The sequence below is a fragment of the Taudactylus pleione genome, unplaced genomic scaffold, assembly GCF_031769625.1.
Source record: "Taudactylus pleione unplaced genomic scaffold, aTauple2 ptg000374l, whole genome shotgun sequence".
NCBI lineage: Eukaryota > Metazoa > Chordata > Amphibia > Anura > Myobatrachidae > Taudactylus > Taudactylus pleione.
Window position 1 is genome coordinate 4,255,256 of NW_028284775.1, and position 144,179 is coordinate 4,399,434.

At 44.4% G+C, this 144,179-nt stretch overlaps 2 protein-coding genes across 5 annotated transcripts; one reads left to right on the forward strand and one right to left on the reverse strand.

The window, feature by feature from the left end:
* Positions 1–1,869: 1,869 nt before the first annotated feature.
* SIRT2 (sirtuin 2) lies at positions 1,870–94,784 on the forward strand. 4 transcript variants are annotated; one of them, XM_088444958.1, is made up of 16 exons: positions 1,870–1,966; positions 14,049–14,092; positions 16,189–16,228; positions 22,075–22,185; positions 27,821–27,862; positions 47,688–47,794; positions 48,378–48,434; positions 49,761–49,829; positions 50,320–50,449; positions 51,701–51,760; positions 57,463–57,518; positions 58,230–58,306; positions 59,759–59,810; positions 59,890–59,957; positions 60,288–60,354; positions 93,298–94,784. In XM_088444958.1, exons 1-16 carry the CDS (start codon positions 1,873–1,875, stop codon positions 93,430–93,432), a joined length of 1,209 nt encoding a protein of 402 aa, XP_088301084.1. In that variant the 5' UTR covers positions 1,870–1,872; the 3' UTR covers positions 93,433–94,784. The 4 variants fall into 4 exon arrangements, with proteins under 4 accessions (XP_088301084.1, XP_088301085.1, XP_088301086.1 ...); XM_088444959.1 differs by lacking the exon at positions 1,870–1,966 and adding an exon at positions 1,976–2,039 and having other exon boundaries at positions 93,298–94,783; XM_088444960.1 differs by lacking the exon at positions 1,870–1,966 and adding an exon at positions 11,133–11,191 and having other exon boundaries at positions 93,298–94,783.
* Positions 94,785–112,768: 17,984 nt separating this feature from the next.
* TMEM81 (transmembrane protein 81) lies at positions 112,769–113,404 on the reverse strand. The gene has a single exon (XM_088444969.1). The coding sequence runs from the start codon at positions 113,402–113,404 to the stop codon at positions 112,769–112,771; it is 636 nt and encodes a 211-aa protein (XP_088301095.1).
* Between the last annotated feature and the right edge of the window lie 30,775 nt (positions 113,405–144,179).

Below are 144,179 nucleotides of genomic sequence, written 5' to 3' on the forward strand. Positions count from 1 at the left end.
CCCCTCTCGGCGCCCCTGGCTGCATCACACAAATGTCACAGGCACCGGGAGATGTATTGAGATGTCCACCTGCAACTTTACAAATCCAAGCATCTGCGTACAGACGGAGCTTCAGTCACAGATGATTCGATTATCACAGTCCTGAATGAGTCTATGGTCTTGCAGAATGGCTGTAGGAATTGAGATGCCGGAGCCATAATGGGTACGATATCACAGATGCAGGGTGTGATATATCCCCGAAAGGGTGGCGACATGCCTGTGTTCTTTGCTCTCACTCCCCATTACCGCCCCGAAACTCTCACTGACTGTCAATCACACTGTAATTAAAAGTAGCTAAAATCGACTACGGTAATGTACCTTAACGCATGCACAGTGCGATTTAGAAGCAAGCACGGTTTACTGTTAATCGCTCAACTCTATAAAAATAGGAATAAAGTACTACTCTAAATCAGGTTCTTAGTCTGTCACTATCACAACAAGCCATTGCCACCCAACCTGCGTGCTGATTTGCGGCAGGTAGGCCGTGTGAGCGCCTGCTGTGGCACTACATTGCAAGAAAACTATTGAAGGGGAAGAAACAAGAATCCTCACCATTGCAGTTAACCAACATAAATTGTTTAGATTAAATATCTTTCAGTTCCTATCTCTAAAGCTCAGTACACACTAGACAATGGGCCTGATTCAGAGCCGCTCGTAAGCGGCCGCTCGTTCACTCCGAGCGATGTTTGCCCAACTGCGCATGCGTACAGATCGTTATACGCATGCGCGAAAAAGTCAGTGCGGCCAAAATTCATGTGCTCGCAAAATAGCGAATGCCTGCTAATATGAGTGACAGGAGTAGGTGTATGTGGGTGGTAACGGGGGAAGGTGCTTGAAAACGGGGAGTGGAGATCAGAACGCAGGCGTGCTTAAAGGTCAAAACGGGCGTTTTATGGGTGTGCATAATTAAAACAGCAGCGTCATTGACCACGTCACTGGGTTATTTTATAGCCAGAACTGCTCGCAAGATTGTGGTAGGAAAAACCAACCACAAGAATAGCGAGCAGTTCATACGCTGGTCGATGTACTCGATTAATCTAATAAATAGCGGACATGACGTAGGATGCGAACGGCCAGGGGGCGTAGTTATCCAAAAAACGACCGCAAGATTTGTTCGCTCGTTCAGACATGGAGGCGTGAACACACTGCAAACAGCGAACGGTTCATTTGAATAGCCACCCCCTTTTCCTGAACGACCGTCCGCAAATAGCGTCCGGCTCTGAATCAGGCCCAATATTTTGTCCGATCCGGCGGATTGGACAACATATTGTCCACATCGGGCAGTGTGTACCCGTTATGTCGCTGATTATGCGTGCTCACATGCGTCATTACCCATCGGACCTGCATGCACGTCCGACGTGTAATATAGTCAGTGGGGGTCATGCTGCCGAATGCAGCATGGCCCCCGCCGTCGTTCCCGGCATCGAGACCCGCCGCTCTCAATATCGGCTGGGTACACATCGTTAAGTGTGTACCCAGCATAATACATGACTCTTTCAGTGTTTTGCCTAGGGTGAGATGGAGAGTGGAGAAAAGCTGGGCTGGCGTATAGGTAAGGAGGCTATTATGATACCATTGTGCACACAGCATTACAGGAGGGGCGAAGCAGTGATTGCTGCATTACCACCTGAACATTTTCATTCAGCACTGCAGAAAGAAATGTGGAGTCAGAGGGCCAGCCTAGCCCTCTATCTGACTGTAAGAAATTGAGACTGAGACAGACAGTGAGCCTGTCTGACACTGAGTACCAGGTTGAGACGGCCGCTCACCCTCAGTTCGGCCAATCAAAAGCGTCTTCCTCCCAACCAATGAGGTTAGGGTAGAGGTGGCTCCATGCCGTTGTGGTCACGTGACGTGCAGTTCCCTCCCAGTACCTGCTGCTGCTGCCGGCCGGGCTCGGAAGTGGCTGACGGCTCCATGGCTGCAGGTACTATCTTTGGGCTCAAACACCTTATGTGTTTCGCAAGTATTTTTGAGGGAGATGCGTGTGAACTAAACAGGTATAATCGCTACCACAGGCTGTCATTAGCTACGGATAGTGTCTGCCCCTCCTATGCTCTGTGTTTGTGTGTACGAGCCTGTACTGAGTGCACTCTGCAGCCATTGCAAGCCACAGCCAGGCAGAACTTATTGTGCTTATTACCTATTGGTTCTATTTCACGTTCTGATCACGCAATCGGTGCAAACATATGTAATATATAAAGATATAATAGCCACTTAAGGGTGCAGTGCAACCTTTCGGAGTGTACAGCAATCTACTAACATAAGCTCTGCTTATGCACTGTTGTACTGTCTCGATTAGGCTGGCTTTACTTAATAGGAAGTAAAACAGGAAAAAATATCTAATACTGATTTTACACCTAAATCCTGGGTCTGACCCGAGATTGGGAACTCAGGGCCTGATTCAGACCCGCTGGTCGATGTTAGGCCACTGCGCATGCGCACGCCGCAGCTGGTCCGACGTGTGCATGCGAGTAGACCTGGCTAGCGACGGTCGCTCCGGATCTCGCACCAAAAGGGGGCGGCTGTCGATTTTGATCGACAGCTCGCACCGTTTTGAAGAAGTGTGGGGGTGGCTTCACAAATGGAGGCGTTCCCATGCAAACGCCTGCCATTTGTGGGTGGCCCCACTGACATCACTAGTGATGTCAGTGGGAGAGCTTCCGGCTCTATTAGAGCCAGAAGGTCTCTGGGGCTGGCGGCCACGAGACCCTAGCACAAGGGTCTCGTCGCAAGACTGTTGGTCTTGACCATCGCGACCATCATCCTGGCCGCTCGCAATAGCTGTGGGTGGTCACCCACAGCTATGCGAGCGGCCAGGAGGCCACTCCAAAAAAACCCCCCAAAAAACGCCCTGATTCAGAGCGAGCGTCCGGCTCTGTATCAGGGCCTCAGTTCCTAAATGGGTTAGACCCAGGACAGAACTTTTCTAAGGTGGTGCCTATCCGGATTATTCCCGGGCCAGCGCCGTTCACACTGCACATGGGTGCAGTGGAACGCTTCTCCCGTTTCATGGAGATGACATCATCTCCAAGTGCCGAGAAACCCGGAAGTCCCCATGCTGTAAACTGGAGCCAGGTCGAATGACCTGGGTTACCCGTTTACACTGCAGGGTTTCACAGGTTGTTCCCGTGTAAAACCCTGCAAGTTTCCTGGGTTGGGTTGCTGGGTCTTTCGACCCGGGAATCCAACCCTGGCCCCTTTTACACCAAGGAACTACCTGGGTTAACCCTGCAATAATTTAGCTCTGGTGTAAAAGGGGTATGAGATGGTAGCGATTTGTAAATAATAAATGCAATATACTGAATGTATTGGAAAACTTATTGGCCATAGCTTTCAGTCAAGTACAGTAAATGTTACTTTTTAAATAGTCTGTGTATTCAGCATCCCAAATCTGTTAATGGTTTTGCCTGCAGATTTTTAATTCAAGCCATTTGAACTCCTTGGGCTCGATCCAATTAGGTGCGAATTGCAAGTAGCAAGTTTGTTTCTTTAAACTCGCACACATCGCTGCGAAGCGCGCTCCCGAGAATTCTCCAATCCAATTAAAAATGCCTATTCGCATTACTCGCAGCAGAGGGGTGCAAATTGACTGCCAAATGAGATTTGCGAGAAATGCATGAAAATGTGGGGAGACCATCCTGGAACCCCCAAAATGGATTATTTTGTTACAGGACTGTATAAACGGCTGTTTGTGGCCATTAGGAAGTTACTGTAGGTTTTTAAATGGTGTCAAATGGCTGATTTGTGCTTTTTTTCTTTTAAATGCAAGAAAATGGTAAAAAAACAAACATTTTTCATTTACTCTCAAACGAATTAAACGAAAAATGCAAAAAAAGTAGGAAGAAGGGTAATTTTGGGGTACTTTGAGAGCACCTTGAAAAATGGGAAAAAAAATGATAAAAATTATTTTTCAACTAAAAAATGATTGTAATTTACTTTGGGGTGCCTAAACTAACGAAAACAGTTGATTTTGGGGCAATTTGAGGACATTTTTTTTTTTTTTTGTTCCCTCAAAAAATTATATTTAATTAGTGGACTAAATAAGCTAATCAGAACCTTCCAATTGCCTAATTGGTCATTAGGGGGTGGGGGGGTCCAAGGGGTTCAGCACAGTGTCCCCACATTTTAACCTTAATATAAAGATTTTCCTTTCCATGTCTCCCTCAGGGGGGGTGCGAGTGGAAAGTTGCGAATTCAGTCTGACTGATCAGTGTGAGTTGCTAATTGGATTGCAAAATGAATTCGCTATGCGAATTTGAAGTGAAAATTGCAACTTGCACCTCGCATCCTGCAATTCGCACCTAATAGGATTTTCCCCCTTATGTTAATTGATACAACTTGAAATGCTGTGTGCTTTGTGGCATGGCACATTATCATGCTAGAAATAGTCATTAGAACAGGGGGAAATAGTCATTAGAACAGGGGTTCCCAACCATGGTCCTCAAGGCACACTAATACCCCTTTTACACCGGCGCTAAAACCCGGGTTTTTGAAGGGTTAACCCGGGAAGCTCCCTGGTGTAAAAGGGTAGAGGGTTAGATCGCCGGGTTGAGTGACCCGGCAATCCAACCCAGGTAACTAGCAGGGTTTAACACGGGCTTAGCCCGTGAAATAAGAAAAGAAGCCTATTGGGATAAAAAGGCGCTTAGGAAATAACAAAAAAAGATAGAGTAATACTTTCCTTCTATGTATAACTCCTGAGTCCCAATTCCATACAATGGATCAATGTCTCATGGTCACATAAAAGGAGGGAGAAAAACATCCAATAGTGTAATACTGTTTATAATTTAACATGCGTAAACAATATACATATAGAAATTAATGTAGTGGTCTATAATTATGGGGAAGGTCCCCTATACATTCCACTCACAAGTATGAAATGTTATCAGGCATATCAATGATATTATATCCGTGGTACGAAAGACGGGGTTGCCCCCCACACAGGAAACTTACAAATCCTCGTTGGTAATATAGACACATATGATATTAATTGGTCCCCAAACAAACGATTCCTCCTCAAGGCACGTGTCAGACAGCGGTGTTTATTGATGATAAAACAGGTCCAATAATAAAAAACATTTAAAACATCCAAAAATAAAGTAAAATAGGCATGTGATTCATATCCACAGGAAAAAGATGGAAACAGGTTCCCAATATCAAAGGCTAGATGAAAAACGGGATCCCTTTAAGCCTTGAAAAGGTCCTGTATATACCTTGTGGGTATGTGGAAAAACAAGCCAGAGGTCCTCACCTAGCCCGTGAAACCCTGCTATGGGAACAGCGCACTCCGGGTCACGAAGACCTGGAGTGCGCTGCTAGCCGGCCGATTGGTCCGGCTTCAGTGGCGCTTGGAGATGACGTCATCTCCAAGCGTCCAATTTCTCTCCGCAAAAGCCGGGTCTATGCAGACCCGACTGCGGTGTGAGCGGCACTGACTCGGGAATATCCCGAGTCAGCGCCGGCAAAATTCCGGGTCTGATCCGGATAGGAACTTTGTTCCAACTCCGGGTCAGACCCGGAATTTAGGTGGAAAAGGGGTATTACAGTCCTAGTTTGAGGAATAGCCATACTTGAGCACAAGTGACTGAATTAGTACCTCAGTTATATTGATTTAACCATCTGTGCACAATCATGGATATCACTAAAACCAGGACTGTAATACCCCTTTTCCACCTAAATTCCGGGTCTGACCCGGAGTTGAAACAAAGGGCCTGATTCAGAGCCACTCGTAAGCGGCAGCTCGTTCACTCCGAGCGATGTTTGCCCAACTGCGCATGCGTACGGATCGTTATACGCATGCGCGAACCAGTCAGTGCGGCCGAAATTCATGTGCTCGCAAAATAGCGAATGCCTGCTAATTTGAGTGACAGGATGAGGCGTATGTGGGTGGTAACAGGGGAAGGTGCTTGAAATCGGGGAGTGGAGATCCGATCGCACGCGTGCTTAAAGGTCAAAACGGGCGTTTTATGGGTGTGCATATTTAAAACAGCAGCGTCATTGACCACGTCACTTTGTTATTTTTTAGCCAGAACTGCTCGCAAAATTGTGGTAGCAAAAACCAACCACAAGAATAGCGAGCAGCTCATACCCTGTTCGATGTACTCAATTAATCTAATAAATAGCGGACATGACGTAGGATTCGAGCGGCCAGGGGGCGTAGTTTCCCAAAAAACGACCGCAAGTTTTGTTCGCTCGTTCAGACCTAGAGGCGTGAACAGACCGCAAACAGCGAACGGTTCATTTGAATAGCCACCCCTATTTTCTGGACGAGCGAGCGCAAATAGCGACCGGCTCTGAATCAGGCCCAAAGTTCCTATCCGGATCAGACCCGGAATTTTGCCGACTCGGGATATTCCAGAGTCAGCGCCGCTCACACCGCAGTCTGGTCTGCACAGACCCGGCTTTTGCAGAGTGAAAGTGGTCGCTTGGAGATGACGTCATCTCCAAGCGCCACTGAAGCCGGACCAATCGGCCGGCTAGCAGCGCACTCCAGGTCATCGTGACCCGGAGTGCGCTGTTCTCACAGCAGGGTTTCGCAGGCTACGCCCGTGTTAAACCCTGCTAGTTACCTGGGTTGGACTCTCTCCCCTTTTACACCAGGGAGCTGCCCGGGTTAACCCTTCAAAAACCCGGGTTTTAGCTCCGGTGTAAAAGGGGTATTAGTGTGCCTTGAGGACCGAGGTTGGGAATCACTGCATTAGAAGATGGGTAGATTGGATACATGTTTAGCAACAATAGTGGCATATAGTCAATGCTCAGTTTCAATTAATATTAAGGGGCCTAATGTGTGCAGAGACTAGATTCCCCACACCATTACACCAACACCAGCCTGAACCATAGACACAAGGCACAAACGTTTCATGTTATCTATGCCAAATTCTGACCCTGTGCAGCATGGTTTTGCCAAGGTGCTCAATTACTAATGCTGGGTACACACGGTACGATCTGTACCACCAACGACTTGGAAGACATCTTTCAATGAAGTCATCCTGCCACATCTCTGAAGAGGCAAAGTTAACGATATCGTCCAGATTGGCCTGCATGTACGAACGATCATAGATATCGTTATTGTTCATGCGGGAATGCGCATCGTTGGTCGTTCACTGCATAAAAATGAATGATATATCATTGAACGATATTGTTCATAGATATCGTACCGGGTGTACGCACCTTTACTTTTTTGTGCTTTACACCCAACTCTGAATCAGGCCTATAGTTACCATATGATTCACTGATGTATTTTTTTTTTTTTTTAAATTGAGTAAATTTTTATTGCTTTATAGAAATACATTAACAAATAACCAAACAAAATAAATAAAAAATATGTAATAAAAATAATAACATATATATATATATATATATATATACACATATACATACATACACACACACATACATACATACATACATACATACACACACATACACATAACTACATAATCAAATAACAGTATCTGGAATATAAATCCTAGATCTACAAACTGCATCCCAGATCCATTGCTTATAAAAAATATTATATTAATGTGTATACCAAAACAGTAAACATAGAGAATATATATATATATATATATATATATATATACACACATATATACATACACATACATATATATATATATATATATATATATATACACATAAAACATATATAAAAAAGAATTAACAAAAAATACCACACTATACAAATATTGGAATATTGTCAAAATTAACACCTGAAAAATTGGAAAAATCAACTAGATCCCAATAAATTCTCAATTTTTCACACAGCACATTACCTCCAACAAAGTAATAATCTACCTCATTATCCTAACAATAATATACCGGTCAATCATTAGGCAGTGCACGGGCATAACAGGATTTAAGCCAACTGCTCCAGTTAAGTTCATACTTCTTCTCAGCTTTGCGACAAATAAACACATGTTTTTCATGTTCAACAGTGGTACGGACCAAGGACAGCCAAGCATTATAATCTGGTCCTGTAGGAGCCATCCACGACCGAGCCACACATACCTTAGCTCGTGTACACATATTGACAATGTATTGTCCACTACCTCATTGTCCATAGAGCCTAAACAGCACGTCAATGGCGTAGCTAAAGTGGGAGCAATACCTGTATTGGACAAAACGCTCAGAACCTTATTTCAAAAAGTGCTAACCACCGGACAATCCCATAGAAGGTGCCAGAAAGTACCGCTACTAATTTTACACTTAGGGCATATGTCAGATGCTCTCCCCCCAAATTTTAGCAAATGAACAGGAGTTAAATAGGTACGGTGTAGAATAAACAGTTGAATCTGTTGAAATCTTATAGAAGTCGTGGAAATACGAGGAGCTTCTAGAGCATTATCCCATTCCGTATCACTTATAAGGCCAATATCTCTCTCCCACTTTGATCTAAGATGTGGTAAACTATCCTTATGATAAGAAGACAATATATAGGAGTATAAGTAAGAAAGCGTCTTCCGGGGACCTAAAGATAAAAGGAATGACTTCAATGGGGATATTTGAATTAGAGGAGGGCCATCTGAAAATTGAGCCGAGAGAGCATGCTGTAATTGTAAATATCTATAGAAATATGATTGAGGGAGATGATGAGCTTCTTGGAGTTGTGCAAAAGATTTAAGAATTGAAGTGTCATATAAATGACCCAATGTAGTTACACCGTTAGAACCCCATGTCACCTCAAGCTGTAAAGAGGCCAGTTCAGGTAATATACGATAACTACATAGAGAAGTGTCTGGATCTAATCCCGTAAACTGTAGAATACTAGATACCAATTTCCATATCTTAATAGCTTGCATCAACAGGGGAGGGCCTTTCCGTATAATTCTACCCGCAAGCAAGGCCTGCAATAGTGTAAAGTTAGGGAAAATCTGAGAAACCAACAAAACGTGCAGGGCATTAGGGGAGTCATCTTGAAGCCATAACCGTATATGTGCCATCTGCGCCGCATAATAATAAAATTTGAAATTTGGAAGAGCCAAACCTCCCCCAGACCTAGATCGGGTCAAAGCTGCCAGTTGAATACGTGGTCGACGATTCACCCAGACCAATGAAGAAATAAGACTATTCAAACGCCTAAACAATGTATCTGTAATAAAAACAGGAGAATGCTGCAAAACGTACACAAATTTTGGCTGCACCACCATCTTTATTAAGTTAATTCTACCAGTAACGGTAAGAGGGAGCCGGGGCCAGGACTGAAGTTTGCCCTTTAAGTAGACAAACAGGGGCTCAACATTCAATACTATATAGTCCTTTGGGGAATTAGTTATCCAGATACCTAAATATTTAAATTTATTTACCCAACAGAGAGGGAGAGTGACAATGGGAACAGTCGGATACAACCCCCTAAGAGGAAGGATACATGATTTATCCCAGTTTATCTTAAGTCCAGAAAAAATTCCAAATTGTTCTATGACTTGAAGAACCACAGGCATAGCTGTTACATAGTCAGACAAAAAAAGTAATAAATCATCTGCATATAAGGAAACATTGTCCATTCTATTACCCAATTGTAGACCTATAATATCAGGGTGAGAACGTATAATACAGGCTAACGGCTCAATAGCCAATGCAAACAGGGTTGGGGACAAGGGGCAACCCTGTCTTGTGCCCCGAGACAGGGGGAAGGAAGGGGAGATAAACCCATTCACTGACACCCTGGCAGTAGGGTTCGCATACATAAGCTTTGCCCATTTCAAGAATACCGGCCCAAACCCAAAACATAGCATGACCTCCCACAAAAAGGGCCACTCCACAGAGTCAAATGCTTTTGCAGCATCTAATGACACAATAACAGAGGACGATTCCTCGCCATGGGAGGCCTGTAAGTGAGTGTGCAGCCTTCTAATGTTCTCCGACGTCGACTCGCCTGGCATAAATCCTGATTGGTCTGGGTGAACAATCGAAGTGATAACAGTGTTTAGCCGAATAGAAAGGATCTTAGCCAAAATTTTGGCATCTGTGGGAATTAGAGAAATTGGCCTATAGGAATCAGGGTATCTAGGGTCCTTCCCGGGTTTAGGGAGCACAACAATTATGGCTTCAGACATAGATGGAGCGAACAAATTCTCTTCATAGAGCCCATTAAACAGATCTAAAAGTCTTGGAACAAAGATACAAGCATGTTTTTTATATATCTCTATGGGAATCCCATCAGATCCGGGTGCCTTGTTACCGGGAAAGGAACTAATCACAGCATCTACCTCCTCCAGGGTCAACGGGGCATCTAAATACGCCCGAGCCTCGGATGACAATTTTGGAAGCCTAGCAGAAGCAACATATAATGACAAAGCATTCACGTCCTCAGTCAACTGTGTTTGATATAAGTTTTTATAAAATAAACTAAAAACCTCTGCAATATCTTGTGTAGATGTGACCATAGAACCCTCAGGCCCAATTAGTTCCGAGACAACAGCAGAAGGACGATCAGCTTAAACCAAGTGTGCCAAAAAACTACCAGTTCTGTCAGCCTGCATATAATATAAATGAGAACGGAATAACAGTCTACGGTTCATTCTATCTGTCAAATGATCAGTCCACTCTGTCTGTGCAGTCAACCATTTTAAACGTGAAGATTCCAACCTGTCCCCCAAGTAATCCAACTCAAGATTTCTACAGGCCATCTCCAAAACACGTTCTTTTTCCCTATAAAATGTTTTTAATTCTGCTACCCTTTTGATCAGAGACCCACGTAAATAGGCCTTGAAGGCGTCCCAAACATTAGCTACAGAGGCAGATCCCACATTGTCAGTGAAATAGCCATCCCACATAACTTCCAGCTCTGAACCTGCACCCATTTGAAGAAGCCAAGAGGGGTGTAGTTTCCATAAACGGAGACCTCTAGGACTACACATATTGAATTCTACTAGAAGTGGGGAGTGATCCGAGATGATTCACTGATATTTACACGAACTGGCAGGTAATAGAAAGACAAAAGACTGACCACACAGGATAAGAGTGTAAGTTAAGTTTATGAATCTGTTGAAATGATTGATAATGTTTCTCTCTTTACCTAATCTTACTGGTAGCTAATGATCCATACTCAGATAACGAACCAAGTTTATTGCTGGGAATGGGACTGTGAAGCCGCCGGTTCAAATCCCGAAACTGTGAGCCCGACAAATGGAAATCCCGGCTTTGTGAGGTAAGTACCCTAACCCTCCCCAACCCTCCTGTAGGGGTGCATAACCCTAACCTCCCCCTTGTGCCTAACCTCCCCCAGGGGTGCCTAAACCTAACCCCCCTCCTCACCACACCCTGAACCTAACCCTCTTGGGGGGGTTGCCTGACCCTAACCACCCCCCCCCTGGGGGTGCCTAACCCTCCCGGGGGGTGCCTAACCCTAAGTCCCTCCGGGGTGCCCTAAACCCAACCTCCCCTCCTCCCACGGCTGACAAGACGGGCGCTCGGTACTCACCTCACCTGCGTTGTCCTGGATTCCGGCATCGGGATTATGACAGGCGTCTGTATCTCGACGCCTGTCATAAATCCCTAGATGGCATTCTGACGTCTGGATTGTGACTGGCGGCCTTGCGGCCGCTTGTTGCATAATTACATACCTATTGCTGTATGGTCTCTCTGGGTAACAGGGAACTTGGCCTACGACTGTTGCTCCCCAGAGTCAAAATCAACAATGTGAAATAGACCAAAAAAACAGAATAAAAAATAAAAACTGCAGTGCTATATAAATATATGAAAATAGTACATTCCTTTTAAATGCAGTGATGTCAAATGCTGGATGGATTCAGTGAACATCGGTTTTCTCTGGATGTTATTCTGGATATGATAGTTGCTTCGTTAAAACATAAATGGAGACATCATACAGAAGAGGAAACCAATGTGTAGTACTGTTTTTAAAGACCATCAAACATGAAAATGTAATTCAACGTGGGATGTCTGTTCTGAGAAAAATTGTCATGATGTACCCCACTCACATCAAGTGTGGAAAATATGTGTAATAAAAGGTATCTTTGATATTGATATTTTTCCTAGATTGGCGTACCGAGACTCACTTTTTTTTGTTATATGTGAAAACATATAAAGGTATCTTTCTTGCAAATTGATATAGATGGATAGATGTAACTCCGTTCAAATGGATGTAAACACTTTATAATAATAGCGTACCCAAACTCACGCTGTATCATAGGAGTTAAATCATGTAAAGGTTTCTTTAAAATACAAGATATAGGGTCGTACCCCAACCATGTTACTCGATGTTACCGATTGTTTCGGTATGTTGTCCAAGTATACAGATGTGAGTAAGGGGAAGTGGGTGTCCTTATGTCAGGCTGCGATCGCAATGCAAATGCAAACATTTACATATCACAATTGATATTAGCAACTGCGTTGCGTGCATATAAGCAGAATAGCAATCCTTGCTGAATTAGGCCCTATGTTTGAGCAGACAATAGGAGTTTGGGCTCTTCTCTATATACTTTCTAAGGTACACAAGTTTATTATTTACATCTGTTTTAAGCCTTCGGTTTTACATTATATTCTTAATATCGGCTGTTACTAATTTGTACAATTAAGACATAAAACTCATCCTCCTATGCTTTTCTGTGTTACAAGCCAGCAATGGATGACATGCCATGTTTATTAACCCATTGTATTGTGTTTTAAGAGATCTTTTAATAGTATATTTAATAAAAGTAAAGTATTACATTTTTAGTGGTCACTATTAGGGGGGACCTTCATGGATTTAGCTCATGCTCTGTATATTCATACATGATTAAATAAACTACATATGTTTGTTTCGCCATAAGTGCCCCCCACAAAAAAAGAATAATTTTTCCTATCCTCTTTAGGTTATTTCTCAAACTGGCAGGTGTATAGGTGTACCAAATAAAGTATGTGTGTGTGTAATATATATATAATTTATCTCATTATGGGGTATATGGGAGTTTGACTGTTTATATTTCTGACAGTAGCGTATTTAGTGGAGAAGAATGCTTTATAGTAATATATACTGGTAGGGGATGCAGTCAGGAAGCCGACACTCGCGATGCCGACCGCCGGCTTCCCGACTGTCAAATCCCGGCAAGGTACAAATGACAGGCGTTGAAATCCCGACGCCTGTTATTAGACCTATGCCGGGAGCCCAACACCCGGCATACCGATCGAAGATAAGCATAGCGCGGACAGCCGCACGGGGGGAGGGTTACGCTAGGGGAAGGGGGGGTTAGGCACCGCTCCCCGGACACTTAAGTTTAGGCTGCGGGGAAGGGGGGGGTTAGGTTTAGTCACTTAGGGGGGGTTAGGCACTAGGGTGGGGGAGGTTATGGTTAGGCACCCCTAGAGGAGGGTTAGGGGAGAGAATAGGGTTAGTTTTGTAGCTGTCGGGATCTTCACCCCTGCCAGGCTTCCATCTGGCAGTATTTCATACTGATTCCACTGGTAGGTATATCATGAACACAATCCATGTACTATAATCAAAAATCAAAGATGGTTTTAAATACCTGTAATCCATAGATCTCAGTGTATACCTTCAATGTGGAGCGCTTATAGTTAAGTGATTTTTTAATTTTATATTAACATTAGTTAGTTTTGAGCACTAATCTATACCAAATGATCAAAGTATGTGAAACTAGTTTAGAAGCCATCTGAACATTTTAAGGGGTCAATCCAATTATGCGCAATGCACTCGTGGGTGCAAGTCATCGTGACAACAGCCGCACTTGACGGCAACCTAAAATTGCTCAAAACTGCGCGCAGGCCCAGAGGGCTGCTTACAAAATTGAGTGAGTTCAGCCTGAAAGAGGGCCGCGAAGGGTGCGAGATGCGGTGCAGTTCCCGGCGTTTGAACGCAGTGGCAACAGCAAAACGCGCCCGATTCGCAACCCTCACGGCTACCCCTAGAAAATCAGTGAAGTGACTTCTATAGAAATCACATCAAAAAGCTATGCACAAAAAACAGATTTAGGAGCTGTCAATACCTAGATCTTTGTATGTCTCCAACTGGTAGACTGATTACTAACTTTTATTCTTTTTTTGTTTGGAAGCAAAAGAAAGCAAGGAACCCACACCAAAGTTGGAAGATTCGGAGGTAACTGGTGTAAATGATTAAATGTCCTGTTTGATGAAAATAAATTCTGTATTCACTGACCCTTGTTGTTTTATGCTGGGGAGCGCGCATCGTCAGCGACATAGCGGTTACACACTGCCCGATGTGGACGATATGTCGTCCAATCCGCCGGATCAGACGACCTATCGTCTAGTGTGTACCTGGCTTTACATTAGCTCTCCTACTCTTGGAATTGTGCTGCTAAGGACATACTTTCATGGTGAACTAAGAGGTTATGAGTATTTCAACTTTAAAAAAAATCTCTAGAAGACAGGCAAAAGACTGCATGATTACGACATTGTAATCATGCAGTCGTTTGTCAGTCTGTGATGTGCCTACACTGAACGAGCAGTCGTTCAGTGTAGGCACAATCAATCATCTGCAAACATGCTGAACCTGACGTTATCGTCAGGTTGACTAGCATGTTTGCCCGATGATTTTTTAAACAATCTGCCAAAGATTTTCGAACGATCAAACGATATCGTTATCGTTCAATCGCTCATTTTAATCGTCTAGTGGATAGGCAACTTTATATTCTATTCTTTCTATTTAGCTCTACAGAGAAATTTCTGTTACATTTTTACATTATGTTAACTTATCATTGTTTTTTCTCTTGTACCTTATTGTTTTAAGATATAATTTTGAAACTTGACTATCCACTGTCAGGGCTTTATAGTCCATGGTCTGTTATACTGTCATGTATCTTCTATACTTAATTTGTTGGTGAAATTTATTTACTGAATATAAGGTTCACTACATCTCCCCCCTTAAGGCTCATATACAAGGGATGATGTGCTGTATGAATGGTATTGGTGAAAGCTTTCCCTTGAACTGTAGTGCAGGACAAGTGATATTGGGTGTACACACTGAAAGATATCTTTACAGATATCTTTCAGTGAAGTCATCCTGCCACATCTCTGTCCAGGCAAATCTTGATGATATCGTCAGATTGGCCTGCATGTACGGACGACCGAAGACATCGTTAACGACCCGCGGGAGCATGCATCGTTGATCGTTCACTGCATACACACTGAACGATATATTGACAGGTGCCATTGTAACAAGATAATCAATGCTATTCACTTCACCTATCATTGGTTTTAATGTTGTGGCTGATGGGTGTATAATTGCTCTTGGTAGTGTTATGATGAATACAGGAGTATACTAATACCCTTCCTCATTGTAAGGTACTTTTCTGACTGTTGTCATTGATGCTACTATAGAGAAGAAACTGTTCTTATGAGAAAAAGATATTAGTTTATCTCCACTGATTGTTATTTCTTTGTAAATTATTAGCGTTCCCGCTATACTGTTTTAGCGGGGCGCTGTGCCCTGCCCGCCTTCTGGAGGGCAAAAAGCACCCTGCCCTCACCGCGCAGCACACCGCTAAGACAGCCTGCGGGTGCCGTCTTCACCCGCAGGTCGCAGTTTCCTGCGGGTGGGGAAATGTGCGGTGACCCGGTCACCGAGGGTGAATATACGCTGGGCACATGCGCTCGGCATCTATTTTACCTGTCAGCAGTGCTTGGGGCTGCCAGTCATGTCCGTAAGTGCCGGGCACACCCCCACGAGTGACGAAAGCGTGACGGGTTTTATACACGCCCCCTTTTCGTCTGCCGCCGGAGCTAGAGTGAACACTAAATTATGTTTCAGTAAATCCCAATATGGAGCAGGACAGACACTATTAAACCTAATTCCATTAATTTGATACAGTGTTGATATTGAAACTAAATGCAACATTAGAAATACATATATCTGTTGTGGTTATATTGTATTATACATATGTAAATTGTATCCAGTATTGCTTGAATGATTAAGTTTAACTGACTTATATAATCAGAGTATTATGCTCTTATTTTATGTGTTGATATTTTTATGCATATTTTAGTAGCATTTTATATGTTAAAGCTCCAATACATTCTATATGTGGAATATCAGCTGTGGTCTAGGCTATTGGTTTAGCAGCACAATTCCTTTTTTCCTTCTTTAACCTCTGCTCTAAAGGATGAATTAATAAGAGCAAGTGACTATAATATATATGTCTAGAAGCAAATGTAATTATTATTTTAATTTTATAGGATTCAGATTCCAGTGAAGAGAGCGGCAGTGCATCAGAAAGTAAGATACATTGTGCAATCAGTCATGAAATCAAAATCAAATGTCTTTATTTTTCTATGGAAATGTCATTGATCCATAGGATGTTTCCTGGAAAATAGCTAGAGTTTTTTTTATAGTGTCAGACAAGCGTTTCAGAATGCTGGATTTTCTGGCTGAGAACAGATTTGATATGCTCCGTGGGTTCCACAGTTCTTTGTCATACGCTTTTTTCTTAAATGGTAACTTCATCTAAATTGGCTTTTGACTAAAACAATCATGATGGGTACTGGAATAACTGTTACTTGAGAGAGGAATTATGGTTACTATTTCCTATACTATATATTCTACACTGTTGTTGCAATGACAGATAATATTGTGGATAACTATGTATGGTGTGTCGGTAGAACAGGGTTCGGCTAATTCACTGTTTTTCAATTAAATCTGTGGGCCGAATTCAATTAGAGGCGAAAAGTGCCATCTGGCGTAAAGCGGAATGAATTCACCTGTATTGACGCAATGTTTTCTCCGTGCATGTCTACGCTTTTTGCCCTATTCATTTGTAAAACAGCAAAAACGCGGATAGACGAATGTAGCGTAAAGATAAACTAGCGAAAAGGATATATTTTTTGGGGGAAATCAGTCTGTACCCAATAAAAAGGCTAAGTGATCCTGGGTAATAAAAGTATTTAGTGAACTTATTTTGAGGCAAATTTGCGGAAAAATTATAGAAAGCAATGTTTTTTTCAGAAAAATAAGTATCATAGTTAAATTTGGAGTACATGTAAATGGGTACTAGTATATTTTGATGTCTCTGTGAAGATTTAAAAATACACCTGCTGTAGCCACGTGCAATCCCCATAACACCTGTCTCATCCATATAGCCCCCCCAAATTACCAGGCCTCCCACTCATTTATCAACACTTTTTGCATTTACATTTTTTTTTTTTGACTGATTAGTCTTTAGGTGGGGTGTTAAAAGGATTCTGGATCAGATCCCCACATTTGCACCCCAAAATAGCAATTTTGCACTTCCAATTCGTCTGCCTATTGGTGGAGAAACTTTTTAACCTATTTTTCCATTTAAAGTTTTCGCGTTGGCGAAAACGTCCTGGAACTGAGGCCCTGATTCAGAGCCGGACGCTCTGACAGAGCGCTCGCTCTGAATCAGGGCCGTCCCTCTTACTTTTTGGAGCATCTGCCGCAAGCCCTGGAGTGCTTTTGGCTCTATCAGCTTGGCAGTCGTTATTCGGGTCTCGCTCATGCACACGATGGAGCCGCCTCCGTCGTGCGCATGCGCACTTGGGCAACATCGACCCGCTTGCGAGCGGGTCTGAATCAGGCCCTCAATACGGAGAAAAGTTGAAAACAGGCGAAATGCGCAAATCGGCGAAAACTTTTCGCTAAACGGCACTTTTCGTGGCTAATTGAATCGGGCTCTAAGTTCATTTTCTCAGCATCTTCCGTCATTTCTGCCTTAGAGAAGCACTCCATTTTATTGTCGGTATATTAGTGTATACATAGTACTTAATTCATTTTCCAAATACAATTTTTAAGTTAAACAATGTGTGCAATGTATTCATTTTAGTTTCATAGTACATACTTAATACATATCTGCACTTTACTGTATATGATACAGTAGTTCCATCAGATACAGGAAACTCCATTTTAGCAACCTTCTGGTGGTGATTAAACACTGGAGTCTTCTTACTATAAGCTGGTTCATCATCCGGAATATCTAAGATTGATTTAACCGCCCTCACTAAAGAAGGAATATCCACTGTGGACGGATGATCCTCCTCCCCCAGGCTAGACCCTGGAGAGGAACCCTGTGCATCAACTGATTCCTCTGATGATGCCTCTGATTCCATATGTTGGGCAGACTGATAAAAAGATTTCTTGCGCTTAGGCGCCTTAGTAACTATCGGTTTGCTTTCAACATTAGATGGTGCCATACTCTGACTAGAATGGCCATAAAGATCCTTCCAGGAAGGATGCATAGGAGGTGCAAATATGGCATGCTGTGGACACTCCATCCAAGGAGGCATTGTGGGAGCAGCCATACGATCCACAAACTGATTCATTACCTGGGACAAAGAGGATACCCAAGCTGGCTCTTGTCCAGGGCCAGGGAAACTGGACTGGTTGAGGTGCTCTTTATAACCGACAACAGAGAAACCATCTTTTAAGTCCTGAGGGGACAAACAGGCCATACATGATTTACATGGAACCGGCACAGGGGACCCCCCCCCTCTTGTTTCCCTTTATCTTTTGATATGTTCAATAAAGGTAATAAATGCAATGTTATGTGACAGCGTTTGAACAAAATCTTAATGAATGTGATGTCCTCAAAGAAAAACCTTCACCCCAAGAGGATGGAGAGACAAAACAGTGATAGTTATATTTGACAGAAATAAAAGACAGTGTCAATACAGCAGCTAGCAAACAGTTCCACACAATGCATATGTAACATAATTACAATCGACTCTAAATCAACTACACAAACACCAGGAACGGTAGGATATAGAGCACTATATACTTTAACAAAGGGAGAGATATACAGGGATACTGACCCAAACCCTCCGGAGACCAGTGACTAAAACAGCACACTGGTAGTGGACCGTGAGCGTTTCAAATACATGTGGAGTGTAGGCGGAGCAACCCAGACACGCAGAACCCTTCGTAAGGACTGGGTCAGGGGAGGAGCTGCCGGGGGAGCGTCTACCTCCCATAAGCTGCATCAACCAGCTGGGTACGCTGGCCTCATGGCAGCAGATATGCGTCTGCTGCCGATCCCCTGCGTCAGACAATAAGGCCCCAGCGGTCTAGTCAGAATGAGCACACTCCCGGGCCCTGATTGCAGCAGCTTGCAGTGCGTCCTGGCGCTGGAAGCAAAGACTGCCGCACACGATTGCTCATAAGCGAGGAATCTCCTTCCCTGACCTCTCCATGCATCCGGTTGCGTCCGGGTCCCAGCATCGCTGCTAGCAAGCTCAGCCAAGACCCGCCGGAATCACTAGCACTGTTACTGGTGTTGCGGCCCAGCAGAGTTATATGGAGTCGCAGTACATGCGTCTTAATTCAGAAGCTTAGTACTACCAATTCGAAAACATAGAAATAAAATAAAAAGCTTAGGACTGCCTGAGCAGTCCCCTGTTACAAAGGTGCGTCTTAATCCTGCCGCACCAAACTAACAACGGAAGTCCTGCGGCTAGGTGTGGGGCATATATGGAGGAGGAGCTGAAGCTTTAACTGTTTGGTGCCTGGATCTCTCCAACCATAATATCCCCATTGTATCCCTGTGGATCCCTATGTACACTGAAGAAGAAATACAAGAAGAGTATCACCCAGCGCTCAATTCCTATTTTTGATTTGTAACCTATTTTTGTGGCTGATGGCTATAACACTATTTACACATTACCATTGTATATCATAGTATGTAGAAAGAGTCACAGAACTCGTATGCATGCAATTCTTATTTGCTATGAGTCAACTTCTGGTCAAAGCTTAGACCATTTTTGAGACTTACTGATACAGCAAAGCAGCAAATATTGTGGGCCAAATGTAATAGGGTGTCTGTTTTGGTAAATTGCAAGTTTGGTGCTAAACTCGCAATTTTTCACAACTCTCCAATGTAATAGGGTGTCTGTTCACTAAAACTCGCATTTTTCAGAGTTACTAAAACTCCCCATTCTCAAACTCGCATCCAGATGTTTTCACATTGAAAACAATCAACTCGCCCAATGTAATAGAGTGTCTGTTTCAGACTCGCAAAAAAAAGATTACACAGAAACATGCACATATCCATGAGATATGTATATGTTTCTGTGTGTACTTATGTAAAATGTTTTTAAATTAAAAAAAACCTGCACCCCCTCCCCAAAAGCATAACCAGCCCCGGGCTTTATAAAGCCTGTTCTGGTTCTAAAAATACAGGGGCCAAAATGTGTAGGGGGCCCCTGTATATTCAGAACCAGCACAGGGCTTTGTTGAGCTGGTCTTGGTTTTGGAAAATCAGGGGACAAAATGAGAAGGGGTCCCCTGAAAATTCCAGAACCAGCACCGAACTCTTTCTAGCGGGGGGATAATGCCACAGCCAGGGAAAACCTTTCACCGGTTTCCACGGCCAAAGCATTATCCCTGACCGCTAGTCAGTCCAGGCCGGGGATCCCTGGGGAGTTGGGTACCCTCCCAATAAAGGGGTACCCCTCTCCAGGGCACCCCAGGCCTAGACTGATAGCCCGGGGCTATCTCCGGCACCCTATGGCCGTGGGTGCCGGGTTGATAGTGTTAGTGTAAAGTGTAAAAATGAAGTTTCCATATTGTCTTTAGTTGTAGAACAACAAGTACCAGCAAGCCTCCCACTGTGTATGTTTGTTTATTTACGTATTTCTTTAGTTGTGGAACTACAAGTGCCAGTGGGCACTTGTAGTAATGCCCCGCATGCTGGTATTTGTGGTTCTCCAAATACCAGCATGCAGGGGAGGCTTGCTGGTACTTGTGGTTCTACAACTAAAGACAATATGGAAACTTCATTTTTACACTTTACACAAACACTATCAATCCGGCACCCACGGCCATAGGGTGCCGGGGATAGCCCCGGGCTATCAGTCTAGGCCTGGGGTGTCCTGGAGAGGGGTACCCCTTTATTGGGGGAGGTACCCAACTCCCCAGGGATCCTGGGGAGTTGGGGGCCTGGACTGACTAGCGGTCAGGGATAATGCTTTGGCTGGGGAAACCGGTGAAAGGTTTTCCCTGGCTGTGGCATTATCCCCCCGCTAGAAAGAGTTCGGTGCTGGTTCTGGAATTTTCAGGGGACCCCCTACTCGTTTCGTCCCCTGATTTTCCAGAACCAGGACCAGCTCAACAAAGCCCTGTGCTGGTTGTTAATGTACAGGGGCCCCCTACACATTTTGGCCCCTGTATTTTTAGAACCAGAACAGGCTTTATAAAGCCCGGGGCTGGTTATGCTTTTGGGGAGGGGGTGCACGTTTTTTTTAATTTAAAAACATTTTACATAAGTACACACAGAAACATATACATATCTCATGGATATGTGCATGTTTCTGTGTTAATCTGACCTGCTCAGGATGTACTCGCTAGCCTGAAGCAGGTCTATTATTTGGGGACTTTTGGTATTTTTAGAACCAGAACAGGCTTTATAAAGCCCGGGGCTGGTTATGCTTTTGGGGAGGGGGTGCACGTTTTTTGTTTAAAACACACACAGAAGCCATCACGGATCTCACTGATCTGTGATGGCTTCTCTAAAACTCGCACCTTTTAATGCTACTCGCATTAAAAGGTGTCAGTTTACATAGTCCTAAACTCGCAAATGCATTAGCTACGAGCTGAAAAGTTCGCAGGCTATTGAATTTGCGAGTTTCAGTACAAACTCGCACTTTTTAAAAGTGCGAGAAAGTGCGAGTTTGTACTGTTATCAAAACTGACACCCTATTACATTTAGCCCATAGTGTCCAGTAAAGTGAACATTATTGTGTGAACCTGCAAGTATGTTTTTATAGCACCCTGTTATTACTATTGTCATGTCACAGTAAATACCAGTATATAGATATTGTTAGCTATGATTATGCGGTATACTTTCTATAATAAATTGACAAATCTAACATCCACCATAATGAGGTTAAAGACAAAAATGACTTTAAAGCACCTGCAAAAACACAATGATAAATAATAAGTCAAATAATATCTTCTATATTTAGAGCATCAGCATCAGTTGGTCATTGTTTTTTTGAGATATCACTGTGCTTGTGATCAAAACTGTGGTAACATTTGCATGTCTAGGCTTAAAGATATTGTAGCCAGGGAATGTATGTTTATTTTCACTGCACACAAGAATTTTTTTTTGCCAGTGGATTTTCTGCGTAATCTTTTCTCCCGGACACTGGGCCTTGGCACTCCAGAAAAAGTCCTTGATGAACTGACCCTGGAAGGGGTGAGCAAGTTTATGCTTGGCGACAAATGTAAGTCACATTCCATATACTTTATTTTTTTTATTCTAAAAAAGTTTATTACAAAGAATTCTAAGTTAATTGATCAGTGCTCACCTCCTAGGGTCCAATGATAGGTCCTCCCTGCAGCTGCAGCTGGTACCAGAATATCAGTTAGGCAAACCTTTCATGATCTGTTGAATCCGAATCATTTGTATATAGAAAATGAATATACAAAAAATATAGTATATGTAAGAAACCTTAGAGTAAGGAATTGTATCTGTTCCTGAAAGATGTGACATTTTTCTATATTCTAAAAAAAAGGCTTATGGAATATTAAAAAATACTTTCTGTTAATGCAGGAAGAACATTTCAGATTCAAATGGCAATTATTTATAATTGGTAAAAATGAATGAGGGAAACTTCATCCTCATCCCTCACTAATAAAATATGGGGCGCTACAGTGCTATGTTGAATAGCGCCGGAAATGACTCCCTGGAGCAATTCAGTTGTCCACCTTGCGCCCTACACTTAAGTCGGGAGATGCAGGTTACGGCGCCTAATGCCAGGTGTTGAGTTGCGGTAACCTACTTTCTCCGCATTCTCTGACTTAAGTGCCGGCCGCGATACTAAACCAACATTGCGGCCCTACTTTAGTTGGATTTCTGCTCTAACCTCAGGAGGGTGCAAGCAGAAATCCTCTAGTCGGGGTTAAGAACGTGGCATATATATAATATGCACATTACAATTATTAATTGATAGTCTTATGGCTGCTGTAGAAACTGGTAGAAGTAATTTTAACTTTTTTTTTTTTTTTGTGAATTATTATTGATCCATGCCAACGAACTAGTATTTAAGAGTATGACCTTCAGTCAGTGAGGGAGATATAACATGGAGAGTGAAAAAGTACCAACCAATTAGCTCCTAACTCACTTTACAGGCTATTTGTGCACCTGAGATTTATCTGTTTCTGTGTTTGAAAAATTACAGGTAGGAGCTGATTGGTTGGTACTTTATCACTCTCCACTTTATCACTCTCCAAGGCTTAGTGCATCTCCCCCATTATCTGGAATCCACCATCTGGTCAGTGAAGGAAATTACAGATAAATAAAATTAGCATATTTTGTATAACTGTGAAGCATACATTTACACATTAAGTGGAGGGAAAACATTGTGTACAGACAAAGGAGTGAAATCTGGTGCTAGTCTGTTGCTGTATGATAAAAATCTGCCTCTTTGCTGTGAGTGCCACATACTTTCCAAAAGAATTACCCAGAAGTTTTGAAAGTCGTTTCACTATTACAACTTGCTTCACAGTAGGATTATGGTTATTAACATTGTAACTAAGCCCTCTTTCTTCTTCAGGGTCCATAGGGCTCCACAGGGAGACAATGGGGTGTAGGTGGGACCTTGGAGGACTGGACACCAACAGCAATGCTTTTCAATCCCAGGATGCTTCGGTCCTTCCCCCTATACCCCGCCCACAGCCTGAGGGCAACTCAGTTTCATTGGTGTCAGGCAGGAGCTGAGTCACCATTTTTAACAGTGGGGCTGCTTCAAGCAGCCCAAGCTTATTTTTGAGATTTTTTATTTTTAGTGTTTTAAACAGCAGCAGCAAAAGACTGTCCCTTGGACATCTGCGCTGCTGCTCCATCACCCCTCCGCGGTGCCGTGACACTAGGTACTCCTGGCAGGGCTCCCCGGACCCCAGACTGCAGCCCAGAATCCAGGGACAGGTAAGGCGGACCGCGTCTTTAAACAGTCTAGCCTCTAGTCTCTGGAGACGGACTGGAGGCGCTGATGTGGGCACTGGTGCGTTCACAACTTCACTAGACCACCGGAGCATTAATATACAGACGCAGAGGCATATTTAGAGGCCAGGGGACCCGGTGGTTAACATCAGGATGGGGAGAAGGCGCTCTCCCTGCAGCCACTCCCCAGCTCAGGGTGCCATTCTATTGCGGTCTAGCTATTCCCTGAGCTGCTCCTTCCTCACCCTCCACCCCCTCAGAGAAGCACGGCAGCCATTTTCTGCTTCATAGGTTTCCGGTAATGCTGGGTCCAGTCTCCCTGTATATCTCTCCCACGGGCCGGGTTATACAGCACTATATCTTGTAAGCCACTGCAGTCTGTGTAGTTGATTGTAGTGCCAATTGCAGATAGTATTTTTTTCTGTGTTTGTATGTGATGTCTACTTTCTATACTGTTTTATTTTAATGTACCCTGATATACTAAGGTATGGGGGGTTCATTGTACCTCACATCTCCTATATATTTGTGAGGGCTGTTACATACTATATAGCGTGGTTGCACACTACACTGTGCTATATTACACATACTGCAGGGTATTCACTGCAATGTATCATACTGTGTGTTTTATTATTCTTGTGGCTATGTCTGGCAGAAGAAAGAATAACAAGCAGGCTGATGCTGCTGCTCCTACTTTGGAGTCTTGTAACTTCTGCTCAGCGTGCTTAGCCCCAGATGACCTCATTCAGGATGGTCTTTGTACAAATTGTTGCACAGACTCAGGCCCCTCAGCCCCGGTGTCTCCTCCTCAGGACCCACCCTGGGCTGCCTTTTCTCAGGTACTGACAAAGATTGCGGACCACTTAGCAATCCCATGGTAGCCCCCACTGTGGAATGGCCAGAGCAGGTACTCCCTGCAAATCCTTTGCTTCCCCCATGGGTAGACGTACTCTCTACCTCAGTACATGGTTTGACTAATATCTCTACAGTTTTTCAGCAAATGCTGCAAAAGGAAAAGCCTTTACCTACTAAACGTGCTGTGTTCTCTTCCCAGTCCACCCAGTTATCCGATTCTGATATATCATCTGGGGAGGCGGAAGACGCAGACCTCTCTCACTCTGACTCCATCTTAGGAGACGAGGAGCCACCCTCTAAATTAAATATACCTGCTCTTGTGAGAGCTGTAAAATCTATTTTACAAATAGAAGAGGAAGAACCCGCTCCTAAGAAAAAACAACCACTTTTTAAACGACAAAAGGTAGTTTTACCAGTTTTCCCTCACTCTGATCAGTGAATCATGGAATATGCCTGGTAAAAGGTTTCAAATTCCAAAATGTTAAGTTCCTTTTACCTTCTTCCAGCTACTGATTGCACTAAATGGGAAGTGGATTCTCATGTAACATGTCTGGTGAAGAATGCCACCTTACCCATTGGTAACCTCTTTGACGAAGACTATAGATAGGCGTATAGAAGCTTGTCACAAATCCATATACTCTCTTGCTGGAGCTATTACTCGTCCTGCTAAGGCTACGGCCCGGTTGGCAAAATCCATTGAGAGTTTGGCAGAGGCCCTAGAAGAGACATCCCCTCCCCCCAAGGCTTCAAAGGAACAACTATCCTACATATCTCACATTAGACAACTATCCTACATATCCAATATCCCTTCTTCCTCAAGTTCTTCGGAAGTTCAAGCAGGAAGGGGGCACAGTCCTGTTGATAGCTTCGGCTTGGCCCAGGCACCATTTGTACTCCCATCTTCAGTCTCTCCATAGTCGTTTCTCTTCACCTTCCTCTACGGGTAGACCTGTTGTCTCAGGGTTCATGTCTACATCCGGACCTGGCCCATCTGTACGGCTTGGCTCTTGAGAAATCCGTCCTAACGGCTAAGGGATTTTCCAGTTCTGTGGTCCAGACCATGCTCAGGGCCCGTAAACCGGCCTCAGCCAGGATCTATCACAGAATATGGCATACATATATCTAATTCTGTGCTCCAAGAAACTGACCCCCAAGTTTTTAAGGTGTCTAGAATTCTTGCCTTTCTTCAGGCTGGATTGGATCTAGGCTTCCGTCTAGCATCTCTTAAAGTGCAGGTCTCTGCTTTATCCATCTGGTTCCAGCGCAGACTGTCTCCGTATAGAGCCTGCCTATGTCCCTCCTGTGGCTCCATGAGATTTGGCAGTGGCACTTCAAGAACCTCCATTCGAACCCCTGGAATTAGCGGATGTCAAGTGGCTCACTTCGAAGAATGTTTCTTCTGGCTATCGCATCTGCCTGTAGGGTATAGGATTTAGGGGCGCTTTCATGTTGTAAACTTTCATCGGCACAGGGCGGTTCTTAGAACACGCCCGGGCTAAATGAGGAAATTGTGGTCCCGGCCTTTCAAACACCAGACCTCTCGGCAGGTGAGGCCTTTTTGGATGTGATCCATGCTCTAAAGATCTACGTGGACCGTATTACTTCCATCATGAAATCGGACTCCCTCTTCGTCCTATATAGATTCCACAAGAAGGGATGGCCAGCTAACAGACTCTGGCCAAATGGATTTGCATGACTATCTCACAGGCTTACACGTAGTCTGGCCTTCCTGTGCCAGCTACAGTATCTGCTCATTCTACTCGCTCTGTGGGTCCCTCATGGGCAGCCTGGCGTGGCGCCTCAGCTGAACAGCTATGCAGGGCAGCCACCTGGTTGTCTGTCCACACCTTTCTTAGGTTTTATGCCTTTGATACATTTGCCTCTCAGGATGCTTCCTTCGGGCGTAGGGTTCTCCTATCCGGTCAGGAGCGTTCCCGTCCTTGAACAACTGCTTTGGGACATCCCCATTGTCTCCATGTGGAGTCCTATGGACCCTGAAGAAGAAAAAAGAGAGTTATGGTAAAGCTTACCTTTTGTTAACTCTTTCTTCGAAGTCCATTAGGCTCCACAGGCACCCGCCCTGATGCTCCTAGCTTCTATGGGTTTCTTCTCTTGGTCACTTGTTTCCTTCTGTGTGTGAGTGTGATTCTTCAGTGTGCCAGTTTTCCTCCTCTCCTGCTCCTGCTCCTGCTCCTGCCTTGGGTTTGTTAACAAAACAGTTGCCCCCAGGCTGTGGGCGGGGAAAAGGGGGAAGGACCGGAGCATCCTGGGATTGAAAAGCTTTGCTGTTGGTGTCCGGTAGTTCCCACCTACACCCCATTGTCTCTCTGTGGACCCTATGGACTTCGAAGAAAGAACGTTAACAAAGGTAAGTTTTACCATAACTGTCCTTTTTATAGTGGAAAGATGCCAGTATTTGGAGCTGGTCAACTGCACTGTTCTGCAAACAGTTTAACCCATCTATTACTAAGATAATGGAAAAGTCAATAACAATAAAAATACTCTTTAGAGTTTTTGTTTAAATATATTAATGGTAAGTTTCATATAAAATAATTGATTCTAGTTTGGCATGTCTTATATAGCTGTACAGTGTTAAACTTTTCACATTAAATCAGCTACAGTGAAATAAAGCATTAATTGTGTTTAGCATCAATTAATACATAATTAATGAAAAATATATTAACAAGTGGATGTTAATAGCGACATGATTACAATGAATACCTAATATAATATGTTATATTAATTTGTGAATATATAAAATTCTAAATATAAACATTTAAATAACTACTGAACCCCAGCGATCTTGATTTTTTTTTTTTTTGTTTTTGGTTTCAGATTTCTTATTTTGGTTTTACTAGGTGTTAAATGCCATAGATGAACAGTGCAATGTAACACACCAGCGTATACAGAAGTCACTGACTATTAGATTGTATCTGAAACAGTTCCTATCGCTGTGAGACTGTCCATGGCTAGAACATGGAAAGCAGCCACTGTGCCTATTGTTGATGCCATTATAAATCTGTGTTCTCCACGCTTTCTCACCATTTCTTCATTGTCCCTTGCAGGTAAGAATGTGGTGTGTATGGTTGGAGCTGGCATCTCAACATGTGAGTAGTATTTCTCTTTTTTTTCTAATTTAAATGGATGGTCCATGGAAATGTACAATTCCTCTTAATTCTGTATGACCCTCCCTCTGAAATCCCTGCTCCAAGACTGTACGGTAATGACTTTACAAGTGCTACTCCTCTAATGTACTGTAATGCCCAATATTTTATAGTACTAAAATATGCTGTGCATAGGTCATCTCCATGTGTTAAGGTGCATACACACGTTCAGACTTTTTGTCAGATCTGAACGATAACAATTTTAAAAATCATTCATATCTGAAAGAAAATCTGACGTGTGAGCCTGCAATGATGAACGATGCGCGTTCCCGCTTGTCAGATAACGATATCTGACCTCTGATGTGTTTGCTGTCAGATTTTGACAATTCCATTAATTTTAATACAGTCTAAAATCGTTCAATCTGTTGGTCAAATCGTTCATCTGACTTATCTGACCGTGTGTATGCACCATTAGAGAGACAGGAGATTTGCAGGAAAGCCCACATGACTACATTTGTAGGCAAGAAGGCGGCTGGATCTTGTGTATTTAGCCAGCATGGTATAGAGATGCAAACAATAGTAACTGTAAAATGACTGGGATTGATCATTTCAGCTTCGGCAGGTGCTTAGAAACAAGTCGTAATGAATTTTACTCCTATTTTTCCTGATTTACTTAAAAAAAAAAAAAGTAAAATAAACATTTCAATGTTGTAAATGTCATAAGATTTATTTACATTTTATTTCTACTTCAGGGTCCATAGGGTATCCACAGGATACCTTGGGGTATAGGTGTGACGTCAGTCGCAGGGCACCAAAGAGTTAAGCTTTCAGCCTCCCAGGATGCACTAGGTCCCCCTCCTATACCCCGCCCCCGGGCCAAGGCACCTTAGTTTAGTTTGGTGCCCGGCCGGAGTCGGGTGCACCTTTTGGAGTGGGGGCTAGAAGAGCCCCTGAAGCTTTTTCTTCATGCAGCTGTGGCTGCACATCTGGATGAACAGCATGGACAGTCAGTCCTGACGTCCATGCTGTCTTCCCTACACCCCGCCGGTACCAGAACGCCGGTACTGATCCGGGGATGCTGGTGGGCGTCTGGGGTCACAGCTAGCGGTGACCCCAGATGCTCCGGACCATGGCCGGATTCAAGGGGGACAGAGGTAAGCAGCGGGGTCCCGCGGTGGGTCCCCGCTGATCACATGGTCCTAAGTCCCCAGGCAGGGGGCTCCCTGGGGACTGGCTGCAGCGTGGAGCCAGGCGACCAACCTGCGCTTCCACTACCCCCTGGGACAGCGGACCGCAGCAGAGCGGTAGCGCTGCGGCGTCCCAGGGGTTAAATGCATGCCAGGGGAGCGCGCCTTCCCTGTCTCACAGCCGGCGCCTCCCCCGCTGCACACAGCCCTCTCTGCATGCTGCCGACTGGTCCTGTGGCAGCGCTCCTCCCCCAGGCCAGCCTCCTCTCTGCTCCTCGGCGGCCATCTTCTCCAGAACGCATGGTGAACGCTGCTGGAAGCGCTGGACGGAAGCATCGTGGTCTGGGTCCCCCCGCATACCTCTCCTCCGCTGTGGCTCAGGTCTGTGTATGCAGCGCTGTGTCCTACCAGGCCCTGTGTCTGTGTAGTTGAGTAATCAGCGCTGTTAGTGCAGGAATTGTTATTTCTCTGCATTGTATGTGACTGTGCTAGCGCTGCCTGTAACTTTTCTTCTCTAAACTGTCAGCTTTATTACTGTCCCTGTTCTTCTGCTAAAGCCCTTGCGGTGCGGTGCTGCAGGGTGGTCTCTCGCCTATTTAATACTTAATTGGTGAGAGAGGTCACATACGTGGTGCCATCATGTCTGAAAGTGATTTTCCCCTCCGGCTACAGTGTACCACGTGCAAAGTACCGTTAGCGGAGGGGGAGGGTAGCGCGGAGGGCCTTTGCCGGCAGTGTTTGTCCATGGCGCGGCCTATTACGGTTACAGCACCGGTACAGGAGCCGCCCTGGGCTTGTTTCGCTCAGGCGTTAACAGCTTTAGTGGGCCAGTTAGCTCCGCAGCCCGCGTTTACTCCGATGGGTTTGTCCCAGCAGTCTGTGGTGTCGTCACCCATGCAGGGGTTCCCACGACAATTGGTGGTACCCCACAGTCTCCCTATTTCCCCGCTCCCGGGTTCTCAGGAGCCAGCGTGGGTTAACTCCCTGACGAGTTCTGTACAGCACTTGTCGGATGTGTTGCAAGGGGAGTCTGTGATGCGGCCTCATAAAAGGCCGGTGGCGTCTCTGTCCGCTCCTTATGAGGATGACGAAGGGACGTCTGATGATGGGGAGATTCTGGATCCTTACGATCAGGAACCTCTCCATACTAAGGACGCTGATGCTAAGTCCAAAGTATATATTCCTGGACTTATTCGGGCGGTCCGCACAGCCTTGGTGATTGAGGACGAAGTTCCCCCAGCGGCTAAATCTAAGTATGCCTTTTTCAAAGATGTGAAGGGCGATGCCACAGTCTTTCCTCTTTCGGGTCAGTTGGTGGACCATTTAGAGGAGGCGTGGAAACAACCTGGCAAAAGATACCAGCCGCAGAGACGCCTGGCGGTGGCTTATCCGTTCGCGGATAATTATTTTGCTAAGTGGGAATCCCCACCACAGGTGGATTCTCACGTGACCCGTCTTGTCCGTAGTGCCACATTGCCGATGCCATCCATGTCCTCCCTTAAGGATGCTACGGACCGCAAGGTAGAAATCTGCCTGAAGTCCGCTTATTCCCTTGCAGGGGGGGCAGCACGGCCGGCTATTGCCATTTGCTGGGTTGCCAGAGCGATGGAGCGCTGGGCGGATTCATTAGAGGCTTCTTTTGAATCCGACTGTCCGGCCGAACAGGCGGAGTTGATTGGCAATCTCCGTGATTCGGCCACCTACATCAACGAGGCGGCTCTAGACATTAGTACTCTGGTGTCTAGAATTTCTTCAGCAGCGGTAGCTGCTCGTCGCACCTTGTGGCTGCGATCCTGGAAGGCGGACGCAGATTCCAAGAAAGGTCTGGAAGCGTTGCCGTTTACCGGAGAAGTTCTCTTCGGTCCGGATCTGGATAAGATTGTGGCCACGCTGGCGGCAGCCAAATCTGCTTGTCTCCCGTCGGCCGCTGCTCCTTCTGGTTCGGGACCATCGTCCTTTCGGTCATCTAGGGCCCAGGGCAGGCCCAAACCACAGTCGTTTCCTCGACAGGCTGGCCCTAAGAAATCGGTCAAGCCCCGGAAGCAGGCATGGAGTACCAGACGTCCGGCCCCCAAGCCAGATGACAAGCCTGCGGCCTGACGGTCCGGGCCTCCCTTTGGGGGATCCCAGGGTGGGAGGCCGCCTGCTACAGTTCGCCCAGTGTTGGTCGACCACTACGACAGACACTTGGGTTCTGGAGGTGGTTTCCCACGGATACGCCCTCTCCTTCCGGCACAGACCCCCGGCTCGCTTCTTCACCACGGGTCTCCCATCAGACCGGAACAAGGCTGCGGAAGGTATTGCACACTTATGCTCCAGGCTGGAGTTATAGTGGCTGTTCCATTCTCCCAGAGGGGCCAGGGTTTCTATTCAAATCTATTTTTGGTACAGAAACCCAATGGGTCATATCGTCCGATTCTCAACCTCAAAGCACTCAACAAGTCTTTGCGGGTCCCGAAGTTTCGGATGGAGACCCTACGGTCCATCATTCTGGCGCTGGAACCTGGGGACTACTTGGTGTCATTGGACATACAGGACGCTTACCTGCATGTCCCTATTCTTTTGCGCCATCAACAGTTGCTCAGGTTTGCAATCCGCAGCGACCACTTCCAGTTTCGGGCGTTACCTTTTGGCCTGGCAACAGCACCACGTGTTTTCACCAAGGTGATGGCGGTCATGGCGGCTTCTCTGCGGCTGCAGGGAGTCCGCATGTTGCCGTATTTGGACGACCTGTTATTGGTGGCAGGATCTCCAGAGCTCCTGTTACGCCACTTGGACCTGGCCATTGCACTGCTGCAACGGCACGGCTGGCTAATCAACTGGCAGAAGTCCACTCTAATCCCGTCTCGGAGGATTCTGCATCTTGGAGCCTTATTGGACTCGGGACAGCAAAGGATCTTCGTGACGGAGGACAAGATCTCTGCTTTACAGTCAAGGGTGCACAGTTGCCTGCACAGCCGCCGGGTGTCCTTACACTCGGCGATGAGGTTACTGGGCTCCATGGTGTCGGTGTTCGACATGGTGGAATACGCCCAGTTTCACTCCAGACCTCTGCAGCACCTGATCCTGTCCAAGTGGAACGGGCTGACTCAGTCTCTGAAGTCCCAGACGATTGTGCTCACCCAGGAGGTTCGCCTGTCCCTTGCGTGGTGGTTACAGACGACCCACCTCAACAAGGGACGTCCGTTCTGGGTTCCAAATTGGGTCCTGTTGACAACGGACGCCAGTCTTCGGGGCTGGGGAGCAGTTTCGGGTCCACACTTGTTCCAGGGCAGGTGGACGCCGACAGAAGCGGAGCTTCCAATAAATATCTTGGAACTCCGTGCGGTCTTCAATGCTCTCCAGCAGGCACAGCGGTTTCTCCAGGGTCGCCCGGTGCAGGTCCAGTCGGACAACGCTACCACCGTGGCCTACATAAACAGGCAAGGAGGAACTCGCAGTCGGGCAGCTCTCGTAGAGGTCTCTCGGATCCTGGTTTGGGCGGAGCGCAATCTTCCGGCCATATCAGCGGTCTTCATCCCGGGAGTGCTAAATTGGGAGGCGGACTTTCTAAGTCGCCAGGACGTTCATCCGGGGGAATGGTCCCTGCACCCGGACGTTTTTCAACTACTGGTGGACAGGTGGGGTCTTCCAGAAATCGACCTCATGGCGTCCCGGCACAACAACAAGTTGCCGGTGTACGGGTCTCGCACAAGAGACGAAGGGGCGTCTCTGGTGGATGCTCTGTCCGTCCGGTGGACGTTCCGGTTCGCATACCTGTTCCCTCCGGTCTCCCTTCTTCCACGGGTAATCCGGAAATTCAAACAGGAAGGAGGGACGCTCCTGTTGATAGCTCCCGCGTGGCCCAGACGGCACTGGTTCTCAGACCTTCAGGGTCTGTCCGTGGACAGTCCTCTGCGGTTGCCGCTAGGACCGGACCTTCTGTCTCAGGGTCCTTGCCTTCACCCGGACCTGACTCGGCTGTCTTTGACGCCTTGGCTGTTGAGACGGCCATGCTGAGGTCCCGGGGGTTTTCCAGCTCTGTGGTGCGTACCATGTTACGAGCTCGGAAACCGTCTTCCGCGAGGATATACCATCGCGTGTGGCATACGTTCTTCCAGTGGTGTCGACCGAGAGGTTATGCACCGCGGGAGTTTCGTCTGTCTCGGATTCTCGCCTTCCTGCAAGCGGGACTAGATCATGGGCTTCGCCTTGCTTCTTTGAAGGTACAGGTTTCGGCCCTATCTGTCTGGTTTCACCGTAGGATTGCTACAATCCCGGATGTGCGCTCCTTTATGCAGGGTGTTCTCCGCATTCAGCCGCCCTTTGTTCCACCTGTGGCGCCTTGGGATTTGGCTGTGGTCCTGAGGGCTCTCCAAGGACCGCCGTTTGAACCACTGGGCTCAGTGGATCTTAAATGGCTAACAGCTAAGACTGTTTTCCTTCTGGCCATTGCTTCGGCCAGACGTGTTTCTGAGTTAGGGGCTCTTTCTTGTAGACCCCCTTTCTTGGTTTTTTATGGGAACAGGGCAGTGCTCCGCACTCGGCCCGAGTTTCTTCCCAAAGTTGTTTCCCGGTTTCATGTTAACGAGGAAATAGTTGTTCCGGCCTTTAACTCACCGGGTCTTTCCGTGGGTGAGGCCTCTTTGGATGTTGTGCGGGCCTTAAGGACTTATGTTGACCGCACTTCTTCGTTTAGGAAGTCGGACGCTTTGTTTGTCCTCTATGGCTTCCGTAAAAAGGGTTGGCCTGCTTCAAAGCAAACTTTGGCAGCCTGGATCCGTATGGCTATTTCTGAAGCTTATCTTCATGAAGGCCTACCGGTCCCTCCTTCTCTGAAGGCTCATTCCACTAGGTCTGTGGGTCCTTCGTGGGCAGCTCGACGTGGTGCCTCGGCAGTTCAGATCTGCAAGGCTGCTACGTGGTCTTCTGTCCATACCTTCGTGAGGTATTACAGGTTTGACACCTTCGCCTCTCAGGATGCTTCCTTCGGGCGGCGGATTCTCCTTTCTGCACAGGAGCGTCCCCACCCTTAAAGGATACTGCTTTGGGACATCCCCAAGGTATCCTGTGGATACCCTATGGACCCTGAAGTAGAAAATATGAGATATGGTAAGAACTTACCCTTGTTATCTCTATTTCTACGAAGTCTATAGGGTTCCACAGGACTCCCGCCCTGTCGCACCTGTGCTGCAGATGGGCTTTGCTCTGGTCACCGGTTTTCCGTCTCCCTCTGGTGAGAATGTGATTCTTGTATGTGTCCAGATCTTTGTTCTCTCTCTTCCTTCTCCTCCTCCGGCCTATGGCTTGGTAACTAACTGAGGTGCCTTGGCCCGGGGGCGGGGTATAGGAGGGGGACCTAGTGCATCCTGGGAGGCTGAAAGCTTAACTCTTTGGTGCCCTGCGACTGACGTCACACCTATACCCCAAGGTATCCTGTGGAACCCTATGGACTTCGTAGAAATAGAGATAACAAGGGTAAGTTCTTACCATATCTCATATTTTTACTATAGAAGTGTATTTTATTTTATTATTTTGGGAAAATACCTATAGTATAGTAAACCCATAAATTTGTCCTGGGTAATGTGTTCCATGTAAGTAGCACACGCTCATACTCTCTCCAGGCACTTTAGAAGAGCTCATCTGTTACATCAATGCAGTTAGATAGTTTCATCTTGTAAGCCACTTTTCCTTAGTAATATTGTTGACATTGACAGCCGGTTACATGAAGAATCCTAAACCAGCGTTTTATATGAAAGCTCTTTCTTGTGGAGGAGTCTGACCTGGTACACTGTGTGAGGAATACTGGTGCTGGCACTATGGAACATTAGCTGGCTAGGTAGCAAGTAATATGGCTATATGGTATCAGTATTTTGTGTCATGCTCTTAGGGGGCAATTCAATTGTTTTGGACGCTCCTAACTAGGCATTTATTACAAACAGCTGCCCAACAGCAATTAAATTATTGTCTTGTTCATACGCCTAAAGCTGCGTGGGGAAACGACACTTCTTCATGCAGCTTCCTGAGGTGCAAGAAGAAATGTGTGCAAAGTCCGTTGCTTTGGGCGCCTTAACAGTGTTTTTGGCACCCTAACCACTTCTTTAGATGGGTTTAGACTCTTTAGGCAGCTAAACCCTGTGCTTCTAGGCGCGTTAAATACTAATGGGCGCCCGAACAGAGAAACCATTGAATTGCTCCGTCGGGCGCCTATTCGTATAGACACCCAGCGAGGGGTGCGCAAAACAATTTAATCTCCCCCTTAATACCTTTACTTTATATATAATATGTATGTGTAACATTTCTAGCATCTAGCTTATGGAGGAACTTGTTTAATGCTGTGTTATTAATCAATAGTAGAAATATTTTATTTTTGATTTTTTGAAATGCATCTGCATTTAATAATTAGAGGACAATAACTTTTTGTAAAGTGTCACCTAAAGCTGTCATAGCCTCACCAATAATTCTGCCCCGAATACCATTTCTAGCCACGCTGGGGGAGATTCAAATGTTGCGTGGGCGGCTATAATGAGCGCCCAGTTTTGCACTGCAATTGTTCTGGGTGCTCATTAATTATCGTCCTCTTCATGCACTGTTAGACTGGGTTTAGCCGTGTAAAATGGCTAAACCCGTCTAAAGTTCTTGTTAGGGCACCCTAACTGAGGTTAGCACACCCTAACCACAAGTTTCTCACACATTTCTGCTTGCACCCTTGAGGGTGCGCGTAGAAATGTCGGCGCCGGCTCAGACGGAGGAACAATTGCTTTGCTTCGGCGGGCGGCTTGGTAAAAAAAAAATAAAGCCGTCGGCTAAACAATTGAATCGTCCCCACTGAATTCTGGGAGACGAGACCTTGTTGGCATATTTTTTTAGTGGTAGTCTATGATTCACAAAGAGATATGGAACGGTTTTCTTAAAAAGGTTTATTTATTAAATGGCAGAAGAACAACAGGAATTCTCCTTACACCATGGGGTTAGTTCCAGTCTTTCTCATAGATCATTGCTTATAGCATAATAAGCTCCACCTTCTATTGCACTTCTATTGCACATGAATAAACAAAACCATTAGGACGTTAGCCAGTAAATGGTAATAGTGCCATAGCAAATGTATAAAAGCTAAGTAGAAGTAATAGTCATAGCTCCATAAATGATAATGAGCCATGTTCTCAGTCAGTCGGTACCTGCAGTTGTCTGATATCTTAGAGATTCTTTGAATATGAGACCATTTGTATTTCAGAAGTATACATAAAATGTAAAATTACTATAAATCATGAAGGTGTTTTTATCCAAAGAGGAGTATTATCATTTTATGGGTAAATCAAAATAATAATACATTGTTTTATAATGTTTACAATAGCTTCATATAACTAATGAAAAAAAAAAAACAGATCCAGAGCGGTATGTATCAAGCCTCCGAAAGATAAGTGGCGTAGTTGCCCAAAGTAGCCAACCAGCATTCAACTGTAATTTGACAGATACCACTTGATAAATGACAGTAACAAGCTAATTGGTAGCTTTGGGCAACTTCTCCAAATTATCTCTCTCCGCGGCTTGATACATCTCCCCCTGAATGTGACTGTGTACACTGACATGTATCACTCATCTCAAATGTCCCTCACATCTTCCATGTGCCACTTAGTCCATAATTCTTCCACATCCCCTCTGGAGTCCCAGTGAAGCAGATTGCACTCTGTCATTGTTTGTGATGTGTGACCACCTTGTGTTTTGCGGGGGAGGTCATGTGATGCACAGATCTGCTCTATGATAGCCTGACTCATCCAACATGTTTTAGTTTGGTGCTTGGGTAACGTTTTTTGCAGGTGACACTAACCTCATTGTTTCCTTGATTTAATAAAAAAAAAAAATTAATAATTTTATATATATATATATATATATATATATATATATATATATATATATATATGCACAGTTGTGTGCCCTTGTATTAAGGTTGCATCTAAAAAAATGGATTTCTCCATAGAGAATTCCGAAGAGGGGGGCAGGGTGTTTAAGGGGCTACACCTCAAAAGCTGTAGGAGGTAGCGAGTTGAAATTTGGTAGGGGCGGGTAGAACCGTCGCTCGATGCTGTATGCCAAATTTTAGGGCAAAAACATAAAAACTGAGGACATGGGAGTAATCTAAAGCTCCAACTGTCACATTTTTCTGACATTCTCAGTTAGGACCACTTTTCTGCTATAGTTTATGGTTTTTTTTTGGGAAGGCAAAACTTAAGGTAGGAGGCGAATTTCGACTTGGGGTTTGTTTTACTAGGTAGCTATTGTGCCAGGGTACATGCTTTTGGGGTTCAGGTAATTTAGAAAGTTACAGTTTTTAAACTATTACCTGAAGAATGCACCATTGTAGAGATAGGACTTTTCAACTTGTTGCGCAGCCTCAGTAGGAGCCTCCAGCAGGTGTAGTATTAGTGGCATCACTTGGGTACAGCAAGATGGCTGTGGTTTGCGGGGGCCGGGACCGGGGGGCAGGAAGCCGGCGTTTGCTGCTGCCGAGATGTGGGGAAGAGGGGGTAGGGGCTAGTGGGCATTAGCTGCCGCCGGAAACCGGGGACGGTAGTGGGCGTTGGCGGTGGTGGTGCAGGCGTTAGGACCCGGGGGAGGTAGCGGCACACAGATGCAGGCTCAGATCTGAAAATTCCGTGATACCTGCATCTGTGTTTAAAAAAAACAAACATAGAAGTACGAACGGGTCAGTGAGACCCGTCTGTTCTTCTGTGTTTAAAAATAAAATCAGTGTTTAAAAAAAAAATAAAAAATGGTGTGACCCCCTCCCCAAAAAACCATCCAGCCCCGGGCTATGGAGCCCTAGTACTGGTTGTGCTAAAAACAGGGGACAAACTGACTTAGGGGTCCCCCGTATTTAGTGCAACCAGCACTGGGCTCTGAGCCGGTCCTGGTTCTGGAAATAGAGGGCAAAAATGCATAGGGCCCTCCTGTATTTCCCAGAACCAGCACCAGACTCTTTCTAGCGGGGGGTGGGGGGGTGATGCCGCAGCCAGGGGAGCCCTTTCACCGGGCCCCTCAGCCGCAGCATCACCACTGACCGCTAGTCGGCCCAGGCCGGGGATCCCTGGGGAGTTGGGGACCCCCCAATAAAGGGGTCCCCCTCTCCAGGGCACCCCAGGCCCAGGCTGATAGCCCAGGGCTATTGATTATGTAAAGTGTGGTGCAATTAATTGAAAATATTGTCTTTTGCTGTGGAACTACAGTTCCCAGCAAGCCTTCCCCTGGTAGCTGTAGTTCCACAACAAAAGCAATATTAAAAAAACACACAACACCGTAGAAAAGTATAATTTTATTAAAACATACATGCGCACACACATGCGCACACACACATGTACTCTCACATGCATTCACATTATCTCACATACTCACCTATGTATCCCTGAAGCCAATCCAGTAGGTAATCCAATGGTGTACCTGTAATAAAAAATTTCATACTCACCTCCTCCTATGCGTGGATCTGTCCTCTTCGTTCCAAAGTAACGAAAAAAAAATAACACGAATTACCCGAGCCCATGGACATTAGTAGTGTCCTCTAAGGACACTACTACCCGAATGACAGCTGTGCTGCGGGATTTAAGTCCAGAAATCCTGGTGCTGCACGCTCATTGACTGAGAGAGGCAAGCCTTCCACCTCTCAGCCAATGAGTGGTTCTCACCATTGAATTCAATGATGAGAACCGAGCGTGCCCTTTTCAAAAATGACGCCTCAGCGCCATTTTTGAAATTCAAAGATGGCTACCGCGAGCCAATCACGGCTCATTACGTCATCGCCCCGCCCCCTCGGCTGGCTTAAATACTGCCAGCGCGAGTTGCCGTGCACTCAGTCGGCAACGGGGAGGCAGCAGAGAAGAGCTGCCAAAGACAGAGGATAGAAGACGCTGCGGAAGCCCTGGATGGGCGACGGCCAGGAAAAAGAGCTTAAAGGCCATCGCTCCAGGTGAAGACTCCATAGAAGTCTTGGGGGAGCGGCAGCCATGTAAAAGAGCTTAAGGCTGCTGCCCCCCAGGTGAAAGTCCCGGTAAATAAAATCTTTAAAAAATCGGTGTTTATTTGTTTTATTTTAATATTTCTTTTGCAGGGGTATTATAGGTACCAGCAGGCCCTTAGTGCCCCACATGCTGGTACTTGTGGTTCTCCATGTTGCCAGTATGTGGGGATGCCTGCTGGGACTTATAGTTATTTATATATTCATATGCACCACACAACACAAATCAACCAAGCACCCCACTGCCCAGGGGTGCTGGGGATAGCCCCGGTCTATTAGCCTGGGTTTGGGGTGCCCTGGAGAGGGGGGTGGTCCCAAACTCCTCTGGGATCCCCGGCCTGGGCTGACTAGCAGTCAGGGGTGATGCTTCGGCTGGGGGTCCCAGTGAAAAGGCTCCCCTGGCTGTGGCATCACCCCCTGCTAGAAAGGGTCCGGTGCTGGTTCTGGGAAATACAGGGGGCCCTATGCATTTTTCCCCCCCTGTATTTCCAGAACCAGGACCGGCTCAGAGCCCAGTTCTGGTTGCGCTAAATACGGGGGACCCTTACGTCATTTGCCCCCCGTATTTTGGCAACCAGGACTGGTTCTCAAAAGCCTGGTGCTGGTTGTGCTTCATACGGGGAACCCCTACGTCGTTTGTCCCCTTTATGTAGCAACCAGTACTGGGGCCTTTTTTCTTTTTTTTTTTTTACACATTCAATTTTTAACAGATGCGTAGATGGATTTCACTGCTACATTCGTGCATCTGTGACATTGATTTGATTTTCTCACGTGCATATGCATATGCATGAGCCCTCTGTCACCCATTGATGCCCCCTTTGCACTGCACCGCTGCCACTGCTCTGCACCACAGCTGCTGCCGCTACCCCACATGCCTACAGTTGTCTCGCACTCTGCACCTCCCAAACCAACCTCCTGTGTTCTGTCCCCTCTTCCACCTGCATTAGTGTACCATTTTGTTGCCCTTCTCTCCTGCAGGTGGCCCAGTTTGCTCATCCAAACTCTGATAGTTAATACATTTTAAAAAAGCTATGAAATTCAAAAGACAAAAAACCTTACGGTTTCACATGTCCCATTAAGGCTGCTTAGACATGATCTGAAAATTCACAAAACCTATTGATTTTCTGCCACTCAAACTTCAAAAAGCAGTGAGATTACGATAATTAAGGCTGACTCCTTAATGGACATGTTCCTTGCGCAATACAGATATGGTGTGCCATCACACCCTGTGGTTAACTGTAGATTCAGCACTCTCACAGAATGAGATTGCTGTCACTCACAAAATGGTGGAGCTGCTAATTGACAGAATTGTGTGCTCATTGGAATACACACATGCAGTCTATGCAACTGAGGTTTGAGCAGTTATGTAGCTCCCACATCCCACTCAGTGCCCACAATCTTCCCATTTGATCACCAAAATAATCTCACTGGCTTCCAACATCCTTCTCACAAGCATACATTTATCTCATTTAGAATACACGTTCAGCTCCCTTATTTTTTAAAATATCATACTCTGTCTATGCATGTACACTTTCTTCCCCTATATTCCTCCATGCTGCTATATATTCCCCAATCCCTACTGCTGTGTGGTCTCCCAACTGTGATAGTCTGTGTTCCCTCATCTGCACCAATGTTTTTCCCCAGCCGCACGTTCTGCATCCGTGCCTTCTCCACAGCCACGTTGCTGTCTTTCTCTCATCTGTGGCACTTTCTACCTCCATCTGCACTACTCTGGTCCCCCAACCGTGCAACTGTGTCTTCCTTCCCATCCACACCAATCTGTCTTCCCCAATCCCTACTGCTGTGTGGTCTCCGAACTATGGTAGTCTGTGTTCTCTCATCCGTACCAATCTCCTTCTCCATCTGCACCACCCTGCATCCATGCCACTCTGTTTCCTCTGCACCACTGCCTTTCCCTAAGCCACGCCACTGTCTTCCTTTCCTCTGTGGCACTCTTTCTTCCTCCATCTGCACCACTCTGTCCCCCCCAACTGTGCAACTCTGTCTCCTCCCCCACCCGCACTACTCTGTCTTCCTACCCATCCACACTAATCTGTCTTCCCCAATCCCTACTCTTGTGTGTTCTCCTATTTGTGCTAGTCTGTATTCCCTTATCCGCACCAATCTGTCTTTACCCATCTGCACTGCTCTGTCTTCCCATGTCCATGCCACTCTCTTCCCCATCCACGTCGCTGTTCTCCCAAACCGTGCCTCTCTGTTTCCCCCCATCCGCACCACTGTTTACACCCATCTGCATTACTTTGGCTACCCCCCCTCTGTATGGCTTAACCTTCCCTCCTCTACACGCCTTTGTGTCTCACCTATCCACGCTGCTGTCTCCTCCCCCCATCCACACCACTTTTATCTGCACAGCTCTATTCTCTGCTTTGACCTCAGTTGCATAGACTGCATGTGTGTATTCCAGTGAGCACACAATTCTGTGAATTAGCAGCTCCACCATTTTGTGAGTGACAGCAATCTCAGTCTGTGAGAGTGCTGAATCTGCAGTTAACCACAGGGTGATGGCATACCATATCTGTATTGCACAAGGAACACGTCCATTAAGGCGTCAGCCTTAACGATTGTAATTTCATTGCTTTTTGAAGTTTGAGTGGCAGAAAATCAATAGGTTTTGTGAATTTTCAGATCATGTCTAAGAAGCCTTAATGGGACATGTGAAACCGTAAGATTTTTTTTGTAAAATATATATATAACACAGTAAAGAAATGTATTGATGTAATTTTCATCAAATTGTATCTTTATACTATGGCCTGGTACACATAAGAACGATGGCTAGTTACGCAGATGTTCAGGGCGTTTTTCCTTCGCCCCGGACCACCACAGGTTGGGCGTACACACTACACTATTTAAGGAGCGATGGCACAATACCTAATTTAACCCTTCATTAAACTGCAAAGTCCTGCATACAATATCATCTGATTGGCTATACAGCACCACCAACTAGAAGATTTTGTTTGTGACCCGCGGGAGCGCGTGATTGTGGGTACACAATAGACAATGTAGACTGTTTGATGTTTCAATATGGCAGATTGTCCAGATATCGTCTTAGTGTGTGCCCACTCTTAGGGTGCATACACCTGTACGACAAATCGGGCATATCGTGCTATGTGTATTCCCCATTTGCGCGTACCTGCGGGAGCATGTGATATCGTGCGATTGGCTATGCTGCACAGTCAATCATACAATATCGCATGTGAGCATGTACAAGTTAATGACGGACAGAACAGTGATTGTTCTGTCTTTCATTACATCTTTCAAGTGTGTACTGGCAATCATGTGATGTCCAGGGTGAAGACAAATCGTCCTGATCATCCGCACTATTTCCGGTTGTTTAGGTGTGTACCCAGCCTTAGGCTTATGGCGTGCAATACATACATCTCCATGCCTAAATAGAGGTCATCTGTAGCGGATGTGATAAACATGTGTGCACCCTTACTGTACTGAACTTACATGTAATGTACATACCCCAATTAATCTCCAAATGCAATCGTAAGCAAGTGCAACTTGTATTAAGTTTTTTTCTGTTTGTGTGTACATGTTCCATCTGACCAGTGCATTTTTACTTGGCAAATGTGAGCTTATGTCCAACTCTAAATCAGGTCGTGGGTCTTTGGCCACGTTTGTTGAAAAAACACCCTGCAATTCCTGGAAGTATAGCTAAGATGCCAGGGCAAGTCTTTGTGCCACATGGGGATGCAGCTGTACAAACAGAAATGACGACTGGACTAGCACCATTATTAAAATCACTAGTTTATTGGACCCGGCATATGCTGGTCACTTCGGTTTCTGCCCCGCCCGCCCCTATCCTATTCTGACCCCCACCCCCCCCCCCTGTACAGCTCCCATACTTACCTTGTACCTAGTGGCTGGTCCTCCTCTTCTGGGTCTGTCACGTCTCCCTTGCAGTGGGAGCTGTTGTGGAGCACTCCCAGGCTTCCACTACACATGCATTAAGGAGACGGAACAGACATTACAGGATATGATGTAGGATTTTGAGAAGGGATCTGTATTGGCCAGTAAGTGTTACCCATAAGGAAATCATAACATGCAGACTTCTCTGGTGGTGTCCCTTTCAGAACATTTTGTGGCTAATCCCTGGGCTCAGCAATGTGTTTCAATCACATACACACTGTGCTGAGTCAATAGTGAAACAATAGAGGGGACTACAGCTGGTGCAATGTCAGCTGCTGACTTTTAATGCCACACAAAATAGCAGTTTAACCGGGTGTGAGAGAACCATAAACAAAATGAAAAGTCAAATAACTAATACCTGTATTATATACTTGCTAAGTTTCCTTATTAGTGATGTCATGCAAAGATCACGGGAATCACAAGGATAAATGCATCTTGTGTTTTCGGTGTAATATGGCATTCAGCATACCTTATATACACTGTTTGATAAACAAGTACAGTGCCACTTTCATTCAAAATGTGAGTAAAATATAGACCTTAAAATGTGGTTAAAAACAGCATAAATGTATGTCTAAGGTCATCCATTTATGTAGCAGATGCTCACATCCAGACCCAAGCTTACAGCACTCACAGGAAAACCTTAATTAATGGTTACAACTTGTTTTGTGTCAGTCTTCATGAGTCAGCCATAAGTAGAACACTGACATGTATCTTGGAGGATGCAGAGATAACTGCGCCTGATGGTCTAAATTTCAATAGAGCAACAAATAATTTAATAAATGTAAAATTAATAAGCATTACTAAAGATATATCAATATTTTGGTGATACATAATAAGAAATCGATTCTAATTATCCAGTTATACAGTATCTCACAATAATTCCTGTCATAAATTAAGTATATATTTGGATTATTAATGCTTAACTAACAAAAATGTAATGAAAACAAATAAATAAATCACCAATGATGATTGGGTATATGCAGGGCCTGATTAACAATGGGGCGGATGGAGCTACAGCTCCAGGCCTCCACATAAAAATAGGCCCATCAACATGACAGCATGATTACCAGCTGTCTAACTGGCCATAAATTTTAAGTATTTAAATAGTTTTTCTAGTTTTCCCTTTAAAAAAAATTATGCAATTTTTCTATTTCTATGTAGTTAGGGAGACACTGTGTCTCATAGTGTAGGGGGTGTACACACCAAGGTGACCGACCACACCCACACAGCACCGATCACAGCTCCTCCCCTTCTCAGTATAGGCCCTTGAAAATTTTCAGCTCCAGACCCATGTGGGCCTTAATCCGGCCCTGGGTATATGTACTGATAGATCGTAATCAATCTTCCGTAATTAATTACCAGCCCAAGCTTATTGATAGTGTATGTCAGATACTTGCATTACTGAGATCTCAGGAGACTGAATCAACACAAACATCAGTCTTGGTTTCAAGATACCCTCTGGCTATATTTGCGTGTCGTACAATAATATAAAGCAGTGTTCTTACTTTGCAACATATCAGAATATTCACACATTATATCTCACTACAGCAGTCATTGTTAGCATTCATTACATTATTATCTGTACACATGGGAGTGAACTGTTAGCAAGAAAGGGAGGCGAGCACACAGGCTGACAAACATCTGCACATTTCAAGGTTCTCTAAAACTCAAAGCACAGCAGAAATCAATCTCTAATATTATACATTTAAAGCTATGAATAACTTAAAGGCACACACCATCTAGTGACAAAATGGAGTCTTATATGGATAGCTTAATAATAGATTTATCAGTACTAAGCCTTGGCGATAGAGAGAGAAAGTGGGGAGAGCTAAAGTCCCAACCAATCAGCTTCGAATTGTAATTTTTCAAACACAGCCTGTAAAATTATAGTAATACCACTTTTCAGATCTAAACCAGGCTTTAACCAGGCTCTGACCCGGGTCACAGAACACGAGTTGAAGCCAGGTTTTTTGGTACTTCGTGGATTTAAATTCCGGGATTGGTGCTTCCAATAACCGTTGTTTACGGGATTGAACTGCTGCTGGGCAGCGCTGAGTAGTTGGGCCAGTGCCTGCTGTGAGCCAGGCTGTAACACTGGTGAAGGTGATGAGTGACACGGAGTCTGAGATAGATTAACGCCACCCCCCCCCCCTCACCGGACCCCCTGCAAGTGCAACTGATGAGCTGAGGACAGAGGACTGGAGAGAGAATGGAGGCTGTCCTTTGTGTGCACTGTCTGGAGAGTCAATCCAATGTGGTTGTTTTTTTCTTTTCTTAGTGTGGTGCTGCTGGGCTGGCTGGAGTGGGGGTGGGGGGTGAAATTAGTTATTGTATTCCTGTGGTGTTTAATTTTATTCCTCTTGGCCAGTGCTTTTGGGCTAGAAGCACCTTGGGAATAAAATAAAAGGATGGGGGGTGGCATGAATGTTTTGTTTTTTTCCTGTTGGCTTGTGCTGGGACATTTTTATCTTAAAAAAATAAATAAAGTAGAATAATAATTTCATTGCTCAACTCAATCCATGAGATCCTGGGAATCCCAGGATTGAGATCTTTTCCATCCCAAATCTTGGGATTGAATAAAATGGTCCGGGATTGGCTTCCCTACCGTTCACATCTGTATAGTCATCCTTCACACGGGCTCGGGTCTTCCGTCTCTCAGTGGGCGCTTGGAAATGATGTCATCTCCAAGTTCCCACTGTATCCTCCAGTCAAGTTCCTTTAGGCATGACCCAGGTCATACCTTTCAGATATGAGCTGGGGCATTGACCTGGGTTGCAAGTCCTGGGAAAAACCCTGGTTGGTTGCAGACCTGGGACTGTCAACCCGGGTTATTCCTTTCAGACATAAGCAGGTCCATGGGTTGATGCGCGTGCACAGCAAAAAAACATGGGTTTTTGGGTTATGTCTGAAAGTGGTATTAGGAGATGATTGGTTGATACTTTATCGCTCTCTTCATGGCTTAGAACCTCTCCCCACCCCACAGTACTTTACCATAGATCTTACTCCTCACTGATGCATGTGTGTATATAGTAGAAATGTACTCCGACACAATCATTATTAAGCTAAAGAAATTTGAGCAATGTCAGCAATTATACATATTAAATAACCTAGTTATTCCAACCATGTGTAATATTAGATTTGCATTGTCACTGCCATTAATCTCCTTCTCCCCTAAACACATGCTTTTTGCTTTTGTTCAGGCCTATAATGGGAAACATTTTTTTCTTAATAAATGAACCCATGGATGCCCACTCAAAATAGTGCCTGACTGTCTCGTTAGTTTGTGTGAAGCACGTAATGAGAGACTGCCTGGGACCATGTTCTACTCATTACTACTAGTGTGACCTTGATGGAGACTGGTCTAGATGGTGCATGAGAAATAATTTGTACTCTGTATCTTCCTCACGTGAGTGCTGGGGCTTCTAACTGGCTCAATGTTTGCCGATGATGTCTCTGGGACATTATTATCTGTAGAAGATGTGGTGTGACGCAAGTCCTAAAATATCAGTAGTGCACAAAAAAAAGAAAAAAAACTCTCATACAAAATAGCAACAAAGGAAATAGACTACTCCATTATTGGGGATATTCCTGTAGGGTTCCTGAAACCGCACCATGAGCTTCTTCAGCTCCAATATTAATCTGGCACTTGGAGGACTGAATGATCAGAGACTTCTGTCCCTATTTGCTATTCAACCATTGCCTACTCATGGTTATACCAAATTTCACATTTTACAGTGTGTTGATTCTAATGAGCATACTTATTTTTATTTATTTTTCTTATGTACTTATAGTGCTTACTTTTGCTAAAGTATTAAGCCACCCATACATGGTGCGATCGGGTGGCCGACCACCCGATATGCCGCCCCCCTCCCGCATAGCATTGCATGGGATCGTACATCGCATCCCCAGATCAAGAGAACATGCAGTAAGATCTGGAGGTGCGGTGTACGACCCCATGGGAGTGTGCTCTGTCTGATATCATGCCCATACACTGTACGATATAGCATTGATATCATACCAATCCGTCGTATCGGCTGCTATATCGCACCGTGTATGGACATGTTTAGAATTAGTATTGTAATATTTTAATTGTAAGGTGCCACAAAGTTTCTGCAGCACTATACAAGGAATATACATTGTAATGGTATATATAAAGTATAGTAGTGTGTAAATCCCGTACATCTTTGCTTCATCTGAAAATGCGTCTTAGTCGCAATCGAATGCAATAAAACGCTTCACGAGACTGCACTGATTTATTTGATGGGTGATACTTGTATATTTGTGTACATCTGAGTTATGATTCACTGAAATTGATTGTGGCGTAATAAAAAAGCCATGTGTGCTGCATCGTAGCACTTTGTATACAGATTCAGACGCACAGAGATATACTAGTGTAGCATATCAAATTAATCAGTGCAGTTAGTGAAGTGGTTTGTTGCACCTGATTGCGACTAAGACACATTTTTTGCAAGAAAAAGACACTAAGTGCAAGCAGAATCGCATGGGACCTGGCACGAGACTGCAGAAATAGTGCATGAGGATACTTCTCTATCTACCAACAACATACAACAATAAAATGACAGACTAGGTAGACTCAATGAGCCTGTACACAAATATAAAATGTCTTTGGCATTATTTATTTGATGAAATTTGGATCTGATTAGATCAGTTGTCGCTACACAAAGATTAGTGACTATTCTTATAACCTCTTTTTGTACTGTAGCTGCTGGAATTCCTGATTTCCGTTCCCCAGGCAGTGGGTTGTACTCTAACCTGCAAAAATACAATTTGCCATATCCAGAGGCCATTTTTGAAATTGGATTCTTTCAGGTAAAATAGAACTAATAAGATGCAACATCAATAGTTTACATGTGTTGTTTTTTTTTTATATAGATATACTAATTAGAGAGAGAACTTACATTTTTTTGTAATGGATGAAATGAGCGATACTTCATATAAATCCAAACAGGCTAAAGAAATAGATCGCATATTAAGTCCTTATTTTATCCATATTGTATAGCCAAATATGGGTTCATATTTTTTTTGTGAATGGTGGAAGCTGTCATGCTAAATATTGCTTAAGTACTTGCGGGATATACTGTATTTTCTGATTTGCAGTTAAGGGTAATGGAGTTACTTTATACCTTTACAATTCAAACATTTAATTTACACAAAATGACAGACAACACACACACACACACTAACCTGAAGCTGTGCTATACACAAGGAAGAGGCCATTAATGGTTGCTGTGTAATGGGCAAAAGTTCTGGCTGCGGTTATGGCTTAGCTAATGAAATTAGACTAAAGGTGTAATTGGCAACCATGGGAGGGATTTAAAATGTCTCAGTGACAGGGCTATTTTTTGTGATTTCTTTAGAGAGATATTCATTTTGTTTTTGTTACTTTGTATAGCAAAATCCAGAACCATTTTTTGCTCTGGCTCGAGAGCTGTATCCAGGGCAATTCAAGGTAAGTGCATGAGAGGAAATATTATGTGTCAGTGGACTCTTAGGGTAAATTTACTAAGAATCGTGTCTGGTCCGAGTTGAAACACTCACAGCATTGCTGAAACACAGAAGACTTTTGACAGCTGAAACACTCAAATATACCAAGAATCGTGCTTTGATGAATTCCGTTTTTCGATGGTGTATGTGTTCGTGTTTCTTTCCGAGTTCCCTGTGTCTGACCGCAGCCAAACACTCCCGAACATTCATGTGTGTTTTGTGTTAAAAAAAAAAAAAAAATGCAATCAATAGAAAAAACTTTATGAAGGTCCCCCCCAAAAGCATAACCAGCCTGAGCTCTGAGAGACGGTCATGGTTCTGAAAATTTGGGAGACAATGTGTAGGGGTCCCCCATATTTTATGAACCAGCACTGGGCTCTGTGAGCTGGTCCTGGTTTTAAAAATAGGGGGAAAAATGTGCGTGAGGTTCCCCGAATTTTTAAAACCAGCACCAGACTCAAAACTAGTCGGTTTAATACCACAGCCAAGGGACCCTTTCACCGGGTCCCCCGGTCAATGCATTAACCCCCCTAAACTAGTTAGCCCAGGCCGGGGATCCCAGGGGTGGAGAGAACTCCCCCAATAAAGGGGTCCCACCACTCCTGAGCACCCCAGGCCTGGGCTGATGCTAGGGGCTCTTCCCTGCACCCCTGGCCGGTGGGTGCATGGGTAATAGTGATAATCAAATGTATAGTATTATTTTTTTTACAGTCCAACTACAGGTGCCAGCGTGCCCGCCCTTTGGCACTTGTGGAACGCCCAGCAGCGGTACCCTCACTGTAAAAAACAAGCTCTGAACCATTTCGGACACTGAAGAGATGTATGTGTTTCCACATACATCTCTTCCCCGGCAAGTGATGGAACCTCGTGACCTAGGACTCTGCAAATATATTTTGCTAACCAGTGTCATTTTCTTGGATGATCTCTTCTTTACCTGACGGCATGTTCTTTATTGGAATAGTAACACTACTTGTTCACTAGTAACATTCTCTTTAGAATAGCAGATGCACTATGTAACCAACTTTTTTGGACAGATGACATCTTGGCGCAAAAACACTTCGAGGTTTGTCTCGCCAACAAGGCGTGCTTGTTGGTGTTTAAAGATGGTAGAGCTCATCTGTACCTGCACTTCACTAAATCACCAGCTGATCTCTAGCTGCACCATCATTTTTAAAATCAATTTATAAATACTAGACTTTCCAACAAGCCGATGGCACATTTTGCTTTATTTCACTTTTTTTTCCTTTATTCTTTAATCTTTTCTTGACATAAATATTTTGTTATTTTGCAGCCGACTATTTGTCACTATTTCATGCGACTGATGAAAGAAAAAGGTCTGCTACTCCGCTGCTACACTCAGGTATTATTACTATTGCAGCATTGTTCAGTCCAGTTACACATTGTGGGGATGGGGTAAACAATCGGGGGGAAATTTACTAAAGGGAGAGTTTTTATGAGTGGAGATGTTGCCCATAGCAACCAATCAGATTCTAGCTATTATCTTCTAGAAGCTGCTAGTTAAATGTTAAGTAGAATCTGATTGGTTGCTATGGGCAACGTCTCCACTTCTAAAAACTCTCACTTTAGTAAATTACCCCTAGGTGTTGCCTTATGTCTTGGGTTTTCAACATGGAACTACACATCCCTGCATGCCCTAATAGCCATACTGTGGCAGGGAATGCTGGATATCTAGTTCCCACAGCAGCTGGACAGCAGCATGTTGAACACCCCCCTGCCTTATGTCCTCTGTGGATTGGTTTCATATTGTAAAGGACAGTGTACTATGTTTTATTTCTATGCTTACCTTATTAGTATGATGGAACAATTTTATATCCCATCTCCCCACTTAGAACATTGACACTCTTGAGAGGGTGGCCGGCCTCTCTTCTGATGATCTGGTAGAGGCTCATGGAACTTTTCACACCTCCCACTGTATTGGGACGTTATGCAGAGCTGAGTATCCACTCTCCTGGATGAAAGGTATTCAGCATTTACAATTTATTTTCATGCTTTGGAAGGAGACATTAGGGGCTGGAATAAATTCCTTGTATCTGGGAGTTGCATAAAGATTAACAATATGGATTTTGTAAACTTTTTAAGAACCACTAAACCCTTGATGAGTAGAGTGAAGGCTCTTGTACTCCATTATCAGCCTTTCTAGACCAGTAGCTTTTCTGTTTTCAGTAGGTTTTCAGCAGGAAGTTATAGTACTTGTGCATTGAAAAGTAATTGCCCCCCCTTGAAGCTCTCCTCTGCTTTTTATTACCAATAATTTAAAACTGTTCCTAGAATGATTGTTTGCATCTTACTGAAGGCTGCTAGTATTGCTTCTGCAGGTTAGCGTTTCCATTATATTTTATAATTTGTACAGGTTATCTCCCTTATAGCAGTGCCGAAACTAGGATTTTTGTCACCCGGGGCACAGTAATGCGCCTTACAACACATTATGCCACAGTAATGCCCCTTATACATTATGCCACAGTAATGCCCTTTATTCATTAAACCACAGTAATGCCCTTTATTCATTAAGCCACAGTAATGCCCCTTATACATTTATGCCACAGTAATTCCCCTTATACATTTGTATAGTAATGTCCCATATACATTATGCCACAGTAATGCCCCTTACACATTATGCTACAGTAAGGCCCCTTTTACATTAAGCCACAGTAAGGCCCCATCTCCCGTCTCTTACCTGCCGGGCCGCACGGTGGGTGAGCTCGGGGAGGAGCGGGATGGGACAGGGCTGCCACACGCTGGGGAACTGTTGGTACTGCCGTCATTGTAATGTGGCGCCGCTCGCGAACCAATTGGAGCTCACGGACCGGCAGCCTTTGCTGATTGGCTGCCGGTCCGCGAGCACTGATTGACTTGTGACCGGCACCACATTAGACTCACGGTGTCTCTGTGCCTCTCAAGGCTCCAAACCCGCAAGTGCACCAATCTAGCCTCCCGGCAGCTTCTCCCCGACACCTCCTCAAGTCCGGCACCCGGATCACGTGCCCCCTTAGCCCCCCCTGGTTGCGGCCCTGCTTATAGGATCATCCTTTCCGTGTGTACAGTGACCAAATAAGAGAGATTTATATATTTCAGAATATTTTCATAAAGATAGTGGTAATTTTAATAGACTACAAATAAAACATAATGCTTCATTGTTTTAATGAGAGCATTAGTTGTATAATCAAAAGTAAAAATCTTTTTCATATTTATAATATAAATTTTTCTTTTCAGAAAAGATCTTTTCCGATTTGATCCCAAAGTGTGAAAAGTGCAACAGCTTGGTTAAACCAGGTATGACATTTCATGCAGTAGGAGCTGAATAAGAATATGGTTAATCGTTTTTAAAAACAAAAAAAAAAAAGGGTTAAAATTTTGTTTGCTAATTAGAAAGCTGAGCAAAACTTGTCTGTGGGGTGAGCAGTTGTGAGTGACCCTAGGGTGATATGAAACTGCAGTCATATTTTCTGTTGGAGAGTGAAGTTGCTTTGCTGAGAAAAGGACATTAGAATGTACATATATTATGAATCAACTCCTGTACAAGGGGAGGAAACCATTAGTTGAAAAAAGAATATCTGGTGAAAATCAGGGCTACTGAAAGGTGTGTTGAGATAATTAAAGGACACTGGTAAGCCAAGTATAAGAAGAAAATATAACTAAGTACAGAGAAAAGCGATCGATCCAACTCCTCCACCAGCGTATGTAAATAATAAACAAAAAAAGCAATTTTGTGCATCTTAACCAGATTTTGTTATATTTATGTATATATTTTCTATGAGTATGGATAAATTATTTCATGTCTCACAGCGTCATTAACCAAGGCCACCCAATTATTGAGATACAGGTTTTCTCAGACAAGTTACTTAGGATAACCCAGATATACATAACCTGGGGCATAACCAGAGTTTTTTTAGGATTTTCTAGGCAACTTAAAATGGCCTTTTTGTGAAAGACAAAACTCTGCATGCTTGGTTGTAAAATATATGGGGTATACTGTATGATTCTGTGTATCTTTCTATAAGTCTTAGACTGTTTATCAAAGGTAAAATGCCCTAAGACAATGCAACATTTTTAACAGGTTTTAGAGCTTTTTCCTATTTATCAAAGCCCCCAGCTGGTGAAGCCTACTGTATTTATCATGGTCAGTTGTGATACAAGTACTAAAGCGGTCTTCTGATTCCTAATGCCATCTCAGATAGGGGTGCCTAAAATAAAGTATTGTTTCCATATATTTTTTGTGAGGGGACGTTTATAATTTTAGTAAAAAAAAAAGTTCTATTTTTATTTTTTGGGGGATGTTTATTTACTTAGGTCTGAGTCAGGCTTCCTGTTCCAGTTTGCATGCGGGAAGCAGTAAGCCATCTTAAACATACGCTGATAGTTACTGACCTGAGAGACTGTAAAACTACTCTTACCACATCGCCAGCCACTCCAGTGACTTTTCCTTTATATTTTGTTAAAAATATTTATATTTTTTTATTGCTGCTAATTCCACATAAAACGAAGTAGTTGAGGGCATCTATGAAAACTGGTGCAGCAGTTAATCCAAAAAAGGTAATGCAGCCCATTGCAACTGAACAGATCCTAACTCATTACTGCTAAGTTAAGGTGCGTACACACTAGACGATTTGCTCCACGAGCGATATCGTCTAGTGTGTCCCCAGCAGGGGTGTGGTCAATGTCGTTAGGAACACACACTGAACGATATCATGGACGATATCGTTCAGTGCTGGGCACCATTCCTCATCCCTGAAAATGCAACAACCTGATAATATCGTCCGGTTGGCCTGCATGTTCGGGAGATGAACGACAATGACCAACGACCCTCAGGAGCGCGCATCGTTGGTTGTTCGTCGTTTTTGCGTACACACTGGCCGATATAGTGAGCGACTGAACGTTTAAAATATCGGCAAGTGTGTACGCAACTTAAGAGTTTGGAAAATGAAGCAAAAGTTTGATCAACATGGGATGCAGCACCGTTCACACTGCAATATGTTTTATAAATGTCCCTTGTGTGTTGAGACTAATAGGTTAATAATTATAATAATGATGACCTAATGGCTGACTTTGCTACTTCACAGCACTGGGTTTTGACTACTGACTGTGGGCCTGATTCAGTTTCAGATGGAATTGCAAAGCTGCTTGCAAGCAGCTTTGCAATTGCGTCTGTGCTGATATGGTAATGCACAGGAGGCATCACGCCTCCTGCTGCATTTCGTATCCAAGCTGCGTTGTCCAACGCAGCATCGGATGCTTTGCCAATGCATCGGCCGGCTAGTGACCCATGTGGTCAAGCAGTCGGGCGCCGCAGGTGAGATGAAGAAGCCAGGAAAACTCAGCCGACTGAGATCCTGGCTTCTTCCCTGCCCCCCAACGGCGACAACACGCCTCGGTTTCGGGGAATGGAGGGCATCGCCGCCCCTCCCCACCCACAAATGGCAGGAGACTGTCAATTACTGCCAGTCTGCGAGCGGGATCGCATACCCGTTCTGCACATTCACAGCACGGGTCATGCGCCTGCACAGATTTCCAAACATCTGGAATCTGCATTCAGCAGTGCACTGCTGAATCAGGCCCTGTGTGTAGTTTGCATGTTTTGACTGTGCTTGCATGGGCTTCCTTCAGATACTTAGGTTTCCTCTCTATGTCCAAAGACAGGCTAGTAGGCCAATTGGCTTCTGACAAACAGACCCGAGTGTGTACTGTATATGTTTGTGTTTTAGGGAATTTAGAACGTAGTCTCCAGTGGAGCAGGGAGTGATGTTAATATACTGCGTAATATAGCGATACTATACAAATATATGATAAGTAGATAAAATTATGGATTGGCATTAGAACCGTGCAACACAGTAAATGACTGAGTGGTAACTGACACTATGGGCACGATTCTATTCAGCGCGATGTAAATAGCTTCGGGAGTGAGCTACCGGAGCTATTCAATACACCGCGCTGACAAGTCCGACTAATGATTTCTTCTCATCCCTCCGTGGATGAGAGAAGAATTCCGACAAAAGTCCCGGCGCAAGGCTGTTTTCTGTCCTTAGCGCCGGGAAAACAGCCTCGCGCCGGGAAGTTAGGTCGGGGAATGCCCGTTATCGCGCCTAAAAACCCTGTTTAAGGCGCGATAACGAGCCTTCCCCGACCTAATATCGCGATTAATTGAATAGCTCCGGGAGCTATCTCCCGGCGTTATTTACATCGCGCTGAATTGAATCGTGCCCTATGAAAAATTGATAGAAAACTAAACAAATAGCTTCAGCGCTGTTGATGGGCTATTATTATACAACTTAAATATGCAAATTACTCATATAACTCTAGCTGCAGAATCTCTCTAAGAGCTGGTGAAAGGCTCCATAAAATTAGACCAATAGGAAACAACAAAAATGGATTCTGCGCTTATTAATTAAAAATTGTGTGAGATGGCAGAAAGGAATTCAATCAGAAACTCGATCTTGAAAAATAAAAACATTTAATAATAATGTATATTTAATCTTAGTATCACAATTATACATATATTGAAAATTGTAACATACAATAATCTAGCTACAACATGTAATAGCTACTAGATATATATAAGATAAAATTGCAGGACACTAGTCCCTATATGAATTAATGAAATACAAATTTTATGCACCTAACTTGCCAACCAATACCTAATATATGAACAGAAAAACACCAATCCTTAATTATGCATGCAGACTGATGTATTAAATATAAATGCTGGAGATTGTCGGAATAATTAAATGTAGATATAGATAACTTTCTCCTGAGATGATTGGTGCCGCGGCTTAGCTCTAGTCCAGGGGTGGGGAACCTTTTTTCTGCTGAGGGCCATTTTGATATATATATATATATAACATTATTCGCGGGCCTAATGCAGGCCACGCCCCCTTCATGTAAAGTCACACGGGGGCTAGGCCACATTTGCCGGTGATTACACCAATGCCCGGATCATCCTGAGGATGCTTCGGGGAGCTGTAAGGGCAGCGGTGTGACCGTCTGAAGCGTCCTAATAGTGCTCCAGGCGGCACTGCTGCATAGATTTCTGGCTGCAGGGTACCATTCTAGGCACCCTGCTAGGCAGATGAGCAGAAAAAAGCTCAGAGGGCCAGACCAAATGGTTCCGGGGGCCTTATACGGCCTTCGGGCCTGATGTCCCACATCCCTGCTCTAGGCTATCATATATGATCGTATTATTTGAATCAGGTAAATATAAAATCTCTCTCCTGAGAATTAAAGATGCAGTCCAATTGGAAACAACTCATGAAATACCGCTGTATTAAGCGCCTGAGTATTCCATATGCGGCCAGTGTCAAGCTGCCAACAGGGATATAAATCGCACAATAAAGTACGTGCTGCACAGTCACCTGTACTTGCCGTGTATAACCAAACTCCAGTCACCTGGAACACGCTGACACCGGAGTCCCTCTCCAGGGGTATGGTACCTCCGATCCACTCTGAGCCAGCCTCCGTGGTTACCACGCTGTGCTCCAGGATGTGCAGTGTAATGCAAATCTCACCCGTTGGCAGGTGTTCATAGAGATGCGTGCACTGGTTGGTATGAAGGGCTGATTCTCCGTCTCCACTGGATCACAAAAACGTGTATCGGCAATGAGGCAGGTAGATGCAACATCAACTGGGGATCCTCTGATGCATTTCGCTCCTCCTACCACTGTGGGGACTTTCAAAAAGCCCCCACAGTGGTAGGAGGGGAGAAACGCGTAAGTGGTTGCATGTACCTGCCTTATTGCCGATACACATTTTTTTTGTCCAGTGGAGACGGAGAATCAGCCCTTTATACCAACCAGCGCACACATTTCTATGCGCACCTGCCAATGGGTGAGATCTGCATTACACTGCACAGCGTGGTAACCACGGAGGCTGGCTCAGAGTGGAACGGAGATAAAATGCCCTATTTATACCCAGTAGCCGCTTGTTAGGCATTGGTGTTTTGTTTGGTGATAATGTTTTTAAATATTGAGCTGCCAATTTGTGTATCAATATCTTAAAAGTAGAAAAAAATACAATAAATTAAGTTTCATAACTTATCGAATATAATTCAGTGCTATAACAAAAACATTAATTTAGCACTATAGGCACTTTTCCAATTTATGTAATGGATGATTCCGTGTGACGCAAACAGGACATTTACATTCAAGTACGTAAACTGTTTCTATTCGACAATTTTTTTTTTTTCTGGTGCCCAAGTCTTAAATACGTAATTGGTAGAAATTATACACCAGAAAAAAAATCACTACACTAAAACAGTTCCTTCAAAGAGTGCAACTTTGGAATCTTCCCCTCCAGGAGAGTTCCCGGATGGTAGATACAGCTAGGTCGTGCAATTCTTGTATAGTGCTATGAATCGTGGGTAGGTGATGAGAGGATGGTTCCAAAATTATGCACTTCTCTGAGAATCGCATCATCTCGCACCTCATCCCGCCCATTTCACTAGGTAGTAGGCAGGATACGGGAGAGAGACCTTCTCTTACAGGAGTACTTCGGACTTTCTGAAAGTTTGGCTCCCCCACGTTCCAGGAGAGCTGGTAAGTACTGCATGTTCTAACCTTTGCTGGACATGTTGTCATATTTTGAGTTTTTCCAACAGTTAAGTACAATATCTAGTTTCAATAACAAGGAGCCAGACTCTGAGTTGGGAGTAAAGTAAAGAGCAAGTAACTATGCCCCTGGGCAAGCCATGTTGCAATGCAAGCGGTGCAAATACATTTATTATTTTGCATGCCGGGTAAATACTGGCTGCTGTTGCATGTAGCCCACAAATACTGGCCAGCTTTATTTTTATACTGCAATTTAGCTGTGAGTTAGGACAAGCACCTCCCATATCTAGATCTCTCTGCACATTTTGTATCTGCCCCACCTACAGTGTAGCATGGTTTTACCAAGGTGCAAAGTTACTTGTTCTTCATTGCATAACTCTCACCTCAAAATCTGTCCCCAAATGTTTAACGCTGAACATTTTGTTTTTTTATTAACAGATATTGTGTTTTTTGGGGAAAGCCTGCCATCACGCTTCTTTTCTGCACTAAAGGCTGTAAGTTGATAGTCATCTGTATACTGTGGTTATGCATTGTACATTGTATATGATTATTACCAACTAAACTGAATTTGCTGTAGTAAAATTGTTGTGGGTGTTTAGCAGTGCTCTGAAGACTGAAGATACTGAAGCCAGAACTTTTTTTTTACCTTCCATTCGTATAACTCAGGGCTTAATTAAGATAGAATTTAGCCAGGAACTACATACATTTTTTAATTATACTGATATTACAGATCGAACTATGTAACTACAATATACCTCTAAACATAAAAATGTAGCTCTTGAAGGAGTAAATAAACCCTATTTCTCTGCAAAGGCTTATTTAGTATGTTAAACATATGGATACCATGTAATTGTATTTATTATAGGAGATGACTGCCATGCTGCTTACCCTACGTACATAGTATACTGTATGGTCCACAGAATACTAATAAAATCTATCCTATCATGGAAAATGGAGAATAGTTGCATTCATAGCTTAGGGCTAAGAATGTCATTATTTTGTTAGCACCAAAAAAGTCATAGAGAGCATGTAGTGTTTTCATGATAACTAACCGTTTAACTTGTGTGTGCAAAAAATAAGTGTGTCTATATACTCGGATGTTTATATAAATGTGTGTGTGATATGTATGTATGTATGTATGTATGTATGTATGTATGTATGTATATATGTGTGTGTATTTACCAAATGCATTCTCTTCTCATTAGGACTTCCACAAGATTGATCTTCTCATTGTAATGGGGACATCTCTTCAAGTGCAGCCATTTGCGTCCCTTGTTGGCAAGTAAGTATTGAAATATCACTATAAAGTAGTAATGTTGCTTCTCTAATCTATAATGGTTTAAATGTTTTCTACAAAAACACAGTCTTTACTCATTGGTGTCTTAAATTCTGCGCGTTACTTTTTTACATATGTGCAAAGCATATAAACATGTATTTTCCACACTCTTTGTCCTCTTACCTGTGTCTGCATGCATTTTGTGTTTTTGTCGACACTGTTGCTCCATTTCCGTGCATTCATAGTAGTGTACATGGATAATGTCTATTGTTCTATACAGGGGCAGATTGTGTACATACTCACTAGGGCTAAACATGACCACATTAACCAATGTAGTGATATATTTTTCCAATTCATTTCATTGGAGTTCTAAGCTACATGTAGAATCTCTGTTGAAATGAACATAGCTCCTCAGCATTGTTAATTAGATTAGCAGAGATTCATTTATTCTCTATATGTGTACAAACTAGGGAGTCCCAAGGGCTCTGCTTACCACCAGCCAGTCACATTGCAGCTTGTGTTTAAACATTTCAATGAATTAAAAGATTTTGATCCGATGTATTTGAAATTAGGGAGATCTCCAACAGAAACAAATTAATGAACAAAGATGTTTTTTTTATTTAAAAATTGTGTTTTACCATTATACTGAGGTGGCAAAATTCTGTGGGCTCCAGTATTGCTCATTATATCCGATTCCCCAGGACTATAATAGACCCAATTCTTTTCAGCACTTGTTGCCGTGGTTTTGTGGAAACTGTCACAGAATAATTAGCGATGCAACTGGTTGTGGATCTTGGGGGAATGTATGCGTCTCAATATGAATCTAATGCATAGAACTTGCCTCTTCCTTTTAATAGCCCATTTATTTCAGTAGAGGTCTGGAAAATGGTTGCAATAAATAGGCTTTGAAAAGGAATGGGAAAATCACATTTCAGCATGCGTTAGAGACTTATTTGCAAACACATGCAAATGCGACCAAGTTGATGTACAGGATGTGAACTAGCGGTTATATGTGTGATCACATGCAGTTTGTACTTCAATTTTAACAGTCGCAATGCCAGTGTGTAAATGGGCCTTACCTTGTAACTGTACAGTCAGCACTGTCTGCTCTACTCGCCTCCTAAGTGCTGACTGTATTATATTTACATAGATTTACAAGATTTGATACAAATCCGGGGTTCCAGTTAATCTATGCTCTCCTGCCAGCAGTAACTGCTTATAACATTCTCTACTTTTATGTGGATAGTATAATGTGCCATAATTATATTGTGTAATTCTACCTGCCAGGAGACTGCAGAGCAGCTGAAAATCAGGACATAACATCTCCTACAGCCAGGAGCCTGGGTGCTGTACGGCACAGTCAGTAGTTGTGTCTTGTAGTAAAATAAATGCGTTTGGAAACTAGTAAATTCGTAAAATCTATAAAGCACAATGAAAATGATTGTTATCTTTTGGCAGGGTTCCGAGCAAAACCCCACGTCTTCTAATCAACAAGGATAAGACTGGAGAGGTAGGACAGGAATGGAACAGAATTGTTTTTTTTGTTTTTTTTTAACATAACTTTAACCTCCTTTTACTTGACACATCAGGGGGACTCCTTTTTTGGACTCCTTGGTTTGGGAGGCGGGATGGATTTTGACTCTGAAAAAGCCTACAGGTAATAATACAACTTGAACCATTTTAGAATTATACCCCTGAGGAGAATATCAAATATCCACAAATAGAACATCTTTCCTTGTAACAGCCAACAGAGTATGTAACATGACAATACAAGATAAATGCACTGGATTGTGCTGTATGGCTCTGTACATGGCACAGCTTTATGGAGGTTGCATGAATAAGTTGGAGAATGTGCTGTATCAATCAAAGAAGGTGTTCCCTCAGTATGTTTATTTATCAATGTCCTGATGCATGTTGACCTATGCTGAAAAGCTGAAGCACATTTCTGGTTAGAGCGTAAGAGATCTAATTGTTTGTTTGTATTTAGGGATGTAGCCTGGCTTGGAAACTGTGATGATGGTTGCCTTGCATTAGCTGAATTCCTAGGATGGAAGGTATTTACAGAATGTTTTTTATTTTTTGTTGTGTTGTCCTAAATGGGATCAAATACAGATGTGTCCTCCTACATCTAACCTCAATACACCAAGTGGCGCATGATGCCTGGCGAGAGTGAGCCCGCCAGGTCCTGTATGATTCTGCTAGCAACAGGAATCTCTTTTGTGAATTTTATTGCTGAACATGCTTCTTAGTTGCAATATGATGTACTAAGGCACACCAGGAGACTCTGCTGCTTAATTTGATATGCAACACTTGTATATCTGTGTGCAACAGAGTCTGTATATGACGCACAACGGAACTTGGCATGGAAAAAAGTAGTGGCCTCATCGGAGTATTTTACATATAGGTTCAGAGACCTTGTCTAATTACGAAGCCTCTGATGGAAAAAAGTAAACGGAGATAAAGTACCGGCCAATCAGCTCCTAACTGCCATGTCACAGGTTATGTTTGAAAATGACAGGAGCTGGTTGGTTGGTACTTTATCTCCGTTCACTTTATCTCCAACCAAGGCTTCGTAAATAGACCTCTGAGTTGCATATAGATATATAAGTGCTGCAGTAAACAGCAGTTTCCTGGTGCGTCCTGGTCACATCGCACTGCGATTAAGTCGCATATTCGCCAAACAAAGACTCCCGGTGCTATCAGAGAAGCCTGGGACCTGGAGCGCTTAGAAGGGCTGTTTGACTACACATCCCAGCATGCCGTAAAAGCAAAACTGGCAGGGCATGCTGGGATGTGAAGTTCCACAACAGCTGTAAGGCTGTATGTTGAACACCCCTGGCCTAAGCAATGACCTATGGATTGACATAGTTTCAGACACTTGGTGCAAAAGGATTAAGCACTCACCATAGCTGAGCCGTAACAAGTACAGCAATCGGGTAATTCAGTGCATGTAATAGTGTTGTTCCAGCATTGCCTTCCCCTGACTTATGAATAGAAATAGTCATCTGTACATTAGTTTAAAAGCCAAGCTTCCAGTTATATCTGCTTTTTCTTTTACCCAGAGTTATCGTAAAGGCTGCCACAAGATGGCAGGAGAGGTCTGTAGTGGCATTGATTGCTACGTTACATGTAATTTAACAAGTATGGAGCAGCAGTTTTATTTATTACTTAGTTCTTTATATAGTGTACACCTAATCCACAGTATTATACAGACAATATTTCTGCCCCAGTGGAGCTTACAATCCATGTTCCCTACCTCATGTACATACAGTACAATAAGGTTAGTATTTTGTCTTCCAATTAACAGAACAGTATGTTTTAGGATTTGGGGTGGAAACCAGAGTACTCTGAAACCAACGCATTCAGGGAACACATACAAACTCCACACAGGACGTTGGTGGGACTCAAACCCAAGACCATAGTGCTGTAGCCATTACACCAACACTGCTGCTCCCCAATATGACATAACGGAGTAAAAAGCATTTACTAAATAACTTAACTATTTCTTTAATAAAATATTAATCCCGGCAAGATCTCCTTTGTATAAAAAAATGAAAAGTAACACACACCGAGATCTGTTTTATGTTATTAACGTTACTTGTTTTTTTAGTTGTTGAACTTGTATATGTGGGAGCATCATACTGTAATTTCCCATTTCACAAAGTGCCCGATGCTGAATACCAAGCCAATGTCTACTTTAGTATGAGGCTACAACATTACACACACACACACACACACTCACACTCACACTCACTCAGGTCCATAAATATTGGGACATTGACAGAATTTTCAGAGTTTGGCCTCTATTCACCACCACAATGGTTTTGAAGTGAAACAAACAAGATGTGCTTTAACTGCAGACTTTCAGATTTAATTTGAGTGTAATTACATCCCAAATCGGGTGAACGGTGTAGGAGTTACAACAGTTTCAATATGTGCCTCCCACTTTTTAAGGGGCCAAAAGTAATGGGACTATCAACTCAAAAGCTATTTCATGGACAGGTGTGGGCTATTTCCACATTATTTCATTATCAATTAAGCAGGTAAAAGGTCTGGAGTTGATTCTAGGTGTGACATTTGCATTTGGAATCAGTTGCTGTCAACTCTCAATATGAGATCCAAAGAGCTGTCACTATCAGTGAAGCAAGCCATCATTAGGCTGAAAAATCAAAACAAACCCATCAGAGAGATAGCAAAAACATTAGGTGTGGCCAAATCAACTGTTTGGAACATTCTTAAAATGAAAGAACACACCGGAGAGCTCAGCAACACCAAAAGACCCGGAAGACCACGGAAAGCAACTGTGGTGGATGACAAAATAATTATTTCCCTGGTGAAGAAAAACCCCTTCAGAACAGTTGGCCAAATCAAGAACACTCTCCAGGAGGTAGATGTATATGTGTCAAAGTCAACAATCAAGAGAAGACTTCACAAGAGTGAATATAGAGGGTTCACCACAAGATGCAAACCATTGGTGAGCCACAAAAACAGGAAGACCAGATTAGAGTTTGCCAAACAACATCTAAAAAAGCCATTACAGTTCTGGAACAACATCCTATTGACAGATGAGACAAAGATCAACTTGTACCAGAGTGATGGGAAGAGAAGGAAAGGAACTGCTCATGATCCAAAACATACCACCTCATCAGTGAAGCATGGTGCTGGTAGTATCATGGCGTGGGCATGTATGGCTGCCAATGCCCTTGTATTTATTGATGATGTGACTGCTGACAAAAGCAGCAGAATGAATTGTGAAGTGTTTCGGGCAATATTATATGCTCATATTCAGTCAAATGCTTCAGAACTCATTGGACAGCTCTTCATGGTGCAGATGGACAATGACCCGAAGCATACTGCAAAAGCAACCAAAGAGTTTTGTAAGGCTAAAAAGTGGAATGTTATGCAATGGCCAAGTCAATCCCCTGACCTGAATCCGATTGAGCATGCATTTCACTTGATGAAGACAAAACTGAAGGGAAAATGCCCCAAGAACAAGCAGGAACTGAAGACATTTGCAGTAGAGGCCTGGTAGAGCAATCACCAGGGATGAAACCCAGTGTCTGGTGATGTCTATGCGTTCCAGACTTCAGGCTGTAATTGTCTGCAAAGGATTTGCAACAAAGTATTAAAAAGTGAAAGTTAGATTTAGGATTGTTTAGTTTGTCCCATTACTTTTGGCCCCTTAAAAAGTGGGAGGCACATATAGAAACCGTTGTAATTCCTACACCGTTCACCTGATTTGGATGTAATTACCCTCAAATTAAATCTGAAAGTCTGCAGTTAAATCACATCTTGTTTGTTTCATTTCAAAGCCATTGTGGTGGTGAATAGAGGACAAAATACGAAAATTCTGTCAATGTTCCAATATTTATGGACCTGACATACATACATACATACATATATATATATATATATATATATATATATATATATATATACACACACATACACACACACAGTCAGGTCCATAAATATTGGGACATTGACAGAATTTTCATATTTTGGCCTCTATTCACCACCACAATGGCTTTGAAATGAAACAAACAAGATGTGCTTTAACTGCAGACTTTCAGATTTAATTTGAGGATAATTACATACAAATCAGGTGAACGGTGTAGGAATTACAATGGTTTCTATATGTGGCTCCCACTTTTCTACTTCAGGGTCCATAGGGTATCCACAGGATACCTTGGGTGTGACGTCAGTCATCGGGCACCATAGAGTTAAGCTTTCAGCCTCCCAGGATGCACTAGGGTCCCCCTCCTATACCCCGCCCCCGAGCCAAGGCATCTCAGTTTAGTTCGGTGCCCGGCCGGAGTCGGAGGCACCTGTTAGAGGGGGGCCATGAAGAGCCCCTGAAGTTTTCATTTTGCAGCTGTGGCTGCACATCTGGAAGTACAGCATGGACAGTCAGTTTTGCCGTCCATGCTGTCTTCCCTACACCCCCGCCGGTACCGATCCGGGGATGCTGGTAAGCATCTGGGGTCACAGCTAGCGGTGACCCCAGATGTTTAGGACCATGGTCGGACTCAAGGGGGGCAGCAAGGTAAGCAGCGGGGTCCCGCGGTGGGTCCCCGCTGATACATGGTCCAAAAGTCCCCAGGCAGGGGGCTCCCTGGGGACTGGCTGCAGCGTGGAGCCAGGTACTAACCTGCGCTTCCACTACCCCCCTGGGACAGCAGGACCGCGGCAGAGCGGTAGCGCTGCAGCATCCCAGGGGTTAAATGCATGCCAGGGGAGCACGCTTTCCCTGTCTCACAGCCGGCGCCTCCCCCGCTGCACACAGCCCTCTCTGCAACACGCCGACTGGCCCTGTGGCAGCGCTCCTCCCCCAGGCCAGCCTCCTCTCTGCTCCTCGGCGGCCATCTTCAGAACGCATGGTGAACGCTGCTGGAAGTCTGGACGGAGGCATCGTGGTCTGGGTCCCCCCGCATACCTCTCCTCCGCTGTGGTCAGGTCTGTGTATGCAGCTCTGTGTCCTACCAGACTCTGTGTAGTTGATTTCTCAGCGCTGTTAGTGCAGGAATTGATTTTCTTTGCATTGTATGTGACTGTGCTAGCGCTGCTGCCTGTACTTTCCTTTCTGACTGTCAGCCTTATTACTGTCCCTGTTCTTTCTGCTAAAGCCCTTGCGGTGCGGTGCTGCAGGGTGGTCTCTCGCCATTTTAAAAAAATTGGTGAGAGGGGTCACATACTTTCTACCATCATGTCTGAAAGTGACTTTCCTCTCCGGCTGCAGTGTACTAAGTGTAAAGTACCTTTAGCGGAGGGGGAGGGTAGCACGGAGGGCCTATGCCAGCAGTGTTTGTTGTTGGCGCGGCCTCTTACAGTTACAGCACCGGTACAGGAGCCGCCCTGGGCTTGTTTCGCTCAGGCGTTTACAACCTTAGTGGGCCAGTTAGCTCCGCAGCCCGCGTTTACGCAGATGGGTTTGTCCCAGCAATCAGTGGTGTCGTCACCCATGCAGGGTTTCCCAAGACAATTGGTGGTACCACGCAGTCTCCCTATTTCCCCCCTCCCGGTTTCTCAGGAGCCGGCGTGGGTTAACTCTTGTCGGCTGTGTTGCAAGGGGAGTCTGTGATGCGGCCACATAAACGGCCGGTGGCGTCTCTGTCGGCTCCTTATGAGGATGACGAAGGGACGTCTGATGACGGGGAGATTCTGGATCCTTCCGATCAGGAACCTCTCCGTACTAAGGAAGCGGACGCTAGGTCCAAGGTGTATATTCCTGGACTTATTCGGGCAGTCCACACAGCCTTGGTGATTGGGGACGAAGTTCCCCCAGCGGCTAAATCCAAGTACGCCTTTTTTAAGGATGTGAAGGGTGACGCCACAGTCTTTCCTCTTTTGGGTCAGTTGGTGGACCATTTAGAGGAGGCGTGGAAACAGCCTGGCAAGCGATACCAGCCGCAGAGGCGTCTGGCGGTGGCTTATCCGTTCGCGGATAATTATTTTGCAAAGTGGGAATCCCCTCCACAGGTGGATTCTCATGTGACACGTCTTGTCCGTAGTGCCACATTACCAGTGCCATCCATGTCCTCCCTTAAGGATGCTACGCACCGCAAGGTGGAGATCTGCCTGAAGTCCGCTTATTCACTTGCGGGGGGGCAGCGCGGCCGGCTATGGCCATTTGCTGGGTTGCCAGAGCTATGGAGCGCTGGGCGGATACGTTGGAGGTGTCCTTCGATTCCGGCTGAGCATGCGGAGTTGATTGGTAATCTCCGTGATTCGGCCACTTATATCAACGAGGCGGCCTTAGACATTAGTACCCTGGCGTCTCGAATTTCTTCGGCAGCGGTGGCTGCTTGTCGCACCTTGTGGTTGCGATCCTGGAAGGCGGACGCTGATTCCAAAAAGGGTTTGGAGGCGTTGCCCTTTAACGGAGAAGTTCTCTTCGGTCCAGATCTGGACAAGATTGTAGCCACACTGGCGGCAGCTAAATCAGCATGTCTCCCGTCGGCTGCTTTCCCTTCTGGTTCAGGACCATCGTCCTTTCGGTCTTATAGGGCCCAGGGCAGGCCCAAACCACAGTCTTTTCCCCGACAGGCTGGCCCCAAGAAATCGGCCAAGCCCCGGAAGCAGGCCTGGAGTACCAGACGTCCGGCCCCTAAGCCAGATGACGAGCCTGCGGCCTGACGGTCCGGGCCTCCCTTTGGGGGATCCCAAAGTGGGAGGCCGCCTGCTGCAGTTCGCCCAGTGTTGGTCGGTCACTACGACAGACACTTGGGTTCTCGAGGTGGTCTCCCACGGGTATGCCCCCTCCTTCCGGCACAGACCCCCGGCTCGATTTTTCACCACGGGTCTACTATCAGACCGGAACAAGGCCACGGAGCTGCGGAAGGTCTTACACACTATGCTCCAGGCTGGAGTTATAGTGCCTGTTCCATTCTCCCAGAGGGGCCAGGGTTTCTATTCCAATCTGTTTTTGGTGCAGAAACCCAATGGGTCGTATCGTCCGATTTTCAACCTCAAAGCTCTCAACAAGTCTTTGCGGGTGCCGAAGTTTCGGATGGAGACCCTACGGTCCATCATTCTGGCGCTGGAACCTGGGGACTACATGGTGTCATTGGATATACAGGACGCTTACCTGCATGTCCCTATTCTTTTGCGCCATCAACAGTTGCTCAGGTTTGCAATCCGCAGCGACCATTTTCAGTTTCGGGCGTTGCCTTTTGGCCTGGCGACAGCACCGCGTGTGTTCACCAAGGTGATGGCGGTCATGGCGGCTTCTCTGCGGCTGCAGGGAGTCCGCATGTTGCCGTACTTGGACGACCTTCTCTTAGTGGCAGTATCGCCGGAGCTCCTTCTGCGTCACCTGGACCTGACCATTGCCCTACTGCACAGGCACGGCTGGTTGATAAACTGGCAGAAGTCCACTCTAATCCCGTCTCAGCGGATTCTGCACCTCGAAGCCTTATTGGACTCGGGATAGCAAAGGATCTTTGTGACGGGGGGAAAAGATCTCTGCCTTACAGTCGAGGGTGCGCAGTTGCCTGCACAGCCGCCGGGTGTCTCTACACTCGGCAATGAGGTTACTGGGCTCCATGGTGTCGGTGTTCGACATGGTGGAATATGCCCAGTTTCACTCCAGACCTCTGCAGTACCTAATCCTGTCCAAATGGATCGGACTGCCTCAGTCTCTAAAATCCCAGACGATAGTGCTCACCCCGGAGGTTCGCCTGTCCCTTGCCTGGTGGTTGCAGACGACCCATCTCAACAAGGGTCGTCCGTTCTGGGTACTGAATTGGGTCCTGTTGACAACGGACACCAGTCTTCGGGGCTGGGGAGCAGTTTCAGGTCCACACTTGTTCCAGGGCAGGTGGACTCCGACAGAAGCAGAGCTTCCAATAAATATCTTGGAACTCCGAGCGGTCTTCAGTGCTCTCCAGCAGGCGCATCGGGTTCTCCAGGGTCGCCCAGTGCTGGTCCAGTTGGACAACGCTACCACCGTGGCCTACATAAACCGGCAAGGAGGAACCCGAAGTCGGGCAGCTCTCGTAGAGGTGTCTCGGTTCCTGGTATGGGCGGAGAGCAATCTTCCGGCTATATCAGCTGTCTTCATCCCGGGAGTGCTAAATTGGGAGGCAGACTTTCTCAGTCGCCAGGACGTTCATCCGGGGGAATGGTCCCTGCACCCGGACGTTTTTCAACTGCTGGTGGACAAGTGGGGTCTTCCAGAGATCGACCTCATGGCGTCCCGGCACAACAACAAGTTGCCGGTGTACGGGTCTCGCACAAGAGACGAAAAGGCGTCTCTGGTGGATGCTCTGTCCGTCTGGTGGACGTTCCGGTTCGCTTACCTGTTTCCTCCGGTTTCCCTTCTTCCACGGGTAATCCGGAAATTCAAACAGGAAGGAGGGACGCTCCTGTTGATAGCTCCCGCATGGCCCAGAGGGCACTGGTTCTCAGACCTTCAGGGTCTGTCCGTGGACAGTCCTCTGCGGTTGCCGCTACGACCAGACCTTCTGTCGCAGGGTCCTTGTCTTCACCCGGACCTGACTCGGCTGTCTTTGACGGCGTGGCTGTTGAGACAGCCATGTTAAGGTCCAGGGGGTTTTCCAGCTCTGTAGTGCGTACCATGTTAAGAGCTCGGAAACAGTCTAACGCGAGGATATATCATCGTGTGTGGCATACGTTCTTCCAGTGGTGTCGACCGAGAGGTTATGCACCGCGGGAGTTTCGCCTGTCTCAGATACTCTCCTTCCTACAAGCGGAACTAGACCATGGGCTTTGCCTTGCTTCTTTGAAGGTACAGGTTTTGGCCCTGTCTGTCTGGTTTCACCGTAGGATTGCTACAATCCCTGATGTGCGCACCTTTATGCAGGGCGTTCTGCGAATTCAGCCGCCTTTTGTTCCACCTGTTGCGCCTTGGGACTTGACTGTGGTCCTGAGGGCTCTCCAGGGACCGCCGTTTGAACCACTGGGCTCAGTGGATCTTAAATGGCTAACAGCTAAGACTGTTTTCCTTCTGGCCATAGCTTCGGCCAGACGTGTTTCTGATTTAGGGGCTCTTTCTTGTAGACCCCCTTTCTTGATTTTTCATGTGAACAGGGCAGTGTTACGCACTCGTCCTGAATTTCTTCCCAAAGTTGTTTCCCAGTTTCAGGTTAACGAGGAAATAGTTGTTCCGGCTTTTAACACATCTGGCCTTTCAGTGGGTGAGGCCACTTTGGATGTTGTGCGGGCCTTAATGACTTATGTTGACCGCACTTCTTCGTTTAGGAAGTCGGACGCCTTGTTTATCCTCTATGGCTTTCGTAAAAAGGGTTGGCCTGCTTCAAAGCAAACTTTGGCAGCCTGGATCCGTATGGCTATTTCTGAAGCTTATCTTCATGAAGGCCTGCCGGTTCCTTCTTCTGTGAAGGCTCATTCCACTAGGTCTGTGGGTCCTTCGTGGGCAGCTCGACGTGGTGCCTCTGCAGTCCAGATCTGCAAGGCTGCTACGTGGTCCTCTGTCCATACCTTCGTGAGGTATTACAGGTTTGACACCTTCGCCTCTCAGGATGCTTCCTTGGGGCGGCGGATTGTCCTTTCAGCAAAGGAGCGTCCCCACCCTTAAAGGATACTGCTTTGGGACATCCCCAAGGTATCCTGTGGATACCCTATGGACCCTGAAGTAGAAAATATGAGATATGGTAAGAACTTACCTTTGTTATCTCTATTTCTACGAAGTCCATAGGGTTACACAGGACTCCCGCCCTGTCGCACCTGTGCTGCAGATGGGCTTTGCTCTGGTCACCGGTTTTTCCGTCTCCCTCTGGTGAGAATGTGATTCTTGTGTGTATCCAGATCTTTTTTTCTCTCTCTTCCTTCTCCTCCTCCGGCCTATGGCTTGGTACAAAACAGAGATGCCTTGGCTCGTGGGCGGAGTATAGGAGGGGGACCCTAGTGCATCCTGGGAGGCTGAAAGCTTAACTCTATGGTGCCCGATGACTGACGTCACACCCAAGGTATCCTGTGGTACCCTATGGACTTCGTAGAAATTGAGATAACAAAGGTAAGTTCTTACCATATCTCATATTTTTTAGGGGCCAAAAGTAATGGGACTATCAACTCAAAAGCTATTTCATGGACAGGTGTGGGCTATTCCTTCATTATTTCATTATCAATTAAGCAGGTAAAAGGTCTGGAGTGGATTCTAGGTGTGACATTTGCATTTGGAATTAGTTGCTGTTGACTCTCAATATGAGATCCAAAGAGCTGTCACTATCAGTGAAGCAAGCCATCATTAGGCTGAAAAATGAAAACAAACCCATCAGAGAGATAGCAAAAACATTAGGTGTGGCCAAATCAACTGTTTGGAACATTCTTAGAAAGAAAGAACGCTCCGGAGAGCTCAGCAACACCAAAAGACCCGGAAGACCACAGAAAACAACTGTGGTGGATGACAGAAGAATTATTTCCCTGGTGAAGAAAAACCCCTTCACAACAGTTGGCCAAATCAAGAACACTCTTCAGGAGGTAGGTGTATATGTGTCAAAGTCAACAATCAAGAGAAGACTTCACAAGAGTGAATATAGAGGGTTCACCACAAGATGTAAACCATTGGTGAGCCTCAAAAACAGGAAGACCAGATTAGAGATTGCCAAACAACATCTAAAAAAGCCATTACAGTTCTGGAACAACATCCTATTGACAGATGAGACAAAGATCAACTTGTACCAGAGTGATGGAAGAGAAGAGAAGGAAAGAAACTGCTCATGATCCAAAACTACCACCACCTCATCAGTGGCGTGGGCATGTATGGCTGCCAATGGAACTGGTTCCCTTGTATTTATTGATGATGTGACTGCTGACAAAAGCAGCAGAATGAATTCTGAAGTGTTTTGGGCAATATTATATGCTCATATTCAGTCAAATGCTTCAGAACTCATTGGACGGCGCTTCACAGTGCAGATGGACAATGACCCGAAGCATACTGCAAAAGCAACTAAAGAGTTTTTTAAGGCTAAAATGTGGAATGTTATTCAATGGCCAAGTCAATCCCTTAACCTGAATCCGATAGAGCATGCATTTCACTTGATGAAGACAAAACTGATGGGAAAATGCCCCAAGAACAAGCAGGAACTGAAGACATTTGCAGTAGAGGCCTGGCAGAGCATCACCAGGGATGAAACCCAGCGTCTGGTGATGTCTATGCGTTCCAGACTTCAGGCTGTAATTGTCTGCAAAGGATTTGCAACAAAGTATTAAAAAGTGAAAGTTAGATTTAGGATTGTTTAGTTTGTCCCATTACTTTTGGCCCCTTAAAAAGTGGGAGGCACATATAGAAACCGTTGTAATTCCTAGACCGTTCACCTGTTTTGGATGTAATTACCCTCAAATTAAATCTGAAAGTCTGCAGTTAAAGCACATCTTGTTTGTTTTATTTCAAAGCCATTGTGGTGGTGAATAGAAGCCAAAATATGAAAATTCGGTCAATGTCCCAATATTGTCCCAACACCTGACTGTGTATATATTATATATATATATATATATATATATATATTTTTTTTTTTTTTTTTTTTTAAACAAACAAAGCATTTTAGCTCTGAAATAACACTTGGCACTGAATAGGCTGTGGTATTACATATTTCATGTGAATTTCTTGTTTGTTTGTACATTTGCAAACTGAATTTGTGCAACTTCCTGAAAAAAACATTTCCACATTTTACTTCTCATTGTAATTAATGAACAGTGCCCAAGATGCTCGGACAGGCACATCACATTCACCCAGGGAGCACCCTGGCGCCCAGCACGTTCACCCAGGGAGCACCCTGGCGCCCAGCACATTCACCCAGGGAGCACCCTGGCGCCCAGCACATTCACCCAGGGAGCATCCTGGCGCCCAGCACATTCACCCAGGGAGCACCCTGGCGCCCAGCACATTCACCCAGGGAGCACCCTGGCGCCCAGCACATTCACCCAGGGAGCACCCTGGCGCCCAGCGCATTCACCCAGGGAGCACACTGTTGCTCAGCGAATTCACCCAGGGAGCACCCTGGCGCCCAGCGCATTCACCCAGGGAGCACACTGGCGCTCAGCACATTCACCTAGTGGATGCTCCTTCTTTGGTGAGGGTGGTTAAATCAATCTTAGATATTCAGGATGATGAACCCTCCCCTAGTAAGAAGGCTCCGGTGTTTAAACACAAGAAGGTTGTCAAAACTGAGTTTCCTAAATCTGAGCAGCTCACTGAGCTTTATGGAAGAGGCATGGGGTAACTTGGATAAACTGTTTTATGTGCATAAAAGAATAACAGTTGTAACCTTTCCCAGCTTGTGAATGTACTAAGTGGGAGGTACCTCCTACGGTGGATGCTCACGTGACGCACTTGGCCAAAAATGCTATGTTGCCTATTCCGTCAGCATCTTCTCTTAAGGATTTTACAGATAGGAAAATTAAAACATATCTTAAGGCAATATTTTCATCATCAGGATGTTACGGTTACTTGTCCAGCTATGGCTGGAGCCTGGGTAGCCAAATTTGTTGAAGAATGGATGGGGGCATTGGAAGACTCTCTACCATATTCTACCAGAGAAAAGATGAAGTATATCTCCCTCCCACATACGAGAAGCTGTCTCCTATTTGGGAGGAGCGGCAGAAGATGCGGGAATTTTAGCTTCTAGGGCGTCAGTAGTGGCGCTCAGGGTCCTTTGGTTAAGAAAGCTGATACAGGATCATAGAAGGCTCTGGAATCCTTACCTTTTAATGGACGTCCAGCTTTTAAGCCGGACGACAATCCCTCGGCCTGATGGGGCGGGCCTTTTCCTGGGGGATACCAGGGTATGGGGGACTACTTCTTTAGTTTGCGGATTACTGGCATCAAACAGATGCCTGGGTCCGAGAATTGGTCTCTCTCAGGGGTATGCTTTCACTTTCCGGAGGGATCCTCCCTAGAAGTTTTTTTGCACAATTCCTCCATCAGGTGCAATCAAAGTGGCCCTCCAGGAGGCCATTTACTCCCTGCCGCAGGCAGGGGCAATAATACTGGTTCCTGTGTTACAACAAGGAAGGGGTTATTATTCCAATCTGTTTTTGGTTCAGAAACCGATCATCACCCTATTCTAAGTTTAAAAACTCTCTCATCAGGTTTATCCATGTGCCCAAGTCAATTATTTTGTCAATGGAACCTGGGGATTTTATGGTTTCTCTGGACATTCAGGATGCATATCTGCATGTTCCTATTATGCCATCCCACCAACAATTTCTACGGTTTGCTGTCCTACAGCAACATTAACAAATCCAGGCGCTGCCCTTTGGCCTATCAACAGCCCCTCAGGTATTTACGAAGATAATGGCAGTCATGATGGCCTATCTCAGGCATCAGGGAGTCAGAATACTACCATATCTGGATGGCCTTCTGATATTGGAACACACTCCAGTTGTTTTACAACACCATCTTCAGCTGACCATAGCCTGCCTACAAAAGCATGGCTGGATCTTCAATTGGAAGAAGTCCTCTCTTTCTCCAACACAGCAGATGGTACATCTGGGAGCACTTCTGGAGTCAGACACAAAGGGTCTTTCTACCATAGGACAAGATTGAGGCCCTATCATTGAGAGTATGCAAACTGCTAAGGGTATCCATTCTATCAGCGATGCAGGTCCTGGGATCAATGGTATCTACCTTCAACATGGTGGGATATGCTCAGTTTCATTCTAGCCCTCTGCAAAAATTGATTCTCTCCAGGTGAAACGGACAGTATCATCTAATAAAGTCCCAGAGGATTCTTCTCACTCCAGAGGTTCAGCTCTCCCTCCTGTGGTGGCTAAGAAAGGATCATCTGGACAAAGGGCGCCCATTTTGGATTTCGAATTGGGTGCTACTCACCACGGACTCCAGTCTTCGTGGATGGGGAGCAGTGACAGGTCATCACACCTTTCAGGGAAGATGGATAAATCAGGAAAGTCACCTACCAATAAATATTGTGGAACTGCGAGCAGTATACAAAGCACTTATCTTGGCACAGAACCTGCTCCAGGGCAGACCGGTCCAGATCCAGTCCGACAATGCGACTACAGTGGCCTATCCCAAACATCAGGGAGGCACACTAAGTCATGCAGCCATGAAGGAAGTGACAAAGGTTCTGATGTGGGCAGAACATCACCTTCGGCCATCTCGGCAATATTCATACCGGGAGTTTTCAATTTGGAAGCAGGCTTCCTAAGTCAGGACATACATCCCTAGGTGTGGGCTCTACACCCGGGAGTGTTTCAGCTCTTGGTGAACAAATGGGGTCTACCAGACATAGATTTCATGGCATCACGTCACAACCACACGGTCCCCAGGTACGAGTCCAGGTCCAAAGACCCATCAGCAGTCTTCGTGGACGCACTGGCAGTAATATGGGACTTCAAGCTGATGTATCTCTTTCCTCCAATTTCCCTCATCCCAAAAGCCCTCAGGAAATTCAAACAGGAAGGAGGAACAGTAATACTAGTGGCTTCAGCTTGGCCCAGACGTCATTGGTTCACCGACATACAGAATCTATCTATACCGTCCGTATCCTCTTCCTCCATGGCAGGATCTGTTAACACAGGGTCCCTGCTGGTATCCGGACTTACCGCGTCTGGCTTTGACTGCGTGGCTCTTGAATCTTCCATCTTAATAGCTAACTGTTTCTAAAGTTCGGTGATTCAAACTATGATTAGGGCACGGAAGCCTGCCTCTACCCGTATTTATTACAGGATTTGGCATTCTTTTTATCAATGGTGTTCCCACAGGGTACTGGATTTTCTCCGGGCTGGCCACTTTGAGAGTGCTGGTTTCTGCATTGACCGCCAGGTTCCAGAGGAAGATTGCTTCATTACCAGATGTTAGAAATTTTTTTCAGGGAGTTCTGCGAGTTCAGCCTCCTTTTGTCCCACCAGTAGCACCGTGGGATCTGTCTTTTGGTTCTTAAGGGGCTACAAAATCCCACATTTGAACCTTTGGACTCTGTAGATTTGAAATGGTTGACAGTGAAAACACTTTCTTCTTCAGGATCCATAAGGTCCACAGGAATTACTTTGGGGTATTAGGATGGAGTGATCCAGCCACCAAACAGTCAAGCTGTGCATCCCAGAATGCCCTTGTCCTCCTCCCTATATACCCCTCCCCCAGGCAATTCCATTTTCCGTTTGGTGCTCAGAATTCAGGAGGTTTTTTTTTTTTGAGCAAGCAGCGCTAAGTGTCCTAATGGACACCCGTGCTGCTGCTCAATCTACCCCCGTCGGCGCAGCTGTCTCAAATCTGTATGTGCATTGTCTGTTACCTGCCCGGCTATGGCCACGGCCTGGGTATCTAAGGCCATTGAAGAATGGACAGGGGCACTGGAAGATAATTGTCAGCTGTTCTCTGGAAGCATCTGAAAGAGTATCTCCCATATTCTGTAAGCTGCCTCCTATTCGGGTGAAGCGGCATTAGACGCTGGACTTCTGGCTTCTAAGGCATCAGCTACTTCAGTTGCAGAGCCCTTTGGCTAAGGACCTGGAAAGCAGATGCGGGCTCCAGAAGGAGCTGGAATCCCTACCCTTTGCTGGAGACATATTGTTTGAAACAGAATTGGATAAGATTGTGGCTACTCTGGCAGCCTCTAAATCGGCCGGTCTGCCCTCAATGGCTACCTCTAAGCCTAGACAGTCCTCTTTTCGGTCCTTTTGCCCTCAAGGAAAGGCAAAAGGGCAGTCTTTCTCCAGACAATCCAGTTCTCACAGGATCACCAAGCCGCAATCTAAGAGATCTTGGTCGATCAGACGTCCAGCTTCCAAGACGGATGACAAACCTTCTCCCTGATGGGGTGGACCTCATCCTGGGGTATTCCAAGGTAGCAGGCCGACTTCTTCAGTTTGCGGATGCCTGGCATCAAACAACATATGCCTGGGTCCGAGAAGTGTTCTTTCAGGGGTACGCCTTTATTTTCCGGAAATGTCCCCCTCCCAGAAGTGTTTTTTTTTGTACAACTCCCCCATAAGTTTCTACCAAGGCCGTAGCCCTTCAGGAGGCCATTCATTCCCTGCTGGGTTCAAGAGTGATAATCCTAGTTCATTTGGCCCAACAAAGAAGGGGTTATTATTCCAATCTGTTTTTGATTCAGAAGCCCAACGGGTCCTACCGGCCTATTCTTAATCTAAAATACCTCAACAGATTTAGCCATGTGCCCAAGTTCCGTATGGAAACTCTTCGGTCAATTATTCTGGCAATAGAACCTGGGGATTTTATGGTGTCGCTGGACATTCAGGATGCTTATCTGCATGTGCCTATTACACCATCCCACCAAAGGTTTCTACGGTTTGCTGTTCTGCAGCAACATTTCCAATTTCAGACACTGCCCTTTGGTCTGTCAACGGCCCCTCGGGTCTTTACCAAAATAATGATGACGGCCCACCTCAGGCGTCAGGGAGTCAGAATACTGCCATACTTGGATGACCTCCTGATATTGGCACAGTCTCCAGCTGTGTTACATCATCTCAGACTGACCATTGCCTGCCTACAGATGCACGGCTGGATCAATTGGAAAGTCTTCTCTTTCTCTAATACAGTGGATGGTACATGTAGGTGCACTCCTGGATTCTCTGGCACAAAAAATATTTCTGCCAAGAGACAAGATTTTGGCCCTCCAATTGCGTGTGCGCAAATTTCTCTGCAATCGGTGGGTATCTATCCACTCAGCAATGCAGGTTCTGGGGTCCATGGTTATCCACCTTCGATGTGGTGGAATATGCTCAGTTCCACTCCAGGCCGCTGCAACAACTGATTCTCTCCCGGTGGAACGGGCAGTATCAGTTAACACGGTCACAGACATCCGTCTCTCGCTGGAGCTCTCATGGTGGCTGCAAACATCTCATCTGGACAAGGGTCGCCCCTTCTGGATACCAGATTGAGTACTCCTCACCACGGATGCCAGCCTCCACGGATGGGTCGCAGTGACAGGTCATCATACTTTTCAGGGAAGATGGACAACCCAGGAAAGTCACCTGTCTTAAACATCCTGGAACTTCATGCAGTATACAAGGCGCTCAAACTGGCACAAGACCTACTTCAAGGCAGGCCGGTCTAGATCCAGTACGACAACGCGACCGCAGTAGCCTACCTCAACCATCAGGGAGGCATGCAAAGTCCGGCAGCCATAAGGGAAGTGACAAACATTCTGGTCTGGGCAGAATGTCATCTTCTTGCAATCTCGGCAGTATTCACGGATTCCCTCTTCTTTTTCGAGTGTTTCTGGTGTACATTATCCTTCCTTCTCCTCTTCTCCTTCTCCTGCCTTTGGCTTGTTACAATACCAACTTGCCGGGGGCAGGGTTTATAGGGAGGAGGACCAGGGCATTCTGGGATGCACAGCTTGACTGTTTGGTGCCTGGATCACTCCAACCTAATACCCCAAGGTAATTCCCGTGGACCTCGATGAAAGAGTTAACAAAGGTAAGTCTACCATAACTCTTATTATTTCTGCACGCAGTGTCACTGATTTGGCAGCGCTCTCTTGTCGCTCTCCATTTTTGATTTTTCACTAGGATAGAGCTGTTACTACGTGCATGGGAGGGTTACCTTCCTAAGGTAATGTCCCGTTTTCATGTAAATGAAGAAATTGTAGTTCCAGCTTTTCAGGCTCAAGGCCTCTCTGTAGGTTAAGCCTCCCTGGATGTAGTTTGTGCTCTCCATATATATGTAGAGCGTACAAACTCTTAGAAAATCAGATGCTCTTTTTGTATTATATGGTTTTCACAAACAAGGATGGCCAGCTAATAAGCAGACCCTGGCTCGATGGTTATATGACTATCTCTCAGGTTGATCTACCTGTCCCAAACACTAACATCGCATTCTACTCGGTCTGTAGGGCCATCGTGGTCTTTTAGTCGTGATGTCTCTGCTGAACAATTGTGCAAGGCAGCCACGTGGTCTTCGGTCCACACTTTTCTTAGGTTCTACACCTTTGATACTTTTGCCTCTCAGGATGCTTCCTTTGGGCAACAAGTTCCCCTTTCTGCTCAGGAGCGTCCCCCATCGTTAGGGGAACTGCTTTAGGACATCGCCATGGTATCCCTGTGGATCCCTATGGATCCTGATTAAGAAAATAAGAGTTGTGGTAGACTTTGATAACTTTTTTTTTTCGAGTTACACAGGGTACATACCCTGACGCACCTGGCTGCATTTGGTAAATTTTCTTTGCTTTCGATCATGGATTCCCTCATCTTGTGTGAGAATGTTTCTGGTGTATGGTTGTTCTGCCTTCTCCTTTCTTTCTCCTGCCTTGTGGCTTGTTTACAAAACTAAAGGCCTGTGGCTGGGGCTGGGGTATACATGGAGGAGGACCAGAGCAGTCCTGGGAGCTGAAAGCTTTAACTGTTTGGTGCCTGGATATCTCCAACCACATTACCCCATGGTATCCCTGTGGGCCCTATGGACCTCGAAGAAAAGAAGTCATTAAAGTAAGTCTACCATAACTCAAAATGTTTTGTTAATTGCCGTCCTTTTCTCTGAATTGGGCTGGGGGACACTGCGTTCCCTCCCTCAATCTGTCGTGCGGTGGATTGTCCTTCATCTTTTCCCTACGATTCTGTTTTGCTGGGTTACTGCCTCTCCTTTACGGGCTCTTATAAAGTTGTACTGGCCTTCTGGGGGTTGCAGGGGGAGGAGCTAACGTTCTTAAAGTTACAGTAGTGCCAGCTTCTGCTCACCCAGCAACAACTCCATGGTTCAGTGTCCCCCAGTCTGATTCAGAGAAAATGATTCAAAGTAACCAAAAATCCAATTATAAACAATGTAAAAAAGAAAATTATCAAATCTCATACATATTGGCAACAAATAATGAATCTCACAAAAATTCTTTATAGAAATACCTCAATCTTCAGATCTTGCTTGTATTACAGAGACTTGGCTAGATGAAAATGCAGCACCTATTTTGGAAGCTGCAGTTCCAACAAATTATCATTCACAACTCAAGACTTAGCCACTCCCCCTCCTCTGCAGTTATCTGCTTTAAAAAAAGCACTTAAACTTAGGGTCCACCCAATGAAACTGACTCACTCATTTGAGTGCATCGCTGCTCGGAGTTTTGCAGAATTAGGATTCAGATTACTTCTCATTTACCGCCCCCCCCTGGAGATGGAAAGATATTTCTACAAGAATTTGCAGATATTTTTGCTGGACTAGTTCTGGAACATGAATGATGGCTGATCTTGGGGATTTCATTGCATGGGTTGATTATGAGCTCTCACACCTTGGCCAAGTCCTCCTGTACACAATGAAAGCTCTGGGCCGCACACAAGTCATTCCTTCTGCTACACATAAAAGTGGTCACACTCCTAATCTTGTTTTCCAGATTGGATTAGAAATCTCTGACCTAAATATAAACCCAGTCACAAGGTAAGACCACCACTCAATTTGCTTCTCAGTTGCAACCCCTCGAAATAGAACTTTGCTCATGGAGTTGACAAGGTATCGTCCAAGGAGGGGTATGACTCCACAAGCTCTTGCAGCAAACCTGGATCGATCTTTGGTAAATTGGTGCCCGTGAAGGTCCTTGTTCCCTAGTCTATTACAATAACAGGGATGTGACAGCTGTAATGGATATTATCGCCCCTGTGCATATATGACCGCACATACCACACAGTCAAACAATAGTGTTAGTGAACTCAAGATAAGGGGTCATAGACTTGAAAGATGATGGAGGAAGATGAACCTGGTAGAGGAGAAGTTAAAACTAATCATTATTGGAGAATATCAGTCAAGAGAGTTCCTTTCCAATGAGATCAAGGCAGCAAACAATAGGCCAGCTCAGCTTTTCCGTACAGTGGAGATGCTTTGCAAACCAGCATGCCTGCAGCTTGATGAAACCCTCTCCCAGTCAAGATGCAATGAGTTTGCAAAATCCTTTGCAGATAATGTATCCTCCATCTTGGCTGGAATCCCCACAGTGCCATACTACCAAGCCTGCCAAGGTAAGCCACCTGTCTCCCTGGAACAGCTTTGACATAATGGATGTAAAAGACATTGCTAAAGTTATCTGAATGTTGCGACCCACTACCTGTGATCTGGACCCTGCCTCAGCCAAGTTTTACATAGCGTGTATGGACATGATTGGCCCTGTAATTGCAAAAATAGTTCAATGTTCTTTGGAGACGGGCATTTTTCCTGAACCAGTAAAGGAAGCAATTGTTAGACCACTTTTAAAAAACTTTAGACCCTGACTGCATGACCAACTACAAACCGGTATCAAACCTTCCTTTTCCAGGAAAGGTCATTGAGAAAGTGGTGGCAACACAACTGGAAACCCGCTTGTCTACCCATGATACTTATGACAGAGGTGATTGTTCAATCTTAATCCTTCTGGATCTCTCTGCAGCATTTGATACCGTGGACCATGGGAATCTAATTGAGCGCCTGAAAAATTTCTGTGGACTGATTCGGATCATTCCTCACCTGCAGGTCAGAGTTTCTTCTGGTGTAAACTCTTCATCACCTGTGCCACTTCCATGTGGTGTTGTCACAGGGTTATATACTATCTCCCATGCTCTTTGCAGTATACATGCTACCACTGGGTGAAATAATCAGACGTCAAGGCCTGATCTACCACTGCTATGCAGATGATACACAACTGTACCTGTCCTTTGCTCCAGGTACTGAGAACCCATTAACAACCCTAAATGGCTACCTAGCTGAGCTCCAGGAGTGGATGAGTGCCAGTTGGCTGTGACTGAACCCTTATATAGCAGAGATCCTTATGATAAGTCACAGGACAAGACTGCAGCACAGCCAATCAATAAGACTTACGTTTGGGGTTCAGAACTACTGAACATGTGCGGAACCTTGATGTTGTCCTGGATAGTGGCTTGACACTTAAACATCAGGTATCAGCCACAATCAAGTCCTCATTCTTTCATCTGAGGAACATAGCCAGAATCAAGCACTTAATTCCCTCAGATCTGCCTAGCGTTATACATGCATTTATATCATCACACCTAGACTACTGCAACACCCTCTAACTTTGTCTCCTAGCAAAAGACTTGCACCACTTGCAGATGATACAAAATGCTGCTGCCAGGCTATTAACCAACAAGTCCCATTCCAGCCACATAACACAAATTCTCTACTCCCTTCACTGGCTGCCTGTCAGATGGCGTATTGTTTTCAAGATTGGCTTACTGACTTTCAAAGCCCTACATGACCAGGGCCCAAGATACTTGAAGCAGCTTTTGCCCACACCAATACTGCGATCCACTGACGAAGGATTATTAACAGTAGCTAGAATCTCCGGGAATTCATCTGGGGGGTCAAGCTTTCAGCTTTGTGGCTCCGACTCTATGGCACTTGCTTCCCCGCACGGTTCGAGAGGCCTACACTCGAGTCTATTTTTTGAAAGATTCTAATGACTCACCTTTTCACCAAATCATGTCACTGGTGTCCCTTGTTGAGCTTGTTTTGTTCTGTAAGGCAAATGTATAGCACTTGAGTCCTTTAGAGAAAAGTGCTACATAAATAACTTATTTTTATTATTAAATAATTGGGGAAACTGGAGTAATACTATTGGCCTGTTTTAGATGGCTTCATTTACGCAGGTGGCTGTATCCTAGCAGCACAATAAATTTTTCTTTGTTGGATATATGTTACCAGGTTTATTATGAATTCCAAGGTGTCCTTAACTGATGAGGTGGCTGCATGCAGGCAGCACCATTAGATCCTCATTTTGGATTTAAAGCTGCAGACCGATTTAGTAATTTCCAGTCACTAGACACATGATATGTGTAGTACACAGCTATATATTTCCAGATGTAAAAAGATATCCAAACTGTTTAAAATACAACATACGTTCATAGCTGTTAGCATTGAAAATTAGCATTAATAAATCTGTCAGAGTTCTGACCATTGTGTTCCTCCCTAGTACAATTGAATGTGAGGAAACAGCTGATCTCCACTCAAACAGCTATATAATGGGAGCATATAATTTGCAGAGCTATAGATATATACAGCTATATATAGATAATATGGCAGGGTATATTTTGCAATTTAGATTATAAATCGTATCTCCAAATATTTTGCACTGCAAAGTATACAAGTTATTGAAAATAAAGCTGCTAATCCCCAAAAAGGTACTTTGCCAGATAGGGCCTATGGAATTAACAATGGTGATGTTGTTTTTTTGGTGGAGCACCTAAACTGCATTATACTCTATATGGGATCCAATTCCCCCTTTATATAGTATAATACGAAGGTGCAAATTGCAAGTAGCGAGTTTTTCTTTAAACTCGCACACTTCGCCGCGAAGCGCGCTCCCGACAATTCTCCAATCCAATTAAAAATGCCTATTCGCACTACTTGCAGCGGAGGGGAGCGAATTAACTGCTAAATGAGATTTGTGAGAAATGCATGAAAATGTGGGGAGACCATCCTGGACCCCCAAAATGGATAATTTCGTTAGCAGGACTGTATAGAAGGCTGTTTCTGGGCATTAGGAAGGTACTGTAGGTTTTGAAATGTGTCAAATGGCTGATTTGTGGGGGGGGGTTATATGCAAGAAAATTTAAAAAAATAAATTTTTCTTTTAATCTCTCACGAATTAAATGAAAAATGCAAAAAAAAAAAACACTAGGAAAAAGGATGATTTTGGGGTTAATTTGAGGGCTCCTTGATAAATGGAAAAAAGTGATAATTTTTCAACTAAAAAATTATTGTAATTGAATTTGGGGTGCCTAAACTAAAGAAAAAGTTGATTTCGGGGTAATTTGAGGACCTTTTTTTTTTCCTCCCAAAAATTCCATGTAATTATTGGACTAAATAAGCTAATTAGAAACTTCAAATTGCCTAATTGGTCATTAGGGGGGTGTCCAAGGGGTTCAGCAAAGTGTCCCCACATTTTAACCTTAAAATAAAGATTTTCCTCTCCATCTCTCACCCTCAGGGAGGTGCGAGTAGAAAGTTGCGAATTCAGTCTGACCAGTGTGAACTGCTAATTGGATTGCAAAATTAATTCGCTATGTGAATTCGAAGTGAAAATTGCAACTCGCACCTCGCAATTCGCACCTAATAGTATTGACCCCATAGTGTGTTGTGAGGTGATAATGGTGAATTTCATATTCCTCTTATCAAGCCTACTAAGAGACTTTTTTCAACTGGAGTTGATCCAAATACAACTAAGAACTTTCTTTCCTTTTTAGTACAGTTTTATTAAAAACATAAAATCACATTTAAAACATTCTCACATATACAAAAACATCTTGACCATTGTGGGACAGAGGTTAGCACACTTGCTGTGTCTCCCTTTATAGGGACAAGCTCTTTGACCGCCTGTAGGGCTCACTTTGGATCTTGATATCTTGTCACCCAACGCTTTCATCATAAATGACTTCCTCAGGGGTGTCTAAGCTATAAATGGGGTGTCTCAGTATCAAAACATAAACAACAAGTAAAGACATACTTTCAGCATAATTAAAAGTAAGCAGGTTTTGACATATTGTATACACACACTTGATCCATAATACATTGTTCAAACAGTTATAACATACAGCATAAGTTCAAAAACTTCACAGCAAAATATTCATAGGCTAGGCTCTTAGCCGTAAAGTATGTGGGTATACATAAAGACAACTAGTACATGTAAAATATGGACAAGCATTCATAATGAGTCTACTGTAGAACTCGTACAACATTTAGATGCTGGTAAATATAGCTTCAGATTTTATGCAATGGTGTATGTATTAATTCCAGTTGGGCTGCAGATAATTGTATGTCTCCATTTGTGGTGCAGTCCTGGATACCACCTGGCATGTAACAATTTACCTTGTTAGTTTACCTTTATACAAAAATAGTAAATATATATATATTTATATTTAGTATATGGCACATTACAATATTAGTGAGCCTTAAAAAAAAAAACTTGTTAGGGACTGGTTATTTACTTCTACCAGGAGTATATATCAACTAGGAAAATCAATTTAAGGATGGAGATAATGTAAGCCTAAGAAGCAATCACTTTTATAAATGGTTTGGACTATACCAGTTCTTATTTAAAATCATAAACATTAGCTACTTACTATTAGCATACGATCAAACAATAAGTCTCTCAGCCAGTCCGTCTTGTTAGCAACTGGTTATCTACTTCTACTGGAGATATAAAGCCTATTAAACAATAATAACTTAAATCAATAGTTTAGTCTACACTAATTCTTATTTAAGATCATAAAGGGGCAAACATTACTTACTTTTAGCCTAGACTCAAAATTTTCAGTGTCTCAGCATACTGCTCAGTTCCCCAGTCTGGAAATGAATGGTGTCTGGGCCAGGAATCTCCCTTTTATCACCCATGGTTCCTACCTCATTTCCTGTAAGGCCTAAATTGGCATGACCATGTGTTTTACCTTTAGAGGTAAGTACCCTTGATTACAAGCTGTTTAGAAGTGATTAGACCTTTTGGAATACAAATTAACTCTTTGCGTGCTTGCTCAATTAAACAAAATAAAAAATGTTATCTTATTGTAATTAGTAACATATCCTCCGTTAAGCATTCCAGGTGCGGCTGAACACAGCTTCCTGAATGCGTGCCAAGGCTCCTGTACCCTGTTATTACTATGCTGGCTAGGCACATGGCATTATTGTATTCTTCATGTGTGGTGCATGTGCTCTGGCTAATATTTCTGGTCTCCCTGAATCACCATGCTGGCGCATGCGTCCCAAAATGTGGTCCGCCTATATTCAGTCCTACCGCGTCCTCACTCTAAGGCGTGATTTCCAGTTTGTGTTCCATCTATAATACAGGTACATCCTAATAGAAAGTACAATTTTTGTTTGTTACTTTGTTTGCTGGCGAATATCTTCACACAGCTCTCAAGGTAAAGAAGCCAAATCTTACATTGCTTACTTTTTCGATACTAAATAACTATTAGACCACATAGCGACAAATATATATATATAGTGTGTGTATAAAAAAAAGATCCATTGGTCTGTTTGTCAGGTTATGCATTTGGACACCCCTGCACCAATTGGGATAAAACTAATGCGATGTTGTCCAGTTGGATCCTGGCCAGGTTTTAGGGGGGGTTAGGGTCCCTGTCAGGCCTCTTGTTGATGTACGCTGGGCAGAACTTTGACCCAGGGAGCCTGCTCTAAGCCTTTCACTGTATGGATTTGGATGAAAACTTCACAGAGTGGTGGCAATTGGTCTGCAGAGCCTTACAGAGTAGTTTGAGTCCCGGTTGGACCTCACGGCTGAGCGCGCTGGGAAGAATTTTAACCGATGGAGCCTGTTCTGGGCCTTTCACTGGATGGATTTGGACAACATCACATAATAAAACTTGATAATTTGAATATTTAAATCCAGGCAACGCCGAGTAATAGCTAACAGCTAAAATAAACAAATAGATAGATAGGTAGGAATCGATAATAAATAGATAGATCTATCTATCTATACACACTAAAATTGTCGCTGTTTAGCCTTATGAGTCGCAAAAGAAATAAATGCTTTCAGACTTTGAGTGTGGTTCCAAAGCACAAAATGTTAATATTCAGTATAAAAGCAGATGGTTACACACTCTGATCTAAATACAATTAGCGCAAATAAATCATACAGTCACAAGGTACAGTCGTTACATACGCACGGGCTCTGAATCCAGATCCCGGCATCAAAGATGAAACCTCCGTCAACAGCAAAGCAAGAAGACTAGCATCTAGTTTCAGAGAGCCTACATATATACTCCTAACAGAGATAGGCAATACAATAGAACAGGTTGGCATGATTCCATTGGTGGTTCTTCCTGGTTCTTCTGTTACAGTACAGTTCATAGGTCAATTTGTTTGGTCACATTCCAGCCTCCAACAGGTCTTTGTGTCCGTTTTCCTGCTGCATAAAAAATGAGACTGGCTACATTACAGGATACATTTTAATGCCTAACTCTCTATGATCCATAACTTGCAGACACATGTTGCGATTTCTTCCCCGTTGGAACCGGAAATCTGCAAAGACACAGTGGTTTAGAATGACACCAAACACGGTCTGCTTATCATGTACTAAACCTTAGATATCAAATAACATTATTTCACAACATTACTGATAATGAATAAAACCTTAAATATTAACCTTAATGCTAGGGAACCTTTTTATGTAAGTGTGCAGTGTGTAAGTATTGGGGTATTAAGAAAAGATGCTAGTTAGCGATATGCAACTATGTGTTTTGTGGAGTACACCATGGTACGTGTTTTGCAGGGTTGATCATATTATATGTTTTAGTAACTGTCTGTATTTATATAATGAGGACTTTTAACATCTTTCTATTGCGTGGGAATCGCACGACGCTAAATAGTAGCATTGCCGTATATACTTATAATGTGTATACGCTAAAATGGTGCTGGATAGCCAGTCACAAAATGGCGTCTTGTTGCCATTCGCAAAATTGCGTCGTGCAGATTTAATTTTAAACAGATTCTGTCCCAGCCAATTATCCAGCTTCGAATATATATATATATATATATATATATATATATATATTGTGACACAGTTAGGTTAGGGGGTCCCTCTCCTGGGTAGAGGACTCCTTCCTTACACACACACACAGCAGCAGGGAAGCAGCACACCAGTCTGGATGCAAGTACAAGCTGGTCGGGCTAAGTCTTTATTGTACAATGTCAGAAATAACACAAAGAAAACATAAACGTAAATCCTAGCCCTGTCGGGGCACTAACTTCACAGGTAGTTCCCTCACTACCAGAACCTGGCAGGGCCTAATGCCCTCGCCAGCAACAAAGCACAGCACAGTACTCACAGATAGGTTTTCCAAGTGTCTCTGAGCAAACTCCCTGTCTGCTCTCCCAGGTGAGACAATCAGCCCTCAACACACTAGGCTTATATTGGCCACTCTCAGGTGGGAACCCAAACAAGCCTGTTACCAGGCTAAGAGAACCAAAACCTGGAGTGGCCGTGGGTGGAGCCCTCCCTCTCCTCTCACCCACAACCCCCAGGTCCCAAACCGGCTTTTCAAAAAGCCGAAACTCAAGCCTGCTATACTGCAGACTTTCTCCTGGGGGTTTAAAACACAAAAGACAGGAATCTGGGATAAATGTACCTGCCACAGACCACTTTACCAGTGATCCTATCACATATCCCCCCCCTTTGTTTCGACCTGTGGGACGGAACAACTGAAGCCCCCAAACAATGAACGCGTGACAACGCGTCAGCATTGGCCAGCTGGCTTCCTGGCCTGTGTTCCACTGAAAATTTAAAAGTTTGTAACGCCAAGAACCATCTTGTAATTCTCGCATTACTGTCCTTATTTTCAGACATCCACTTCAGAGGGGCATGGTCAGTGATCAATTTGAACTTTCTTCCGACCAAGTAGTACCTGAGAGCCTCTAACGCCCACTTTATGGCCAACGTCTCCTTCTCCACTGTGGCATAGTTTCTCTCATGTACATTCAACTTTCTGCTAAGATAGAAAATAGGGTGTTCCTCACCCTCCTTGTTCTGGGACAGGACCGCTCCTATACCTACTTCTGATGCATCGGTTTGTACTATGAATTCCCTTTCAAAATTAGGAGTCATCAGGACTGGTTGGGAACACAACGCTACTTTCAACTCCTGAAAAGCTTTCTCTGCCTCAGGACTCCATTCTACCATGACTTTTTGTTTGCCTTTGGTCAGGTCAGTCAGTGGGACTGCCATGGTGGCAAAGTTGGGTATAAACCTCCTGTAGTACCCCGTAATTCCCAAGAAGGCTCTCACCTGTATCTTATTCAGAGGCCGTGGCCAGTTTTGTATGGCATTAACTTTATTGAGCTGAGGCTTTATCAGGCCTCTGCCAATGGTGTATCCCAGATATTTTACTTCCTCCATGCCTAGACAACACTTTTTTGGGTTGGCTGTCAAACCTGCCTTATAGATGGAGTCCAACACTGCTTGTACCCTGTGTAAGTGAGACTGCCAATCAGGACTATGAACGACCACGTCATCCAGATAAGCAGCAGCATACCATCTATGGGGCCTTAGAATCCTGTCCATCATTCTTTGGAAGGTAGCAGGTGCCCCATGTAGCCCGAAGGGCAACATCTTGTACTGAAACAAGCCCTCTGGCGCTGAAAAAGCTGTCTTTTGTTTGGCACTCTCGGTTAACGGTACTTGCCAATACCCTTTGGTTAGGTCAAGAGTGGTTAAATACCTTGCCGTCCCTAGTCTCTCAATCAGTTCATCCACTCTTGGCATCGGGTAGGCATCAAATTTTGAAACCCTGTTCAACTTTCGGAAGTCATTGCAGAAACGCACACTCCCGTCGGGCTTTGGAATCAACACAATGGGACTTGACCATTCACTATGTGATTCTTCAATAACCCCTAACTCTAGCATATTTTTAATTTCTTTCGACACCGATTCTCTTTGTGCTTCTGGTAACCTATAGGGCTTTAGATTAACTTTAACCCCTGGGTCAGTGATGATGTCATGTTTAATGACCGAGGTTTTCCCAGGTACGTCAGAGAACAGCACCCTATTTCTAATCAGAAACTCCTTGACCTCTTGTTGTTGAATTGCCGACAGGGTTTTTGCCACTGTTACTTCGGGAACTAAGGGCCCTTGACTTACTGGAGGGTCTCGGACGGCCGACAGTACCGTTCTATCTTTCCAGGGCTTTAACAGATTTATATGGTATATCTGTTCCGGCTTTCTTTTCCCCGGCTGGTAAACTTTGTAATTGACCTGCCCCACTCTTTCTAAGATTTCAAAGGGCCCTTGCCATTTAGCCAAAAGTTTATTTTCCACAGTGGGAACCAATATTAACACTCTGGCCCCAGGAGCAAATCTGCGTAACCGAGCATTGCAGTTGTATACCCTCTGCTGTGCCTGTTGAGCCTGTTCCAGGTGCTCTCTCACTATCGGCACTACCGCAGCAATTCTCTCCTGCATTTGAGAAACATACTCAATCACCGTTTTGTAAGGACTAGACTGCCCCTCCCATGTCTCTTTGGCAATGTCTAGTAACCCCCTTGGGTGTCTCCCATACAACAAGTCGAAGGGTGAAAACCCGGTGGAGGACTGGGGAACTTCTCTTATGGCCAACAATAAATACGGCAATAAGTAGTCCCAATCCCTACCATCCTTGTCAACCACTTTCCTAAGCATGTGTTTTAACGTCTTGTTAAACCTCTCGACCAGCCCATCGGTTTGGGGGTGATAAACCGAAGTTCTTAACTGTTCGATTTTGAACAGGCGGCATAACTCTTTCATGACTTTGGACATAAACGGTGTACCCTGGTCAGTTAGTATCTCCTTAGGTATACCCAGCCTGCTAAAGACATGAACTAGCTCTCTGGCAATGGTCTTGGTTGACGTATTGCACAACGGGATCGCTTCCGGGTACCTGGTAGCGTAATCCATTATGACCAGAATATACTGGTGTCCCCTGGCAGACTTCATTAAGGGTCCAACCAAATCCATCGCTATTCTTTCAAATGGCACCTCTATGATAGGCAATGGAACTAGTGGACCCTTAAAATGTGGCCTGGGAGCATGATACTGACACTCAGGGCAGGATGCGCAAAAGTCAGATACCTCTTTATGAAGCCCGGGCCAGAAAAACCTCTGCATTATTCGCTCAGTGGTTTTCTATACCCCTAGATGGCCTGCCGTTATATGACCATGGGCCAGATCCAACACTGTTCTTCTGTAGGCTTTGGGAACTATTAGTTGTTCCACAACATCTTCCCCCTTCTTAGTCACCTGATATAACAAATCCTGACACATTGCCATGTGGGGATAGGACAAAGGACTATCAGGGTCTACGGGTTTACCATCAACTACTTTTACATTCTCCCTGGCTTTTACCAAAGTAGGGTCATTCAACTGCTCCACGGCAAAGACCTCTCTTCTGACCTCTAAATCAGGCAGACGATCACCTGGCCCAACAACACTTCCCACCTCAATGGGAGGCACATCAGTTGGCGGGCCACCGTCACGTTCTGCATTCTCTAGTTCGCCAACCATAGTAGAAAAAGGGAATAACTCTGACTCAGAAGAAACTCCCTCCTCCACTACATCGACAACCTTCTCAAATGGATCGGGGTTGTTCACCTCTGGAACAAAACGGCTTTCCCACAACTTCCAGAAGTGAGCAAAGTCTCTCCCCAATATTGCATCGTACACCAGACCATGCACCAAACCCACAGAAACTATAGCAGAGCCACATGGTGTCTCGATGTTCACCTCGGCCGTAACATAATATCGAGTATCCCCATGTATGCAGGTCACACCAACAGTTTTCCCTGTATGCCTCAAGGGGTTCACCAGCTCAGCTTTTATAAGTGTCACCAAGCTACCAGAGTCTAGCAGTGCCTCTACTCGGTTGCCATCTACAGTGAGTACACACATGTGCTTATCAGTCTCAGCCTGCCGGTCAGCCGTACAGGCTATCTGTGCAAAGAAAGACCCCCTGCGGTAGACATGAGCAGTATCACATTGCATAGGTTCAGTTGTAAGTGCACAATTAGCGGCAATATGGCCGAAGCCACCACATCGGAAACACTGAGTCATATTAATGTCTAGTCGTTTACGGGGCAAGAACCTTCCCGGCCTGGCAGGCCTGTCTCCAGGTTCTACACCCTCAGTCTTAGGTACATTCCACCGCCCAGCACCCTTCTCCCCTGGAACAGTCTTACCAGTGTCTCTGGGAGTTCGCTGGTGCGCCATCGGGGCTCGGTGGGGCATACTCAGCTCCTCAGCCGCCACGTACCTCTCCACCAGCTCGACCAACTGGTCCGCGGACTTAGGGTCTGCATGGCTCACCCATTTACGCAGAGTCGCAGGTAATGATCGCAGGTACCGGTCCATCACGACCCTTTCCACGATCTGTGGTCCCGTCAGCGTCTCGGGCTGTAGCCATTTTGAGGACAGATGGACGAGGTCATGCATCTGTGAACGTGGAGGCTTGTCCATATGGAACTCCCAGCGGTGGACCCGTTGGGCACGAACAAAGGTGGTGACTCCCAAGCGAGTTAGGATCTCCTGTTTTAGTTTTTTATAGTCCTTGGCATCAGCCAGGCATAAGTCAAAATAGGCCTTTTGTTGCTCCCCAGACAAAAAAGGTGCCACCAGATTTGCCAACTGCTCCTTGGGCCAACTCTCCCTTTCGGCCGTTCTTTCAAATGCGGTGAGATAGGCCTCCACATCATCGCCCAAAGTCATCTTCTGGAGGAAGTGACTGGCTCGTATGGAGTGAGTGGTGGTGGGAGGACCAGTACCAACATCTCTGGGCCGGGCGATCAGGTGCTGTACCACCTCTTTTATGGCCTGGCTGTTTTCCGCTAAGGCCCGGCAACCTGTTGTTGCCCCTGGGCAGTCTCCAAGGCCAACAGTTGCACCCTGGTGGATTCCTGCTGAGCCCTGGTAGATTCCTGCTGAGCTTTGTTCGTCTCCTGCTGAACTGCTGTAGCTTGGAGCAAGGCTTTAATAATGTCCTCCATTTTGTCCTGGGGTGTAGGTTGGAAGCTGAACCTTGCCTCTCTGAGCATTGGCTGACGCCTCCTCTATGGGACTCCAAGGACACAGTGTTATTTCCACACTCACAAATTGGGTGTCTGTCCCTTTAATTTTTAAACGGAAAGTTTTCCTCTCACTGCAACTTCAGTGTGTGTGGGTGCCCGCATTCCCCACCATGTTGTGACACAGTTAGGTTAGGGGGTCCCTCTCCTGGGTAGAGGACTCCTTCCTTACACACACACACAGCAGCAGGGAAGCAGCACACCAGTCTGGATGCAAGTACAAGCTGGTCGGCGCCAGTCTTTATTGTACAATGTCAGAAATAACACAAAGAAAACATAAACGTAAATCCTAGCCCTGTCGGGGCACTAACTTCACAAGTGACTTCCCTCACTACCAGAACCTGGCAGGGCCGAATGCCCTCGCCAGCAACAAAGCACAGCACAGTACTCACAGATAGGTTTTCCAAGTGTCTCTGAGCAAACTCCCTGTCTGCTCTCCCAGGTGAGACAATCAGCCCTCAACACACTAGGCTTATATTGGCCACTCTCAGGTGGGAACCCAAACAAGCCTGTTACCAGGCTAAGAGAACCAAAACCTGGAGAGGCCGTGGGTGGAGCCCTCCCTCTCCTCTCACCCACAACCCCCAGGTCCCAAACCGGCTTTTCAAAAAGCCGAAACTCAAGCCTGCTATACTGCAGACTTTCTCATGGGGGTTTAAAACACAAAAGACAGGAATCTGGGATAAATGTACCTGCCACAGACCACTTTACCAGTGATCCTATCACTATATATATATATATATATATATATATATACACACACACATACATACAGTGGGTAAAATAAGTTTTAAACACACCAACAGTTTTCTCAGTAAATATATTTGTAATAGGGCTATTGTAATGAAATTTTCACAAAATGTCCACAACAACCCATGTAATACACCCATGCAATGAAATCAAACCATAGATGTCTATACATTAAGTTGTGTAATGTGAAATGACACAGGGAAAGAGTATTGAACACATGAAGAAAGGGAGGTGCGAAAAGGCATGGAAAGCCAAGATACCAGCTGAAATCTATCAGTAATTAGAATGCAATCCTGCCCCTTGTCAGTGCAAATTAATATAAGCTGGTTCAGTCCCAACTGATGGCTTATAAAAAGGTGTCTCATTACCAAGGTGTCACACAAGAAACATCTCAAGATGGGTAAAAGCAAAGAGCTCTCTCAAGACCTTTGCAACCTTATTGTTGCAAAACATACTGATGGCATTGGTTACAGGAGGATTTCGAAACTTCTGAATGTTCCAGTGAGCACTGTTGGGGCCATAATTGCCTGGACCAATTAAACTATATCCCATGGTAAGCCCCAAGTCTGTGTGGTAAGGCATACATTCCCAGTTAAGTACCTGGAGCTATGCAATTACAGTGTGCAGTAAACCCTGAGGATGCATTTAACACAGATTTCTGTTTGCACCCTCTGGGCATATCATAGCCAGTAATTGAAGAGTTCTGGGCTCTTAACCTGGGAGTGAAAAGCCTGCGGTAATCCTACAGCTAATTGAATTCACCCCTAAGTATGGTGGTGGCATTCTGGTTTTATGATATTGTACTAGTATGCATGCTAGCTAGTGCTTGACCATGCAGTGTCTTACAGTGGAATGTGTAATACAGGTCAAGGTTAGGATGTAAGGTTTTGTTTTCTCTTTTTGAAAGCGATAAAGCAGAAGTAACAAAAAAAAAAAAAAAGCGAAAAAAATCACACTACTAGTGTCATTATTGTATAGAGCCATGAATGGACTTTCTTTGCCTCATTACTGTCACTTTTTGTATTCGCAAAGATAAAATAAAACTGTTACATTTAATAAAACTACACGTCCATACCTGAAAGATTTACTTAACACTGCATTTACTTTGTTAAATAAAATAAAATGCTAAATTATTTCACAAAAATGGATGTTTGTGATTGTGTACCCTGTGCCAAATGTCACCACACCATGTTCTAATTTGCTTCTTGCTCCCATTCATATTTACCAATGTAAACTTAGCTGATCCGCTTCACACTGCTGTTACATCTTGCAGGCTGAGCTGGAGGAGCTGGTGAAGAAAGAACATGCAGCAATTGATACAGCCAGTCAGAAAAAGGAGGGTGCTCCTGGGCAGGTGGAGGAAAATAAGTCACCGAAGAAAACAGAGGGTGAAGAATCAGCAGAATAACAGATTGAGGGTGTCAAAGTGATATCTCACATATTCACCTTTAACAAGTGCTATTGTGCTGTGTCTCTATCTGAGAACTTCTGCTGCCATGGGATTAGGGGCAGATGTAAGTGTGTGATCTCTGAACAGCTGACAGATAACTGCATAGCTGCCCCTCATCTCCCTATAGCAATTATCGCGCTTTTACTATATAACGGATGACCAGCATTCCAGCTGTTGCTGGTACATTTTCCATGACTGTATACTACACACTTTGAGAAATGAAAATCAGCAACAGGAGGAGCTGGGTTGCCATCCCTGATATTACTTGGCCTATAAGTACTGTTTGCGCTGAAAAACAAACCACTCCTATTTTCATCCATGTGACATTAGGGCACTTCCCTGTCTGCACACACAAACATAACTATTATCTATACGGGGCATCATCTGTAAATGTGATTGCTCTTCTGCAGTCACCATTTGCTGTGCTCTGAGCACCTAAAATTGGCATCCTAGAACATGGGAATTTTCAATTGTAATTGATCTCGTACAAATGATTGTCATGTTTCTGGCTCCTAACCAAAGTCATCGCTTCCAACTTAACAACCAGAGGTCCCTAAACTCTGTCCTCATGGCACCATAACAGTCCAGGTTTTAAGGCTATCCATGCATGACCACAGATGACTGAATTAGTACTGCAGTCATTTTGATTTAACCACCTGTTGCTCAACCATGGATCTTTTTAAAACCTAAACTGTTGGGGTGTTTTGAGGATCGCATTTGGGAACCTCTGTTCTATACATTGCTCTGCTTCCTTTTTCTCATTTAGTAGGGTAGTAACCATTCAGGCAAAAATGCTTTATGTATACGTGCAGATGTGAATAATGTTTGCAGTAGATCTTGGAGCCTTTGCTTCTTGTGGCAATACTGTCCCAATAATTGGTTTTAACTACTTGTTTTTAAGTAGTATGATGCTGGTCTTACAAGCAAAAATCTAATTTTTTGTGCTTTTTATTCAGAATGCGAGGGATTTTTCCAGATGTTTTGTAATAATTTGGACTACCGTACTTGCCTAACACTAATAACAATAAAAATATATTTCCCCACCCTGCCCCTGGTGGTGGTACTCATTAAATTGTTTAGTAAGGCTCTGTGCTGTGACTGTAGGAGGAGTCATGTATTTTTGCGGAATTATCGGTGAAAAGCAGCAATTATCCAGTTTTTATTTTCTGGATAATAGATTTTCAGGAAAGAAACTACATACATGTACAGATTTCAGTTATTTAATTGATTTTCTATAGATTTTTTATTTTTTTTGCATTAAAAATATTAATCATTACATATTCAGATTTACAAAGATAATGACATGTATGAAACTGATATGAATAATAAGGTTCTTTATTATTTGTTGTATTAAACTTAATTTAAAACCTTTGGCAGATTTCATTGCACTACTCTAACAGGAACTTTTTTTTATTTCGTTTTGAATGGGTGTGCTTGTATGTGTGTCTTTTCCCAGTCTCCTTTTCTCTTTACGGTGCTCTCTTCAGCCTGTTGCTGAACTCCGCTGTCTATTTACACAAATGGGATATAGTTAATATACCTACGTGCGGCATCCTGGCTGACTAATCCTGGTGCCGGAATGCCACTTCCTGGCCAGAAGACTGGCACCGGAATACTGACAGTGGGTGAAATGCTGGGATACTAAACGCAAGTATAGTGGGCATGTAAGGTCTTAGCCGTAGGAAAGGAGGGGGGTTGGGGTGGCAGGGTGGTTTAGGGTTAGGCTTGGGGAGGTTAGGGTTAGGTACCCCTGGGTGTGGGTTAGGCAACACTGGTGGGAGGGGGGGGGGTTTAGGTTTAGTTAGGATGTAGAAACAGGTGGTTAGGGGGAGAAGGGGGGAGGATTAATATTCTTACCGGACCCTTGTCTGGATCCTGAGCATCGGGATGCCGCTGTCGGTATATTGACAGCAGGCATCCCGACTTCTGGGATTTCATACCCATTCCACACAGTCTAATGGCCTGAATCAAATGTGCAGGATCTCTGCAATTCTGTGGGTGTGTGTCCCAGGATAGGAGGGGTGCTGCATATGGATGAGTACTATATACTGTATGGTTGGGAACCTTGGGTGGATGTGCTATCTTAGTATATCCTGCAATTCCGTCTACCTGCCCTGGATGCACTTTCACTCATCTTAGCCTACTTGCTAATGCCCCATTGTCGCCTAGTTAATCCCACTGAGCCAAAAGTGGAGTTTACTACGAATGTGTTTGCTCAGCTGTACGTTGTATTATTTGTATGTGTATGTCGTGTTGCCCAGCACATCCATCCAGGGTGCTTCCTCATGCCCAGCACATCCATGCAAGGAGCTCACTCTTGCACATCCATGCAAGGAGCTCACTCTTGCACATCCATGCAAGGAGCTCGCTAGGTAGATGTGCAAGCACATCTACACAGGTAGCTAACTCATTTCCAGCACATCCACCCAAGGTTCCCAACCATACAGTATATATCACTCACCCATATGCAGCACCCCTCCTATCCTGGGACACACACCCACACACATATACTCCCTCTCGCTCAGAACAATCATCAATACAAAGTACTTCCTCCCTATAACTCTCACCCATACACAGCAAAACACTTGCCCATAATATTATTAATGGTCAAAGAAAAACAGTAATAGGATAACATAGCATTAAAACAATGTGCAATAGTAGGTCAAAGCATTAATACATGGCATAAGTACCAAACATCACACCACAGACTGGGAATGGCAGATAGCAGGGGTAACATATGCAGTAACTCCACCCAGGGTGCTCACTCACATATTGCCTTTACCCACACACAGCACAGCATGTGCTTCTACATGTGCCACTCTTCTTGGGGGAGATGTATGAAGCAGCATGTATGATTGGGGGGTCTGGGCGGTAAATGACGGGTGCAATGCCCCGTCATTATTGGCGCAGTTATCTACAAGATAGTAGCGCCGATAGCCTGGGCAATGTATGAACGGTCAGTTCGCCTGACCGTTCCGCCCGCTGCAGAATAGCCTGGGCAATGTATGAACTGTTCGTTTGCCTGACCGTTCTGCCCGCTGCAGCTGTTGCTATGGCCAGCTACAGCCTGGCAATGCCCTAACCCCACAGCAGGGATAGCGCTGTGGCGGCTGGCTCCAGGGATGCATGCAGGATCTTGCGACACTTGCGAGATCCCGCGTATGCTCAGTGGAGCCGGTCGAGACTGTGACAGCACATCAGCACCCGCTCCAGCCGAGAAGATGTTCATACATCTCAATGTTAGTGCTTCCTGCTTCACCTCAGTAAAGAGGTGAATCAGGAAGCGTTATAGAGGCTTGTTAAGTGCCGCTATAATACATATACCACCCCCCTGTCTTTTACGATTTCTCTCCAGTTACATATGACATATTAAATATAGTATGACAATTATTTGTTTCAATTGTTTGAATTTTTTATATTAGTAACTTTGGGTTTTTTTTTTACATATATATGACATTCATATATAACAAACTTCAGTTAAAGCACATGAGAGATTATTCCCATATACATATAGTTATCTGTGCTAATAAGCAACAATTTACATGATTTGGCAACACAACCTTAATGTATATAATATCAATTTAGTAATAAAAATTGTAATATAAACAACATAAAAAAAACATTTTAGAAAATCTCAAACATATTGGCAATAAATAATCTCACTAAACTTCCATATAGAAATACCTGAGTTATAATAAAATCATTGGGGAAACTGAAGCATAACAATAGCCTTTTTTTTTTTTAGATGGCTTAATTCACTGAAGAGGTAACTGTATCATAAAGGCACAATAAAATATTTTTTGTTGGGTAAATTTTAACAAGTTTATATAAATATAAAGGATATCAGGGCGAGTAAGCAGGCTCCGTCACGCAGCTCAGACACCAGAATACACGGCTCCCCCAGCCTCCATCACCCCAATCCCCTACCTCAGAGATCAGCGAGGGCTCATGGACTGCTATCTCTCGGCGGCATCTCACCCTCCGCCGCAAACACCCAGACAGGAGAAATGCAGCGCCTCACCCAATATGGCGTCCCCGGCTCCCAGAAAATCAGCAGCAAAGGTGGATGGTTTCTCTCCTTCACAGGTATGCGGCTCCATAGATGCTCCAGCAACTTATCGGGACATTGTGTAAGCCATTAAGACTAAAATGGCTCTACTTCTCACACACCAAAAATATGGTCTCCTGTATCCAGCTAGAGTACGCATATTTGATGGCAAATCAATTAAAGATTTTACCACCCCGAAAGATGCCTTTGAATATCTCCGAGAACTCTCTCATTCCGTCTTATCAGACATAGCTGACCAATCTCCCAATCATGGTTGATTCTTCAGAAGGGGACTCTCAATACCTAAAGTCCACCATTAACCTTTACGTAATACTGAATATTGTGATTGGATTAATATGTAATTCTCTTTGAAGTATTATGCATTGTATACAATATGCAAATGTTATTTTGCCTGTTCTTTTTCTATGCTTTCAACAAAATAAACAAACAAAAATATATATATATATATATATACTTCTAACTTGGCGCCTAATCGTTACATTTACCCCTTAAACATATGACTGGCTCTCTTGATCATCTACACATATATTTGATATTTAATACTACCCATTATGTTCATGGGGTTTTCTAAATATGCCTACATGTTCTGGGCTACGAGGCAGTGCTCTATTTTAGTTGCCGGCTCAATTATTTCTTTATTTTCTACGAATATTTATGCATTAATACATTTCTGTATATTTCTTTACTCAGAACGTTTTGTAATTTATCTCTCTATGTACTTTGTCTCCCCTTTCCTATTGTTCTCCTCCCCCCCCCCCCTCCCTCTTTTGTTTTTGGCAGGTGCTGGACTTTTCTAACCAAAAGGTTTCTCAACTTCTATTACCCCAAATCAGATGCCTGACATAACTGTAGGTTCCTGGAACGTGGGCGGCTTTAACTCGCCGATTAAAAGAAGAAAAATCCTTTTAAATATCTATCCACAAACAAAAAATCGATATAGCTCTTCTCCAAGAAACTCGCCTCATCCCAGTGGAAATTGCAAAACTAAACATGCTTGGCTGCTCTGTATTGGCCTCGGCCCATTTCAATTCCAAGGTACCTGGGGTAGCTATTCTGGCTAAGCGGTGCCTACAGGCACAGGTGTTATCTACCATCCCTGATCCAGAGGGTCACTTTGTGGTGAGTACCATTAAGGTTCACAGCCATTGGTTTAGTCTTTACAGTGTATACGCCACTAACGTATACTCAAATCTTTTTTCCAGAAATTACTAGCCACTTTATTACCTTTCAATAATGATCCCCTCCTGTTGTGTGGGGATTTTGACTTAATTTCCTCGAAATTCTTGGACAGATCGAATCACAATTCCTGCAGTTCTCTCCCCAAACTAGGCATCCCCCTGGTATCAAAAAGACTAAATTTAGTTGATATATAGAGAGGACCACCCCACGGATAGAGAATACAGCTGTCTCTCAGCTGCTAAAGGGACTCTGACACAAATTAATTCTGTCCTATTTTTACATTCAATGTTCCCTAAAGTCTCTCATGCCAGTATAGAGACAATCTCCTTATCAGACCATGCTTTAATTACTGCATCTATATACTTCCCTGATGAGTCTGGGCCAATCGGACTTTGGAATTTCCCACACATCTTGCACAATCTCTAAAATTCAGAAATAGACTTGAATCTACATGGGAGGAATATAAAAATAATCTTTCTCATTTGGAGTTGGACCCAATCCTTTTCTGGCGAGCAGCCAAAGCTGTTATCCAGGGGGAAGTTTCCTATGTCTCTTCTACCCAAAAAAAATACTCCTCTCTACTTCTCTCCAGTCCTCCTTATCTGAAGCCTTTCAGCAATATAAAATCTCACCTTCACCCTGCACCAAACAATTATACACTAATGCTAAGATCCATTTTGAAGAATAAATGCAAACCATGGGCGATCGGTATCTTTTCTCGGTTCAATACCGTCTTCATAAATCTCAAATCTAGTTAATGGGACCCATACTCCTATGGTAGTGCACACTCTTAAAACCCAAACAGGTTCTCTTACCTCTTGTAACACTGAAATAGCTGAGGTCATGCATACCTTTTTTGAATCGCTATATTCACATCCCCCCCCCTCCGGAACCCTCTAATGCCACCCATGCCAGGAGAAAGGGGGCGTGGCTGGAGCCCCGTACCAACTGGAGAACTCCGGTGGTGGGGGGGGTCCCGAAGTTGCAGACTGCACTGGGGACCAAGCTGCGGGCAGTGCAGACTCCCTCACTTTGACAGGAGCCGAGTGCTGCACGTAATGTTACAGTGCAGCACCCGGCTCCCTTCACTGAGGGGGAGTTGGCACTTTGGTGTCACCCCTCGGTGGGTGACATCCGGGTGTGGCCTGCACCTCCTGCCCCCACTTGTGACGCCACTGCCTACCCTACCATTTCCTCTGAAATATCCCAAGCCCTTATGGCTCCAATCACTTTAAATTAAGTTTGTAAAGCCATCCAACACCTGAAACAGCCAAAACTCCTGGACCAGATGGTTTCAGTGGAGAGTTCTATAAAGTACTTCTACCCAGGCTGGGTGACACTTTAGTTTCAGTTTTTAGCACTATGTTCTCCACTAATTTATTACCACCACACTTTAATTTAGCTACATTGAAATTACTCCCTAAACCAGGAAAAGATCTAGAATTACCTGGCTCCTATTGACCCATATCCCTCCTCAATCTCGATTACAAACTCCTAGCAAAAATATTAGCCGACCGGCTAAAAATAATTTTACCTCACATCATCCACCACGACCAAACAGGCTTTATCTTAGGCCGACATTCGGTAGTAAATGTGCGGCGAGTCATATCCGCTATATCTGCAACCTCACCTCAGGCAGACTCACCTATTAGTCTAATTATATCCCTTGATGCCGAGAAAGCCTTCGATCTCGTATCTTGACAACATTTATTTAAGACTTTGTCCAGTTTTGATTTTCCAGATTTTTTTTTTTTTTTTTTTATAGATTCCCTAAAAATGTTGTACTCATCACCCCAGACTCAAGTGTCCTGTAATGGCTTTATTTCCCCTCCTTTCACTATTCGTAAAGGAACTCGGCAAGGCTCCCTGCTCTCCCCTCTCCTGTTTGCCACAGCCATGGAACCTTTGGCCATTGCCCTCCGTTCCTCTGAAACCATCAGAGTTATTAAGATTGGAAGCATTGATCTAAAAGTCGCTCTCTTTGCGGGCGACATGCTCTTGTTCCTCTCAGACCCTGACTCCTCTATTCCTGAAGTTATTCGGATTATTTCCTCTTTTACTTCACTCCAGTACTAGCTAAGGTACCAAATCTGTTGGATAACTGGAAACTCCTTCCCTTTCTTTACTGGGTAGGGCAGCAGTGCTTAAAAGCATAGATTTTCCCTAAATATATATTATATAATGCAAATGCTCCCTATTTGCATACCCAAAAGTGACATCGCCTTTCTTAATAAATGCCACAGTTCTTATGGAAAGAGAGAAAACCTAAAATAGCCTTGGCTAGACTGCAAGCAACGCGCAAATCTGGAGGTCTTGGAGTCCCAGATTTCTCCTCTTACTCACTTTCCACCTTTTCCAGGTATGTTGCTGATTGGCTTCTCAATAAACAATCCTATACTGATTTATCATTGGATAAGGCATTATTTGCCCCTTTCGCACCCAGTGCCCTACTTCATTCTAAACTGTCTCCAGGCTCCCTACTATATCTCCACAATTAATTCCTCAATTTTTACTTCCACAGAACCTGACCCCATTCTATCTGATAAATTATCTTACAAAATAAGATTTAGCGATTCTGAATTGATGTCAGTTATTTCCAAACCTCATTGGGAGAAACTAACTTCTAGTTGGCAACAAGACATACCCAATATAGCTACTTCTGAGGTTTTACTAACCCACTATGACCCAACTATGAAAGTCCTCCACTCGGCGTACCTACAAGAGGTTTATGTTCGCTCACTGCAAAGGGCATACCTGTCGCCTGCTCAACGCAAACACTGCCTTAAATGTCACCACTCTAATGCCACTTTCTTCCATAGCTTCGAGTACTGTGTTATGATTAAAAAATTCTGGAATAAGGTTCTTCTTTTCATCAACAATATTTTTCATTCACACTTACACCTGACCCTTTGGCTTGCCTCTGTGCAAATTTTGTGAATTGGGACTTAGGCCCCCGAAAAAAAAAAATGAGTGACACCCATACTTTGGTCACCGTCGCAAAAAAAATAATACTAATACACTGGGCATCTAGTTCATCCCCATCCTTGAATGAAGTGATACAAAAAATGCTTCAATTGTTATATCTTGACAGACGCTCCAAATTGCCTAATATTGAAAAAGGCGTTATCGCAGGGCCGGTTCTCCCATAACGCATGGTACGCAGCTGCGTAGGGCACCACATAGTGGAAGGCGTACCATGCGGGCCGAGGGCAGACAGTGTCTCTGTGACACAGCTGCACCGCGTGTAGCACTGACCAGATGGAGTTCGGTCAGCGCTACACAGTGACAAACACACAGCCGCCAGCGCCGGCAGCTGTGTGTTTGCTTTAGCAGCTGATGAGAGTCAAACTCTCATCGGCTGCTGCTCCCACTGCTGGAGCCGGGCATCTTCCGCCTCCCGCAGTGGGTAATGGGAGAGACGTCATGACGTCTCTCCCATACTGCAAAGCGGCCTGGGAGGATGGACGGAAGAGCTGATAGCGGTGGCAGGAGCAGGAGCGGGTTTCAGGTAAGTGTTTTTTTAACATTTTTATTACGTGTGTCTCTACTGCAGGGGGGGGGACTACTACTGAGGGCACTACAAGGGGGGATTACTACTGGGGCACTACAAGGGGGGCTACTATTGGGGGCACTGCATAGGGGGGGACCTCCACTGGGGGGACTACTACTAGGGGCACTACAAGAGGGGGGACTACTACTATAGGCACTACAAGGTGGGGAGGGACCACTACTGGGGGCACTATATAAAGGGCAATACTTGGGGTACTGCATAGGGGGGGAACTACAACTGGGGCCACTGTTTAAAGGGCACTGCATAAAGGGTACCACTATTGGGAGCACTGCATGGGGGGACTATATTTGGGGCTTACTACTGGGGGCACAAGGGGCACTGCACAGGGGGGACCACTACTGGGGGCACTGCATAGGGGGTACCACTACTGGGGGCACTATATAAGGGGCTTACTACTGGGGGCACAAGAGGCACTGCACAGGGAGGACCACTACCGGGGGCACTGTAAAAGAGGCACTGCATAGGGGGCGCCAAAAAATATACTCGCTTACCAAAAAATTTGGGCTAGGGCTGGCCCTGCGTTATCGCATTCTATAAGAAATGGGGGCTATATATAGATTCCCTTGAACTTGCCATCCAGGAGGAAATCTTCAAATTATGTGAAACTACAGAATGGTTTTTACTCTGCAAACTCCTAGCAGAATCCTGAGCCACATATTTGACTTAACTCCTGATTTTGTTTGAAACCCTAGTTTCTGAAAGGTTACAGTTCCCTGCCAAATCCCCCCCCCCCCCGTCCCTCTATCCCTTATGTGATATGACTTGTTTATGACTGGTACCTACGTACACCTTTGCTCAGGTCCTCACTTAATTTCTTATTCTTCTACAGCGCTCTAGATCTGAGGTCGAACCATTTTAATATAAAATGCTGTCGTAAAGTTAATATGATCGATCAATATACTGTATGTACTCATCATATCGGACCTATGTATTTTGTTTATATTCTCTTTTTGTATTGAAATTCTCAATAAAACAGATTTAAAAAAAATATATATATATATATAAAGGATATCATTATTTGTATTTATGGCAGGGCTGGGTTTGGGTCTATGTAAAGAACACATACAGCTGCATTGTTATCTCACTATTACTTTGGGACAAGCTGACTAGGGCAGAAGCTGCCCAACAGTTCAGGTTTTAGAGTTGACCACAGGTGACTTAATTAGTACCTCAGCCAATTTGATTTAACCACCTGTGCTCAACCATGAATTTCTCTAAAACCTGAACTATTGGGGAGCCTTGAGGACCGTGTTTGGGAACCCCTGGACTAGGGGGTTGGACTGGTTTTGGAGTGTATTAGTATTGGTTCTCTAATCCAGTGGTTCTCAAACTCAATCCTCAACACACCAGAGAGCTGGTAATACTACAGTACTTGTGCACCTGCTAAGTGGTCTGGAAAATGTGAACAGTTAGAGGTCCTAAGGACTGGGGTTGAGGAACACTGGTTTATGCAATCTCCACTTTAACTAACTGAGAGTTGCCATGATGATATCTGGACATGATTTGTAATAACAAGGTTTCACTCAGATTCTTTTTGCTCTCTTTATTAAATGAAGCGGTATCTGTACAGTGCTGCTAACACATTAGCTTATTTATAACTCCCATAAGTGACCAGAAATATGGAATGGATTTTTATTTAATATTGCATTATGTAGTGAAAACCCTGATTTCATGAGGAGTTCTAACATTTGAGGAAATGTAATAAGTGAAGTGTACAAGTACAAAGGGGAGTTTGTAAAAGATTATGGGGGTCATTCATACCCACTCGCGAGTGGCAGTACGCTCGCAAGTGGGTCGATGTTCCCCACTGTGCATGCGCACGACGGAGGGAGCTCCGTCGTGCGCATGCGCGAGCCCCGACGAGCGAAGGACTTTCCTTCGCTCGGAGTGTCTCATCAAAGGGGGCGTGCTGTCGATGGTGACTGACAGCACGCCCCCTTTGGTGGGCGTGCCGGGGGCGTGCCTGCCAGACGGAGGCGTTCTGATAGAGCCAAAATCACTCCTAGCCTTGCGGTTGAAAAACCCAACCGCAGGCTTTTACTCGCAGTTCCGATGGTCGCGATGGTCAAGACCATCGCGACCATCATTTTGCACGCACGTATATGCTGTGGGTGGTGACCCACAGCTATACGAGCGTCCAGGAGGACGCTCCATATTAATGGAGGTGGGCCCTGATTCAGAGCGAGCGCTCTGGTCAGAGCGTCCGGCTCTGAATCAGGTCCAATATCCATTTTTCTCAAAATAGCAGCTCATTACAAATACAATGTGCGCCTTGAACGAACATCGTGTGTCTCTGGCGGTTTGTGCTCATTGTATTAACGACACTGAGCACAAACCCTGAACCAAATCACGATCGATTTCATTCAGCGCCGGGCCCCCTCCTCATCGCCGAACATGTACTACCTGACAAAATCGTCAGGTTGTACGGCCAGTTCGGGCGATGAACGAAAACTACAAACGGCAAAGGGAAGCACGCATTTGTAGTTTTCGTTCATTATTTTGGGTGCAAATACTGAACTATTTGTTGTTAATGACAAACCGTTCAAAGAAATCGACCCGTGTGAACGCACCTCCACGTTCATACACTGATCTGAACCTGTCATACGCAGCTCCATATGCGGCCACATCTAGCCACATGCAGTGGCGTAACTAGGGCAGGGCGAGCAGGGTGCGTGCCCTGGGCGCCGTGGGACCGGCGGCACGGGGGGCGCCGCCGGACACGGTCCGGCCCGCCCTAGTTAGCCACCAGTGTAGCGCCGACCGCAGTGAGTGCGGTCAGCGCTACACATTTACACAGGACCGGCGCTAGGCTTCCAGCGCCGGTCCTGTGCTGCACACCTGAGCCCGTTCCCTCCCCCTGAGCGCTTGCCCAATAGCGCCAGGAGGCGGGCTCAGGCTGTGCATAACACACGCATCGCCGCCAGCGCTGGCAGCGATGCGTGTGTTAAACAGCAGCCAATGAGAGTCAGATAGACTCTCATTGACTGCTGCAGCACCCACTGCAAGAGCCGGACTTCCGTCCAGCTCCTGCAGTGGGTAATGGGACAGTCGTCATGACATCATGACGTCTCTCCCATTATGCTGAGCGCGCCAGCCCGAGAGGACTGGCGGGCGGCGGCGGGAGAGGTGTCGCGGTCCGGAGCAGCAGCGTGGATTCAGGTAAGTATGTTTTTATATATTTTTTTAAAAAAACCTGTCAGCACACCGGTGGAGGGGGGTGGTTACAACTGGGGGGACCTCTACTGGGGTGGGGGCACAACGGGGGGGTGGCTACTACTGGGGGCACCATTATTGGGAGGACCTCTACTGGGGGGGCTATTACTGGGGGCACCATTATTGGGAGGACCTCTACTGGGGGGGCTATTACAGAGGGCACTTAATCGGGAGGGGGAACCTCAACTGGGGACCACTACTTGGGGGGAGGGACTACTACTGGGGGCATTATAAAAGGGGCCTACTACTAAGGGCACTGCACTGGGGGGACCACAACTGGGGGCAATAACAGGAAGGACCACTACAGGGACCACTGGATAGGGGGGGGTCACTACTGGGGGCCTGCATCAGGGGGACCACTACTGGGGGCACTGCATGGGAGGGGGGGGACTACTGCTGGGGGCACTATATAAGGGGCTTACTGCTAGGAGCACTGCGGGGACCACTACAGGGGGCACTAGATTGGGGGGGATCACTACTGGGTGCCTGCATAAGGGGGACCACTACTGGGAAAACTGCATGGGGGGGGACTACTGCTGTGGGCACTATATAAAGGGCACTGCATAGGGGGGGGACTACTACTGGGGGCACTGCATAAGGGGATACCACTACTGGGTGCGCTGCATAAGGGGGAACACTACATAGGGCACTGCATTTGGGGGGACCACTACTGGGGATACTGTATAAGGGGCACTACTATGGGCCTGCATAAGAGGGACCACAACTGCATACTGGGGGTACTGTATAAGGGGTACTGCTGGGGTTAAGGTGCATATGGATAGGAATGTTCAGCGTGAAAATAAAGGGGTGTGTCATGTTGACAAGTCCCATTTTTAAGTGACCTCGCCCATTTTTTTTCAGCGCACACATATCGGGATGTGGGGGGGGGGGCTCCCTTTTCAAATTTGCCCTGGGCTCCAAATACCCTAGTTACGCCACTGGCCATGTGATATAGGGAGTATACACATCTTTGTCTATCTCCGAAGCAGTCAGACGGATCTTTGCTATATCTCTCCATATGGAATATGGGTGTTTCTGGGCGTAAACTGGGCGGATGTAACTGCTGCCCTGGCTGATGGAAGACAGTGTGTACACATGAAGACGTGCGTTTAGTCACATTATCCAAGAGCAAAATATCCGCTTTACAAATGTGTCCGATATATGGAACTGTGTGTGACGGAGAATCAGGATATTTTTACAGTGTGACCTTTACAGTTAGCATTTAGGCTTTGCTAAATGTTAGGTCTAGAATGAAAACGCTAAAGTCATATCTAAGATTCAGGCAAATGTAAGGGACAGGACTACTTAATGGCTTATAGGAGTTTTTACATTTAAAAGAATAGATTTTTACTTTCCATCCTTTCCCTTGAACAGTACTTTGATGGGGGCCACTCTCCTTGGACATAAAAGTTATTACTGATGTTAATATGTAAGGCACCAGAAATAGAAGAGAAATATTGTAGAAAGAAAGGCGAAAAAAACTTTTTTAAAATTACAGATTTAACGACTATAGGTTAAAAGAAGTACTTCACATTTACTTGCCAGCAAAATATATTGTACCCATATAGAATACTGTAACTTCCTATTGTGCATGTTTGGTATTCACCAGTCAGAGCCAGATTATATCTTTTTTATTTACTTTATACAGGAGACTCTTCTGTGTGGCACAAGAGGGATCCCTTACTGTGATACATATGGGCTACAATAACTCTCTTGGGGCCTCTCATATCTATTCCTAACAGGGCCGTCACTAGGGTAGTGCGACCAGTGCCATGGCACAGGGCACTGCAGGGCAGGGGGCGCTGTTTGACCCAGTCAATTTTCCTGTTTATTTTCATTTTCACTTGTAGCTTCCTCTTCTTTTATCCCCAGCCTCTCCTGGCCTCCCCTATCTCTTCCCTGGCCCTTCCCCATAAAACTATGGCCCTTTTGTCAATGCTCTCTTGCACAAGGCACCAAAAAGTGTAGTTACAGCTCTCATTCCTAATACCCCTTTCACACTGCCAGTAATACCCCCTGTTATTGCACATGAATGCACAGCAACCCGGGCTACTGTGCAGTGTGAAAGGCCAGGTTGAAATAACCCGGGTTGAGTGACCTGGCATTTCAATCCTGGTCACAAGCAAGGTTAAACACAGGTTCAACCCGGCTCGCGAAGCAGTGTGAACGTGTAACCTGGGTCATTGGGAGCTAGGTCCCGTTCACAGCATAGGAAGAGTTGGCACTTGAAGATAATCTCATCTCCAAGCGCCGACTCAGCACGTGATGGCGGTGATGTCATCGTCCCGGCAATAGGCCAGGTCTGGCCGCCAGTTTGAAAGGGGTCTCAGCTGGGTTGCACCCAGGATGGACCTGTGTACAAAATCCTGGGTGCGACCTGGCATTACGATGTGAAAGGGGTATAAGAGGCCTAATGGCAGCCTCTTTAGGCATATGCTCCGTTTATAATAAGGTATTTGTTATGTACATTGTGCTTTATTGTACTATATATTATAGGTTGATATATATATATATATATATTAGGGGTGAGCGGGTTCGGATTTCTGAAATCCGAACCCCCCTGAGCCCCCCCGATCCAAGGCCGATCCGAGTCAAGCTCGACTTTTCCCGCCTGACTCGGATCTGAAATCGAGGCAAAACGTCATCATCCCGCCTTCCGTGTCTCGCGGGTTTTGGACCCTATATAAGGTACCCGCGTCGGCGCCATTTTCTCTCTCGGCTGTGGACAGTGAAGAGGGAGGGTGGGAGTTAGGGCTGGCTGGGCTGTGTAGTGTAGTGTAGTGTTGTAGTGTAGTGCAGTGTAGTGTTGTGCTGTGCTGCACTGTGCTGCTGTTGTCCATAGGGGCTGTGTCCACTACTTCAAAGTCCATAGGGGCTGGCTGGACTGTGTTGTGCAGTCAGTTGTCCATAGGGGCTGTGTCCACTCCAAAGTCCTGTGCAGTGTCCCAGTCCTAAAGGGGTGCTGTAGTGTTGTCCAGGGGGTGCTCTGTCCGTCAGGGGTGCTCCCCCCAAGTGCTAAAAAAAAAATATTTTTTCTGTGTTTGTGAATTGTGTGCACTGTGGCTGCACGTGCATCAACAAAGGAGCAGCGCCAAGCGTGCGCCTGTGTCCCATAAGTAAAAGGCCGGCTGGCTTGTCCGTTATTTTTTCTGTGTTTGTGAATTGTGTGCGCAGTAGCCGCACGTGCATCAACAAAGTAGTGCCAAGCGTGCGCCTGTGTCATAAGTAAAGGGCCGGCTGGCTTGACCGTTAAAGGGTGCTGTAACCCCCAAAGTACACTCCAAACCAAATAAAAAAATATTTTCTGCGTTTGTGAATTGTGTGCGCAGAAGCCGCACGTGCATCAACAAAGTAGTGCCAAGCGTGCGCCTGTGTCATAAGTAAAGGGACGGCTGGCTTGACTGTTAAAGGGTGCTGTAACCCCCAAAGTACACTCCAAACCAAATAAAAAAATATTTTCTGTGTTTGTGAATTGTGTACGCAGTAGCCGCACGTGCATCAACAAAGTAGTGCCAAGCGTGCGCCTGTGTCATAAGTAAAGGGCCGGCTAGCTTGACCGTTAAAGGGTGCTATAACCCCCAAAGTACACTCCAAACCAAATAAAAAAAATATTTTCTGTGTTTGTGAATTGTGTGCGCAGTAGCCGCACGTGCATCAACAAAGTAGTGCCAAGCGTGCGTCTGTGTCATAAGTAAAGGGCCGGCTGGCTTGACCGTTAAAGGGTGCTGTAACCCCCAAAGTACACTCCAAACCAAATAAAAAAATATTTTCTGTGTTTGTGAATTGTGTGCACTGTGGCTGCACGTGCATCAACAAAGGAGCAGCGCCAAGCATACGCCTGTGTCCCATAAGTAAAGAGCCGGCTGGCTAATTTCTTAAATGGTGGTGTAACCCACAAAGTGCACTACTCTCCAGCAAAAATAAAAAAATATTTTCTGTGTTTGTGTGCGCCTTAGCCGCATGTATATATCAATATAACATAAATGGAGGACCAAACTTTCTCAGATAAAAATAAAATAGGGAAAGATCAAGAACCACTTCCTCCTAGTGCTGTTGCTGGGAGTTGTTCATCATCCCAGAGAGGAAGTAGGAACACCACTACTTTTACTAAACAATTGACCCTCCAACAGTCCCAAGCGATGAGGATGAAGTACGACAGCAGTCATCCTGAAGCAAAATGTATAACTGAGGCCTTGACTGCTATGTTGGTGATAGACGTGCGTCCGGTATCCGCCATTAGTGCAGTGGGATTTAGACAATTGATGGAGGTAGTGTGTCCCCGGTTCCAAATCCCGTCTAGATTCCACCTGCATCCTCAAAGCAGCAGCGACAAGCGTGCGTCTGTCTGTTAAAGGGTGGTGTAACCCTCAAAGTGCGCTCCACAAACAATAAAAAAATTCTTCTTTTTTTTTCTCTTTGTGAAATGTGTGGGCTGTAGCTGCACCTGCATCCTTAAAGCAGCAGCGACAAGCGTGCGTCTGTCTGTTAAAGGGTGGTGTAACCCTCAAAGTGCGCTCCACAAACAATAAAAAAATTCTTCTTTTTTTTTCTGTCTTTGTGAAATGTGTGGGCTGTAGCCGCACCTGCATCCTTAAAGCAGCAGCGATAAGCGTGCATCTGTCTGTTAAAGGGTGGTGTAACCCTCAAAGTGCGCTCCACATACAATAAAAAAAAATCTTTTTTATTTTTGTCTTTGTGAAATGTGTGGGCTGTAGCCGCACCTGCATCCTTAAAGCAGCAGCGACAAGCGTGCGTCTGTCTGTTAAAGGATTACATCGGTGACAGCATCCAAGTAGGCATGTCAGACAGTCCGTACCTGTACTGGCAGGAAAAAGAAGCAATTTGGAGGTCCCTGTATAAACTGGCTCTATTTTACCTGAGTTGCCCCCCCTCCAGTGTGTACTCCGAAAGAGTGTTTAGTGCAGCCGGGAACCTTGTCAGTGAAAGGCGTAGGAGGTTGCTTCCACAAAATGTGGAGAAGATGATGTTCATAAAATGAATTATCAACTCTTCCAGGGAGACCAGCCTCCAGAACGTACAGAGGGACCTGTGGTTGTGGATTCCAGCGGGGACGAATTAATACTCTGTGAGGATGAGGATGTACACAACACTGAAGAGGGTGAGGAATCGGTGGATGAGGAGGATGAGGACGACATCTTGCCTCCGTAGAGCCAGTTTGTGCAGGGACAGATTAATTGCCAGCTTGTTTTGTGGGGGCCCAAACGAACCAATCATTTCAGCCACAGTCGTGTGGCAGACCCTGGCGCTGAAATGTTTGGTTTGTTAAAGTGTGCATGTCCTGTTTATACAACATAAGGGTGGGTGGGAGGGCCCAAGGACAATTCCATCTTGCACCTCTTTTTTTTCTTTGAATTATGTACTGTTTGGGGCCTAGTTTTTCAAACTGCCATCCTGTCTGCCACTGCAGTGTCACTCCTAGATGGACCACGTGTTTGTGCCGCCCACTCGTATCTCTTAGCATAGTCATCCAGCTACCTTGGTGCAACCTTTTGGATATAAAAACACTATTGTGAGGTGTGAGGTGTTCAGAATAGACTAGAAATGAGTGGAAATTAAGGTTATTGAGGTTAATAATAGCATAGGAGCAGAAAAACACACAAATTCTATGATTTTAGCTGTTTTTATGCTTTTTTTAAAAGAAATACAGATCCAAAACCCAGAACCCAAAACACGGAAGGGTGGTTTTGGCAAAACCAATCCAGATCCAAAACACGAAGAAAGATCCAGATCCAAACTTCGAAAAGTGGCTGGTGCACACCCCTAAAACGAACCAATCATTTCAAACACAGTCGTGTGGCAGACCCTGGCGCTGAAATGATTGGTTTGTTAAAGCGTGCATGTCCTGTTTATACAACATAAGGGTGGGTGGGAGGGCCCAAGGACAATTCCATCTTGCACCTCTTTTTTTTCTTTGCATTATGTACTGTTTGGGGCCTAGTTTTTCAAACTGCCATCCTGTCTGCCACTGCAGTGTCACTATTAGATGGGCCACGTGTTTGTGCCGCCCACTCGTGTCGCTTAGCACAGTCATCCATCTACCTCGGTGCAACCTTTTGGACATAAAAACACTATTGTGAGGTGTGAGGTGTTCAGAATAAACTGGAAATTAGTGGAAATTAAGGTTTTTGAGGTTAATAATAGCATAGGAGCAGAAAAATCAACACATTCTGTGATGTTAGCTGTTTTTATGCTTTTTTTTAAAAAAATACAGATCCAAAACACAAAACCCAGAACCCAAAACACCGAAGGGTGGTTTTGGCAAAACTAATCCAGATCCAAATCAAAAACCAAAACACGAAAAGTGGCCGGTGCACACCCCTAAAATATATATATATATATATATATATACACATACACCCACAGATACAGAATGGGAGGCACTCACGAGACTTTACAGCAATAAAACTGTCCTATTTAACTATTGCTGTAAAGTCTTGTGAGTGCCTCTCATCCTGTACCTGTGTGTATTGGGCTTCTTAAACCCTGGAGTTCACCGGAGCCTTTGTGCCTCTATCTTGGAGTGCCGGGCGTGTGGACATGTGTGTGTGTGTATATATATATATATACATACACACTGTATACACACACACATTTGGGACCAAAAAATATACAGAAAAAACAGTGCTGTGGGTATATAAAAACAGCTATAATTGTAATAATACTGCAAGTGTGCCAATGAGTAACATTTATTTAACATAAAGCCTTAAACAATTAATTGTAACTAGATAAAGTTGTGCCCAATGTGGTCCATGGGCATAGGCAAGTGACTGCTGCAATGTAGTGACGAGGAAACTGTTTGGTATCCACCTCTAGAAAGGCCGGCTGTTTAGTCCCCCACTGCCCCTGGTCACTGCAGTATCAACATGCACCTTTCTCCTGTATGGGCGCTGGAGGAGGAGGACTCAATACACTATTGAAGCCGGCGAGAGGGGTATGGAAACCTTGTGCTGGTAGGTAAATCAGACTCAGGTAAAGTTGTATATCCCGAACATGTTTTTTCCCAGAGGGATGTGTTAGGAGCCAACATCATCATTTATTAGCCTAGGAAACTACTGTCAGTGCACTCTCTACAAATGAAGTTCTTGGTTAGTAGCCTCCAGGTATTAATTGTGTTTTAAAATCAGCTTCCTCGATATCCCTCTTTTTGGTTCTCATCAAATGAAAGTGTAACATTCCAATAATGAGACCGGCCAGTATCCCTATGCTGCTGCCAGCCCCGAGCATGATGGACATTCTTATTCTCAGTGTAGCAGCAATGTCCTTTGTGACTTTTGCAGTAGGTTCTCCTCGTGCTGCCAGAGATTCCGCCTTGTTATTCTTAAATAGATGTTAGGATAAATTACCTTTATACAGTAGTACAAACGTTTTACCAACCTGAGGTCTTTCTGAGTTTGCACGTCACAACTATATGTTCCCGCATGTTTCTCCTCCATATCAGGGAAGTCCAGGGTGTAATTTCTGACATTCAGTGGTTGGAATCTTCTATCATCAGTGGTCAGTGTCCCTCTCGCTATGCTCCAGTAGAACATGCTCTCAGTGTCTGCTGCAGTGATGTCTGGGCTTGCACAGTTAATGGTAAGATGATCCCCTACAGTCAGGGTGTAGGTCTGCTGCATACCGCACAGTCTGTCTGTGACACATTTCACCACCACATTCTCACACTCACTCTGGGTGCCGCGGTTATCCACACTGCATCGTCTCTCAGTCTTTCTGCCTAGTCCACAGGTCACACTACATGATGTGGACCCTACCACCATTTTGGCAGAGACCCCTTTCAATTCGGCTGGTATTGTGACCAACTTCAGTTCCTCCAGCACTGGGTTTTGGGATCTGCACATCCCAAATAAGATTGCGAAGACCGTAAACAATTCCAACATTTCTCCTAATTTCCACTTAGATCATTACATACATCCACGCTATAATGAGCCAAGTAACTTGTATTTTAGTTTCAAAAGCTGCGTCACCAGAATTGTTGCGCAGAAATCCAGATTATTACATCACAACGGCTGATGGAATTATCAGTACAGACTACAAGGATATCTTGTTTACAGTAACACAAATTATATTGCACAGATTACAAGGACTCGTAACAATTAAATGTATATACCCTCTTCTTTGTTCAAGGTCCATATTAACATATTGCATCAAAAATCATCTTACATTAACCAAACAACAGCTCAGCCATAGTGACCCAAGTTGTCTATTTAACATTGGGGGGTCTATTTAGTAAGCAGTGTTAAGGTGCCCACACATATACCGATGTGCTCACGATATGATTTTATGGCCAATTTCCTCATGAACTTTCACGGGAGCTCCCTTGTCGTCGTGATCACGATTTTGGAAAAAAGACACCCAATCTGTCTTACGATCTCACGATCTATCGGATCGTACGCATCGTGAGATTGGCCATAACAAATCGTGAGTTGAAAAAAAAAATAAAACAGGCTCTTGACTATTGGAGGGAAATTTAATTAGCCATAACAATGGGAGGGGCTAGCTTGGGAGTATAAAAAAAGCAGGCACCCTAAACTCTGTGTACATTCTGCTCTGCTACTAGATGAGGCTAGGTGTATTCCTGCTGAATCCTGTACATTGCTACTGTGCTCTTTGTATTTGGCTTGCCTTATACAAAGTTTATTCTACCTGCAAGTGTGTGTTACCTACCTGCATTCTATCCTGTTCCTGAATTCTGTACTGATGCGTCCCTATCAGTATAAAGTGTTTGTCGCTGAAGCCGGGGTCTGGGAGATTAGGAAGAGGGCCCAGCGAAGAAGGACGAGAGCATGCTGGACCAAGGAGTGGCTGCTACAAAGGGATACCCGCTCTCACATGTCCCTGCTGATAGAGATCAAGGAGAACCCGGAGGACTATCGGAACTACCTGCGCATGGATGACGCCAGCTTCCAAGAATTGCTGCATCTGGTGACCCCCACATCAAGAGACAGGACACAAGGTGGCGGAGGGCAATCCCTGCTGAAGACAGACTGGTGGCTACCCTGAGATACCTGGCTACAGGAAGGTCACTGGAAGACCTGAAGTTTGGGACACTCATCTCACCTCAGTCCTTGGGCATCATCATTCCGGAGACCTGCAAAGCCATCGTAAAAGTGCTACAGTACCAGTATTGCAAGGTAAGTTTAAAAAAACACCACACATTGGTTTCTTGTGTAAAGAAAATTTTTTTTTTTTTTTTCTAAAACAAAAAAAAAAATAGCCTTCATTAAGTACAATGTGCACTGACCTGCAGGCAACTGAAAGTGTGCACTAAACTGTGTGCAAAATACTTTTTTTATTACAACTTTACAAAAGAGCATTATCACCAAATTTTATGAATCCCAATAGGTAGCTGGCTGTATGTGATAGGGTGGGTCAGACGCCAGTTTGAACAGGCCAATACACACATGGCACAAGTACACATTGTGGCCCCGGCGTCCAGCAATGTGTAATTGTGCCATGTGCGCAGTGACCTTGTTCAAATGGCGTCATCACCACCCTATCCCATGCAGCAAGCACTGATTGGAATTCATAAAATTTGGTGATATTACAATCAAGAAAAAATTTACATCTCTGTATATTGGGGCGACTCATCTGCTGCATCCAGCAGAGCATTATACAAGGTGGTGCTGGTGCTTGGGGTGCTTGGTGGGGGAGTAATATCTAACTGGGCAGGGGGGGGCGGACATACCTATTTGGGGCAGGGGAAAATAGCATTGGATCTGCAATGTATGTCGAATTTGAGATATTTTTGCTCATACAGCAACTCAAGAGGTCGTAGTTTAACCTTAAAAAATTTTGTTGGATATCTGCATCCAGATTTCTAAATGTGCTGTTCACATGAGCTGTGAAATCATCAATTGCATCTGGGGGTTTCTGCAGCAGCCGTTCTGCGTTTTGTAAAAAATGGTCCTCTCGTTCTGTAAAATTCTCCTTTCTGCCTTTTTTTTCTTTTTTTGGGGTTGTTGAGAAGATGAGGGTCCAGGTGGAACTTGACTTTCCACTTGTGTGCTATTCTCCGGATCACTGTCACCACCGAGCAGACTGAGGTCCGGTGTTGATGTTAAATCAGGGTCTTGGGTGGGAGTCTATATAGGAAAAAAAGATATAAAAAATATTATAGTCATGTTTTAACATCTTTTTTACTATTTTTACAGTTTCCTAACACTGTGGAGGAGTGGACCAGCATCGCGGAAGATTTTGAACAACGTTGGAATTTCCCTAACCGCGGAGGAGCCATCGATGGGAAACACATCCGCATCAACCCACCTGCCAACACCGGATCATACTACTACAACTACAAAGGATTCTTCAGCATCGTTCTCATGGCAGTGGTGAATGCCAACTACGAATTTCTGTTTGTGGATGTCGGCAAGAATGGGCATGCTTCGGATGGTGGGTCCTTCAAAAAGACGGCTTTCTACCAGGACTCGCCAACAAAACCCTCAACCTGCCCTCACTGGACCAGACAAAGCACGGCCTAAATTACGTTTTCGTTGCAGACGAGGCTTTTCCATTACATGAACATGTGATGAAGCCATTTGCACACAGGGGCCTGACCAGAGAGAAAAGGATATACAACTACCGTCTATCCCGGGCACGGCGCATTGTGGAAAATGCGTTTGGAATAATGAGCAACCTCTTCCGCATTTTCCACACCACCATCAATCTACATGTGGAGAAGATAGACTGGGTCGTGATGGCGTGCTGTGTGCTGCACAACTTTCTGCAGAGAAAATCTATTCAACGAGGACCTGTCCCAGCTAGACCAGAAGATGTAGGACCCCTGGAGGACATTGGACATTTGACATCTGTGTCTGCACCACCAACTACAACAACATCCACCGCACGTGCCAAAGAAGTGAGGGAGGAGTACATGACCTATTTCAATGGACCAGGTGCTGTACCATGGCAGGAGGACTATCTGTGAACTACTGACTAAATTGGACATTTGGGATTTAACAACAAAAACATTAAGGATTTTGGTTTAAACTGTGTCACTACTTACCAAGACTTCTGCAACCTCCTCATCTCCCTCACGCTCAGACATCAAGATGATTGATTCCCTTTGAGGCTCTTGTTCACTGATGAATGACATCATTTGGTAGTACCACAGCGCAGGAGTATATATTTCATCTGTAGCCGCTCCTGATTTTGGGAGTCATCCACCTTCTTTTTTTCTTTGATGTATACTGTCCTGAGATTTTGTATCTTTTGCCGTACAGTTTTCAGGTCTGCATCAGATATGTATTTTTTTGTATACACCAACAGTTCCTCGAGTGCGGCCAACTTCTGTGACTTATTGTGGTACTTCCGAGAACTGATCTTCCACAGACAGTCTTTCGAGTGCAGGATTTCAATGAATCCTGTAACGAATTCATGTTCTGAATCCATGGACATTATCTATGAATAAGAAAAAAAAGGACATTTAAATATTTGTGTATATAGTAGTTCACATTTTTAATGTTTTAATATTTTCTTTTTTACAGGTTTTTAAAGGTTTGTTATGGTATTCTAATCATGTTTTCTTTTACAGGAATGTTATGTGTTTATTGCTTGGTAATATAATGTTTTTCTTTGTTTGACAGTATGGGTTTTCCACCTTTGGGCCTGTCGTTGTGGTAGAACTACAGATCCCAGGATGCCCTAAAAACAGTTTCAAACGTGGGTGGCAGGTCATCCTGGGATCTGTAGTTCCACAACAGCTGGAGACCGAAAGGTAGAAGACCCCCAGCTTTAAATAATGTGTGTTTTTAAATGTAATGTATGGTGTTTTTTTGTAAAAAACATGTTTATTTATTTATTTATTTGAGGTATTACACACATTGGTGGGCAGTGGGGGAGCTTAATGCATGACCCAGTCACCGCCCGCCTCAATACGGCGGGTGGTGGCTGGGTCATGCATTTATTACCTGGGGGCACACATTGGTGGGCAGTGGGGAGCACATATTGGTGGTCAGTGTGGTTGTATTAAACTGTGCCAATACTCACCAAAACTTGTCCAAAACAAAACTTCAGTGTGCAGGCTCCCAAAGTGCGACTGTCTTGCTCCATACACGATGCTGCACAAGATGGCGATGGGGCGTGTCCAGGCTTCTGTCAGTCAAATTCTGCATTGTGTGATGAATCGTACGATTCATTGTGAGGAAAAAAACCCTCACGATCGGCGTCCATCGTGTTCATGGTTGGCTAATCTGCCCTACAGCACGGCAGATCAGAAGATGCGATATATGACTAGCAGGGACGCGCATCGGCATCGTGCTCGTGAGTATAAACTCACGATTTGTACTTTTTTTACCAGATTCGTCGTCACGATTCGTCGAAATCGGCCAAATCGTGTAAAATGTCGCTATGTGTGTGGGCACCTTTAGGAGACAGAGTGAAAAAGGTGCCAGCCAATCATCTCCCAACTGTCATCTCACAGGCTGTGTTTGAAAAATGACAGTTGGAGCTGATTGGCTGGCACCTTATCACATCACTTTTCACTCTGTCTCCAAACACTGCTTAGTAAATAGACCCCTAACAGTTATAAATATCTTCTGATACAAACCGTCTACAAATTCTCAGCATTTATTGCATTAAAGCTTAAAAAAGGATGACTGTCCCTCCAATCTAAGGAAATATACACATAAATAATTACTGTCCCTGCATACAGATTACTTTCACTTTATTTTGTCATATTTATCTTTAGAGTTCGATATGATTGACTATGATTCTTGCATAAATAAAGAAAGATTTATACTTTATACCGGGCACACCTCAGGGACCAGATTAATTACTTCATATGACATGAATTACAGGTACATTCCACAAAAAAAGCAAAGAATAATAAAAAGTTACATTTTCATTCATGTTTATTTAAAATTGATACATTAATAAGCAATTTATACATATGTATATATAATGTGTGTAATATATATATATATATATATATATATATATATATATATATATATATATATATATATATATATGAAAAGCTGATGATGCCCGGCACTCTGTGGTAGCTCCAGTAGTGCTGCGGTGCCCTCTCAGGATGATCACATCCAATGCATAAAAGTACAGGAATGAGCGGCACTCAGCAGACTAAGTTATGTGATGAAATAAAAGTCCTTTATTCCTACGGCGTTACGGGGCTATGCCCCCGTCTTCAGGGACAGACAGTATAAACTACATACACAGACAAGAACATATATATACCATGAAACACTTAACCATGATAAACAATCATTGTACTCACCTGGAAGGCACCGTCCGATCCCGCCAACGCCGCACACGCCAAACAAGCTCTGTACTGTCGCGGTGACGTCACCGGGCGGCGCCAACCCAGGAAGTAAGGTAAAAACTGTGGATGCGTTGTCATGGCAACACCAATGCTGGAAAAGACAAATAAATAAACAAACGGGCATGAGCAAAACTAATAAACATTAAGGAATACCTATGGTACACACAAATGAATAATACTTAGTCAGGTAAGTTCAAAAAACTTTTTCCTAAACATGACTGGCCAAAAGCCTTAGACTGTTCATAAATAGAGGTACAACACTATGAACTAGTATAACAGAATTTACCTTATATCTATATAACAAAAAATGAATAATTCTAGTTGGATATACATAACTGGCAGGACAAACATTAAAGAAAACATTGCAATCCCAACGATTCGTTGAGCCCTTTAGGGGCCAGTGTATTCAATAGATGAATCCATTTACATTCTTTACGTAAAAGTGTCTTATTACGATTGCCACCCCGCATAGAAGAAGGAACATGGTCTATAATAATAGACCGTATGCTAGCAATGCTGTGTTTAGCAGTAAGGCAGTGACGTGCCACTGGCTGATCACTGTGGCCAGATGTCAGTGCGCTACGAATGGCACTACGATGTAGGGCCATGCGTTCGCGGAATTGCCGTTGTGTCTTCCCAATGTAAGACAACCCGCATGGACAAGTTAACATATAGACTACATATGTGGTAGTGCAAGTAACTGCATGTTGAATGAAAAATCTCTTCCCGGTGTGGGGATGACAAAAATATTTCCCCACTGATAAAGAATGGCAGGTGACACATCCCAGACAGCGGTGACATCCTCGTCGGTGACTAAGAAAATGTGAAGGCTGAGAGCTCCCCATGCAGAGCTTGTTTGGCGTGTGCGGCGTTGGCGGGATCGGACGGTGCCTTCCAGGTGAGTACAATGATTGTTTATCATGGTTAAGTGTTTCATGGTATATATATGTTCTTGTCTGTGTATGTAGTTTATACTGTCTGTCCCTGAAGACGGGGGCATAGCCCCGTAACGCCGTAGGAATAAAGGACTTTTATTTCATCACATAACTTAGTCTGCTGAGTGCCGCTCATTCCTGTACTTTTATGCATTGGATGTGATCATCCTGAGAGGGCACCGCAGCACTACTGGAGCTACCACAGAGTGCCGGGCATCATCAGCTTTTCATGTTTATCGGGAATACTGCACTACCATCTGTGATTTCCCTAGCCATGGCACCTGGATATACTTCCATTTAACACTTTACTCTACTTTTGGTACTTGGACCGCTACAAGAGGGGTTGAGTTTTTTCCCCCTACCCAGTGGATTGCTGTGTATTTTTTATATATATTTTTTATTTTTATTTATTTTTATCTACATTATTTTTTATTGTATTTTTTATTGCATTTTTTGGTATTTCTTTGCCTTTTTTGGTCTCACATATTGGATATACTGGTTACCCATCTGATTATAGTAACAACATGTCTGTCCTTAATACAGAATGTGAGACAGCTTTTGATTTAGCTACAGTGGACACTGGTGATTCCTTCAGCTATTCTGATCTGGAGGCATCTGCGATTCTTTATAACAGAGGCCTAGATGATGACGCTACTATTCCTCCTAATGATATAATTTTCAAGCAATGGTTAAAATTGAAGCAGAAGGAATGTGATTTCCTTTATCATGGAATTAGCTTGTCGGATTATTACAAGAACAAACAAATCCCACGAGGATTCCGAGTGAAAAACATGCCTACTATTGGCCGTTATAATCCATCCTTCTGTAAAAAATGGATCAGTATTTTGAATAAATGCTCGATGGATTTATTACTGCTTGTCATAGAAGAATCCACTAGGGAACTTAACATCTATAAAGAAAAAATATTGGATTTTGAAAAAATCCACAAACCCATTTTGATAGCAGACACCAGTAACCCATGGATTGAAAAATTACAAACCCAGATGGATACTTATAAACGTGAACTGATAGTCTTTAAGAAAGAAAAACTGCGGAAGGTACAGTTGGACTATCAGCAACATCGTGTATACAACTGGATACATCACTCTAATACTAGAGATGCTAGATCATTGCAACCTTATGTATTTACCCGTAAACAGAGAGCCCATTTACGATATCAACACGATTCCAGTACCTCCATGAGTGACCCTGAATCTACTTTATCACTATCTACTACCTCAGTACCCCCTTTGGGGTTACAAACCCGGTCTACTTTTTATCACACTCCCACAGGAGGACGAGGAGGGCGCGGCAGAACAGGAGGCAACAGCCGAAGACCGCCCCGCCAACCAAGGAATTAGTATTTAATTTGTCATCTAAACCTCTCACTGAATTTGAGACACAGGTGCTTTCTAAGGGCCTATCTTTTGTACCTACAGTCCGTATGGATCCCTTTCAATGGAAGGTAGACACTTATCGTCTTAACAGGACATTACGTATTAAGGAATATTTTGATTCATCACCGACTATACCACCTAACCAGGACACTGATGATATTCCTCCTCAACTTAAATCAATTAAACCTAGATCATCGTTTGATCCCACCACACATAATGCCTCGATCAAATCTTTTACCAGATTGTTGAATAATTTAGGACAAGAGCCTTCCCCCAATACAGTTCGCCCTATGAACTTGTCTAAAAATGAAATGATGGCGCTTAAGTCACTCTCGCAACGAACAGACATTGTTATCAGGGGTGCGGACAAGGGGGGTGCCACAGTAGTCCAAGATTTGTCCAAGTATCGTCATGAATGTCAGCGACAGTTGTCAGATACATCCATTTATTGTTTATTATCTCATGATCCTACTAGCACGTTTAAAGTAGAATTGGATGCAGTTATTGGTCAAGCTATTAATGACAAGTTGATCTCTAAAGCATTAGGTCTGTCATTATGTACAGAATTTCCTGTTGTTCCTTTGTTTTATGTGGTACCCAAGATCCACAAATCACTTGTGGACCCACCGGGGCGCCCCATAATTTCATCACGTGGCTCTTTATTTCATCCAGTATCTGTATACTTGGATGCTTTACTGAATCCATGTGTCCAAAATATTCCATCATACGTCAAGGACACTACATCCTTGTTGTTATTATTGGACTCTTTGGGGCCTTTACCTGAAGCTACCCTACTTTGCAGTGCCGATGTCACAAGCCTCTACACAGTCATTCCCCATGATCAGGGTGTGGAGGCTGTGAGATCTTTGATTTCTGATAATCCCCTTTATAAGGGTCCTAGTGTTGAGCTGTTTATCCAATTATTGTTATTAGTGCTTACCAGAAATTACTTTCTGTACGATGGTCGATACTATATTCAATGCTCTGGATGCGCTATGGGGTCAGCCGTGGCCCCCTCCTATGCGAATGCTTTCATGTACCGCATAGAGCAAAATTTACTATATAAAGACGGGAGCTTGTTAAGTGATATAATCCTTTATCGGCGATACATCGATGACCTCCTGATTTTTTGGTCAGGCACTGAATCAGCGCTGTCAGCACTATTGGATAATGTCAATCAGAGTAAGGGAGTAGTTAAATTGACCTTTAATATCAATTCTAAATCTATTCAGTATTTGGATATTGATATTAATTTGTCAAATCACTTTATTACCACCTCATTATATGTTAAAAGTACGGATAGAAATACTATCCTTAGGAATGATAGTTTTCACCCAGCCCCCTTACGTAAGGGTCTTCCTTTCTCACAGCTCCTACGAGTCAGACGCATTACCTCTGATCCTTGTCAGGTTGAACCAGCGCTTGATGATATGGTCAACAAATTTGTGGCTCGGGGCTACAATAGATCTGAGCTGAACATGCTAAAACAGAAAGTAATGAACACCCCGCGAGCTAAGACTCTTGAGCCCAGTCACAAATCCAGAGCCACTTTACCTTTTAACCGTATTCCTTGGGTTAATAAGTTTAATACCAACAGCTTGTATACTAGTAAACTAGCGAAACAATGGTGGCCCATAGTAAACAGTGACCCTGATCTTCCCTCTTTATTCAATAAACGTCTCATGCCTAGCTATACTAGGGGGAGAAACATACGGGACCATGTGGTAAAATTGGATGTTACAGGCATGGGGAGCTCTCAGCCTTCACATTTTCTTAGTCACCGACGAGGATGTCACCGCTGTCTGGGATGTGTCACCTGCCGTTCTTTATCAGTGGGGAAATATTTTTGTCATCCCCACACCGGGAAGAGATTTTTCATTCAACATGCAGTTACTTGCACTACCACATATGTAGTCTATATGTTAACTTGTCCATGCGGGTTGTCTTACATTGGGAAGACACAACGGCAATTCCGCGAACGCATGGCCCTACATCGTAGTGCCATTCGTAGCGCACTGACATCTGGCCACAGTGATCAGCCAGTGGCACGTCACTGCCTTACTGCTAAACACAGCATTGCTAGCATACGGTCTATTATTATAGACCATGTTCCTTCTTCTATGCGGGGTGGCAATCGTAATAAGACACTTTTACGTAAAGAATGTAAATGGATTCATCTATTGAATACACTGGCCCCTAAAGGGCTCAACGAATCGTTGGGATTGCAATGTTTTCTTTAATGTTTGTCCTGCCAGTTATGTATATCCAACTAGAATTATTCATTTTTTGTTATATAGATATAAGGTAAATTCTGTTATACTAGTTCATAGTGTTGTACCTCTATTTATGAACAGTCTAAGGCTTTTGGCCAGTCATGTTTAGGAAAAAGTTTTTTGAACTTACCTGACTAAGTATTATTCATTTGTGTGTACCATAGGTATTCCTTAATGTTTATTAGTTTTGCTCATGCCCGTTTGTTTATTTATTTGTCTTTTCCAGCATTGGTGTTGCCATGACAACGCATCCACAGTTTTTACCTTACTTCCTGGGTTGGCGCCGCCCGGTGACGTCACCGCGACAGTACAGAGCTTGTTTGGCGTGTGCGGCGTTGGCGGGATCGGACGGTGCCTTCCAGGTGAGTACAATGATTGTTTATCATGGTTAAGTGTTTCATGGTATATATATGTTCTTGTCTGTGTATGTAGTTTATACTGTCTGTCCCTGAAGACGGGGGCATAGCCCCGTAACGCCGTAGGAATAAAGGACTTTTATTTCATCACATAACTTAGTCTGCTGAGTGCCGCTCATTCCTGTACTTTTATATATATATATATATATATATATATATATATATGGAAAAGAGGGGGTACATTTGGTGCGCAACAACTTTGAATATTAATTGAACTGGAGAAATTTCCACCACTTAGGGGGATTTATTGTAATATTAGCTTTTGGTCAAACACAACCTTCTAGTTATGTTTTGGATATTATTCATAAAATAAAAGCCCTATGGTAGCCCATAATTCTTATACCTGAATATTTTATTCTTGGTATGTCAACAGAGGTAAAAATGTATAAAACAATTTACAATACAAATCAATACATAAATAGCATAAAACAACTATTAGTAAACCTGCCCCAGTACAGAAAGATATATGGTATCTGCCACCTACACCCTTACGTGTGTGAGCTCTTAGGTGGACTTCTCATGTGGTAGGTGCAGGTTTTTCAAAGCGATGACTATATATATATATATATATATATATATATATATACCCTCCATTCCCCCTTGCTTTGTCACTTATTTCCCCCACTCACACTTACCCCAGCGGCCAGTCCCCCTCACCCAGGCTTCCACTGCGTACACATCGAGGAGACCAGACAGACATTATGCAATTATTATTGATTGCTCTGCTTCTTTTATTTAGTTTAGTAGGGTAGACATTGACAGATTGATAGTATATCCCTCTGTGTCCGGTCACTAGGCCTGAGGTCTTTATGTGCGTCAGATCCCTTGTGCAGTGCACGTCTTTAGTTGTTCAACTGAATAGAGAGAAAAATGACACAAGACCATATCTGTGTTCAACAGTTTTTTCTTTGAATCTAATTGCGTGTTGTACAATATTATAAAGCATAGTGTTCCCACATTGCAACATAGATGGTGTTTCTCAGCATGTTTCAATAATATAATCACCCATTGTTAGTATTCAATACATTACTATCTATACTCAAAGGAATGAGGGACACACTGTTAAGGTGTCGAAGAGAGTAAGTATGGGAACAGACATGCAATGTTATCTCCAATACATTCCAATCTTCCCTAAGCTAGGAAGGTCACCAAACCTGACTATAGCTGAATTCAGAGTACATTTATGAATAACTCTTGAAGATATGTTATCCTGTTACAAAATGGAGTCTAATGTGAATAGTTTAAGATCAACTTTCTCAACATAAATAATATTTACAGTAGATCTTACAGCCTTTGCTTCTTGTAGCAATGCTGTCCCAATAACGCTTAACGCGTTTCAGACCTTAAGTCCTTCGTCAGAAGCTTGGTTGCAGGCTCTGCAGAATGAGTATAAATACCCTCCTAACACAGTAAACACCTGAAGGCACTCGCCGCTAATCGGCGTTCAATTGAAGTTTGCGCATGCGCGCCATTACTACAGTCCCAGATGTGAAAATGGTTGTGCGTTCCACCATCCCGGAAATGGGGTGACTATGCGTTCCACAGTCTACGCGATCCCGGAAATCAAGTGGCTTGTATATTCTCCAGTCCCCGGAGATTAGTTTCCAGCTTGCCACATAATTTTATGTTCCGCTTGTTCACCGAATTGCGGCGATTGCAACATCCAATATTAACATCCAGCGGCTCAAAATAAATAGAAATAGCAGCAATATGAGCAATATAAACGAATCCACAAATCAGGCAATTTCCAGTAAGTATATGGTAACGGAGATAATACCAAGTCCAAATATCAATGTCTATTCATAGGTGACATAAAATGCAAAAAACATACACATAAATTAATTAAAATACAATATATATAAATACTAAAACAATAAATGGGAATGAGGTAGAAATAGGAGAAGGTGGAAAGTGCAGACATGAGATGCAGGGCGGTCAATTGAATTTAAAAAATATTTAAATTCAAAATCCCCATTTAGTCCCCTGGGTACAAGAGTCCTTAATTGGTGGATCCATTTAATTTCTGTTTTAGAGAGACGTGTATTTAAATCTCGTTTGCCATTTGGGAAAAACAATTGTATCCCTAAGAAATTCTTTATATGGCACTCATCGGAATTGTGATGCTTCTTAAAATGCATGGAGACCATATGAGTCTCCAATCCCTTGCGGATATTTAATATGTGTTCCACCCATCTAGTTTTTACATTTCTGGTTATTTTCCCTACGTAAAATAACCCACATGCACACTCCAAGATGTATATAGCGTTCTTGGAGTGGCATGTGATAAAATCATTAATCGGGTATTTAACATCATTAACAGTGAATTCGGTAATTTTCTTTTTATCCGACCTGACTGTCCTACACATCAGACAACTACCACAGTGGTGAAAACCCTTTGCTCTTATGCTCTGTCTTTTTTCAGTATCAATACTACTTTAAGTTTGAACCAATTTTTCTTTTACCCCTGTGACACAGATTATCGCTCCCTACCGGGGTTTTTCACAGTATATGCAATTCCCTCAGGTACCACAACAGTCTGTCATTTCCCTTGCAGGGATTACCACAACAGCCACCCTGGGTGGATGTCATTTCTATGAAACACAAAATGGCATAATAAACCCCCTATGGTTACTTCCCAGTCTGCACTGCTGTCTAACATAGATCGTCAGCCAAGGGTGAACTGGTTGATGTATCGGACTCCTATCCTTCTCACACGAGGGGGAGCCTAAATCAAGTATTATTATCCCTGCATTGGTGATGGCGGTCCATCCTAGTTATAGAGGATGTCGAACCTGCACCTAAATCAAATCACCCTCAGTTTAAGCATTATGGTGTGTTCAGCTGTTTTTCCTTTCTCTGACCAGCAGGTGGATCATATGGCGGGGGTCTATCGCCAGATGAGACGTATCTCAAAAGCGTTTGGCCTAATGTTTCCCATTCCCTGAGGGTCATTGCAAGTAATAGGAATCACCTCCTGGGGTAGATTTTCATGTTACTCGTCTCATTAAGAGCGCTACTACGCCTCCCATCCCTGCCCAGACGTATTCTATGGATCCGTAGGTGGTAACTTTGCCTGAAATCAATATACTCGCTTTCAGGGGCTGTTGCCCATCTAACCATGGCTATCGCATGGGTGGCTAATGCTATTGAGTGCTGGGCTGATGCATTTGTAGAACTTTTTCCCTCAAAAATTTCTGGGGATCAGATGCCTTTTGTTGATCACATTCAAAATGCAGTTTCATATGTTGGACTAACAACATTGGATGCCAGTCTCCTAACCTTCAGGGTTTCGGCTGCGACTGTATCCGCCGCCATACCCTATAGCTGCGCTCATGGAAGGTAGAGGTGGACTCCAAGATAGGCCTTAAAATGGATACCCTATATTGGGGAGATCTTGTTTGGTCCTGACCTTGACAAGATTGTAGCAACAGTGGCAGTATCACTAACGGCAAATTTGTGCATTCAGCTATTCCCACTACAAGGCCTCGGACTAAATCTGTTAAGTATTTTTGTCCACAGGGACAGCCTAGGCTGTCAGCCTCCACGAGGGCCGTCATACCCGGTACCAAGCAGACCTGGACATCCAGACACCCTGCTTCTAAACCTAAGGATAAACCTTCAGCCTGATGGGACAGGCCTTCATCTGGGGGATCCCAGAGTGAGATATCGACTTTTTCAGTTCGCCCAGTGCTGGTGTCAGGTCACCACAGATGCTTGGGTAAGGGTTGAAGTCTCTCACGGGTACGCCCTCTCATTGCTCAGATGGCCTCCTCACATCTTTTGCTACACAGGCCCTTCTTCAGACCCGAACAAGGCCTTACAAATCCAGAAAGCTATACAGTCCTTGCGGTAAGCAGGGGTACTTATGCCAGCCCCACTATATCATCGAGGGACTGGTTATTTTAATTTCTTTCTGGTGCAGAGGACAAAAGGTCCTCATTGGCCTATCCTCTATCTCAAATCCCTGAACCAATATGCTCCATCATCTGAGTTATGGAACCTGGGGACTTTATGGTATCGCTGGTTATTCAGGATGCGTACCTACAGGTACCTATAGTGCCCTCTCATCAGCATTAGCTCAGGTTTGCTGTGCCACAGCAACACTTCCAATTTTCGGGCTCTAGGCCTGATTCAGACCCGCTCGCAAGGGCAGAGCGCTCGCAAACGGGTCGATGTTGCCCGCCGTGCACATGCGCACGACGGAGGCGGCCCCGTCGTGCGCATGCGCGAGACCCGAATAACGACGGCCAAGCCGTCATTATGGTTCTCGCACCAAAGGGGGCGTGCTGTCGATGGTGATTGATAGCACGCCCCCTTTAGTCGGCGTGCCGGGGGCGTGGCTGCCCAGATGGAGGCATTCCCATGGGAACGCCTACCATCTGGGGCCGGCCCCACTGACATCACTAGTGATATCAGTGGGAGTGCTTTTGGCTCTGATAGAGCCAAAAGCACTCCAGGGCTTGTGGCAGCGAGACCCTACCGCAAGGGTCTCATCACAAGCCTGATGGTCGTGATGGTCTTGACCATCGCAACCATCATTTTGGCTGCACACTATAGCTGTGGGTGGTCACCCACAGCTATGCGAGCGGCCAGGAGGCCGCTCCAAAAAGGAGGAGGGACGGCCCTGATTCAGAGCGAGCGCTCTGATTCAGAGCGAGCGCTCTGTCAGAGCGTCCGGCTCTGAATCAGGGCCTCTGTCCTTTGGACTGTCCACAGCCCCACCGGGGTTTACCAGATTAATGGTTTTTATGACAGCCAACCTGTTCAGGGTATCCGACTGCTCCTGTATCTGGACGGCCTCCTGGTCTTAGCAGGATCACCAAACTACTTTAAAGCCATTTCCAGTTAACCATTGCTTTCCTTCACAAGCACTAATGGTTAATCAACTGGGAAAAAGTCCTCCCTGAATCCCTCACAGGGTATGATTCATCTGGGAGCCCTGCTGGATTCTCGGAATCGGACAAGATCTCCACTCTTCAACTACCAGTTCGTGGATGTCTCCACAGTTGACAAGTGTCATTACACTCTGTAATGCGGGTTCTGGAATCCAGGGTGTCTACCTTCAGAAGGGTGGAATATGCGCCATTCCAGGCCTTTGCAAAAACTGATCCTCTCCAGATGGAACGGGTTCTCCATCGGATCAGTGTTCCGATGATGATGCTCTCTCCGGAGGTGCTTCTGTCTCTATTTGGGTGGCTATGGCCATCTCAGCTTGGGCAATCCTTACAATGGACACCAGTATCTGGGGCACAGTGACCGGTCCGCACTCATTTCGGGGCAGTTGAACATCTGTCGATTCCGCCCTGCCAATCAACTTATTGGAACTTCAAGCTGTCTTGTGTCCTCGCTCTGGCCTAACACATACTTCAGGGTAAACCTGTAAAGGTTCAGTCCGACGATGTCACAACATTGGCTTACATCTAGGAGACACTTGTAGCTGGGCAGCAATGACAGGAATGTCATACATTCTGACATAGACGAAAGGTCTTCTCCTGGCTATCTCTGCAGTATTCTTTCCGGGAGTTCTCCATTGGGAAGCGGACTTCCTCAGCCATCATGACATGCATCCCGGGGACTGGTCTCTTCTCCAAGAGAGGTTTCAACTCCTAGTGAGCAGAGGGGGCTTCCCAGAGGTGGTCCTCATGGCATCCTGACTCTATGAGACACTGCTGGTGTTAGGGTCCAGAACTAGAGGTACTGAAGCAACCTTCGGTGATGTGTTGTCAGTGAAGTGGACCTTCAAATTTCTGTACCCATTTCCTCCGGTCTCCCTTCTTCCTTGAGTTCTTCGGAAGTTCAATCGAGACGGAGGTACTGTCCTGCTGGTGGCTCCAGATTGACCCAGACGTCACTGGTACTTAGACTTTTGGAGTCTCTCCATCGACACTCCGTTCCTGCTGCCTCAATATCCAGACCTGATGTCTCAGGGTCCTTGCCTTTCCCTGGATCATTCGTCTTTGACTGCGTTCCTACTGTGGTCCTAAGGATTCTTTGGCTCTGTCATCATCAGGATGTTTAGAGCGCGTAGGCCAGCTTTTCCTGGAATCTACCACAGAATGTGGCATACATAATTCTTATGGTATCGTACCTGTAGCTATGATCCTCAGGTGTTTAGGATTTCCAGAAGTTCTGGCATTCCTTCCAGCTGGCTTGGGTCTAGCACTCCGCCTGGCCTATAAAAATGGGTTATAATTTTGCTGGCGCAAATATATAGATAATATGCTTTTTAATAAAGGTGAATGGAGTATATCATTTTTCTCTATCAAATGGGTGTGATATGGGAATTGAATTAGAGAGTGGGTAGGTAGAATATATATTGTTACTTATACTCTAATTTATAATGAATCAAATAGTAAATGAATTGTATTAAAATGTTTCTTTAATGTGTGCTTTTTTAGTGCATGTGTGTATACGGTTAAAATTTGTACAGATATTGGATAGCATAGATATAACATATCAATGTGTAAACATAAAAATTGGTCTATGGATTTCACGGGAACAGATGGCCGGCCAATAAACAGACATTGGCTAGATGGCTTCGTTTGACTATCTCAGGGGCCTACACATAGGAAGGCCTTTCTGTTTCTGTTGATGCTTATTCTACTCAGGCTGTGGGCCCCTTGTGGGCAGCTTGCTGTGGTGCCTCGGCTGTTCTGCCTTGCAAGGTGGCTACGTGGTCTTCTGGCCAGACCTTTCTAAGGTTCTATGCTTTGGATTCCTTTGTCTCTCAGAATGCTTCCTTTGGGCAATGGATTCTCCTCTCAGCACAGGAGCATCCCCACCCTTATAAGGACTGCTTTGGGACATCCCCAAGGTCAACCCTGTGGACCCCCTATGGATCCTGAAGAAAATGAGAGAAATGGTAAGAACTTACCCTTGTTATTTCTCTTTCTTTGAAGTCCATAGGGTCCACAGGGCACCCGCCCTGACGCACCTGGCTTCATATGGGCTGTGTTACTGGTCACCGGTTTCTCGTCTCCTTCTCTGTGAGTAAGGTTCTTGAGTGTTCCAGTCTTCTCTCTCTTTCTTTCCTCCTCCGGCCTTTGGCTACTTACAAACTGAGGTGCCTCTGGCTTGGGGATGGGGTTATAGGGAGAGTGTATCCTGGGAGCTGAAAGCTTTAACTGCGTGGTGCCCGGATTTGGTTCCCAACCTATAACCCAAGGTCAACCCTGTGGACCCTATGGACTTCGAAGAAAGAGAGATAACAAGGGTAAGTTCTTACCATATCTCTTATTTTACATATAGCACGCATCATCAGTGAGATATCGGGTACACACTGGCTGATGTGCCCGTTATGTACATATCTTCTAGTGTGTACCTGGCATTAGGTTTAGGGTGCAGGGAGGGGGAGGTTAGGTTTAGGCACTAGGGGAAGGGTTAGTGTAAGGCACTATGGGGAAGGGTTAGGGTGCGGGGAGGGGGAGGTTAGGTTTAGGCACTAGGGGAGAGGGTTAGGTTTAGGCACTGGGGAGGGAGAGTTAGGGGGAGGGAGAGGGTTAGGATACCGACTGACAGGTGTAGGTATCTGTGAAATCCTACTTTAAAATCTCTCTACGGCTGTTGATGCCATGTGGACGCACCTTGCGTATGGCGATACGCAAATGTGAATGCACAGTGTATACAACGTGTGATGCATACGCAATACCTTCCCTTATTGTAACACCAACAGTATGCATAATAGTTGGTATCTCCATATCAAAATACAATGTGAATTACAGTGTAATATATCACAGTATAATAACCTTATGTGAAAGCAAGTGAACACACACACACACACACCAGTTTCTGTGGTCCAACCCACAAAAGTAAATATTGTATTGAAAGTATATATAACATTAATTATTACAAGTTATACAGTGGTATAATATAGTTCAAGAAACAAAAGGTCAGAGTTACAAAAAAGTATACATACGTTCGTATGCGCTCCCTGGATCCAGCGTGCAGTTGTCACCAGATGACTGGTAGAACACAGCTTCTGCTCTCTGGATCCGAGGAGCCCAATTTATATAGTTAAATTATGGGTGTGTATAATAACAAGATGTGTCTTCTACCTGGTCCATGGGCGGGACGTTTCTAGTTCACTGGGGGTCATTGGTTGTTTCAAACAGTGGGCGATGCCAAACCTATGATGCTGTTACAGGAGTTCACCTCTGGGTTCCCTCCGAAAACTAGCTCAAATCAACCATTGTTTTATGCTATTAATAAACATAAACCCGGCATTGCCAATATCTGCTTGCCGCAATGTGCGACAATCTATTCGCAATCACCGGATTTATTCTAACACAATTCTGTACATTATGACCCCAAATACAATGTTAATATGTGGTTCCATCCCTGGACTATATGTATAGCTGGTTTTCTTCTTTTCAATATATATTTGTATTTTTGGTGTTATGGTGTAGGAAATATGCAACCATTACAGTGGTACAATGGTTATAGTAAAATAATGATTATGAAAGGAAAGTTTGGTTAAAAGAAATGCCTAACAATGCATTGGGAACAATTACGTTAGATTAATGTGTGGCCAATCAATTAAATCTCTCACGGCCACAAGGGGGAACTTGTCACCGCAGCTAGCTGGTAATCAATTGTAAAATAAAATATACCTTAGGAATATGAGGATGAGAGACATTGCCTAAATTGAAAACATCATTAATTGTTATTTTAGATATACTGTATATATATTTTTTAAAGTGAGAAATAGATTAAATAGGTTTGACTGTATAAATGTTTAGTAGCATGCATGTAAATGTATTTGTTTTACAATGAGAATATGGGTCATTGTTATAAGAAACAGGTTTTTACTGCTTAGATCATTTAAATGCACACATATAGTGGTATGCATAGGTGCATGTCTACAGTTCTAATCAGGATCAAAGTATTGTACCCTTGGCAATCATAAACTGACATATCCATTGTCCAGTATGGGTCAAAAGAGGAGCCATGACAACAACAGACAAGAGGTCGTATATATTGGTATTAAGACCCCAGACATGACATGCTTATTTACACATCAAACGCAACCAAAGGAGGATAACTGATGAATAAATACCACCTTTTATGACACCCTGTCTGCTGGGGGGAACAACAAGCCTTATTGTTTACGACACCTTGGAACTTGTTACTTCAATAGAATAGAATAAGGTTCCTTAAAAGAAAGTGGTATATGTGTATAGATCACAGAAATACACACAGGTTATGGCTTTTTGAAATATGTCATGAGAATATGCCAGTTAATGTTAATGTCTGGGATATGCGTTATTTTGTAGTGTATTTAAATATTTTCTGACTTCGACATATCCTAACCCTGTCAGGATGCTGGCGTCGGGATTTTGACATCCAGGATCCTGAGTGCTGACATCCCCCATGTCCTCAATGTGTGGGGCAGCGGTGTCAGTCCAGGGGGGTGGGGGTGGGGTATTCGGCATCTACCTTTCTTTTCCCGGGCCAATTGAAGACTGTGGGCAAGCTGAAAGCTATGATAGATGGCTCTCTCAGCCAATCAGTGGCAAGCCCATTGATTTCAAAGGGACTTTGAAAATGGGAGCTCAAGGCAAGACCTCAAGATCTGACAGCGGGATCTCGAGGTTTTGACTCATATAGGGGATCCGGGGAGGGCTGGGAGATCCGAACTGTGTCTTGGATCCCCAAAATTCGAATGGGCTTGGTTCTTTGAGAGCTAGGCCCACTCATCTCTAATAATAATTAAACACATGATTGTGATCTTCTATATATACACCACAAAAATACACTCTACATATGATAGGGGAAGCTGTATCCACCAGCCAGTGTCTAAAACTCAATGAGAACTGCATTAGGTCTAGTAAAGGCCAAATACATGCCATTGTAAATTCTAAAGCTGGCGGTTTGCGGAGGTTTGGGGCAGACACTGAGGCACGGGGCACCTGCTGCCGGCTGGGGCAGCTGCTACTGCCGTTGTGCAGATTCCACTGTTTGCTGCTGGTGTTCCCGATCAGAGCTATCAGCTGAGCTCCGATAGGGCCTGGCAGCAGCAAACAGTGAGCGGGCAGGCAGTGGCGGAACAGCTGGCATCAGTTGCGGGGATGGGGCAGCTGGATGGCAGGGCTCTGCTAGTGGTTAGGCAGCAGCAGATCACAGCCAGCAACAGTGTGCTGCGGGAGCAAGCAGGACCAGGGAGGCTGGAGCAGAGTAGCAGACTCTGCACAGTGGGGACAGTGGGCACTGGGCATCAACAAAATGGCCGCTGGTCTCTTGAAGAGGGCTACTGCACATGCCGAGACGCAGCAGCTTCTTCTCCCATGGGCCTTAGTGGAGTCCAGCAAGCTGAGCCTTCACTGACTCCCTGTAGCCTGCCAGCCACCCCCACAAAGCCACCCTAACAAAGAGCAGTGATGAGGATCCAACAGGAGGTGCAAAACAGCAGGGATAGACGCACAGGCAGCGAGCCATACAGTTTTAAAAAGAATGTGACTGTTATAAAAATGTTTTGATTAAATTCAGCTCAACATGTAGTGAGGGGTACTGAGCTGGCTGCTGTGAGGAGTGCTGGTGTTGTGGGCTTGCTGCTACTGGGTGAGGGGTGCTGTGCTGGGAGAGTTGTGTAGTAAAGGGTACTGAGCTGACTGCTGTGAGGAGTGCTGGTGCTGTGTGCTTGCTGCTACTGGGTGAGGGGTGTTGTGCTGGGAGAGTTGTGTAGTGAGGGGTACTGAGCTGACTGCTGTGAGGAGTGCTGGTGCTGTGTGCTTGCTGCTACTGGGTGAGGGGTGCTGTGCTGGGAGAGTTGTGTAGTAAAGGGTACTGAGCTGACTGCTGTGAGGAGTGCTGTGTGCTTGCTGCTACTGGGTGAGGGGTGTTGTGCTGGGAGAGTTGTGTAGTGAGGAGTACTGAGCTGACTGCTGTGAGGAGTGCTGGTGTTGTGTGCTTGCTGCTACTGGGTGAGGGGTGCTGTGCTGGGAGAGTTGTGTAGTGAGGGGTACTGAGCTGACTGATGTGAGGAGTGCTGGTGCTGTGTGCTTGCTGCTACTGGGTGAGGGGTGTTGTGCTGAGAGAGTTGTGTAGTGAGGGGTACTGAGCTGACTGCTGTGAGGAGTGCTGGTGCTGTGTGCTTGCTGCTACTGGGTGAGGGGTGCTGTGCTGGGAGAGTTGTGTAGTAAAGGGTACTGAGCTGACTGCTGTGAGGAGTGCTGGTGCTGTGTGCTTGCTGCTACTGGGTGAGGGGTGCTGTGCTGGGAGAGTTGTGTAGTGAGGGGTACTGAGCTGACTGCTGTGAGGAGTGCTGGTGCTGTGTGCTTGCTGCTACTGGGTGAGGGGTGTTGTGCTGAGAGAGCTGTGTAGTGAGGGGTACTGAGCTGACTGCTGTGAGGAGTGCTGGTGCTGTGTGCTTGCTGCTACTGGGTGAGGGGTGCTGTGCTGGGAGAGTTGTGTAGTAAAGGGTACTGAGCTGACTGCTGTGAGGAGTGCTGGTGCTGTGTGCTTGCTGCTACTGGGTGAGGGGTGCTGTGCTGGGAGAGTTGTGTAGTGAGGGGTACTGAGCTGACTGCTGTGAGGAGTGCTGGTGCTGTGTGCTGGCTGTGTGAAGGATGATTGGTGATGGGTGTGGCTGTGATCTGTGCTGCAGGCAGGGCCGGTGCTAGCCTTCTAGGTACCCTAGGGAAAACTCCTGCATGCGCCCCCCCCGTACTCATTTAGCCCCTCATGTAAACATGACTTTGCACAGGTGGAGTTGCGGATGAGTTTTGTGTTAAAAAACAAAGTATATATATATATATATATATATAATATATATATATATATATATATATATATATATGGGGGGGAGGCTTGCAGAGCGATTTGATGTTAATAAATGTGGTGATTGGGAAATTGATCTGTAAACCACATAAAATTGCTATTTTTATCTATATTTCTGCAAATTAATTTTCTGTAAATGTGAAACCATGAGAGACACGTATATGTCTCATGTACCATCATCCAGCTTAATGTGCGCTGAATGTTACCTCTCTCTGCATGCTTCCGTGGTAAATATACATAGTGCATTTTTTCTTCTGTAGATGCAACTTTCAAAACATCATAGGAAATGAGGAGGTGTAATTGCAGTTTTTCTATTCCAGTAATGTTTCAGTTATTTGTGTAACATGGTTTATCTCACACTTCCCTTTCATGCCTCACTTATGGCCCTACAAGTTAAGCCTCTATAATAGTCAGTTAGTCATCATTACATTACGTACATGATATGCTGTAGCAACCAGAAACAACGACGTGACAGATCATTGTAGTCTGGCATTGATGACATTTGTGGTTTTCCACTTTTTTTGTTTGTTTTTTTTTCAATTGAGAAATTAGCATTCTACATAAAGAATATTAAGGGGACTTGCCTCAGAGGAAAGGGCACTACCTGGCGTAGTATTACATTTAGCATAATTTTCAACTGGAATAAGTTAATTCTACAAAATAATGAAACCGAAGCATCACTGAAATCACCATAACCTGGACTGAACTAAGATTTATAGGAAACTTTACCAATGCGGAAACGTGGAGCAGTTAATGACTTTTGTTCTGCTTGTGTAGTTTATATAAGGTGCTATCTTCAGGATTATATATAAATCAAGAGTCTCAACACATAGAGAAGTACAATGCTTTGTGGAGGAAATCCACAGAAGGGGGGAGAGCGGACCTAATAATCTGACCCCTTCCTGTTAAAGGGTTTTAGGAAGTATTGCAAAGAAAAAAGAAATTGTCATTATGCAGCATTCTCCTAACGCAACAACTTATCTTTGTGCCTTGTAACTCCGGATCTGGCAACTAAGGACAATTGGGTAAGTGATGAAAGAAACAGTATGTATTAGTTACAGCTCTTTTTAAGATTGTTTAATTGTACTATACATCTTTGTATTATTTGCTACAAACTTACTATTACAACTGAACATCATTTTGTAAAAATGGGTATGTGGGAGCAATGAGAGTCAAAAAGGAGAGTGAAGTCGCACTAACAACTTTCTTGTATGTGTTAAATACCATATTCTCCATGAGTTACATCTCTGCCTCAGGCTGTAACCTTTGATATTCTTTCCCATAATATAGGCCTGCAGTCACAACACCCTTATGACAGAGAAGAATAAAGCTGGGTACACACTGATGGCTATATCGTCCGTTCCATTGAACGGGCAATATATCTATAGTGCATCGCCGGGTGTGTACAACTGGTATGTCTGTGTGTGATGATGATGTCGTTCACAGACATATTCGATCTGCTGTACATGTGCAGCACAGCAGATGGCCGATGTTTCTGAAATATATATCGGTTATCTCTGGTGTGTACGGGCGACCCACCGATCGCCCGTACATATGTTGCAGGGACCCGGCAGTGATTCACAGCTCAACTGTGCGAGTGATTTAAATGCCCTCCCAGTTGAGCTGTCAAGCCCGGCACATTGGGCAGGCGATTGGTAAGCGTGTAAGTAAACTGTGGCTCTCTCTTTGCAATTAAATGTGCAATGTTTGAATATAGATGTTTCGCTGTTAGGACAATTTTTATTTTATCAATACCAAGCATTGTTCTAATAAAAAAACCACAAATTGCATCACAGTGATGTGACTATGAATAGAAATGATTATCGATAAAATGCATTCATGGCACAATGCAATTGTTAGTCTAATGCTCATAACCAAAGTAGGCAGCATGTTAGTGAATTTCTGTCTTCTCTTCTGGCATTGCTCTGTTTAGTTTAGTAGATGTTGCCATATAGATTAGGGCACTATGCTTTTTGGTATACAGTCAATAAAGAGGATGAATGAGGCAGAACCTAATAGCTGACTCTTTCCTGTTAGGAGGCTTTAGGAAGTCCTGCAAAAACAAAATGTCATTTAGTAATGTTCTCCTTTTAAATGCAACAACTCAGGCCAGTTAGGTGAGTATTCAAACAGTATTTATCAACAGGACTTAAAGGTATTTGAAAGCTTTTTTGTCCTATAAAAAGATGCTATAGTTTTAAAACTCATAGTATTGTCTAGATGGATAATCTATAATAAACAAACACTAAAAGCACATTCTACCACAAAGTAAAAGGAATTGTACTTTACTGAGCAGCTGGTCAATATTGAAACTAGTGATATGTATTGGGACCAGTGGCGGCTCCAGAGGTGGGGCTGCAGCGCAGTCCAATATTCAAATAGGGGAGCCACACCAACTGCCAGTGAGTCCCAGCCATCTATGTTTGGCAGCGTTTGAAATGGCAGTTGGTGTGGCTCCCCTATTTGAATATTGGACTGCGCTGCAGCCCCACCTCTGGAGCTGCCACTGATTGGGACTCAGAGGTATAGCGGGGTGCCATGGTGCCCAAAGCAAGAGCATGCTATGGGGCTCCCCCCCAAATGCCCCCTCCCCCATACTTCACTGACAAAAGTGAAGTGTCATTGATTGAAAGACACCTACCTTACAGCCATACTTGCCTACCTTTGTTGTCTTTTCCCCGGGAGATGCCCGGGGACGAGAGGCAGATAGGTTGCGATGGGGGCGGGGCTGGTCGGGTTGCATCATTAAGCCCCGCCCCCTTTACAATAAATTACTGTGATTGGCACAAATTTAAATAGGGGCATGGCTAAATTACATAATTCATAAAGAATCACCTCATTAGGCCCCACTCCCTACATGGGGACCCGCGATCGCCGTGGAAATTCTCCCCATTCTGCCCACTTCACTAAGAAGTGGGCAGAATGCGGGAGAAGTGCCTACCCTTCTGGGGGTATGGGGGGTTACCCGAAAAATCGTGAGCCTCCCACGAATTCTGGGAGGATAGGCATGTATGCTTACAGCTTGTAGTGTCGCCAAGTCTGCTTTACCTCTGTTGCTTTTCCAGAGCAGGTTAGAGAAGTGGATTCCAACCAAATGGAATCTAGAATCATTCTACAATATAAATAAACTATGTAATTGCAAGTTTGATATTTTAAGGTTTCTTACTATACTAAAAAATGTAATTATCACTGAGACTGGCACAAAGCTTGCCAGATTTGTGCTTTCATTTCCACTTAGGTGGAAAAAAAAGTAATTAAATAAACAGCATTTATTTAAAAAAAATTAAATAAATATTTCAAAGATTCCATACATTAATATACAGGAATATAAATATATATATATATATATATATATATATATATATATATATATATATTGGAGAAGATTATTATTTTAATTTCTAATCTATTAACAGAATAGTTAAAGTGGTGGTACAAGTACTGCCATAATGCTTGAGTCATTAGCATGGAGAAAAACTATCACTTTTGGAAAGACGCTTCTACTCTATTTGGGAAAAAAATATTAAAATAAGATTGTTGCCCTTACCAGCCATCCTTAGGTTTGTCCATGTCACTTCTAATCGCAGTCGGCAGGACTTCAGTAATGTCAGCAGATGAGGAAGAGGAAGGCAAGGGGTGAAGAGGGTAGACGTGACAGAAAGGGGTATTGGGCAAATAAGGAGGGCAAGAGGGAAAGTATGTGGTGAGTGACACAGTGAAAAAGTGTGTGGAGGAGGCTAATGGTGGAAGAAGGTGGGGGAGATAGACTGATATAAGAGGGGTAAAAGCAGACACATAGAGGGGGAGAAAAGGATAGACCAATATAAACAGCAGACAGAGATACACAATGGGCTGACTAATACAGAGGGAGAGGGGGGTGGAATGCACAGGGCTATTGAACCGGCTGGCCTGATAAATGGGGAAGCAGGGGTACAGAGAGGAGCAGATGAGCCAGAACTGTGATCCACCTGGAAGGTAGGTAATATAGATACAGTACATAGAGATTATTAATGTGCCATGCTCCTGCCAACATTTTTAGAGCAAGGATAGACAGTCTTCCCATTATATATGCCATATATATTCATAAAGCAAAAGAAGTAGCATTGTCTGTTTTAGCTGTATACAATACACCTATTAACTTTGCTCTAATTCTTCTCAAAGATTGAGAAGAACCTAGAACCATTTCAGGTATCGCTTTGTAACAAATGTGTAAATCTCCAGTGAAAATAATGCAAATGTCTCTGTTCTGCGCACTGCACAGATTAAGTCCTTAACAATTTCACAGTGATATAATAATATTACCACTTTTTTTCCAAAATGAATCAATATGTTCAGAAATCAGGGGAGTGCAATAAACCACACATGGACAGAAAACATTCGTGTGAATGAGCCCTTTCATATACAGAACAAGGGCCAAAACTGTGAGCCAGGATTTGTTTTTATATACCCTAGTTGCTCAAAAACAATGTTTTACTGACTACTGCCTCAGCCATAAAAAGTTGAGCACCACTGACACTATTGAAGTTAAGGATACCTTTATCACTGGCGGCAGTGGGGCGCCATAAAGTATTCTTCCCTATCACCATACAATGCGGTGATGAGTGGGGAATTTATAAATAAGAAGCTTTGCTGCGGCAGTGGCTCCGATAAAATCCTGTACCAGCAATGAGGTTGACAGTAAAGTGATAGCTACCAAAGAGATTATTAAAAATTACAAGGACTCATAATAACTAACATATAAGATTGTTAATTAAGTGACTACTGTTTATGTCTATGCACTGAATATAATATTAGCCAATATACTGTACCTGAAAAAATTCTGTTATAAAACAAATGTTAACATATCCAGCTGGACAGTAAATTAAGAAGGGAGAGTGTGTTTCTCTAACATAAATGTCAATAACTAATTATTTTCAAGTGACTCTATATCCATAGTATCTAAAATATGGAAATGATCTGTTTGTAATTTCTGAATTTCCTGTAATAGTAGAATTCTTAATGGTAATTAAGACACAATAGGAAGTAAATACTGGTATTCATATTTAGAAGAAGTTACTAAAATTGATCCTATAACAGTCACTGGCATTACTCACATTGCACTATTGTAGATGAATATTTTGGAAAATGACAATATTATGTAATTCTATAGTTCCTTAATCTGACTTACTGTATGTTAATCTGAAAAAGAGAAGTTATATAACCAAAGGTTAACATTCAAGGTCATATAGCGCTCTTTTACAGAATCTTGTGTTTAAAGCATAAAGTATATATATGGTATATACATATGTGCCCTTATATTAAGATATAATATTATGTTAAACGATAGTAAAAGTCCTGATGTTGTGCTACAGCTATCTTTGAAGTACTGTGGTTGACCCAATGACCCATATTTGGGTGAAAGATGGGGGGGCTGTGTAGTGCTTTGGGTCCGTGAGAGGGATTCAATGTAAGAGTATTAGATCTGGAGTAGTATTAGTCAAACAGTTTAACCCACATGATAAAGCAGCTGGTAGACGTGACAAGCAAATTTAGCTCACATTACCAGCAAATAACTCATGTAACTTAACAATAAACTGTCCTTGCACTAGTTTCCTCTCTGTTTGATGGGACAATACCACTGCAATATACACTGAAGTGCTAAAAGTCATGGGTTAGATGCCTAGTAACGTGTAGGATCACCTCTAGCTCAGCAAAGTGCAGCAACTCGATGTGGCATCGATTCCACAAGTGGATGGAAGACCTCTGGAGAGATGTTGAACCATTCCATCTGGATAGCATCTCACAGCTCCCTGATATTTGTATGTGCAGGATCCTGGGTGCGAATGGACCTCTCCACCACGACCCATAAATGCTCATTTGGGATCATGTCGGGCGAGCGTGGTGGCCACACCATTCGTAGGAACTCTCCAGAATGCTCCTCAAACCAATTCTGGACAACTTGGGACCAAGGACACGGTGCATTATACTGCTGGAATGTTCCATCGTTGCACATGAAGTCCATGAAGGGCTACAAATGGTCATCAATCCTTGCTAAATGAACACACCCACACCATTATGGAAGCACCACCAGTCTGCATGGTGCCTTGTTGACAACTGGGGTCCATGGCCTCATGGGGTCTGCACCACACCCAAACTCTACCATCAGCCCAAGACAACTGGAACTGTGACTTATCGGACCACGCCATATGTTGCTATTCCTCCAGGGTCCAATTAGTGGTGTCACTAGCCCAAATAAGGCACTGTGTCTTGTGTCGTTGTGTTAACATGAGCACTCTGGTGGGTCTTCTGCACCCATATCCTATGGAAGCTAAAAAACGCTGCACTGACCTTCTGGATATGTATCTGGTACCTCCTGCATTGAATGTGGATATGATTTGAGCCAGTGTTGCTTGCTGTTACCACGGACAGTTCTGGCCAGATGCCGCTGGTAACGATCTTTAAGCACCTTGTTCGGCCACTGCCATGTCCACTGTGGGTGGTAATGTCTTCCATGAGGTATTCCTGGTACACATGTAATACTGTAGATCAAGCAATGTTAAATGTCCACACAACTTCAGAATTGGAATTTCCCATCTTTCGGGCACCCACTATCATGCCCTGTTTGAACTCTGATAATTCACATTGCCATGAGCAGCCTATCCGGTGTTCAAACTGTCTCATGAGATATAAGATTACAACTGATGCCGGTCTGGTTATTTCTAAGACATCATAGTATGGTGACGCCAGCTACCATTACCTTTACATTTCGCTATCCCATTACTTTTAGCACTTCAGTGTATAATGCATGGGAATTTGAACAATTAAGGGTATATTTACTAAAATTAGAGTTTTTAGAATTGGAGATGTTGCCCATAGCAACCAATCAGATTCTACTTGACATTTAACTAGCATCTTCTGGAAGATAATAGCTAGAATCTGATTGCTTGCTATGGGCAACATCTCCACTTCTAAAAACTCTCACATTAGTAAATATACCAATTAGGGTGTAAATTCGCCCAAATATGTCTTTTTTGAAAAGCTTATTAAGATTTCTACTCTATGCATTGCACAATGAGCTAGATGAGAACTCTAGTACATTATACTGGGATAACTAGGAGAACAATGTAGAAATCCCTTGTGTGCCAGTCTTGTTAATTGCCAAAGCCAGGGTGGAGAAGAAACCCATGGGCCAAATGCTTTGTAATATGTCGTAAGGGACACCACCCTACCCTCCTTAGAGGCATAAGTCCAGTAATGATATAGAGCTTGATCTCAGGGGGACCCTATCCTCTTGGCTTCTTACATTTAAACCATTCCAGTCTCTCTGATTCTGGTTGAGGGTATGGGGAGGATAGATGAATCTTATTGCCTGTGGTCTGAACAGTGGTTACTGTAAATCACATGCATACTTTTCATTCATCTGACATGTGTAGTACAAATTTGTCAAGGTGCCATCTTGTGGTCTGAAGTATATTACAGAGAATTTCAATTTTCCACTTTAGGAAACACACTTGGGACTAGATTCCATTAGCAGCGGTAATTAACCGCGGACTAATTGGTTGGCCGGAATCATTCAATCACAGCCTGTGGCAGCCCACAATACATTTGCAGGCTACACTTAACGTGGATTTCTGTTCGAGCCTAAGAGAGGATGTGCTTTTTCTTTTCCCTGCAAAGTGTTAATGTGTTGTATGAATTAAGGCCCTCATTCAGAGCCGGACGCTCTGAGCAGAGCGCTCGCTCTGAATGAGGGCCGTCCTCCATAAAAATGGAGCGTCCTCCTGGACGCTCGTATAGCTGTGGGTCACCACCCACAGCACATACGAGCGTGCAGGATGGTCGCGATGGTCTTGACCATCGCGACCATCGCCAGTGCGACCAGAAGCCTGTGGTCGGGTTTTTCGACCACAAGCCCTGGAGTGATTTTGGCTCTATCAGAGCCAAAATCACTCCCACTGACATCACTAGTGATGTCAGTGGGCCGGCTTCTGACGGTAGGCGTTCCCTTGGGAACGCCCCCGTCTGGGAGGCACGCCCCCGGCACGCCCACCAAAGGGGGCATGCTGTCAATCAACATCGACAGCACGCCCCCTTTGATCAGACACAACGAGCAAAGGAAAGTCCTTCGCTCGTCGCGTCTCACGCATGCGCACGACGGAGCTCCCTCCGTCGTGCGCATGCTCAGTGCACACCATCGACCCACTTGCGAGCGGACAGCCACTCGCGAGTGGGTCTGAATCAGGCCCTAAGTCTTAAAATGTTACTTTTGTACATCTATAAATGTGTGGCCACCTTTGTTAGTGTGGACCTATGCCATGCACAATTGATTAAAATGTAATAGATATAGGAGGCATTTATAAATCCGCTCTAATTTCCCTGGGGTCCTAATTATTACTTAAATGCCCCTTTCTCATCTGGAACCAGATTAATCTGTTATAGCCAACAAGTAAAGATACGGAGTGCTAGTATACTTGGTTGTGTACTATGAAAAACTCAAATCACCTTGAACACCATTTAATACAAAGTTGAAATAAATGTATTAATCACAACAAACAATATATATAATAAACATGTGTGAGAAGATGGTTTAAAATTCAT

Bases quoted from the DNA above. Each gene is read 5' to 3' on its own strand.
- SIRT2 (XM_088444958.1), top strand. From the start codon at position 1,873: ATGCCGTTGTGGTCACGTGACGTGCAGTTCCCTCCCAGTACCTGCTGC. The intron at 14,093-16,188 runs GTAACTGGTGTA...TTAATTTTATAG, and splicing joins CAAAGTTGGAAGATTCGGAG to GATTCAGATTCCAGTGAAGA. The intron at 16,229-22,074 runs GTAAGATACATT...TTTTTTTGCCAG, and splicing joins GAGCGGCAGTGCATCAGAAA to TGGATTTTCTGCGTAATCTT.
- TMEM81 (XM_088444969.1), bottom strand. From the start codon at position 113,404: ATGTTGGAATTGTTTACGGTCTTCGCAATCTTATTTGGGATGTGCAGA.